The 111,612-nt window shown below is 36.7% G+C and overlaps 11 protein-coding genes across 22 annotated transcripts; 7 read left to right on the top strand and 4 right to left on the bottom strand.

Moving 5' to 3' along the window:
• The first annotated feature begins 7,928 nt into the window (after window positions 1–7,928).
• Window positions 7,929–16,775, top strand: slc1a8b (solute carrier family 1 member 8b). Its single transcript, XM_084410611.1, has 11 exons — window positions 7,929–8,192; window positions 9,077–9,156; window positions 9,757–9,972; window positions 11,373–11,415; window positions 11,502–11,712; window positions 12,503–12,602; window positions 13,597–13,830; window positions 14,054–14,248; window positions 15,573–15,707; window positions 15,795–15,912; window positions 16,066–16,775. The coding sequence occupies exons 1-11, from the start codon at window positions 7,950–7,952 to the stop codon at window positions 16,216–16,218; spliced, it is 1,728 nt and encodes a 575-aa protein (XP_084266737.1). The 5' UTR covers window positions 7,929–7,949; the 3' UTR covers window positions 16,219–16,775.
• A 1,983-nt stretch (window positions 16,776–18,758) lies between these two features.
• elavl1a (ELAV like RNA binding protein 1a) lies at window positions 18,759–26,344 on the bottom strand. Of its 6 annotated transcripts, none has more exons than XM_084410934.1 (7): window positions 26,186–26,344; window positions 24,814–24,873; window positions 23,111–23,288; window positions 22,591–22,694; window positions 21,922–22,075; window positions 21,605–21,830; window positions 18,759–20,099 (listed from the first exon to the last, which is right to left on the bottom strand). In XM_084410934.1, the coding sequence occupies exons 2-7, from the start codon at window positions 24,847–24,849 to the stop codon at window positions 19,775–19,777; spliced, it is 1,023 nt and encodes a 340-aa protein (XP_084267060.1). In that variant the 5' UTR covers window positions 24,850–24,873; window positions 26,186–26,344; the 3' UTR covers window positions 18,759–19,774. The 6 variants fall into 6 exon arrangements, with proteins under 6 accessions (XP_084267060.1, XP_084267061.1, XP_084267062.1 ...); XM_084410935.1 differs by having other exon boundaries at window positions 24,814–25,030; window positions 26,186–26,277; XM_084410936.1 differs by lacking the exon at window positions 24,814–24,873 and having other exon boundaries at window positions 26,186–26,318.
• A 784-nt stretch (window positions 26,345–27,128) lies between these two features.
• tspan37 (tetraspanin 37) lies at window positions 27,129–31,573 on the bottom strand. The gene is made up of 7 exons (XM_084410932.1): window positions 31,330–31,573; window positions 30,567–30,755; window positions 30,371–30,445; window positions 30,190–30,288; window positions 29,964–30,116; window positions 27,810–27,893; window positions 27,129–27,719 (listed from the first exon to the last, which is right to left on the bottom strand). Exons 1-7 carry the CDS (start codon window positions 31,387–31,389, stop codon window positions 27,642–27,644), a joined length of 738 nt encoding a protein of 245 aa, XP_084267058.1. The 5' UTR covers window positions 31,390–31,573; the 3' UTR covers window positions 27,129–27,641.
• Window positions 31,574–32,006: 433 nt separating this feature from the next.
• Window positions 32,007–36,631, top strand: pex19 (peroxisomal biogenesis factor 19). The gene is made up of 8 exons (XM_084411248.1): window positions 32,007–32,095; window positions 32,537–32,625; window positions 32,761–32,923; window positions 33,017–33,102; window positions 34,477–34,650; window positions 34,823–34,981; window positions 35,166–35,210; window positions 35,294–36,631. The coding sequence occupies exons 1-8, from the start codon at window positions 32,035–32,037 to the stop codon at window positions 35,378–35,380; spliced, it is 864 nt and encodes a 287-aa protein (XP_084267374.1). The 5' UTR covers window positions 32,007–32,034; the 3' UTR covers window positions 35,381–36,631.
• An 830-nt stretch (window positions 36,632–37,461) lies between these two features.
• On the top strand, window positions 37,462–51,428 carry copa (COPI coat complex subunit alpha). 2 transcript variants are annotated; one of them, XM_084411157.1, is made up of 29 exons: window positions 37,462–37,720; window positions 38,151–38,264; window positions 38,343–38,416; window positions 39,026–39,106; window positions 39,199–39,275; window positions 39,860–39,969; window positions 41,979–42,088; window positions 42,196–42,295; window positions 43,013–43,231; window positions 43,310–43,460; window positions 43,566–43,632; window positions 43,719–43,794; window positions 43,875–43,957; window positions 44,553–44,778; window positions 44,928–45,066; window positions 45,176–45,338; window positions 45,608–45,754; window positions 45,842–46,031; window positions 47,201–47,296; window positions 47,376–47,464; window positions 47,553–47,676; window positions 47,797–47,886; window positions 48,119–48,225; window positions 48,323–48,472; window positions 48,949–49,272; window positions 49,355–49,465; window positions 49,552–49,713; window positions 50,047–50,241; window positions 51,088–51,428. In XM_084411157.1, exons 1-29 carry the CDS (start codon window positions 37,681–37,683, stop codon window positions 51,145–51,147), a joined length of 3,675 nt encoding a protein of 1,224 aa, XP_084267283.1. In that variant the 5' UTR covers window positions 37,462–37,680; the 3' UTR covers window positions 51,148–51,428. The 2 variants fall into 2 exon arrangements, with proteins under 2 accessions (XP_084267283.1, XP_084267284.1); XM_084411158.1 differs by having other exon boundaries at window positions 37,487–37,720; window positions 50,047–50,302; window positions 50,951–51,428.
• Window positions 51,429–51,797: 369 nt separating this feature from the next.
• On the bottom strand, window positions 51,798–54,106 carry apoda.1 (apolipoprotein Da, duplicate 1). Its single transcript, XM_084411469.1, has 5 exons — window positions 54,050–54,106; window positions 52,894–53,011; window positions 52,679–52,800; window positions 52,464–52,549; window positions 51,798–52,342 (listed from the first exon to the last, which is right to left on the bottom strand). Exons 2-5 carry the CDS (start codon window positions 53,005–53,007, stop codon window positions 52,107–52,109), a joined length of 558 nt encoding a protein of 185 aa, XP_084267595.1. The 5' UTR covers window positions 53,008–53,011; window positions 54,050–54,106; the 3' UTR covers window positions 51,798–52,106.
• A 3,636-nt stretch (window positions 54,107–57,742) lies between these two features.
• On the top strand, window positions 57,743–59,440 carry LOC311291556 (apolipoprotein D-like). Of its 2 annotated transcripts, none has more exons than XM_084410617.1 (5): window positions 57,743–57,812; window positions 57,902–58,036; window positions 58,529–58,647; window positions 58,836–58,924; window positions 59,015–59,438. In XM_084410617.1, the coding sequence occupies exons 2-5, from the start codon at window positions 57,917–57,919 to the stop codon at window positions 59,254–59,256; spliced, it is 570 nt and encodes a 189-aa protein (XP_084266743.1). In that variant the 5' UTR covers window positions 57,743–57,812; window positions 57,902–57,916; the 3' UTR covers window positions 59,257–59,438. The 2 variants fall into 2 exon arrangements, with proteins under 2 accessions (XP_084266743.1, XP_084266744.1); XM_084410618.1 differs by having other exon boundaries at window positions 57,788–57,817; window positions 59,015–59,440.
• Window positions 59,441–66,069: 6,629 nt separating this feature from the next.
• Window positions 66,070–73,082, top strand: LOC311292713 (apolipoprotein D-like). 3 transcript variants are annotated; one of them, XM_084412494.1, is made up of 5 exons: window positions 66,070–66,120; window positions 71,456–71,590; window positions 72,020–72,138; window positions 72,341–72,429; window positions 72,520–73,082. In XM_084412494.1, exons 1-5 carry the CDS (start codon window positions 66,109–66,111, stop codon window positions 72,759–72,761), a joined length of 597 nt encoding a protein of 198 aa, XP_084268620.1. In that variant the 5' UTR covers window positions 66,070–66,108; the 3' UTR covers window positions 72,762–73,082. The 3 variants fall into 3 exon arrangements, with proteins under 3 accessions (XP_084268620.1, XP_084268621.1, XP_084268622.1); XM_084412495.1 differs by lacking the exon at window positions 66,070–66,120 and adding an exon at window positions 71,309–71,365; XM_084412496.1 differs by lacking the exon at window positions 66,070–66,120 and adding an exon at window positions 71,344–71,370.
• Window positions 73,083–80,290: 7,208 nt separating this feature from the next.
• Window positions 80,291–87,908, top strand: samd7 (sterile alpha motif domain containing 7). Its single transcript, XM_084412459.1, has 10 exons — window positions 80,291–80,857; window positions 82,812–82,885; window positions 83,529–83,652; window positions 83,790–83,913; window positions 84,288–84,412; window positions 84,492–84,570; window positions 84,689–85,377; window positions 86,461–86,573; window positions 86,658–86,768; window positions 87,301–87,908. The coding sequence occupies exons 3-10, from the start codon at window positions 83,550–83,552 to the stop codon at window positions 87,535–87,537; spliced, it is 1,581 nt and encodes a 526-aa protein (XP_084268585.1). The 5' UTR covers window positions 80,291–80,857; window positions 82,812–82,885; window positions 83,529–83,549; the 3' UTR covers window positions 87,538–87,908.
• Window positions 87,909–89,170: 1,262 nt separating this feature from the next.
• Window positions 89,171–100,709, top strand: sec62 (SEC62 homolog, preprotein translocation factor). Its single transcript, XM_084411105.1, has 8 exons — window positions 89,171–89,293; window positions 93,244–93,352; window positions 95,009–95,114; window positions 95,815–96,022; window positions 96,099–96,194; window positions 97,841–97,901; window positions 97,978–98,097; window positions 98,211–100,709. Exons 1-8 carry the CDS (start codon window positions 89,258–89,260, stop codon window positions 98,711–98,713), a joined length of 1,239 nt encoding a protein of 412 aa, XP_084267231.1. The 5' UTR covers window positions 89,171–89,257; the 3' UTR covers window positions 98,714–100,709.
• Window positions 100,710–100,997: 288 nt separating this feature from the next.
• On the bottom strand, window positions 100,998–110,802 carry nadkb (NAD kinase b). 3 transcript variants are annotated; one of them, XM_084411103.1, is made up of 12 exons: window positions 110,577–110,802; window positions 109,484–109,744; window positions 109,313–109,396; window positions 108,398–108,527; window positions 108,124–108,232; window positions 107,913–107,998; window positions 107,640–107,742; window positions 107,382–107,536; window positions 105,641–105,740; window positions 103,798–103,955; window positions 102,618–102,700; window positions 100,998–102,340 (listed from the first exon to the last, which is right to left on the bottom strand). In XM_084411103.1, exons 2-12 carry the CDS (start codon window positions 109,732–109,734, stop codon window positions 102,181–102,183), a joined length of 1,419 nt encoding a protein of 472 aa, XP_084267229.1. In that variant the 5' UTR covers window positions 109,735–109,744; window positions 110,577–110,802; the 3' UTR covers window positions 100,998–102,180. The 3 variants fall into 3 exon arrangements, with proteins under 3 accessions (XP_084267229.1, XP_084267228.1, XP_084267230.1); XM_084411102.1 differs by having other exon boundaries at window positions 110,671–110,751; XM_084411104.1 differs by lacking the exons at window positions 109,313–109,396; window positions 109,484–109,744; window positions 110,577–110,802 and adding an exon at window positions 109,026–109,233.
• Between the last annotated feature and the right edge of the window lie 810 nt (window positions 110,803–111,612).

Below are 111,612 nucleotides of genomic sequence, written 5' to 3'. Positions count from 1 at the left end.
CGCCTATTCATTATTTTTCTCACATGAATAGGGTAAAAAATTTAACCTTTAGATATCACCATGAAAATTACTGAGTTGATTACTTATATCAAGACAAACAAAAAATGTATTAAAAGTTTTTTTAAATTGTTTGTTAACATGGACAAACGGTGCATAATCTAATTACAGATGTGCTAATTTGCATAAATACCACAACAGATCAAAACATTGGGTATAGCCAGGTGAAAATGTCTTGTTGAATCTTGTTGACACATAACAGTAAAATATTTAATGTTAAGGTCTGAATGGAACCCATTTAGGCTACACATGAACATTAATACATAGAGGCAGGAAGAAGTACTTTAAACCAGCCTTTATTAATTATTATTGCAGAGATGGGTTTTGGGGCTGGGACCATGGGACTATTTCTGGGGATTCACTTTTTATTTTACCTACCTTTTTGTCTTCTGCATTCTACTCACCATTGTCTCCTGTTCTTGCCTCAGACTCGTCCCCCAGAAACAGTCCCACGGACCCAGCCCTAAACCCCATCTCTTAAACATTAATAAAGGCTGGTTTCTAAAGTACTTCTTCCTGCCTCTATGTATTAATGCTCATGGGTAGCCTAAATGGGTTCCATTCAGACCTTAACATTTAGTCTTTTACTGTTATGTGTCAACAAGATTCAACAAGACATTTTCACCTGGCTATACCCAATGTTTTGATCTGTTGTGGTATTTATGCAAATTAGCACATCTGTAATTAGATTATGCACCGTTTGTCCATGTTAACAAACAATTTAAAAAAAGAACTTGTAATACATTTTTTGTTTGTCTTGATATAAGTAATCAACTCAGTAATTTTCATGGTGATATCTAAAGGTTAAATTTTTTACCCTATTCATGTGAGAAAAATAATGAATAGGCGTATGAATAGGATATTTTTGGGTCTTTTTCGGAACTTTCCCCTAATGGGATTCTTCGGGGCTTTTTTTTTCCTTACTCAGGACATATTGAGGATACAAAATCAGTTGAGTTTGCTTCTGTTGCAATTTGTTCACGGTTGACCCCCATTTTGGCTTAAACCGCCTGGACTATAATGTCAATATAAAAAGTAAGTAATCTATATTAATCTTCAATTTTAAATTACTTACTAATGGGTTTTATAAAATGACCTAGCATACACTGGTCTTTAGCTGTTTATTTCAAACATATTTGACATTTTTAAAATGTACCAGAGGAGGGCACTATTCTCTTCGTTTCTTTCGCTATTCACCTCAGTTACGTCCCTAAAGAAACGTTTGCTCTTTTAGCATTTGCATTACTATTTTGATTTAAACTTTTTATTTTATATGGTATTTCTAAAATTAGTAGGGAGACTTAAGCAAAGATGGGACTAAGTTGGAGTTGTTGCCCTTTAAACATCTAAAGGCATCTAAAGGAAAAAATACATATAAAGGCAATAGCCTACATCTGAACACCCATCTTTGTAATATAGGCCTAAGTATTTATTAAGAATAAAATAATCTGTTCTTTAAAGATTGGATGCTAAATTGTAAAAAAGACATTTTATTTAGGGTTTCAAGTTTTTGAAGTTTTAATAGAAAAATGTTTTTCATTAAAAAAGGATTGTTTTGCCCCATTCACATTTGACAATTTATCACTCATATCATAAGTTGCTTGTATACTATATAAGGCCCTGTTGTGCAACAGCAGAACAAATGATTGAATGAATTAATGAATGATATATGAGGTGATTGATTGGTAATAAAGTCTGTGTGAGATATCTCATACAACACTAACATTCAGCTAAATTGCTGTATGAGGAGTGTTAGGGATTTGCTTTTAAAGACCCAAGGATCAGATATGATTAAGGCCAGGAGTTAGAAGTGCAGTCAATTTAATCAAATTAAAATAATTTTTGTACTGAAAATAGTTTGCAGTTTCATCAGCAGAAGTCAGCTTCAAGACTCACAAGGAGTTCATAGGCCGCCCGCTTACAAAGATCCCAGCAGTTATACCCTTCTTCACCAAGGTCTAATGTCCTTTGCTTCAGGTTGAATGATTCTGATTGGCTAAGAAATAGATAAACATAAATTTCCACACATAGACTGATAGACTGAAGCATATCTCCATCGATTATGCGGCTGAAACTCAGACCCTGAATTTAGGCACGTCGTGACCTTCCAGGTCACAGATCTGGGATGGGCGCCAACATGTCGAAGAAAACAAGCCAGTCAATCTCCAATAATGCCACTTGTTCCTTAACTTGTAACCATAACACACACAGACACACAGCTTCTTCAAGGTTGGATTTGGCCAGGCTCTAACGATAAACATGAGACTCTTCCCAAAACATCCAGATAACATGTTCTTTCTCTCAATGAGAGGACACTTTAATCTAACACAGTAAAGTAAAGATTTTAACCAAGAAATGGTCACTCAACTATAGGTTCCGATGACCCTTGTGACCTATAATCGTCATGGTAAGCTAGAATATCATATATATAACACGTTGAATACCTTTCTCAGACAAAACAAGTCCATATTTCGTTTCTGGAAGCCGGGCTAAATAAGCAAGCACTGTTGCTGTATTCCTAGCATGGGCTAGACCCGCAGTCACCTCACAGATACCAAATACAGACATTAGAGAATACATGAAAAGAACATTTCAGTAATCACACTGGTAACTTCTATAACCAAGTAAAATCTCATAAGCCAGAGATGTAATTCTACTCATTTGATATTTAGAAGGAAAATATTGATTAATACCTTGATTATAATCACTCATTAGATATACAATGAAGCAGCAGTGGAATCCACCCCTTCAGGAGTTAATGGATTGATATCCAAAAATATCCATAAAAACAGATTTCAGCTAAGCTGCCAATAAGATTATTTACGCTAAGAAAATCATACTAATACCTTTATCATTTTAGCAGCGCTGAAAGCTTTTGTTTTGAATTAGTAATATGAAATCCAGATATTAATCTCTTAAGCCACTTGTACAACCACAATTCCAGAAAAGTTGGGACATTTTTGTAAAACTGACAAAAGTACAAAGAAAAGATTTTCAAAGTTTTCACCTGTAACCAGTTCACCTGTTAATTGTGGACTGTTTAAAAAAAGTTTAAATTGGATATTCTATAATCTTTTAACTTTTATTTTGCCTCTGTCCAAACTTTTTTGGAGTGATATGCAGCCATCAAAATCACAATTTTGTTTATATTTACAAAATACAATTAATTTGGCCAGTAAAAACATTGGGCATTTTTTCTTTGTACTTTTGTCAGTTAAATAAAGTTTAAAGAGAATTAACAAATCACACATATTTTATTTTACTACATTTTAGAAAATGTCCCAACTTTTCTGGAATTGGGGTTGTAGGCATGCATTGCATAAATAATTTAACTGATTGATTATGAATTAATGTAGGCTATATAATTTAGTCATAATTGATTAAACACATTCAGATCAGATTTTTTGTTTTTCTGCCCTCCAGTTATCCTTAATAAAATTTTCCATACACCGTCAACACTGTTTCCTCATGGTGATTATTTTATTTTATTTTATTTTATTTTATTTTATTTTATTTTATTTTATTTTATTTTATTTTATTTTATTTTATTTTATTTTATTTTAGTTTATTTTAGTTTAGTTTATTTTATTTTATTTTATTTTATTTTATTTTATTTTATTAAATTTTATTTAGCTGTCACACTTTTGTCATGGTCAAATCAGCATTAATCCATTCAATACTCAGCCAGGCCAGTATTAAAACACCTCTGGTACACGCACACTCCTGCAATTAGGTGATCCATAGTTGGGTGTCTTAGTTAAATGAGATTATCATGTGTCTGCAAATCTCCCGACTGCTCACAATGCCAACAATGTCACTAAATGGGACAGGCATGTGTACCCTAACTCTTAAAAAGTCATCAAACCAAATTGCAATGGATAACAACTCCATGGTGTGCCGTCAGAGGATGTGCTAATTGTCCAGAGGACTTAATCCTCTTTTCACAGAACTGCGGAAGACTTTATACCTGATTATTAGCACAGCCATTGGCCATACTGTGTGAGAAACTGTCATGAAATGACATCCTGTTTCATATATCTCTCTATCTCTATTACTAAAAAAAAATAGTATATTATGTGTTTTGTCTGGACAGCATTTACATATATTTGACTGAGTACCACTATGCGTGTATTAAATAAAATTGTATATTTTTATTAGACGTTCTGGATATATTTGCAGAATATATGAATGGCCTCTGTGGTTTCAGGCTGTGATTTACACTTTATGTCTCCCTTTAGCTGAACTTGTCATGACTCCGCACCTGCATAGTGATGGAAAGCTGGGTAACAAAGCCTGCACAATGACACTGTAGGTCTCACCCTGAACTTTCACCTGCATAATAGTAAATCCTTCTTTGGCCTTCAACATAAGATAAACAGGCCATGCCACTGTTAGGGAGAAGCTAAAAGGTTTGATCAAAATGGTAGATGCGCTAATTAAGAGTTGGAACCGTGTGCAGACTGTTTGAAGATGAAAAGAAGTGGCAAACACCTGTAGATAAGATCATTGGTCAAAACCGGTATAAAAATTAGAGTTAGGCTACGCGTGTAATTGTCAGATGGTCAGCTGGCGTCTCGGCTTTGTTGTTTGCTGCAATACAGTCTAACTTTTGGCATCTGGAACTTCTTGACTGAGAAATTTTTGCATAAAGAGAGAGGGCATTTGCCATGACAGTGTTTACATACACATTTGTGGTGCAGTCCCATTCACCCTGCAAAATGTTTTTTGTTTCTTTTAGATATTCTAGTTATATTTTTAATATAGACATGGCCTGGTTGGTGTCAACACACTCTAATGTGCAGTTGTTTTGACCCCCTGCAGTGGACTATCAAATATATGGCATGACAGTCCCAGAATAATTTAAATGACCAAAATAAAATTAAAATTAAAATCTGTAAAAAATAAAGTAAACTATAAACAGTGTTGGGAAAAGTTGCTTTTAAAAGTAATGCATTACCATATTGCATTACTCCCTAGCAAAGTAGTTACTTTTTATGCATAGTAATGGATTGCGGGCTTGTTTGTTTGTTTTTTAATGACTTTATATATATATATATATATATATATATATATATATATATAACATATACATATATTATATATATATAAAAGGTAACTCATATATTTTCTTTATAAATGTATAAGTAATGCGTTACTTTACTTGAAAAAAAGTGATCTGATTATGTAACTCATATTACTTGTAATGCGTGACCCCCCAACACTGACTATAAAGTACACTATAATTTGGTAACTTTAGTTTAGGGTCCAGTTCTCACAATCAACTAGTTGCTTATTAGCATGCATATTACTATTGGCTGTTTATTAGTACTTGTAAAGCACATATTAATGCCTACCCCATACCTTAACTTAACAACTCCCTTACTATTAATAAACAGTAGAAGTTTACCGAGTGAAAATAGTAAGAATTGGACCCTAAACTAAAGTGTGATCAATAAAAACAATATTTTTGTTACTGGGGCATGAATAAACAATATAGATTCATTGTTTGACTGTTTGCCATTTCTATTTACACAATTGTTCCTGGTTGTGCGGTCACATTTAGCTATTTGTTTTCTTCGTTTTATATTGTCTTGTCAGGAATCATTTATTCATCTGCTCAAAATGATCAGGTAATCACCCATGTCGTGTTTCATGTACCCATGTCTGATGTTGAGGTCTTCATTTAGGACATTAGCATATAGCTTTTTTTAATCGATACAACTAAAGAAATCAGCTTAGAATTACTATTTACTTTGTTCTGAGTCTGCATTTCAGATCTTGTTTTGCATTCATATAAAGGCTCTTTTACCTTTCAGAACCGAAACACACCTTCATTTCCTGGACTGGAGTCCTTCCAATGCTGTCTGGTCATTAAATCAATACCCGCTGGACACGCTAGTGTCGGAAATGCCTGCAAAGTGCACCTGCAGAAATCCCATTAAGGCATGACGTTCAAACTAATAAGGGGAATGTCCTTCATCTCCTAATAGCCTCCACGCATGTGTTCTTAGTCAAAGCAGTGCAGCCATAAAAAGCTGTCAAACTGAGAGAACATCCCTTTTCCATGTGAGCTAGGAGTGCATATGGGAAAAGGATAACTTGGTAATTCAATACATTTTAACTCATTCTTCTGAACTGCTCCTCTTACTGCATATGGTTTACGTATATATTGTTTATTTGTTTTATCTTGAAGAGTATCTAATATATTCTGAATTCTGAGATGCTAAAAACAATTCAAGCCCACTCAGTAATAATACACTTTTAATGCATGATTCTAGTTTATCTAGATAGACCTGCGTGTTACATCCTACTAATTTTGTAAACTTAAAAAAAAACATAAAATACATAAAACTTTGTTTTGTTTGTTTAACCCTCATGTTGTGCTACAGGATTTTCTTCCCAAAATGCTAGTTAATGTTATCACATTGGACTAAAACTTACTGACTTTGCTCACACAAGGTAGGCCTATATAAAAAAAAAATATTTTTTTGTGTTCCTGGTCAAAAATGAAACTCTCGTTATGCTGATATTGCCCAATATTTGATATTAAAATATTCAATATTAAAATATTCAATCTTTTTCTCAACTTGTTTTCTTACAGTTAGGCCAAGTTTCTATTTGGAAATTTTTGGTCGTAGGCCTCATTAATCTGAGTTTATGCACCTGTTTTTCTGAGGTGAATAAGCTTGAGTTCAGTTTTTTTCACTCAAACACTGAGGTGCATAAGGTCAGATCAATGAGGCCTATATGATCAATCAGATCCAAAAATACATATAAAATCTGTGCTAATTGAAAGAAAGCAAGGTGACAAAAAAAAGCACAAAAAAAAGAATAATGAGAGATTTACAAACAATTTAGAAGGCTGGTCATTTTTGACAGACAACACCAAATTAGGTAAAGGATTTTCAAAACAGCACAAGGGTTATTATCTTTTTTAACCCAAAAAGTATTATTTATTGGGAGTGCATATATAGGTTCCAGCCAGGGGCCAGTTGTTCAAAAGTAATCTGATCGGATTTCGGCTATCGGATTGGATCAAATTGGATCATAAATTGAGTTGTTTAAACTTTTTTGTAATATTGGGATACCAATTTGATCCCAAAAATCAGGACGATACTGATCCCAGCAGAAGGGTGGATTTCAGGAACAAAAATGTAGTAAAACTTTAAAACTGGTCAAAAATTCAAAAATTTATATCATGTAATATACACACACACATATTTGTTTTTATTTTGCTCTTGATTAGATTAACTGTTAAAGTAATAAATTAGAAGTAAACATTAGGCTACCTATTAAGCCTTTCGGTAGCCTACAGTAAAGTAAAAAAAAATAGATTTTGGCGCCATAAAACAAAAATATTATATTTAATTCAAAGTGGGTTTTTTTTATCACTGTTTGTATACTACATTTGCACAATCATAAGAGATCATACGAGAAACTTTTCTGAGAGAATGCAAAAGAATTGATAGCTGGCACAGTTTGAAAAAGTTTTTCATTTGAAAAAACAGTACAAAAGTAAGATGGATTACTTGATCCTGGATAGCAAAACATGGGATTTCCAAATCATTCTGATGCAGATTAAACTTATTTTAACAACTGGCCCCTGATGTTCAGCTGCTCATGTGGGTTTGAGCCTGTGTCAAATTCCAAAGTCTTTCTCCCCCAGATTGCCATATTCATTGTGTTTCCAAAAATGTTTTGAAATTGACCCTTAGTTTCCACAGTCAATGGCCTTGGCTAGGTATAGGTTCTTTTAATACCCTTGTAATCGCCTCTGACTTTGCTGCCGTGAAGGCAATGGTTTGGATCTATACTTAATTGCTTAATCTGTTGTTAGAAAAGGTTTACACCGAAAGGCTCTCGCTACACTTCCTGCCCACACAGGTCTGAGCATGGATGAGAACCGGAGTAGCTCAAGGCCGGCGTCTTCACAGTGCCATTCCCCTCCCGTGAGTCCCTTGAGAAACATGGTGGAATATTTCAAGAAACTTGTCAAGAACTCTGTATCTACAAAGTTGCGGCAATGGGTAAAGGACTACTGCAAAAGGAACGGCTTGCTCACCTTATCAGTGTTAGCGGTAATTTCAGGCTGTGTGGTGGGATTCACATTGAGAAGTTTGAACTTGTCAACACAGGTAACTTAGCACCTAAAGATTCAATTTTGTTATTGCCTTTATGAAAAAAAAAAAGAGGAAAAAGTGACAATTGACAATTTCAATTGTCTGTGCCTTATCAGAATTAGTAGAGCCATAATAGTATCTGTCTAAAGGAAAAGTATTTGTTCAAAATAAGAAAAGATCTATTTGAATGTTAATTTATTGAACATAATTTAGACTCATCACTTTGTTTTTAAATAAAATATAAAATAATGAAAAAGTTTACAGTTAACAAGTTATACGTTTTTTTTTTCACCATGTAAAATATTTGCATGATACACGCAGTGATATCAGAAATGAACTGTTTACATAAAGTAGCCTGTGTAAATTACATGTGTAATGCATAACCAGAAATGCATTTACCTAGAACAGTAGTGTTCGCTATAGACACCTTTACAGAACAAATAACAGAATTTTGTACATAAGAAAATAATACAAGTGCTACAGATTTTTCTACATTTTTGTTTTCTACAAATTGAGGGATGACTCAAAATTATTGTCTGAAAGTGATATACATCAACTGAGCTTAGCTTATTTAAAAGTTGGAACATTCCTTTAACTTTAAGATGTTGTTGATGACTTTTCCTCTTAAAGAAGTTACATAATTTCCCAGCCTTAAGAATGTGGCTTACAGACCTTACATAAGGTACTTAAATCCTGGTAGTCCACCTGCTAAGGATGTAAGCATCTGGTTTTTGTTATCTGTAAATAAACTCCAAACAACTTACAGAGTCAACTAGGATAAACACGCATTACTTAGAATAGTCAACTGAAGCAATTCTTCAGGGATTTTACTGAAATAGTAGGCCTATATGATAAGTCATTCAAAGTCACTCAAAGTCATGTTTTCCCTTTTACCTCAGGCAAAAATCTACTTTTCTTTTCCTGGAGAACTTCTAATGAGAATGCTGAAAATGTTGATTCTTCCTCTCATCACATCCAGGTAACTCGCCATGTCAGTTCTGTTTAGTTGCACTTTCATTCAAGATGTCAGCATTTCTGAGGCCAAACATACAGACTGTATTTGATATTTTTGAGAAACCACCAAAATATACAACAGAAAAAAAAAATTCCATCATAAGAAATGCTTTACTTCTGAGGTTCATCTGTTTTTAAAACCCTTTCAATACCCTTGACAATTTTAGGCCCAGTTTCATAGACAAGGTTTAGATTAAGCCAGGATTAGGCCTTTGTTCAATTAGAACATTTAAGTAGCTTTTATAAACGTGCCTTAAAAAAACACATTACTGGTGTGCATCTTGAGACAAAACAATGGCACTGACATATTTTAAGATATGACAGTGCAAGTTGTTTTCAGTTAAAACAGCTCAATAATGCATTTTAGTCCAGGACTACGCTTAAGCCTTGTCTGTGAAACCAGGGGTTAGAGTCTAACATTTAAACATACTTTAAAAAAAATACTAGACACTTCAACAAATTATAGAGGAAAAGGAACTTGTCTGCCTACATGAGTGAAACTGTTAATAACATAGTATGTTTGACTTAAAGCTGGTTGACTGAAACTCCAACACTTTCCTTACAGTTTAATGTCTGGCTTGTCTGCTATGGACACCAAGGCCAGTGGACGCCTGGGCCTTCTCACCATCACATATTACCTGTGGACTACCTTCATTGCTGTTATTGTGGGGATTATTCTGGTGCTGATCATTCATCCCGGAACTGGTACTGAGAAAGAGGGACATAAAGCTGCTGGAGGGCCAGTGATGACGTCTGCCGATGCCCTGCTTGATTTGATCAGGTAACTTTACAGTAATATCAGATCTTAACTCTGGGTTCCAGAAATTGTAGAATTTGCTCTCAAAATGGCGGCTGTAGGAAATGTTCAATTAAATGAGCCAATCAGCTTCTTAAAAGCTGATTGTCTTTGTTTTATTGCTATAGAATGTGAATACACATTAGGTAGAGAAACCTTCAGCATTTTCGGTCAGATTTGATTGGTTATTTAAAATATGTTATTGATGTTAGGTTGTCCATTCAAGCAGAAAAGAACTGTGTGTGCTTAGTTCCTAGAAAAAAATATATATGCCCAAGATCATTGCCAAGATGGCCGTCGAGTGGACTGACTTACCTTGAAAGGGACTTGAAGTGCAGTGTTAGAAAAAAAAAAATGTAGACAAACAAGCTTTATTTCTTTGTCATCATCAAATGGCTTTCAAGTCAATATGAAATCAAAATGGACCACAATTATGTTCTTAATATTTCTTTCTTGGTCCTATTGTAATTCATCAGTGTTTGTATTCATAATGTTAAATCAAAATGTAACAACTTGTTCATTGTTTACCTTTTCCACCTCACTTAGGCAGAAATATAGTGAATAGCCTATAGTGTTAACCAGTTGCCAAATAGCTGTGTAGACATTGTTTTAGCAAACTAGCATTCTGCTATAATGCCCCAAAATCAAATCAATTCCCCAGAATCCCCACGGATAAAATCAAGTTCTGCCCTGCATTATTTCTCATTGATTATCACGGTTCTCTCTTTAGAAATGTACATTTTTTACATTGTTTATATGTGGAAAAACTAGTCCACTGGTGGAGACACCTAAAATAGTATTATTATTTCATTTTATTAAAAAAAAGCAAACAAGTTTTATTTATCAGTCTAAGAAACACATTGAGAAACATGTTGCACTTACATAACTGTTTTCAAGCTGCAATCAAGTCTGCAAAGCTTAAGCTTCCCTTTTGCGCTATCCCGTCACCAGACAGAAGGATTGGAATTAGGTATATTTAGAAACCCTCTAAAGAGGATGTGAATAACATGGCTTTTCTCGAGTGCGAAAGATGCTCCTGAGCTCCGGACCAGATTTAATTGGATTTTAGTCAGGGACACAGCAGTAGAACCGGTACTTTATAAAGCATTAGCCAATGGCCTCTCCAAGTCTTTAGGCTGTGCTACAGCAGATCTGCTTTTTGTTTCTTTACTTTTTAGCTAGCTGGCCGTGCCACAGCCTTGTTACAATAATCAAATCCAGTGATTCTAAAAACAAACAACGAGGCATTTTTGCAATGCGTTGGCCTCAGAAAACAGGCTAATAGCATATACTCAGGGAAATGAGCTATTTTGCTGAAATATCTATGATTGTAAATAGTTTTAAATGTATGGCCTTGTGTATGATGGGTTTTGTTTTCCCAACAGGAACATGATTCCATCCAATCTGATTGAAGCCACATTTCAGCAGGTGAGAGAAACACATGAAGAACAGAGGAATTAATCCTCTACTGTTTTTGTACCTAATCCTTGTCCATCTGTGCTCTTCTGTTTCAGTATAAGACAGAACTTGTGTCTAATTTTAAAAACAGTGCAAAATCATCACAAGCCAACTTTGTGTACATTATGCCAGACTATGAAAACCCCAAGATGGGTCACCCAGTGTTTCTGGAACTCACTCCTCCTCCTGAAATCCACTATAAGATTGTACCAGGGAGAAGCAATGGGATGAACGTGCTAGGAATCGTCATTTTCTCTGCCACTATGGGTGTGTATGGATTGGAACTGTTATATCACCATTCAACCCTGCTGAAAAGATCAGCATAGACCAGATTAAGCTCGTTAGTGTTGCTTTGGTACTGGCAAAACTAGTTAAAAAGTCTGGTGGGAACACTAGCATCCCATGTTGGAGACAAATGTCCAAAATACAACATACAATGGTGACCATCAATGTTGAGCTTTTCAGCAGGGAAGCATTTATTGTGCAATTTGAAGCATTTAAGTCAACATGAAAGGGTTTTGGCAGCCTATTTACTCAAGATATTTAATGAGAAAACATGTAGCATGGCATTTGAAAACTGGCCTCTAAAGGCTGGTGAAAAATAGAAGGGCTTTGTGATGTCTATATATATATTATAAGTTATACATACTATATATATATATATATAACTGTTCAAAAGTTTGGGGTTGGTGAGTTTTTTTATTTATTTAGATTTAAAGAAGTCTCTTATGCTCAACCGGGCTCCATTAGATAAAAAATAAACAGTAAAAACAGTAATATTATTACAATTTTAAAATAGCATTTTTTATTTAAATGTTTTTAAATGTCATTTATTTCCATTAATTAAGTCTTCACATGATCCTTAAGAAATTCTAATATTCTGATTTAATGTTCAAGAAACATTTCTTATGCTTAATGTTAAAAAAATTTTTATTACTTAATGACTAGAAAGTACGAAAGAACAACATTTATTTGATATTAGAGAACTTTTATAACATTATTAACATATTTACTGACACTTTTGATAAAAAATCTTTTCTTTTTTTTTGTTCCCCAGGTCTTCTGCTTGGTAGAATGGGATCCAGAGGTACACCCCTGGTGAATGTGTGTCTTTGTGTCAATGAATGTGTCATGAAGATCATCAATGCTGCTATGTGGTGAGTAGATCTGGATCAGATTGCCCAAAATTACCTAACTGGGACTAGAGATTTGTAATTTCAAATATAGGACCAAAACGCTCACCTTATTACATCACTTCTAGGACAGTCGTCATGTTTTGTCATGCAAACATGTGAAAGAAGCATGTGTCAAAAAAGCAGCATTCTCTGACCCAAACAAGTGGAGAGCCACCTAAGCAATCTCTTTAATACGCCAGGGTAATAGTTTTAAAGCAGCTTTAAGCTTCCTTATTCTATTAAATGTTGGCAGTGGAAATGTGCTTAAGAGTCAGGCGAAATGAAAAGCTCATTTGCTTTTAAATCTCAGTTAAGTGAATGCACCACCTATATAACTATATATACACACACACTGCTGTTCAAAAGTTTGAGATCGGTAAGATTTGTAATGTTTTTAAAAGAAGTCACTTATGCATTTATTTTATTTTAAAAAAAAATACAAAAAAATAATATTGTGAAATATTACAATTTAAAATAACTTCTATTTAAATATATTTTAAAATGTAATTTATTCCAGTGATGCAAAGCTGAATTTTCAGCATCATTAGTCTTCAATGTCACATGATCCTTCAGAAATCATTCTAATATGATGATTTGCTGCTCAAGAAACATTTATTATTATTATTATTATCATCAATGTTGAAAACGGTCGTGTACAACTTTTTTTCCAGGATTTTTTGATGAATAGAAAGTTCAAAAGAACACCATTTATCTGAAATAGAAAGCTTTTAAAAATTACATTTTAAAATATGTTCAAATAGAAAACATTTATTTAAATTGTAATTAATATTTCACAATATTACAGTTTTTATATATATATATATATTTTTAAATCAAATAAATGCAGCCTTGGTGAGCATTAGAAACTTATTTTAAAAACATAAAAATCTCACAGATCCCAAACCTTTGAACAGCTGTGTGTGTATATATACATTCAGTATATATATCGTTTTAATACCCCAGTCTCTTTTTACAGGTACTTCCCATTTGGAATTGTATTTCTGGTTGCTGGGAAAATCCTGGACATGCATGATCCTGCAGTCCTTGCAGAGAAGCTGGGAATGTACTTCATCACTGTTCTGGCGGGGCTGTTCGTGCATGGTGTGATTTTGCTGCCAATGTTCTTCTTCGTGTTCACCAGGAAAAACCCATTTAGCTATATCCGTGGCCTCCTCCAGGCTCTGGTTATCGCATTGGCAACTTCATCCAGGTAAGGAAGCCATTTTGAACAGGCTTTTAGCAACATAAACTAGAGATAATCCACAATTTATTTCAGAAAATAGTTCAGCTGAATCATATTAAATTGAATAATTTAAGTGTTTGTTCTACCCATGTGAAAACTCAAATTTAATCTTAACCAAAATCTTTACATTTTAAATATAACATCTGAAATATGCAACTAATGGTTTTATTCCTTATTCATCTTTCTCCAGTTCAGCTACTCTGCCCATTACAATGAAATGCTTACTGGAAAACTGCCATGTGGATCGGAAAATCGCTCGATTTGTACTTCCTGTGGGTGCTACTATCAATATGGATGGCACAGCCCTATATGAGGCAGTGGCAGCCATCTTCATTGCACAAGTCAATGAGTATGAGCTTGACTTTGGACAACTTGTTACTATTAGGTAAAGTATTTTGGCTACATTCAGAATGATGTACACTACTGGTCAAACATTTGGAATAATTAAGATGTGCAATGGTTATGGAAGTCTCTTATGCTCACCAAGGCTGCATTTATTTGAAAGAACTTTTCAAATGGAATACATTTTTAAAATGTAATTTATACCCGTGATGGCAAAGCTGAATTTTCAGCATCATTGCTCCAGTCTTCAGTGTCACATGATCCTTCAGAAATCATTCTGATATGCTGATTTGGTGCTCATAAAACATTTCTAATTATAAATGTTGAAAACAGGTTTTGCTGCTTAATATTTGTGGGAAAACATGATATATTACTATTCAAAAGTTTGTTACAAAAGATTTCTATTTAAAAAAATACTGTACTTTCTATTTATCAAAGAATCCAGTTTTTTTTTTTTTTTACAGTAACGGTAAATGTAACGGTATTCACAAAAATATTAAAGAGCAAAAAATGGTTTTCAACATTGATAGTAATAAGAATTACTATTTGAGCACCAAATCAGCATATTAGAGTGATTTCTGAAAGGATAGTGTGACACTGAAGACTGGAGTAATGGCTGCTACATTTTAAATGAGAAAAAAGTATTATGAATATCACAATATTATGGTTTTTACAGTATTCTTGTTAAAAAGTTTTTTTGTTTAAAGGGTTAGTTCAACCAAAAATGAAATTTCTGTCATTAATTACTCACCCTCGTGTCGTTCCAAACCCGTAAGACCTTTGTTCATCTTCGGAACACAAATTAAGATATTTATACGAAATCCGAGAGGTTTCTGAACCAGCCATAGGCAGCAACGTCATTGCAACTTTCAAGGCCCAGAAAGGTAGTAAAAATATTGTTAAAATAGTCCATATGACTAGAGTGGATCAACTTTAATGTTATGAAGCGACGAGAATACTTTTTGTGTGCAAAAAAACACAACAAAAATAACCCTTTTTCAACAATTTCATCGGTTCTGTGTCAGTTGATCACATAGTAAACGCAGTGCAGCACTTCCAGGTTCTACGCCAGAACGCAGGCTCATTATTGGCCAGCTCCTGCGTCAGCACCACACGCATGCGTCGTGATACTCACGGTAACAGCGTCGGCCAGTAATGGGTTCTTATGGGTTTGGAACGACATGAGGGTGAGTAATTAATGATAGAAATCTCATTTTTGGGTGAACTAACCCTTTAAATAAATGCAGCCTTGATGAGCATCTTTCAAAACCGTGAATTATTCCAAACTTCTGACAGATAGCATACACTAACAAAGCTGCACTTGCCAGTGAGCGGCTCATGTGACTTGACTTTGACTCTTTTCTCAGCATCACAGCTACAGCAGCAAGCATTGGAGCAGCTGGAATCCCTCAGGCTGGTCTTGTTACCATGGTTATCGTGCTTACCTCAGTGGGTTTGCCTCCAGATGACATCTCACTCATTGTAGCTATCGACTGGATCCTGTAAGTACATCATTCTGCGTGAATACTATTACTTATAACCCACAATATAAATAAAAAGTAAATCTCATGCATCTTTTTTTTTAATAGGGACCGATTTCGAACAATGATCAATGTGCTTGGAGACGCCTTAGCCGCAGGAATCATGGCTCACCTGTGCAAAAAGGACTTTCAGAAAGACGTCCCATCCACAAACAACTCAGAGAGAGTAAGATATATCCACTATGTGCTCATTTACATATTTCCTAGTTAGAAATATGGATAAGCAAGTATCGTGCAGTAGTGGTCTGTTGTTCACCAGCAAGTAGTCAAAACTGTCATATTTGACAACTGTGTAATGGCTGTATTTTGTGTCTTGCAGAGAGATACTATGATATCTTTTGGAAACCAAAGCGTGCAGAGTTTTCCCACATCTGAAACTCCACTACTGGGTAATAGGGACTACATCTTAGAGGTTGTCGGTGATCAGGTGATCGAGAAGCCGACTACATGTTACAACCTCTGCCAAGTCTAACTTTGACAGACGATACCAAGCAGGAACAGAAGCTGCCTTGACTTCACAAAAACCTTCCCCCTTTACCTCCCCTTTGTTATATATATATATATGTGTGCCATTCTGTCTTTTTACATCACAGATGTTACTGTTACCTCAACAGTCGCCTTTGGTGAACTTGGAAATTGAGGACATTTGAGTGCTTTTGACACCTTAACTTGGAGGTTTTGTAAATGACAAAAACATGTTTGTTTTTTATGTTCATCTTTTAGAATTGCCTTAAAACGCAATAGTTAATGACAGTAAAACTAGACCACAATAATAAAACCATGTACAAACAGGAACATTACACAGCTAGTTAGTTGACTGGGGCTCCAATTATGGATCATCAGTTGCCTTGTCATACAGTGTACAGTGACAACAAACTGAGTTTTTAAAATGACTGCAAGAACAGTGATTGTGTATCTCTTTATTACATATGTTCAGAGCACACAATCACTGTTCATTTCAAGTGGGATGGAATATAGATTATCATGCTTGGTTATGTTTGTTTATTTTCTTAATAAAATTGTTAAATTAACCTTGCGTTATTGGTCTTCATTATTCATACTGTAAAAGATAAACTACAATATGGTTAAACCAAAAACTACCTATAAATAATAATGTGCATAAAATCTTTACGAAAATTATACTCCTAGATCTACTTCACTAATACCAAGACACACATTTTCTGATTTTGCAATAATGCCTGATATTTTATTTCACAACTACATGTTAGACAGTAGCTCATAACAGATGTTCAATGTAGAATCAAAAAGTATTTAAAAAAAAATTAAGACACTCATCAATATCAACACATAAAACCATACACAAGCTATATAAATAATTCCACCATTCAATAAACTTCCAGTATATTCTACATAAATTAAGGCTTAAAATTTGCAACCATCCAGTAAATCCTATTTGATATTTCTTACAACTGGCATCTCAGCTGACTCAAACATTGGGCAATATTATTATTTTTTGAACATCAGGATATCAAAAAAGATGGAAAGGGAAACGGTTGCTATAATAATTACTACTATTCATTACGAATCACTTTTCAATATTGCACATATGCCGAAACGTGCACAAAAAGAGAATGCCAAGTGTTTCATATAAATGACGTGTAACCAACAGTGGCTGTAAAGTTGCTAATAGGTTCACATGAACCATAAAGTAACAGATGATGCAAGTATAGTTAACTGCTTATTACAAACCTGACAAAAAAAAACAGTGAGTCACTGTACAAAAACATTTAGGATTAGGATTAGTGTCAGTCACAATAATATAAATATATGCACGCACACACAATACCAACCTTAAGTCTTGTAGCAGAGGGAGCCTAAGAACTGTCTGTGCTGAAAATGATCAATTTACACAAGAGGCATCTTGTAAAATTCATGGGTTTGTCTAACTAAAGAAGAACCTATGTGGGGTTTTAAAAACTAATATTTGGAAAACCTCAAGAGGAGCCAAAGCGGAGGAACATGACTGTACAACTGTTAGATTGAGTTTCTATCCGTTTCTATCTTCCCCACCGCTTATTAATGAGAACTACGGCTGAAAACCTCAGGAAAAAGTTGAATATGAACCACTGAGAAAGGCAAAATAAATGGCACTCCATTGGCCAAATCAAATAAGTCAAACGTTGTCAGATTGTATATTTATGATTTGGTCCGATGCCTGAAAAATAAATACTTAGGATCTGATACTCAAAATTAACACCATGAAATGTGGTAATTTAGTGTTTCTCATGAGGTCTTGGCGGGCTAAAGACCCATTCGCACCAAGGGCGATAACCATCAACAAAGATTTAGTTCTAAAAAACAATAATTCTAAATGTATATTAGCATGGTCCACACAACGGCACAGAGAAACAATATCACTTTCAGAACGATTTTGAGCTGAAAAGCCGTAACAATCAGAATCAGCTAATCAGAATCCACCTGACTTTAAACGGATAGTTCACCCAAAAATGAAAATTGTCATTTACTCACCCTCATGTTGTTCCAAACCTGTATGAGTGTCTTTCTTCTGTTGGAACACAAAATATATTTTGAAGAATGTTGGTAACAAGCCATTGACTTCCATGATATTTTTGTTCCTATATGGAAGTCAATGGGCACCATCAACTGTCTGGTTACCACCATTCTTCAAAATATCTTCTTTTGTGTTCAGCAGAAGACAAATAGGTTTGGGACAATTTGAGAGGGAGTAAGTAATGGAATTTTTTTTTGATTTTTTGGGGTTAACTATCCCTCTAAGAAGCTTGAGCGTTTAAAGTGGCAGACAGAAAATAGCACACACTTAGAATTAACAAAACGTTCTTGACCACTGGTGTGGACGCTAATATAGTTATGATTATTGTTATCATTCTTAGTGTGAAAGGGCCCTAAACTCAGCCATCTGCATCTTTAAATATAGAAATAGTCTTGAGTTGACTTAAACTGCATTGTACCTAAAAATGGATCAAATTAAAGAACTAATTAAAAGATAAAATAAAGAAACAAAACAAAAAGTTGAGCAAAACAAAATAAAATTTAATGATTGTAAATGCCATGTGAAACAAAATGAAAGGTTTCCAAAGGAAACACAAAAGAAAAAAAAAAGAAAGAAAAAAACACAAATATCACAAGGCAGTCTTAAAAAGCATGTGCATTAGTACTGGATATCCATTTTCAAATAAACAAACTAAACTTAATGTATTAGCCTAGAGAAACAAAAACAAAAGAAAACGCAAACCATAAACAGAAGATGCTGATGCTCAAATGTGATTACATTTTACATAAATACTCAGTACCTAGTATTCAATGTCCAAATATTTTTGGAATATTCTTAGGGATGTGCAACATGCACCTCTGCCGGGAGAAACTAAGCCTTCCATTCATGTCTTTGGTCCTTCTTAGTTCAGTCTTTTCAGAGGGTCCCTTACAAAAGATTAACAAGTTAGTTAAAGATTTTCCCCTCACTAAAACAGGCATTTTCTTTGCCGTTACCTCTTCTTTTCTATGGAGCACTCATCATGCTGGATTTAAGACTCAGATTTTAATAAACGAATGAACTGTTGTGAGATGGGTAATGAGATTCCTGCCAAACCAAAAAGTGCTACATTATTGAGGGCAAAGTGGAAACATGACATCAAATTAAGGCATCGTAAATACTGAAGAGCTATGTAGGATGTAGATACTGAGAAAAGAAAGAAAAAAAATCTGAGTTTTAAATCCAGCATCTGGTGAATGAGGTGTCCGACCACGTATGGCACATAGCAACAATACCAGGCTAACATCAGAGACAAATTTGTATTAAACGAAAAATTGGTCATATATATTGGGATAAACCAGAACGCCTAAAACACTTGCATTTGAAGCATCCAACAGCTTGAATCTTAAAAGAAACTGTCTAAACGAGACTGCGAAACGTGAACATTTGCGAAGACTTGATTACACTAAAATAATAGTTTTCTTTTTCAAAACGGCGCCAATTTCTCTGGCTTCGCAGAACACACCCTTCTTCATTTTCCTGGCAACCCTGCTTTCTACTTGTGCGACTTGCTTGTTTTGAACGACACTTGTAAAATCTTGTCCCCGAGGCGGTAGCCGTTGAGGCTGGCAATAGCCATGGCAGCCTCTTCATAGTTTGTCATGGTAACAAACCCAAATCCCTTGCACTTGTTGGTGTTGAAATCACGGATCACTTTGACGTTTGTGACGGCACCGAAGGGCCCGAACATCTGCCACAAAATGCCCTCATCTGCATCCTGGCCCAGGTTGTAAATAAAAATACACCAGCCTGACGAGGAGTTTCCAGGCATGTTAACGCCAGACATGCCGCTCATGTGGTCTACACTCATAGGAGAGAACCTGAAGACAGGAAATAACATCATTTAGGACAAGTTCATCAGATATGCACACATTTTTGGAACTGAAAGAATTTTCAGAATCTGCCTAAATGTAAAACAACACCATCTGTTAACTGTAGAAATTAAATATAGGTTCATCTTCGTTAAAGCTGTATTTTGTATTTTATTAACATTAATGACTGACAACATCAGGCATATTAGGCTGCTGTCACTGAATACAGACACACATCTGATTTTGACATAATTGTGCGCATGCGTTAGGGATGTCAATTTTCACAAATTCCCATGATCGATCGTCGTTTAAATTAGCGATCAATTAATTGTTAGCCTTAATACTGCAATATGCGTCTGCTGCAGTGGCATATGACCAACAGCATGACAGGTTCTGCAAATATTGCTCAAAACTATGTTCCTCACCAAATGAATGAGAATGGTTTTAAATCTAAATAAAGGGCAAGTAGGATTGTAAAATGTTTCGATGGTTCTTTGTGCGCAACTAGTGCGTTATTTAACTTAGAGAAACGCATCCTATATGAGATTAATCAGATTTATTCAAAATAAACAATATTACAAATTATATCTGCGCAAAATTACGCGAATGCACAAGTGAACTTTAAGTTACGTGCCATTCAGAATGACTCGTGTTGTGGATGCGCTCTTCCTGGAGCAACGCGGCACAGCAACTAAACCCAAATAATTCACAATGTTTTATTACAATATTGATCTCTTTATAATGTTATGTAATATGACAGTCCCAATAGTCATTATTAGTCGTGCATTGCCGTTTGAGCTGCGCGCTGAAGCTGAAGAGGATCACCGCACACTTTACTACATTAATTCTTAACCAAATGCATCCTATATGAGATAAATCAGATATAGATAGGCCTACACATAATAAACACAATATTACAACTTACATTTGCACAAAACAAAAGGCTGTGAATGCATGCACATGTAAACTTATAGTCATGACGAAGGTGTAAAATGGTCCCAAACATAACGCCGGCACGCTCGCTTTACATGTTTCGCGGTTGAGCAGCACGCACGTCCATGAACCTGCTTAATCGATGATCGATACGTTTTATCGATTAAATGTATTATCGACAATGAATCGATCAATTTGGTGTTCGAGTGCTGTCTGAAACGCCCCTCTCTCTATCTCCCTCTGCATGCACTTTGGATGCGGGATGCTGTGTGCACAGATAACATCGCACAAGTCCTGATTTTCTCCTCTTCTGCATTTAAAAGCATTTGAATGTATAAATTGGCAAGACAAAACATCCAAATGACAAATTTTCACAATATGATAGTTAAACTTCACGGATCAACTGCGATTCGTTGCACCCCTAATAACGGAAATAAACGCTTCCCTCCATGTTTTCTGCTGCGCTTATTTTTAAAGTCGTTTATTTTTAACGTGCATGCGCAGCATTGCGCACCAGTTATGTGCACCCCTGGATATGCTAACCAAGCAAATAGAGAAATACAATCTTAGACTTCATTCACCTGAATCTCTGGGCCTGGTGGTGGACGGGCCCCCCGAAGCGGCGAGGCTGTGTGTGGTAAACCTGGGAAATAATTTGTGAGTTTTTCACTTGGTTGGGACTGGCAGCAAACTTGACAGTAATGGGCTCTGCAGCGCCTGGCGGCTTTTGCCCATTCAAGTCCTTAATTGCATCCTCTGCCTCCGACCTCTTGTCAAATCGAATGAAAGCCACACCACGAGAGAGTCCTGCAATGAGGATAAAAAAGGTGAACGCTTTAATACACACTAGCTTACAGAACATTCCAGGTGTCAAAATCAACTTTGCTCATCTACCAACCTGACGCTTGATCGACGAGGACACGGGAGTTGATTATTCTGCCATAACGTGTAAACATTTCTTCTACGTCCTTCTGCGTCATTGTTTTAGGCAGCCCACTGATGTAAAGGTTGGCATCCTTTATGGTGTCAGAGCTTGGCCTGGCATATGACACCTGTCAGAAAGAGCAAAGTTAAAAGATCAGATCCTGAAGAAATACCTCCCCTGGAGATTATTAGGAAATCTCTTAATAAACTATGGCTAAATAAAAATAAATAAATAAAAAAAGAGATGCAAACGTAGATTCTTCGATTTAAGTAAAAAATTTTAATTGATATTAAAAATTGTAAATTCTTTTCAAATAGGGAACACCCACCCAACAAATAGTTTGCCATGGGTCCTTTACAAATATAACATTTTATAGAAATGCAAAAACTATTTCATAGAATTCAAACAGCATTAAAGCAACATGTTTGCAACCTGTAATCCATAGATAATAAAACAAATCTTTAAATAGATGAATCTAAATATTGAAAAGCCTGATAAAAAGGCCACAACCAAGATTCCATCAGGTCTGAGCAATTCTACTCCAACAACTTTACTTTGTTCTCGCTGCCTTGTTCTCACAACCGGTGGTCTGAAGCAATGACACAATTTAACTTTACACAGGAGCACCTTTTGTCACATTACCTTGATAGTTTTAGACTGTAGTCTCAGTCCATTGAGAGTACTGATTGCTCTTTCTGCATCATTAGGGTTAAGATAGTTAACAAATCCGTACCCTAAACTGTGGCCTAGAGAAAAAAAAAGGAAAACAATAAAACAAACAAAACAAAAAAAAGTTGAAACGTTCCAAATACAAAGGAAAAAAACATCCTAGTATCAAATGTTAAACTTCTGGGGAAAAAACTGATGCCAACAAATAAATCCACGTTGACTTGGGACAGGCCTGAGAAAGGAAACTAAAAATATGTAGTTTTTTTTTTCTGTCAACACTGAAATGAAGACTTCCAGTGCTTCAAAAGTGTCTAAAAGCGCAAATCTTTTAATAAATTCATTCTGTTTTTTAACTGACAACATGGCTTCATGCAAACCCTGCAAAATAAAGACACTACATCCCTAAACCAACAAAGACAAACAATATTTTCTCTCAAAATGTATTTATGTGTCTGCTTTGAAACCGGTGTGCAAAGTGCTGATGAATACTTGCCTGCTACTTTGTCACGAATAAGTTTAGCAGACTCCACCTCCCCGATGCTGCTGAAGAGACTCCGCAGCTCATCTTGGCTCATATTCTGAGGCAAGTAGTTGACGATGAGGTTTGTTTTGGCATCTTTAGGCTCATCGGCCATGTGATCTTCGTAACCGTTCGACATGTCATAGACTTCCTAGAAATAATCAAAACAAGTTTCTGTTAGGGTTGTACATTTTTGCCAATAAAAATGTAATTAGACCATATTGAATATTACCGCAAACTTATTTTACATGAAAATTTGCTACTTGCTGTTGATACCTGACTGTACCTGCACAGGTACAGAGCCTCAATATTAGGCCTAGATATTGCTGAAAATGTTTTCAATTACAGCTGGCAAGCCAGTAATAGAACAAAAATTAGAATAAAAAACAAATTTGACATAAAAAAAAACATTTATTGTGAGATTACACGATGCTTACACTTAAAGGCTAAATTTCATTGGCTTTTTTTCCATTGATAAATGGGAGCATTTCCTTAAATTTTAAAGACAGAAAAGCATCCAATTTGCAAATTAAGGGATTTATATTCTCGCCTAGGGAAGAAATAATGCAACTACAAGCATCTGCAAGACAGTTCTTCTAATGACTTCAAAATGCCTGAATTACACATCCCCACTGAAACATATTTCATTAATTACACCTCAGTTTGGCTGCATTTCTACTCTACATTACACAAATAAGAAAAGAAAAACCACACCTAGTCACTTACCGACAAAAAAAACATTACATATCGTTAACTGGAACAGTAGAACAAAGCAATACAACATTCCCTTTCAGAGCATATTTTACCTCTGTCTTATTAATATGTAATCTTCAAAATGTTACAACCTGACCTAAACCAGTTTTTGTTAATCACCAAACATGAAAGTTCAATATACCACAAAAATGAACTATGAGTGATAAGAATATGTACCAAGCTAAAACGTGTGAGCAAAAGGACAGATGTAACTGTCAACGGGACTCACTGTACTGCTGTTCTTTTATATTCTATGATCAGCACTGCCTCCAATGGAGTCTAGCTGAAATTGCACATGACCACAATTCATTCAACACAAAAACAATAAAATACGGTAGTGTACTAATGGTATTAAAAAGGGGGTCTTGGATGTCTAACCCCTTCAAGGCATTTTAGGTGAAGGAGGAACCGAACACTGTGGTCACCATGATTATTCTGATATCGGACAGTGCGTCCCATTCACGTTAGAAGAGAGGTCTTATTGTGTATTCCACATGGGTAGCCAGTCAACCTTCAAGGCTGAAACAAACAGGCATTATTACAGTCCCTCCCACACAAACCATCATTGGAGGTTTTGATAAAGTGGTCTGAATCACTCATAGACAATTCTGGTCACTCCCTATCCGACTACTTCAATCGCGAGCTGGTCCCTATAAACATGGTTAAACTTTTCAGCATTTGCCAGAGGCCAGATACCTTCAGCTGACATTATGCAACACCTAATAACAGGTCTAGTGCATTCAGTGAAAAGTCTACCTCAGACGACAGCATTAAACCTCAAGTATTACTCGCTCCACACAGGCTACAGCACTACATGGACGAAAACAGCCTACAAGCACTAAACACTACTAACTCCAGCTTACAGGTTCAGTTTATTTTTTTAAATCCACATTCAGTCCCTGATGGACGCAAATTCTACTCACTTTTAAGTATCTAACGTGTCCCCTTCTGACTGCCATGAAGAGCCGTCACAGATCCCAACTCTGAAGATACCAAAAACAAAATAAGGTAATAAAAATACACGCTGACAAAAAAGGGGTGGTAGGGAAGGCAAAGGCGGGTTTGGGGGTTCAGAGTAAAATAAATAAACTAAAATAAAAGAAGGGCAAAAAGATAAGATGAGCCACCTTCTGATATAACCTGTGGAAAAAGAATAACAACCATCGGCCATTAAGACTGGTGTAATTTCAGCGTGTATTTTTAGCACCTCACTTTGAGTCTGTACTGCCTGCACAACATCTCAATGTTGACGTTATATAAATGGTGTGCTTGTTAAATTTCTTTACACTGCAAACTTACATATACATACATATCACATATATATACATACATATCACATATATATATATATATATATATATAATTTGTAGTTTTTATAAATGGAAAGAAAACACCAAGAATTAGGTACAATACTACAGTGTAAATACTGTTTTATCCCTTTAAGCAAATCTACATGGCATAAAACATAGGCTAATTCTGTGAATCTATTTTGGACTGCACGAATTAAAGTAATAATATTAATAATAGATTAAATAAACTTTTTTTTTTAACACAACATGGCTGATTAACCTTAATCTAAAACTATGGCAAACTACGTCTACCTGGTAAAATGCTGTTGCATAAAATATATTTTAATAACTAATTGATGACATAAAGAGTGTTCCGGGGACAGTTCCGTTTCATTTTGAACATTTCATATCATTTTCATTCAATCACGACAAACGTTTATACGACATTTACACGGGCGGATGAGCTTATTAAACTTATCAGAACAAAAAATGTACTACTATCATAAAAAAAAGTCAACACTGTTCAGTACTTCGTAGGCTGTTGAGAAAACGGAATAAACGACATTTGTAATTCTGCCTAACGTTAGTCGTGGGGGCGTGGGATTTACAACTAACGTTACCCCGCAGCAGGACATCACTCATGCTTGTGTAGATTACCTCGCCATTGTTACGGTTTCGTATCGTAGCTACAGGACAACAACCTTGCGGCATTACACAGCATGTTTGTGAAGAATCAGCGATTCAAATAGGTCTAGCATTAAAATACCACACAACACGAGGCCTCGTTCCCCACACACCGTCCCCTTATTTTCGCGATGACTCGCTCGGTAAATCCCATGCAACTCTCGAGCTCAAACTCGAGCAGGCTGCGCTAAGGGGCCTAGCTCAAATAAAGCCAGGCCTCAAACACCGAACAGGTTTATAACCGTTATTAGATCTTAATAAACCAATTTAAATGCATCATGATAAAAAAGACAAGTTTAAAAATATATACATGGCGCCTTACCAACTTAAAAGTCTATCCGATTCTGCAGTAGAATGGATGCACGCGGAGCTTTAGCAGAACGTGGCTTTTTGGCGCTGCGCTCTCGTGACACAAAAAACACGCCACAATGGAACCACGCCGAGGAAGCGGAAGTCTTAACCCCTCCCACTTCCATAATCCATTACACAGATCAACAGTCACTATAATAAAACCAGTCATTTGATTCAATATTAACAGATTTATTGTGCAAAATAAAACGCCCTTGCTGTGCGTGCATATAAAATATTCTTAGAACAGGTATTGTGAAGAGACATAGGCTACTTTAGATTAATGTTGAAATTTAGGAAAACGTTGACTGGATGATATTATCAGAATGATTCGAATTTCATAACAGTGAAATATAGAAGAGACTGTAGATGGTTCGCACTCTGAAAAAACTAGACAAAGTCTTTAACAAAAAGAATCAATTATTTTAATAGAGCAAGAGCAGACGTTTCAGCCATAACAGTGAAATATAAAATATATAATACACTATACAGAACCGGTCAAAAGTTTGGGAACATTACTATTTCTAATGTTTTTGAAAATAGTATCAACATTAACATCAACATTATGATCATTTATTTAATCAAAAACACAGTAATATTGTGAAATAATGGTTTTCTATTTGAATATACTTTCAAATGTAATTTATTTCTGTGATGCAAAGCTGAATTTTCATCAGCCATTACTCCAGTCTTCGGTGTCACGTGATCCTCCAGAAATCATTCTAATATGCTGATTCATTATCAATGTTGGAAACAGTTAATATATTTTTTTATAACCTGTGATACTTTTTCAGGATTCTTTGATGAATAAAAAAAGTTGTAAAAAAGAACAGCATTTGTTTAAAATCGAAATCTTTTGTAACAATATAAACTAACCATTCAAAAGTTTTGGGTCCGTATTTTATTTTTTTTTTTTTAAAGAAATTAATACTTTTTTTTTCAGCAAGTATGTATGTGTTAAATTGAAAAAAGTGATAGAAAATATTTAAATTGTTAGAAAAGATTTCTATTTTGAATAAATGCTGTTCTTTTGAACTTTTTAATCAATGAATCCTGAAAAAAGTATCACAGGTTCCAAAAAATATTAAGCAGCACAACTGCTTCCAACATTGATAATAACTAAGTATCAAATCAGCATATGAGAATGATTTCTGAAGGATCATGTGACACTAAAGATTTGAGTAATGGCTGATGAAAATTCAGTTTTGCATCACAGAAATAAATTCTATTTTAAAGTATATTAAAATAGAAAACTATTATTTTAAATTGTAATAATATTTCACAATATTACTGTTTTCTGTAGACTATGAGACTTTTTTCAAAAACATTAAAAATACTAATGTTTCCAAACTTCTGATCGGTATGTATATATAATCATTGTGTACACATTCATGAGAAAAGTCGCAAGATATAATTTCCAACAGTGGCTTTTATTCTTTGTCCAGGATTCGATACTCTTGCGGGGGTTGATGTCCCATTAGCTGTGCCACTGTAATCCAAGACATTACCTGATGAGGGAAGTGTCAGAGATTACATTATAAATCTTGTAAAAGATCAGGGGGGAATAAATGAATTATAATTCAAGTCACAAAGCTCACCAGTACAAAGAAAACCACTAAAGAAGTCATCATGATGATGTCCAACACAAGTCGTAACTTCTCCTCAATTTTATTGTGACAGCCCTAGAATAGAAAGAAAACAATGCTGAATCTGGCTTATAATGCTCATATGCAAACCTAATTTACAGTAATTCACAAATAAAGCCTAATTTGTTATTTTTTAAACCTTTTAATAGAAATATTTCAGGTAAAATACAAGTTAAGGGGTCATGACATGAGAAATCAAATTTGTCTTGATCTTTTGACATATAAGAGGTCTGTGCACCAAAACATCCTGCAAGTTTCATAGCTTAAAATGTCATCCTCATTATAAACAAAGCATTTTATCAAGTATTTCATCATATTTAATCAAGTTCCAAAAATGGCTAATTTTGATTTTGCGGGTTCTGTGTCGTCACACGGGCAAATGCATTTGCATATGACTACCTCCATATGACAATGACGAATAGTTATACATTGTCGCATTACAGGCCCCGCCCACTGGTGTTCAGATGCTTAGGCCATGTGTCCACCAAAGTGTTTTTTTCCTGAGGCTAACGTATTTTTCCAATAGTTTTCAATGGGAGCGCCACATTTTTAAAACGGAAGCAGTGTGACGAGGTGCTAAGCGTCTATTTCACACAGCACACTGCGTTTTTACCAGTCTTTTGTCTATATTGTGACGTTCATCTGAATGTAAAGGCTCGTACACACCAAGGACGATAACTGTAATGATATAGTTCTAAAAATTGTTCTAAATATAAAAGAATAGCAGAAGTCCACAACTATAATGATTACGGCACAGAGGAACGATGTCGTTGGAATCACTTTCAGAACTATTTTCAGCTGATGAATGATAAAAACATTGACAGCCAATCAGAATCCATCCTGCTTTACAGAACTTGAGCATATAAATCGGCAGACGACAAAACTGCAGCACACACTTAGAATAAACAGAACGATATTGTGCGTTGGTGTGAATGCTGATATAGTTATTGTTTTAGTTATCGTTCTTGGTGTGAACAGGCCTTAAAGGGATACTCCACTTTTTTCGGAAATAAGCTCATTTTACATCTCCCCCAGAGTTAAACAGTTGAGTTTTACCGTTTTAGAATCCATTCAGCCGAACTCCGGGTCTGACGGTACCACTTTTAGCATAGCTTAGCACAGATCATTGATTCTGATGAGTCCAGTAGCATTTCTTTCAAAATGACCAAAGAGTTTCAATATTTTTCCTATTTAAAACTTGACTCTTCTGTAGTTAAACCGTGTACTAAGATCGACGGAAAATGAAAAGTTGCGATTTTCTAAGCCTATATGACTAGGAACTACTCTCATTCCAGCGTAATAATCAAGGAACTGTGCGGCTGTACCATGAGTGCAGCAGGCGTAATGATATGACGCAGCGCCTGAAAATAGGTCTAATAGGTTAGACAAACTTAGTCCCGGTCACGTTGGAAGAAGTTACCGAGCTGGGGACTATTTTCAGGCGCTGCGTCATATCATTACGCCTGCTGCACTCATGGTACAGCCGCACAGTTCCTTGATTATTACGCTGGAATGAGAGTAGTTCCTAGCCATATAGGCTTAGAAAATCGCAACTTTTCATTTTCCGTCGATCTTAGTACACGGTTTAACTACAGAAGAGTCAAGTTTTAAATAGGAAAAATATTGAAACTCTTTGGTCATTTTGAAAGAAATGCTACTGGACTCATCAGAATCAATGATCTGTGCTAAGCTATGCTAAAAGTGGTACCGTCAGACCCGGAGTTCGGCTGAATGGATTCTAAAACGGTAAAACTCAACTGTTTAACTCTGGGGGAGATGTAAAATGAGCTTATTTCCGAAAAAAGTGGAGTATCCCTTTAAAAAAGGACAAAATATAGGGTGGGGGCTTCGTTCTATGCATCGGTTGTTGATTGGACCGGAAGGTCCAGTTGTGACAACAACAAAAAAAGAAAAAAGAAAAAGAAACATACATGAATGAATCATTCACAACAAGATATTTAACATGCATTTAGAAAATGCATTTGAATTTTCATTTAATGCCAACTTGGTAGAGCCTTAGCTGTAAGCTGTAAGTCTAGCAGGAGAATATTACAAATATTAATAACCTTATACATAGGGTAGCTGAAATGTAATTAGTGTCTGTACCTCATTATAGAGAAGCAGGGGTGAGTCTAAAGTCCCATTGCAGTTGTGAAAGTTTTTGTTGCAGCAGCTAAGAGGAACTTCGTATTTACTACTGTGATTAAACCAGGGTGTTTCTAACCAGTCTGTGTAGTTGTAAACACCACAACACCGCAACTGTAACAAAAAAAAGTGTTACAATCTAATTTGACCAAACACATAGAAATCCTAAAGATTTCTGTGCAAATACCTCACGCTGAAGGGCATTTACTGCTTTGGTATCAGGATCTTGGCTATTACCACTGTAGTTCTGAAACACATCTTTAAGGGGAGCCAAGTCCACATCGAGCTAAAAAAGATGTAATTTAATATTAAAACCATTTCAGTGAAATACACTTTTTTAAAGCCAAGTAACTTAAAATTCCAGTTACCTTCCTTTTATGAGTGTATGCCAATGCTGCAGTAGTAACCACAACGCAAAACACAATAATGAGAAAATACACAAACTGAAAGACAAGAAATATACAAATATGAACACCACACCTCATTCTTATGAGTAAATTATTATTATTCAGTCCTGTTTTTACTTCATAAAAATACAAAAATATATATTTTTTTCCATCTCACCAATCCGTGAAGACATGAAGGTTTTTTGTTGGACACCAGACAGCCAATGCTTCCACTGATAAGGAGGATGGCTCCTCCGACAATAGCCAGCAGTGCAGGGAGAATTATATGAAAGCTGCTAAAGAACATACTGTAATCTCTGTATTTATACAGCAAGAATGAACCACCCAGACCAGTAATCCCAGCCAGCTAGACAAAGTAAAGAACGAAGGGATTTAAAAACAAGAGGAAACAAAACAGCAGATGTATTTCCTAAAAGCCATTTCTTGTCATGTGCTGTACATGTGAGCAGTCATGTCACTGTTTTAGAAAAACACATCTTTTTCTATTTTTTCTTTTCACTGTAGTAACACTCATACAAATAATCCTATACTTTTGTTGCCTATACATATTACACAAGGTGTAGGCCTATATAATAGGCTATATCCAAGGCTAGTTGTTACACTTTAATATTTCCCAGGGCATTTAAGAACACGGTTCAACATTTAAAAAATCATTTTAAATCTACCTCCATCATTGTTGACCCTTGCCTGTATTGTGTTCACTTATTTACCATACAGCTATTACAAAAATATGATGCTATTGAAATCTAGTTTGGATTATAGAATTCTCAAAAAGGCCATTCATAAAAATTATGTTTTAAACCAACATATAAAGCCACTTATAGAGAAAACATGCAATTATATATAAGTAGTTATGGCAAATGCATTACTATTATGATGACAAACGAAACAAACAAGTGCATGATGCTGCCTAAACTCACCGATAAAAGAAGAGAGACAAATTTAAGAAAAAATCCGAAAGCTCTTCTCCTTAGAGCCATGGCTCTGCTTTAATCGATTCGCGTGAACGCGTAATCTATACACACATATTTAAAACGCGGTTCTATCAAGGTCTCTCGGTCCAGTTCAGCCTCAACAGTGACGATCACTGATATGACTTGGATTTAAAAATCGAAACCAGATAAAATTGCGGAAGTCACTGAATCTAGTAAACAAGTAGGGGGCACTGTACCAGGGAAATAAAGTATCACTCGAATTCTAAAGCCATATAATAGTAATCCTCAAAAATAAATGCCGTCTATATGATATTAATTGGTTTTACAACATATTAGCTAGGCTACATTTTTTCAAAGTCTCCTTTAAACGGTATCATATACATTTATTTATTTTCATTCATTATTATTTTTAAGTAGAACACATTTATTAACAATTGGGAATAATTCATATTCAAAACGCAAAAAAAAAAACGTTTAAAAAAAGTATATTAAGAGTATAATAATGGTATATGCTCATAATTATTATTGAACGCAAACACAATTGTTATATTCAAATGTTGATCTAAAAAATGTGAAAAAATCACTCTCTCACACACACACACACACACACAAAAAACTTCAAAAGATGTTTAAATTATTGGACGTCATTATTTTGCGACAAATTTGCTGGTCTTGTCATTGAGAAGCAAGATGGCGTCAGCATCAGAACACCAGGGTGCTCCTGACAGCGAACTGGACGAATTATTAGACAGTAAGTTTTGAGGATGACTTAAATATAAAAATAACGACAGTTAAAATGTGCGAATGTTTGAGCCCTTTTGTAATGTTACTCTTTTGTGAACTAGCGTTTAGAAGGCGGTTGTCATAGTGCTTGCTGCTCCGCTACTGTGTGCTCATGCTTGTCTCAGTGATTGTAACGTTACTTTTTTTAGGCATGTGAAAACATTACACTGTTCGTCGTTTAATTAATTAGAGATCCTCAGTCTATCTCTTTTATGGTCCCATAAAAACTCGTAAATTATGTTCAAACCGGGTTTTTAAGTTAAACGGAGCTTTAGGAGCTGCATGTTTACTAGCCAACTTTGCTATTCATGCCGTGTAATGAAATCAGTCACATGATTATAATAATCAAAACTGATGCACGTATACCTCTGGTACACCAATGTTAGTGTTTCCTCAACCTCAACTACAGGTGCTCTTGATGATTTCGACAAGACCAGTGTTCCCCCTATGGCCCCTGAGGCCCCCACTGCCCCTGATGCAGGTACGAGTGACGAAAAGGTAATAAACACATGGTTTTACATTTTTATAGCAATTCAAGTAGTGACCAGATTTTTCCGGGACTTTTACAGTAAGTTTGTTTCATGATTGTTGCCGATTAATTTTTCTTTTTTCCTCTGTTCATTTCATCCTCAGCCCCCTCTGCTGGAGGACAGTAAATTCTTTGAGACTCTCTTTGATGGTGAGATGGCCAATCAAGCACGCGAGGAGTGGGAGAAAGCCATGGCTGAGCTAGCGCAAGAAGAACCTGACCTTCTACAACATTTTCATAAGCTGTCTGAGGCAGCAGGTAAAGTAGGTGAGTAATCTGAAATGGAGCACTGTTGGATGAAGATATACAAACTATTATCCTATATTCCAATTGTTCTGACAAATTATTTTTTTAATTTAGGCACAGATGTAGCTTCACAGCAAGAGTTCACCTCCTGTCTTAAAGAGACCCTTAGTGGTTTGGCGCAAAATGCAGACAACCTGCAGGTAAACCCACTTTGAGTTTCTCATATTGCAATGTAAATTAATTCAAGGAAATGGTGTGACATGGTTTTAATGATACACTACAAAAGTTTGGGATCGGTACAATATTTTTTTTCTGTTTTTGAAAGAAGTCTCTGATGATTGCCAAGGATGCATTTATTTGATCTAAAATACAGTAAATGTATAATCACAATTTTAAATTACTGTTTTAGATTTTTTATAAATGGAATTTATTCCTGTAATGGCTTTCAGCTGCCATTATTCCAGTTTTCAGATTCACATGATCCTTCAGAAATCCATTAGAATCAAATGGAAACCGTGATACTATTTTTAACATAGGTGTAATTTGCGGGTGGGAAATGTCCCCACCACTTTTTGCCGAGAGCCGATCTAAAGGCCCGTTCACACCAAGCACGATAACTATAAAGATAACGATAAAGATAACTATATATGCGTCCACACCAACGAACAATAACGGTCTTTTTATTCTAAGCACGCGCGCGCCCGCCCCATTTTAAATGCGCGAGACCTTTAAATTAGAATGGATTCTGATTGACTGTCAGTGTTTTATCGTTTGACAGCTGGAAAAAAATCGTTCTGAAAGTGATCCCAACGATATCGTTCCTCATATCTTTATCGTTATAGTTGTGGTGTGAACTCTGTTATTCTTTAATATGGAGAACGATTTTTAGAATTATATCTTTATCGTTATCTTTATAGTTATCGTCCTTGGTGTGAACAGGCCTTAAGTGCTGTAATTTGTTGTTTTTGAAATCATGCTGAATGTTCGTTGCCAATGTTATCAGTGGCAGAATGTTCTCTTTTGGCTTGTGCACACTCTTCACACAGACGAGCGCGTCAATCTATCACTTAATGCTGTTGTCCCTGTTCCCTGCTCTTGATATACAATCATTGATGAACATCTTTGATTTTAATGAGTAAAAAAAAAAATGATATGAGGTCGGATTAGAACCCCCAAAAGACAGCTTTTATATGAAATATAAATATATTGTAACATTCTAAAGTACTTGATATTACTTTTGATCAATTTAATACATCTTTGCTGAATAAAAGTATTAATTTTTATTTTAAGTAATAATATTAACTAAAAATATCTTACTGATCACAAACTTGAAAGGTAATGTATGTCAGAAAATATTTTAAGAAATGTGATGAGCTCCCCTCTCTGGACGTAATATGTGGAGCTAGATGGTCCAACCACACCCTAATCCTACCCATTACCCTATCCCTCCACCCCTTAGTTCTACAGAGGTAGAGTGGGACTTGGTCAAGTTCAACCCATGACGTCCAGAGAGGGGGATCTAGATGTCATTTGGCTCTGCAGTGAGCACCACTTGCTTTTACCTTTAAATGCAGAGTGCAGGACTGGCTGGAGATGATCTGGTAAAGACTTTGGAGAACCTGGGATTGAATGAAAATGGGGAGGGAGGAGGAGAAGATGGAAATATTCTCCCAATTATGCAGTCCATCATGCAGAACCTTTTGTCTAAAGAAGTTCTCTACCCTTCTCTTAAAGAGATAACGGAGAAGGTGAGTTGTTTACAGCATCTACCTGACTGTCTTACTGATTGTCCAACCTTTTTCTGGTGCCAGTGTATATGCCTATCATCAATTAAATATTTATTTTCAGAAAATCTTGCAACACATTCCATTTAATTTTAATTTTAATTTTTTTTACTAATATCATGCAATTTGCATTTAGTACCCTGAATGGTTGGAGGGCAACAGGCAGTCCCTCCCCCCAGACCAGTTCATGCGGTATGAGCAACAGTACAAGATCATGGGAGAGATATGCAGCCAGTTTGAGAAAGATGGAGACAAAGATAGCACATTTGATAACATTCTAGAACTCATGCAAAAGGTAAAAAAAACATAATTTTTAAATTGAGTAATCCATTTATTTTCATAATGATTTAGAGCCATATTTTCAGGTTAGTTTATATGTGTGAATTACTTCACCTTTTTCTTGTGCCCTTTTACTTAAAAACATAATAATATAACTTTTCAGAAATGTTAATTATTTGTTAATAATGTCTTATCCTTAGCTGCAAGACTTGGGTCAACCTCCAAAAGAGCTAGCTGGAGAGGCAGTGAGTATTTTTTATTATTATTATTATTTTACAATAGATATGTCATTTACATAATCAAAATGTTTGTTCTCTTATATTTTCAGCCTCCTGGCTTGAATTTTGACCCAGAAGCTCTGCACCTTCCTGGAGCACAAGGGATTCCTGGAGCAGAGCAGTGCTCAGTCATGTGATCTCAATGAGGTCAAATTTATGTATGTTTAAAAACTATACAATTTGGAGCTAATTATCTGAACCTGAATTGGACACAGTGGATCATGCTCCGCTTTTAAAGGAGTTTGTTTTGTGTCTGCACTGAAACTGTGAACTTCACTACATTAATTTGATCTTGTAGTTTTTGTCCACAGAGGTTCTTTTCATATTCATCCCTAATCCATTTACTGTTGTCACTGTAGAGCAGCTCTTAATGTTTTGAGTGAAGCTTGATATCTCAAGTGTGCCGACAACTTGGTAAGAAAGAATCAAGGTCTTCTGAATTTAGACCTTTCTTGTGCGGTGAATTGTTTTGTATAAGTAGACACGAATGCATGGAGTGATGGGAAAAGTATTTCCAGTTTCATTTTACTTTTAAAATCTCAGAAGAATGGTCAGAGGCTACAAATAGCTTTCATCGGATTGATGAAATCATTTTAATATAAAATGTAATATCTATTGTATTCTCATACTATATCTTTAGTTTCATTTCTGTGATTTGGAAACTATTCAGTGACAAATGAATCTCAGATTAAGATTAATAATAAAAAAAAACTAACTGCTGGCACTCAAGGTTCCAGGTTCATAATATATCCATAATTTCATTGTCAAACATAGGCTGCATTTGTGTTTGAGTGGAAAAATTATCTCTACTTGTGTCTTCTAATGGATCTGTCTGCATATAGATCAGTTTGGAGTAGTGAATTGCCATGTAGATCTATATCATTCCCATCATTCCTGTGGTGGTGCCTCTATGTGATGTGCTATTGTCATAATAATAGTCCTAATTTGCCTTGATTAAAAGAATATTGTTTCATAGTTCAAAATTAATACTCTGTATTAACACTCAAAGAACATCACCTTAAATCCCAGGATACCTGAAAAAAAGGTTACATTTTGCAGTCATATGCTTTGGAGGGGATGTTTACAGGCTTTTTTTGCAAACATGTTTGAATGCCTGGAAGTGGGATCCTTTCACAGGATCAAGTATGGAACTGATAGTTGACTTGCTTTCTTGACACATGTCATTGGTTATATGTAGTATGGTATTATCTGGCCAATATGAGAAGGATATAATAGGTATGATGAACAGGACATAAATATCCAATGGTTACAACACTCAGGGGTTGCTCAAACACCCAAGCACTTAAATCAGCTCATCAATATTCCCTTAAATGTACAGTTCATTGGTCTTTTCACTACATGAAAGTCTAATAAATGTTATAAACTCACATTATTCTTTGCCTGCTCGATTTTTTTCCAGTCACATATCAAATGAAACTAAGACCATTGATTATACACAATTGTCTATGGTTGTTAATTTATATTCTAACCATTTAAAAAAATTCGTGGCTTTAACGCTTAAAAAAAACTTAAATAAACAGCAAGGAGGTAACCTTTGGACATTTTGTGGTTTGTTTATGGCCCTTTTATATATGATAAAGGGGTAGAGTTAGGGTTATACGTCTATGTGGGTAAATACTTAGATCTGCTGTGAATGAATACGTCATTATGATGATTACGTTACGTTTGATCACGTTAATATTACGTATTATGCACCAACCAATTTATCATAAAAATAATTTGACTTTAATAGCAGTTTGTGTTTTTTTGTTTTTACAGAAATCCTTATTTAATCTTCAAATATCTTGATTCAATGAAACAAATAGTGGGACAGCATTCAAATGTTGGAAAAGATCCAGGTGAAATGTGTAAAAATTGCTGCGACATTAGCGACCGGAATTGTAAAGTAATATGTTCTGTCTTGTTTTCTCTAAAATAATCATGAGATAATTTATTTTAAGTTATAATAAACATTGGAACTAATAATATGGCAAATTATGGAAACAACCACCATGATGACTAAAACCGCAACAAAGAACAATGCAATATACTATTGTTTACTTATACATGCAGTGTTCCTGATTATTATTTCCGTTTATTGACAGTGGTGAGTGACAGTCAAGTGAAGTGACTGACTGATCAAAATGCGTTTTTCATCTTTTTAAAATCCAGATGACGAAGGCTTCATCATGACGTGGACTTTGTGATGTTGGCATTTGAATCATCAAACTTTATTTGTTCGCGCACTGGAACACGCCACGGCCCGGGTTTGAGTGCTGTGGATTGAGTAGACGTGTCAGCTACGGAAGTGGAGCCGTAGAATCCTACACGCATAATCCCTTCCTTACGGGGGATGGTTTTAGGATTTAAATTAACGTAAACTGATCTACATCTACATACATAACGCATTCCTATTCGGTTATTATTGTCAGTGGAAATGTTGACCAAATTCGAGACAAAGTCGGCCCGGGTGAAAGGTAAGATATCTGCTCTGGCTAACTTCCCTTGACTGCTTTTTAATGTAATTATTATGTTTCTCTTTATGTTCGTTTGTCTTATTTGCGTCTATTCTTAATCTTTGTTGAATATAATCCACTGTCTTTTTAAGCAAGCATTCAATTAAAAGCGTACTGAATACTGTAACTTATGTCATTCGGCGTTAGCACAACGCTAGTATTTGTTGTTAGCCATTCAGACGTTGCAGTAAATATGATCTTCTCTGATGTTCTTTGTATTTTTGTTTGAGAACGCGCTGAATTCATTATCTTGACCAGATTTGTATCATTTATAAAGGAATAATAATCTGGTTAAATTAATGTCAATGTGATTATGGTCTCATAATATCGTCTTGTTGACTGTCTTTATATGAATAAATAGCTGAATTGATTGTTTTGTCTTTTTCTGTAGGGCTGAGTTTCCACCCGAAACGGCCCTGGATTCTCGCTAGTCTGCACAACGGCGTCATCCAGCTGTGGGACTATCGCATGTGCACTCTTATCGACAAGTTTGACGAGCATGATGGTATGAAACAGCCGATCAACTATTTCATTGCCTCCTGTCATTTATTCTGCGATCTAATGATGATGTGAATTCATTTAGGTCCAGTCAGAGGTATTGACTTCCATAAGCAGCAGCCACTGTTTGTGTCGGGAGGAGATGACTACAAGATCAAGGTTTGCTTGCTTCATTCTCAGTACTGTTGTTTGAGAAAATGTGTCACCTGGCCACTGCTACTTAATAGTTGGATGGAGTCGGTTAGAGTTTCAATTTGTTACTAACAATGAAGAACATTTCTAAAGCATTTGTTACATTTTAGTGTGTTTTATCAGTTAATGGACCTGAGCAAACATGAACTTACTTTTTTATTTTATTAGTTCACTCAAAAATGAAAAGCAATCACCCTCACCCTCAAGCAATCCTAGGTGTATATGACTTTCTTCTTTCAGCCAAACTCAATAGGAGTTATATTTAAAAAAATAAATAATTCTGGCTCTTCCCAGCTATATAATGGGAGTGAATGGTACCTTGTTTTTGTAGCCAAAAAAAGAGCATCCACCTATCCATCATAAAAGTAATCCAGACCGCTCCAGGGGGGTTAATAAAGGCCTTCTGAAGCAAACCGATGCGTTAACGAAAGCCAGTCATTACAATATTTATGTATATACATATATACACTGACCTCTGGGAAGGAAATATAAAGACCGGACCTCTCTTGTAAAGTGTTACTGAGTTTTTCCTCACATGTTTTGATGTACTGACAGTTATTTGACTCTGATTATTAGGTGTGGAACTACAAGCTGCGTCGGTGTCTTTTCACTCTGCTTGGACATCTTGACTACATTCGTACCACATTCTTCCATCATGTGAGCCCTACTCGCATCCAACTTTATGATGCTCTTTAATAATTATTTTAATAATGTTTACAATAGACTTAACTTCTAGCTATCTTTTTCAGGAGTATCCCTGGATCCTGAGTGCTTCAGATGATCAGACCATTCGCATTTGGAACTGGCAGTCCAGAACATGTGTCTGGTGAGTCTTTAGACAGCTCATGAACTAGTGGATTTGCACAAGTAGATAACCCATTTTTGACATTCTGCTAATTATTTATAAAGAACGTTGCAACTGCATCGCAGCTAACTTTGATTAGAGTATTAGTAGAGAGTTAGTATCTTAGAGTCAGGTGTTCGGGTTAGTAGAATAAGTTGACATGTAGTTACTTATAGTAGTCGAATGTCTGCTGGGGGAACATCAAAATAAAATGTGAGCAGATATTAAGCAGACACTCTACTAATACTCGTATGATTGATAGGTAGTTGACAAGTTGCAAAGTCACTTATACTTTTTTAATTGTCTAAAATGGACCATCGAAATAGTGTTACCAATTTTAATTAATTCATTTAATTATTAGGATATTGAAATTAACCTATTTTGGAACCATCATTAATGATGTAATTTTTGCGAATAAAATCAAAAACTAATTTTCATGTACAAAAATTACCTGAAAATGCTCACCCCTTTTAAAAACAAATTGTTTGACCTGAGCAACACTATTATTACCTGTAGCTAAGTGAAACTGAGTTGTTCATGTTCTCTGTGCTGTCTCTTCTCTGTAGTGTGCTGACGGGGCATAATCACTATGTGATGTGCGCTCAGTTCCATCCCTCTGAGGACCTGGTGGTGTCGGCCAGCCTGGATCAGACTGTGCGCGTGTGGGATATTTCCGGTGAGGAGGCTTGGGACAGGATTGAGTGTTTTGGGAAGGCTGGGGAGGTGGGAATGGAGAGAGAGGATGGAGGAAGATAGAGGCTGCCTAATGGCATTCTCTTCCTCATGTCCTCTCTCTACAGTGTGTACAGAACAAAACTCTGTGGGCTTGAAGCAAAAACACTTCTCACACTCATGCATCAAGCATTTGTCTAGTGATTTAATCCTCTTTTTTTTTTTTCTTTTTTTTTTGGGATGGTTCACCCAAAATTGAAAATGTTGTCATTACTTACTCAACCCCATGTTGTTCCAAACCTGTAAGAGTTTCTTTCTTCTGTTGAACACAAAAGAAGATATTTTAAAGAACGTTGGTAACCAGACAGTTGATGGAACCCATTGACCTCCATAGTATTTCTTTTTTTTAACTATGGAAGTCAATGGGTGCTGTCAACTGTCTGGTTACCAACGTTCTTTAAAATATCTTCTTTTTGTGTTCAACAAAAGAAACAAACTCATACAGGTTTGAAACAGCTTGAGGGTGAGTAAATGATGACGACAATTTAAATTTTTGGGTGAACTATCCATTTAAATAGTGATGTTGAGACGACCAAATCACTGAGAGGTGATGTTTACATGGAACAAACAATTCATGAAACACTTAAAATAAAGTCTTATTCAAGGAAAGTTGAATGTGAGAGGTGTTTTTGAGATTCTGCATGTTTTAATGATGTTGTCAATGTCTGTGTCTTTTGCTTTCATTGTTCTGAACCTCTTTCTTGCTCATTAACCTTTAAAACCACTGCTGTCTGCACTGACTGAGAACAAATACTCATTCCTTAACACTATACACAAGTTTAAAGCCTTAACACAAGTTCTTTCTCTGCCTATTTTCCCTTCACATAAAATATTAAATGAATATGTTCCTGCATGGATAATACAAATACATGCAATGTAATTGTATTAGGTATTGAAAACTAATAATTCTTCTTGAATTTAACAGTGGTTCTCAGCCTTTTTCACCCCAAAGTCCCCTATTGTCCTAACAATATTTGAAGGCAATATGCGATAAAAAAAAAAAGTTATTTATTTTTAACCCAATAAAAAATGTAAAGCATAAAATAACTAGAAAGGTTTTTTTTTTTTTTTTTATATATATATATACATTTTATTTTTTAAATACCCAATAGTTATACAATTTTATTCATTTGCATTACCTCCAAGTTGATGCATCTACTCCAATGCAACTTTTAGATCAGTAACATGAACATAGATCTGTCATTTAATCATTAAATTGACTCTTAACACAACATGAATGCATGATTGAAGCCATGCTTACTGCATTAAAATATGCAATAACAAATGCATGACTTAACTGGAGTCTTTCTCGCTCCTCTAACATCCAACGCCCCTCCAGAGAACATTTGGACACGCTCCACCCCATCAATCCACCAGTCAGTTCCATCCCTGCTCTCTTCCTGTACAGCTCCTATGCCCCTCTGGAAACATCCACATCTGTACATTGGTTTCTGGTGCAGCTTTTGTTGGGCTTTTATTCATTTAGCAGACATTTGGAGTGCTGAGATTATAGACGCACATCCTGCTCTCCTTTCCTTTTCTCTGCGTCCTGACCTGAGTTAAGCCAATCACCTCCCTGTCGTTGATTTACCTGCATCAAACCCAATCTGAAGTGATTTTGAGCTCTGTGATTACAGTTATTATTGTGATTCTGTGAAAACTGTTCTGTTTTGATTGTTGTCTTTGCTGTTAGTCTGGTGGTGAAGTTTACTATACTTCCTTTACTCAGGTTTAGACCTAATGGAGGACATATGTTGTGTTTGTGTTCTCGAGCACCTGCGAATGTTTAGCAGCCCAACAAAATGTTTGTGTGTTTGCTGTCTCACATATCATGTGTCTTTGAGTAGCAGTTTTAATGTTGTTCCTCTGTTTTCCCTCCCTGGTATGTGGGTGATCCTGTGTAATTTTCAAATGGGTCCCCTGTGCGTGTCGGACTGTAAATGTTGCTTCCAGGTCTGAGAAAGAAGAACCTGTCTCCGGGTGCTGTAGACACGGAGGTGCGTGGCATCTCTGGTGTTGACCTGTTTGGGGCCTCTGATGCTGTTGTGAAACATGTTCTGGAGGTAAGAATATGGTTGTAGTGGTCTTGGTGCTGTAAAGTGTGATTTGTGGTCAAATCAGTTTTGTTGTTTGCTTGAATAAAGTTTGTGTTCTCTTGCTCTGGTCTCAGGGTCACGATCGAGGCGTAAACTGGGCAGCCTTCCATCCCAGCATGCCTCTCATTGTGTCAGGAGCAGATGACCGGCAGGTCAAAATCTGGAGGATGAACGGTACGTGTAACTCTGCAAAATAACTAAAGCTTTACATATAAAGCAGTGGGCAGAATAAAATCAGTCACTTAACCTTTTCGATTTTAAATGACTTACCCAAACGGCAAACAATTCCAGCAGTAAAGCTTTAGCTTCTTGATAGATGCTGTCATCCAGGGGTTTCGCTTAATTGCTGTGGTTGAAATGCTTTAAAAAGCTTTGGCTTTCTGCACAAAATTAAGCTCTGGTGTAGGTCTTCCTTTGCCAATTAACTCCAGCTTTTCTTTAAAAGTTAATCTTGAAAATGGTGTGGATAATAAATTAGCAACAATGCCCTCTTCATCAAAGTTGCTTGCAGTTTCCTTAGCGAATAGCGCTAGCTATCTTATCAGCATTTTATTTTTCCCTGATCGAGTTCCTCACAGCGGGCGGAATGCGTCATAAGCCTTGTGATAACAAGCCCCACCCATTTAGAGGGACAATATGATTGGTCAATTTTTCTGACATTTGAAATTAGTCTCTCATTGACTTGCTATGGCTTGGCCCTCTGTAATTTCACAGCTGGACCACCAATCACAGAGCTGAAAGCATTAGGCGGAGAATCCTAATATGGAAAAAACAGACGTCTCTCTGAGGGCCTAGAGTTCCCTGATGGTTCCCCTCTGATATAATGAATAAAATGTGGAAAAATTAGGTTTTTATTTACATTTTTATTTTGTAAATGATCCCTTCTTCTAGAGTCTAAAGCGTGGGAGTTAGACACCTGTCGGGGGCACTACAACAATGTGTCCTGTGCGGTGTTTCACCCTCGTCAGGAGCTCATCCTGTCCAACTCCGAGGACAAGAGCATCCGTGTGTGGGACATGTCCAAGAGGACTGGCGTCCAAACCTTTCGCAGAGATCACGACCGTTTCTGGGTGCTGGGGGCTCACCCCAACCTCAACCTGTTTGCTGCTGGTAGGTTACTGTTAATAATAGTCAAATAGTTTTGGCGATGACATGATATGCATTAACGTGTTATTCGTAACTTCTCAGGCCATGACAGTGGGATGCTGGTGTTTAAACTGGAAAGAGAACGTCCAGCTTACGCCGTGTATGGTAACATGTTGTACTATGTGAAGGATCGCTTCCTGCGTCAGCTCGACTTCAACAGCAGCAAGGATACAGCCGTCATGCAGCTACGCAGGTTTGTGAATTTCAGTGTCTTTTCTACTTTGAGTTTGAAGACCCTAAATGTGCACCTACAACAGGTTTGAACTTTTCAGTTGAACGGTTTCTTTTATGTTCTCAGTGGATCCAAATTCCCAGTGTTCAGCATGTCCTACAACCCCGCAGAAAATGCTGTGCTGTTGTGCACTGTGAGTATTGTAGAATCTTTTTAGTCTGCTCAATTAAATCAAGGTGCATTTTTGTACTTGTGCACTTCTTCCTCTTTCCCCTCCAGAGAGCTACTAACCTGGAAAACAGCACATATGATCTATACTCCATTCCCAGAGAGAGCGACTCCCAGAATCCTGATGGTAGCATTTGATCTTTTCTCTTTAGAAGTCCTTAATCCAATGTGCAAAACCAAATGTTAAATTCTTCTGCCTGTTTTCAGCTCCTGAGGGAAAGCGCTCCTCTGGTCTGACTGCAGTTTGGGTGGCCAGGAACCGGTTTGCCGTTCTTGACCGCATGCACTCAGTAAGTGAATCAAGCTAAATTTATCTAAAAGAAAAGAGTATTGCAGTATTGACTTATTTTTGTAGGCCATCCCGGAAGTTAGCAACATCCTGGATCCCTCGATCCCTGAATTCCATTGGCTTTTGGATTATTGCTGAAAATAAACTCTGTGAAAAGTTTGATGAACAACTTGAATTAAATGAATTTTGAAGCATAAATACAACTGCCAGAAGTAAAAAGCTAAACGTAGGCTATAAACAAACTACACCACGGTTGCATGACTTCAACACCATTAAGCTTCTGACTCTTTCAGACATGATTAAAAACATTTTAATTTGAGTTAAAATAGTTTGCAAGAGTGCAAGTATAAAGTCAACGAGCCTGTAAAAGCGGATTAGTGAGTAGTTTTTTTTTTTACATCACGTTTAATGTTCCTGACAACCTCTGTATTCCTGTTTAGCAAGTTGCTAACTGTCTTTTTCAAGATAAGTAAAAGCTTTAGAAAATCACAAGGGAGTAAAATATATGGAGCTTGTGCAAAAATGTGTCATCCTTGCAGCATTAAATAAAGGAGTTATGACCATTTACTCAAACACCTTTTTTTGTCTCACCTCAGCTCCTGATAAAGAACCTGAAGAATGAGATTGTGAAGAAGGTCCAGGTACCAAGTTGTGAGGAGATCTTTTATGCTGGAACTGGGTCACTGCTGCTGCGTGATGCTGATGGAGTCACGCTGTTTGATGTGCAGCAAAAGCGCTCCCTTGCCACTGTTAAAATTGCTAAAGTCAAATATGTGGTGTGGAGTTCAGATGCCAACCATGTAGCCCTGCTGGCCAAACACGGTACTGCAAACTCAAAAATTGGTTGTATAGGCTTCAGCATATCAAAAATCTCCACCCTTAAGGGTTGTTCAAGCATTTTTGCCTTGTAACAAACAAAATAATCCCACATCATATCACGCACATCTGACCCTCTGCTCTTGCTCTTTCAGCCATCATGATCTGCAACAAGAAGTTAGAGAGCCTGTGTAACATCCATGAGAACATCAGAGTGAAGAGTGGCGCCTGGGCCGAAAACGAAGTCTTCATCTACACCACCTCCAACCATATCAAATATGCTCTCACCTCCGGGTAAAGCTCCAATAGCCTGACACACAACTCTTTCCATTAAGAGAACCGTACTGTTTTTGCCTAACCTGATAATGGCATGTTATTCATATTCCATTTTTTTCCCTCACAGTGATCATGGTATAATCCGTACATTGGATCTACCTATCTATGTGACAAGAGTCAGGGGCAACAGTGTGTACTGCCTGGATCGTGAGTGCAGACCACGAGTGCTAAATATTGACCCCACTGAGTACCGGTTTAAACTGGCTCTGGTCAATCGCAAATACGAGGAGGTTAGTGTGTATTTTCAGCCATGAGACTTGTTTTATTTTACTTCAATTTTATTTTCTAATTGTATTACATTTTTAATTTTCCATTTTAACTTTTAATTAAAAAAATGTAATGCCACAAGTGAAATGTTCCTATTACCTGACAGATGTCCCTGAGACAGGTGTTTTGTTTCTTTAAACTTTTTTTTGTCAAGAACTTTGCCTGTCAGTCATTTTGCACATTCAGATTTGCCTTTTAATGGCTTTTTTTTTTTTTAACCCAACACCCTCAGGTTCTTCATATGGTGCGTAATGCTAAGCTGGTTGGTCAGTCCATCATTGCTTACCTACAGAAGAAAGGTTACCCCGAGGTTGCGCTGCACTTTGTCAAAGATGAGAAGACCCGTTTCAGCCTGGCACTGGAGTGTGGAAACATTGAGGTATACATTAGTGATATTTATGGAGGTTGAAGGCTTCAACACTTTTATCTGAACAGGTGTTTATTTTTTATTTGTTTGTTCCTGCAGGTGGCGCTGGAGGCTGCAAAAGCCCTGGATGAACGAAGCTGCTGGGAGCGTCTCGGCGAGGCTGCGCTTCTACAGGGCCATCACCAGGTGGTGGAGATGTGCTACCAGAGAACCAAGAACTTCGACAAGCTCACCTTCCTGTACCTCATCACTGGAAACCTGGCCAAGCTCAGGAAGATGATGAAGATAGGTGAGTGACGATGAAAACAGCAGTAAATTACCATTCAAAGGTTTGGGGATGGTAAGATTATTTTTGTTTTGTTTTTTGTGTGTGGTTTTTTAAATAAGTCTTGTATGTTTAATAAGGCTGTGTTTATTTAAACAAAAATACAGCTATTTAAATTTTAATATATTTTAAATTGTAATTTATTCCTTCAGTATTTACTCCAGTCTTCAGTGTCACATAATCCTTCAGAAATCATTCTAATAAGCTGATTTGCTGCTCAAGAAACAATTCTCATTATTATCAATGTTGAAAACCGTTGTGCCGCTTAGTATTTTTGTGGAAACCGTAAAGGCCCTGATATAGTGATATACCTTTGCAGCGGTGTACTGTTAGCAAACATCCAGACTCCCTAAAAGCGGTGTGTAGATGAATGTTAATATGTGCTTCGTGTTTCCTCTCAATGACAGAATAAATACACAACAAAAATGACAGCAGTGAGAAAACGGCAATTAAGAAAGCTGTATAAACTGCTTTTAAACGTGATGTGGATGTTTGCACAAGCTCTGCAGTTCTGCACTTCAGTCAAGTAAAGTCACGTTTATTTATATAGCAAAACATTTAAACCAAACAGCTTTACAGTATTAAACATGAATAACTGTGTCAGTGTGGCTTACAATTAGAATCGCACTTCAATTTCTACAATAAAGCAGCTCTCCCGTGTTTTTCACTTGTTGACTTGTCTGACCTTGACGGGGAAATGAACCGGAGAAGATTTCCACATCAAAGAGGGCGAAGCCCCAAAGTGCATCTACCTATAATGTAATCGCCTCAGACCAATGGTGCTTCGAAGGTGTTCACCAGCCAGAGCGAACTTTTCGAACTCCCGGAACAAACTCCTAAACGAACTTCATTAGGGCCTGATTTTGTTCGAAATGATCAAGGCCTTAATTTTTTTTTTTTTTTTTTAAGGATTATTTGTTAAACAGAGTTCAAAGAACAGCATTTATTTGAAATGAAATGTTTTGTAGCTTTATACATGTCTTTAACTTTTAATCAGTTTAAATCATCCTTGCTGAATAAAGGTATTAACTTCTTTCAACAACAAAAAAATCTTAGTGACCCCAGACTTTTGAATAAGACTTTTAGAATGAATTCCTGCGGATTGTTTGAATGATGTTAATGATTTGTTACAGCTGAGATAAGAAAGGACATGAGTGGACACTACCAAGGTGCTCTTTACCTGGGTGACGTCAGCGAGCGTGTGCGGATCCTGAAGAACTGTGGACAGAGTGAGTGCTGTCACATTTTCATTCACATGATTGTTTTAATGCAATTTATTTAATGAAAATGTTTCACGTTCATTCTCAGAGTCTCTGGCTTACCTGACTGCTGCCACTCATGGGATGGATGAGGAAGCTGAAGCCCTGAAGGAGACCTTTGACCTGGAAAAAGAAATGGTATGATCTATTCTCATTACTAACAGACATGCACATATTCGCTGATGAATGATTCCTCAGAATGATTGAACGGTGGGTTCATGTACAGGTGCCAGAGGTAGACTCCAATGCTCAACTGTTGCAGCCGCCACCTCCCATCAACCCCTTAGACACTAACTGGCCTCTGCTAACCGTCTCCAAGGGCTTCTTCGAGGGAGCCATTGCTGCCAAAGGTGACAGACTGTTTTTTGAGATGCTCATACTCGTTTACAGTGTGTTACCTGGATTTATAAAGTTGGATGGATCTAATTTTTGAAGAATAACAGCATGAATTGTTGTGTATGTTTGGATAGGACGAGCAGGGCAGATGGTTGCTGACCTGGACATGGATGCTCCAGGAGATGAAGGCTGGGGAGAAGATGCAGAGCTTCATCTGGATGAAGGTATTCACTGTAGTATTTTATAGTAAAAACCTGTTCTGCAATAAGATGATATTTTTGACGCAAGAACCCAAACCATACTTAAGGGCTGTTCATACCAAGGACTATAACTATAAAGTTTTAATAATCCACCCAGAACACTTTAGCACTCTAGAACACTATAGCAACACCCTGGCGATCACCTACACCCACACAGTCTTACGATCTAAACAATCATCTATCATGCTCTCCTCAGATGGATTCATGGATGCTCAAGATGTACTGGGCGATGAGGGAGCTATTGGGAAAGATGAGGGTGGAGGATGGGAGGTTGAAGAAGATCTGGATCTCCCACCAGAACTGGCAAGTTTTGTGTAAAACTGCAATAAAAATCAGTTGTCTGTAAATGAAACTAGATCTTAAGTAACCTCATCTTGTTGTCTTTCCTTTTAACCAATAGGATGTACCTTCTGTTGGAGGAGGTGGTGCAGAGGGCGACGGTTTCTTTGTGCCGCCTACCAAGGGCACAAGCCCCACCCAGATGTGGTGCAACAACTCTCAGCTGGCTGTGGATCACATGTTGGCTGGCTCTTTTGAGACTGCTATGAGGGTAAAATGATCTCACAAAACCGATTGGGGGGGGGGAGGGGAGGGGAATTACTGACCCCAAACTTTTGAACTGTAGAATATACTGTTACAGAAGATTTCTATTTTAAATAAATGCTGTTCTTTTTTTTTCTTTTTTTTTATACATTGATAACAAATCAGCATATAAGAATGATTTCTAAAGGATCATGTGACACTGAAATTCAGATTTGCATCACAGAAATAAATTATTTTTAAAGTATATTAAAATGGAAAACCATTATTATAAATAGTTATATTTCACAATATTACTGTTTTTTTTCTGTATTTTTGATCAAATAAATATAAATTAAAAATAAATATATATTTATAAACAAAATATTTATATTGTAATATATCACTGGTAGGAAGGAATATATAGTGATGCACCTAAACTACAAAACTGAAATGTGCCAGATGTTTTTCTGCTGTCTCTAATGCATTTCATTCTCTTTTCCACAGTTACTGCATGACCAAGTTGGTGTGGTTCAGTTTGGACCCTATAAGCAGCTTTTTATGCAAACTCTGTCCCGTGGCCGCACCTGTTACCTGGGCCTGCCGTCTCTGCCCTCCTTGCACAGTTACCCCCATAGGAACTGGAAGGACAGCGGGGCTAAAGGGGGTCTGCCAGCGGTGGGTCTGCGTCTCGCTGATCTCATTTCACGCCTGCAGCAGTGCTATCAGCTGACCACAGCAGGACGCTTTGAAGATGCGGTCGATCGTTTCAGGGCCATTCTTCTCTCCGTACCACTGCTTGTGGTTGACAACAAACAAGAGATCGCAGAGGTGTGTTGTGATTCAACATGAGTACTTTTATCAGGGTTTTTGTAGGGTTCGAGTACTAAACATTCTCTTTACTTTCACTTAGGCACAGCAGCTGATCACTATCTGTAGGGAGTATATTGTTGGCCTCACCATGGAAACAGAGAGGAAGAAACTTCCTAAAGACAGTCTCGAACAACAAAAGAGACTTTGTGAGGTAGGTGCATTTCTTTTCAAACATTAAAATCTATAGATTTAAGATTGTATTAATGTGTATTAAAATTAATTTTTTGTTTGTTTCAGATGGCAGCATATTTCACACACTGCAGTCTGCAACCTGTCCACATGGTTTTGGTATTGAGAACAGCTCTCAATCTTTTCTTCAAACTGCGTAACTTCAAAACAGCAGCGGGTTTTGCTCGCCGTCTGCTTGAGCTGGGCCCCAAACCAGAAGTGGCACAACAGGTAAACAAATAATGCTTGTTTTGTCATTTTCATTTATTACAAAATATTACTTCTTAATATATTTAAACTATCTTGTGGCCCCTTTGGAAGTGTGCTGAGGCCCCCTAGTGGGCCTGAAAACCACTGATGTTTTTGACCCGTTAAAGCGCAAAAAGCCATGAAAAAGAAGTAAAATTTTTGATCCGTTTGAGGCAACTTTATGAGAGCACAACTTTTATATAGATCAGTGATGCGCACGCTTTTGGTGTCAAGATCAATATTTTTGACAACACAATCCCAATGTGTACATTATCTGTTATTCATAACCTTTGTTCCCCGTCTTTACTTACTCAGACACGAAAGATTCTTGCAGCATGTGAGAAGAGCCTGACAGATGCTCACCAACTGAACTACGACCCCCACAATCCCTTTGACATCTGCGCCGCCTCCTACACTCCCCTGTACCGTGGACGGCCAGTAGAGAAATGTCCCCTGTCTGGAGCCTGCTACTGCCCCAAATACAAAGGAGAGGTCTGCAGGGTCACACAGGTTAGTTCTAAGCCTTTGTAATGTCACTGTTTAATAAGTGTTGGTTTATTGAAGGGAGAAAGTCTTATGCCTGGTTCAGATTACAAGATTTTTGTGTCTGTTACGATAGTCACGGTGTCAGATTACACGATTTTGACTCCTAAAATCTTGTCCTGTCATGGACAAGAAACATGTCAGACTACACGTTGCTTTCCGACCAGTCATCACGTGCCGTCACACGCACACATTCACTCACTCACTCACGCACGCACGCACACACACACGCTCACTCACGCACACACACACACGCTCACACTCACACACACTCACTGTAGCTCACTCACACACTCACTGTAGCTCACACACTCACTGTAGCTCACTCACACACACACACTCGTGCGCGCACACACACACTCTCACTGTCGCTCGCACACACACACACACTCGCTGTTGCTCGCACTCTAACTCACTCGCACACACTCACTCTCACTCACATACTCACTCTTGACGGAACCCGTCGTGGAGGACCGTTAAAAAATTAAACATGCTAGTCTTTCTGTCGTGCAGCATCGCAGACGCGACGTAGGTTGTCGCCCATTATGACACACTATACGAGATGAAACGATCGAATCTTGCGTCCCGACGCCCGTTGTCGTTTACGACTCCCCAGGACACCCTACGTCAAACGGATCGTGCCAAAATCGGGCTAAAATCGTGTAATCAGAACCAGGCATTATGTTGTCAATAAGTGAGAAAGCAACTTTACTTTTTCCCTTGTTCAATGGTTTATCTCATCATGCGGTGCTATAAAGTGAAGAATCCATTTAATTGGCTGTCTTTCTCCTGTTTTTTGTTTTGTTTTTTTAGGTAACCGAGATTGGTAAAGATGTGATTGGATTGCGTGTCAGCCCACTGCAGTTCCGTTGAACATGCATTGCATAAGCATGGATGAAAATAAATACGCTCTGTTTTCTCTCATATGTACTTTTCCTTTATAAGATGAAGTAACAACAACTCTGAGATAAAATAATTCTAGAAAATACCTTATGTGACTAATCTCTCTGTAACTGTCCTTTCTATTATATATCGAAGGTCTCTACAGTCTGTATTCTTGCGTTTCATTAATCTAAATAACTAATTGTACATCTGTGACCCTGTCAATCAGAGAAAAAAGTTTCAAATATTGAAATAAAATTCTGGTGATCAAATGTTTGACCACTTATTTTTTTTCTCCATGTAGGGTGATTTATCGTTAACTCAAACTATTTGAAAAAAAAATTACTTTTAATTTAACTCAAATAACATTTTGGAAAAGGCTCAGGAATTTATCATTTTTGTTTAAGTTAAAGTACTAAAATAGCTAAAACTATGTAGTCGTTGTTGTTTTTTAATAAAAATGATGACAAAATTACTAAAACCTTAAAATTAAAACAAAAATCAATATATCAATGATTCTAAAATAACACACAATGACATATATAGTTTTCTCGTTTCAAAATGGTACTAAGGAGTGAATGGAAGGTACTTGATGATTTCATATATATAAATATAATTTTATTTATTTATTTTTTTCCTTTGTGACCACAAGGAGGTGCAAAATGTCACTGAGAATCAAGGCAAGCAAGTTCACATGGTTTTGGTTAGTGCTCTAATTTATTTTGATCAATTGGAAACTTGTGTTTTCAATTCAGTACAAAACAGATGATTACATTTCTGGTTCGCAGAAACTTGGGAAAAGTAATAAATCCATGACTTTGTTAAATTAAACACTTTCATAATCCAAGCAGTGTTTAAAAGGAATAGTATACTACTTTTGTAGTCCGCAGGTTGTTCAACACAAAACACCACAACATTGAAAACTGTATTTTCCAGTATAAGACAGTCATTTAAAGGTATTTGTCACATCCCTGCTGTCTGCTCAAGATCATCCTGCTCACATCGATGTTGTTATTGCTAAAAACCTCTTTTCCATGGTCGACGGTGGCAGCAGGCAGGGATCGGGTGCGGCCCAGAATCCAAGCGAAGTCTACATGAAACAGTCTCAAGACATCAGTGCATGAATATACCAGTGCTGATTTCTCATAGTCAGTGGACAAAATCCAGTATGGAGTATAGGGCAAAACTGTAAATTCAAGTAGAGAAGCAAAACGTGAAATACGATTCGAAATTAATGAAAAATACACATGGCAATGCCATAGCATTTGATCTAGCAAGTGCTCAAAAAAAGCAGATCAGCTTCGTACCATAAGAAAAACTGATTCCAAGCTTTGCAGGATTTTTTTTGTCTTCCACCACAGCTGTCCCGTCAATTGATCTTAGCTCTCCTTTTCTAATAAAATAAAAGTTTATGGTTTAACTTGGTGTATTTATTATTTATTATACAATTGTGTAATTCAATAAAGGATATGAAATTATAGCAAAGTGACCATTAAATACTGCTTGACTTGTTGGTACTCACAGAATTTCTGAGCTCGCTACGTGAGCCGTTCCATCCAGCTTAAGAGTAAAGTTAGTCTCAATGCATCTCCCTCGCTCAAACTGTGCTGGAAGTTTAGCGATCTCAAACCACCTGCCCATAAACTACATTAGGATGCAGACAAGCAAACTATAAAAAAAGATTAAGAGCAGAATTGAAGACCTGATCATTGCATATGTTGAGGTGTAATACGCTACCTTCTTTAGGTTAAAGGCAGGTTGAGTAGTAGGTTCTGGGCACGGCCCCCAGTGAGGCACCTGGGCATTTATGATCGGCAGAAAAAGGGCCAAAACAACCAGAAAGGCCTTCATTTTACTTGCAATGCCCATTGCCAAAAAAAAAAAAAAAGAATAGAATAGTTAAATATTTGTGTTGATAACTAAATATTTGCATGCATTCTCAACAGCTGACACAAATAATGGAAAACATTTTCTAAACTTAACTGTCATATCATTTAAAACAAACTTAATTTATATATTATTAATTAAAGGTGTATAGCATAATTTAAATCTTCTAAGATGCATAAACACTAAAAGGTTGGGTCATAAGATTATTATTATTATTATTATTATTATTTTAAAGAAGTCTCATGCTCAACAACACTCTCAGAATAAAGGTACAAAAGCTGTCACTGGGACAGTACCCTTCAAAAGGGTTCTAATATGTACAATTTAGGTACTAATATGTACACTTTTGGAACTAATATGTACATTTTTGGTACCAATATGTACCTTTGAGGGACTAATATGCACTCTTTAGGTACAAAGGTGTACTTTTTGATAAGGTACCGCCACAGTGACAGCTTTTGTACCTTTTTTTCTGAGAGTGAAGGCTGAATTTATTTGATCAAAAATGCAGTAAAAACTGCAGTATTGTGAAATATTATTACAGTTTAAAATAACTTTTTTCTATTTGAATGTATTTTCAAATTTAATTTATTCCTGTGACGGCAAAGCTGAATTTTCAGCATCATTACTCCAGTCTTCAGTGTCACATGACCTTTCAGAAATCATTCTAATATGCTGATCTGCTACTTAATAAACATTTCTGATGATTACCATTGTTGAAAACAGTTGTGCTGCTTAATAATTTTGTGTAAACTTTGATAAAAAAAATTTACGATTCTTTGATGAATAAAAAGATGGAAAGAATAGCGTATATTAAAAATAGAAATCTTTTGTAAAATGACAAATGTCTGTAATGTAGTTTTTGATCAATTTAATGCATCCTTGCTGAATTGAACCTAAACATAAAATGTTATTGACCCCAAACCCTTAAACAGTACTGTACATTTTCAATTTCTTGGTGAACAACCATTGTAAAGAAGACAGTTTGACAAATACAAATCCTTACCTCTTGAAGATGTGCTGAATACTAGATGGACTGTGGAGCTCTGAGTATTTATTTGGATCATTCTCTCTGGGATCATGTGACTGCAGAAAAGACATGTCATGAAGGAGTCTTTGTGATGTCACAGTTTATTCCCAACATGAAGTAAGTGATTAGGCAAATTGAAGTCATGAGAGGATGTTCCATTAGTGAATATCTAAACTAAATGTACACTGTCGCTTTGTCTAAATGTTCTTTTTTCTTTATAAACGTTCCATTTGTGTTTTTTGAAGTTTAAGTTTAGGGCATAACTGTCAGGGGAAAAGTAACAGTAAGTTGTGATGATCTGTGACAATGAACCTGTGCTTCCAAATTGAGCAGCAGGCTGAAGGATTGTAATGGTGATGCCGACAGATAGAGGGCGATATATATGTAACTGTTATGAGGATGCTCATCTGATCTGTCTGACTCTGATCACAAACGCTTCGCTGCCAAAAACAAGCGGTGACACTTCATCATAGCTTTCTATCTAACTTTCTATTGTCCCTCTTCTCAAGGTCCTGTATGTTACTATGTTATTGTTATAAGCTACTCATTGGGCCCATTAGGAGCCAGGGAAGGGGGAGGCATAAATTATATAAAAACTGCCACGTGTATTTCCCCCCAAAATGTATGCAGTAGACATGTGTCTTTACATAAGGACCATATCCTCACGTGTTGTGTGTTTTGCATGTTGCAGGTGTTTGTGATAACTAAAACAACAGTATGATAAGAACATAGTGAAGGATATACGTGTGACTCAACCTCCTGTTGAGGACTCAACAACATTGAGTTTCATAAAACGATGAATGGAAAACATTGAATAACATATTTGATGTTATGAAAAGAAATAAAAAATATAAAAAAACCGCAGTGTAGGTGTGTTAATTATTTATTGGCCAATTATTTTTTTCATTTGTGCATATCATAACAAACAAAACATAGAACTCAAATTTATGGAGTAATGAGAATAAAGTTATCAGACTTGAAAGCCAAGTGCTTTGTCAAACCAACATAAGCTCTATTGAATTGTGTAACTATAAAGCTTGTTGGATTCAGGCAGTTTCTTGAGAAAAAGTCAGTCATAGATGTGCACAATTGTTATGTGTGGTCGTTCAGAAATGATGGCTATAGGATCCAATTGCAGTAAGAAAGTCTTTATTGACAAAGATAACCAAAGTAAATCCATACAGAGCGAAAGCAGCAAAGGGTAACTTTTTAAAATCCAAACAACGAGCAAAGAAAATCCAAAACAAAAGTTGAACAGGGAAACAGAACTGAAAGTATCTCACACAAAACATCCACAATCGACGACACCAGACAAAGAACACAGGTCTTATATAGGTAAACATTAACAAGATAAGACACAGCTGAACGTATATTACAACATAAGCACAAGCAATGGACAGAGGTCCAGGTCTGTGGAATGGAAGCAGGACTGGAGACTGAGGGGCAGAGCAGAAGACCACCACAGCAGAGTAGAAGGGACTGAAGATCCCCACGGCGGAGCAGAAGACCACCACAGCAGAGTAGAAGGGACTTAAGATCCCCACGGCGGAGCAGAAGACCACCACAGCAGAGTAGAAGGGACTTAAGATCCCCACGGCGGAGCAGAAGACCACCACAGCAGAGTAGAAGGGACTTAAGATCCCCACGGCGGAGCAGAAGACCACCACAGCAGAGTAGAAGGGACTTAAGATCCCCACGGCGGAGCAGAAGACCACCACAGCAGAGTAGAAGGGACTTAAGATCCCCACGGCGGAGCAGAAGACCACCACAGCAGAGTAGAAGGGACTTAAGATCCCCACGGCAGAGCAGAAGACCACCACAGCAGAGTAGAAGGGACTTAAGATCCCCACGGCAGAGCAGAAGACCACCACAGCAGAGTAGAAGGGACTTAAGATCCCCACGGCGGAGCAGAAGACCACCACAGCAGAGTAGAAGGGACTTAAGATCCCCACGGCGGAGCAGAAGACCACCACAGCAGAGTAGAAGGGACTTAAGATCCCCACGGCGGAGCAGAAGACCACCACAGCAGAGTAGAAGGGACTTAAGATCCCCACGGCGGAGCAGAAGACCACCACAGCAGAGTAGAAGGGACTTAAGATCCCCACGGCGGAGCAGAAGACCACCACAGCAGAGTAGAAGGGACTGAAGATCCCCACAGCGGAGCAGAAGACCACCACAGCAGAGTAGAAGGGACTGAAGATCCCCACAGCGGAGCAGACGAATCCCACGGCGGAGCAGAAGACCACCACAGCAGAGTAGAGGACCACCGCGGTGGAGCAAGTGGGACTGTAACAAAGGGCACAGAAAGCTCAAGGTTGGCTTCTGGGACTGTATCAAAACTGTATCAAAATTCTGTGGCCATAGCAGGACAGACTGGGAGTTCAAGGGTGACTTCCATGATCATAACGGGACAGGCAGAGAGTTCACTGACGACATCCGTGGTCATGATAGGGTAGACAGGAAGTTCCTGGACGCCCTCTGCATTCGTGTCAAGGCAAACAGAGGGTTCAGGGACAACCTCCGTGGTCGTATCAGGGCAGACTGATAGCTCATTGATGACTTCCGTGATCATGTTGGAGTGAACAGAGAGTTCATGAGCGACGACGACTCCTCGGGACAAGCTGGAGAAGTGTGTACGACCCACACGCACAAGATGGCCACCACCATCACTGGCAAACGCACACAAAGGTAGAAGAATCTCAGAGACACCCGGACTTGGGACTATCTGGCTGGGGATGCTTACCGCTCGAACTGATGTTAGCGGTGGGTCTGCCACACGGGAAATCAACCCGAAACGCCCATGGATAGTCTTCCTCAGTTCCGGAATGTCGATCATGATGGTTACAGGTTCTGGTATGGTGGCCGTGACAACAGGAGAATATGGCGTGGCGCTCATGACGGCTGGAGACACTGGCATGGTGGCTGTGACGATTGGGGACTCTGGCGGGTATATCATGAATGGTGCGTTCATCCTACACGACACCCACAGTTAAAGCAGACCCACTCAGCTGCAATGCTTGGTTAACATAAAACCAAAATAACAAGAAACAGCTGAACATAATCACAACAAACATGAGCACAGGCAATGGACACTGGGAAATGAAGTTCACAATGAATATGAAATGAAAGCACTTCCGAGAGGAGTGCCCACTGGTATTGATCAAAAGGCACTCCAACTGGTGGATGTAACGATGATTCAGAGATGGTGCTGGAGAATTAAATTCTAAATGAGAAATTGCAACCCTTTTTATCAATACTTTGATTGATGCTTAAAATGCATTTCTTCAGGCTAAATTGTTGCTAACGTGACAGTTATGGGACTTAGATTATCACATTCACACCAATTAACGCTTTTGTGTGTTCTGTCACAAAATTAAATGATTTTATTATTAAAATGTACAATCATGTAAAATAAGCAAAATAATTGGTCATTAAAATACTGACGGCACATGGATTCTCTGGAAACCTTTTGAGTTTTATTTTAAAGCTTTAGTTTCAAAGTTGTGGAAAGCTATACTCGTGACTTGTTGATCACCTTCTTCTGAGAAGTTCAACTCAAGGTGTGTTTACTTAACCTTCAACATCTGTTTGAGCAGATGCCCAGGTTCCCCAAACCTATTCTAATGAGGGTTTTTTAAGTTGAAGAGGGTGGAGTTTGTGATATAACCAAAAGATGTAACGGTCTATATATACTAAACTGTGTCACTGTTCTTCACCTTCCACTCTTGAGTCCAAACAGGTAAGGTAATTGCTTTGAGTCTGCAACTATCCAACCTTTAATTCACATTAAATTGTTATGCTCATTAAGTATGAATTTCTGTTTTTTAGGTTCAAACTGAAAGAATGCAGGCTCTTCAGGTTCTGTCTCTGACTTTGCTGTCCGTGCTGGCGGTCAGCGCTCAGTCCATCAGCTCTGGAAAATGTCCAGAACCTCCTGTTCAGCAAAACTTTGATCCTGCTAGGGTAAACGTTTGCTTATACACTGTAAAATATTCCACCTATTTAAATACTTAAGTTCAGCTGCTGGCTTTATGATTAACTTGATTGTACAAGTCATTTCAACTTAAATTACATTAAACAGACTTAAAATTTAGTTGAATCTCATATAAATTGCCTAAATTATTTTGATGAGTTAATGTAAAAACATTACCATAAAATGTTGAGTAACATAAAAAAGTTACCATGACTTAATGATCATATCATTTATTATTATTATTATTATTGTAAATGTTTCTTTATCTGTATATTTACTTTTTTAGTATCAGGAACATACTACAATAATTATGACCACTTTATCATACTAAAGCCAAGAGGAACACAAAATAAATCCCATATTGATAACAAAAATTATAGCAGAAATAGTAGAATTTTAGTATTTGTTCATATGAAACTTAATTTTCATCACAGGACAAAAAATCATGTAGCATAACTTCTTATCATTTTGTTCTTTTATAGTACATGGGCAGATGGCATGAGATCATGAAAATTCCATCCCAGTTCCAGTTGGGCGAGTGCTGCCAGGCCACTTACACTCTGAGTGACGGCATTGTCCTGGTTCGAAACGATGAGCTTCTGTAAGTATTGATGAGCAAATATACAATATAAATTAAATACATTACAATTGTTCATATTTAGAATATAACAAGTATATAAAATAACAAATAAAATGGATTATTATATTCAGAATATTCAAAAGAGTTTTGCACTTTCTTCTGAAATGGCTTAAATGAACCTAATTTATTTTCTCTGAACATCCTCACAGTGCTGATGGCACTATCAGCTTCATTGAGGGAACTGCCAAGATTGTAGATGCATCAGAGCCTGCCAAACTTGAAGTCAGCTTCTTTGAAGGTAAGTCTAAACAAATCATTCTTTTCAGCTGGTTAATTTGATTTTATTTATGAATCTTTGATTTGAGTTATCCATGATGTTCTCTTTCAGATGCTCCTCCTGGCCCCTACTGGGTGCTGGCCACTGATTATGATGAATACACCCTGATTTACTCGTGCTCTGATTTCTCCGGTCTCTTTCACGTTGAGTATTCCTGGATCATGAGCAGGACACGCACACTTCCCAAGGAGACCGTCTCTGCGCTGTTAGACATCCTCAAATCCCAAGGCATCAGTACTGATGGTTTTACTGAGACCGACCAGACACCGGGACTGTGCAGCGGCATGCCTTAATACAGCCTTGAATAATGAGCTACTGTGAGATGTGTTGTGGTCTAATTACTTTTCAGCTGACATTATAAAGTTAACCAATATTCAACTAGCTATTGTGGAATTTTTGTAGGCTATACTCTTGCATGAAATGCATCCTTTCTAAAATGTTGCCAGTATTTAACTATTTTAATGATGACATGCAAATGACATTAATACATAATTTGAAAAAGAAGTGTTACCGATAATATACAATGAAATGCTCTCAAAGGTGAACTTAACCTTCAACCAAAATGATACCGTTTTAACTTCTGTTAACATAATTGCAAATCCAACCATTAACTATATGTTTGTAGCGTAATCCTTTCACATTTTACTCAGAGAGAAAGTTTCCAACATAGAAAGACACTTCACAGTCCCCCACAGATTCACAGTCCCCCCCACCCCTCACCATCAAATCTCTAGAATAGCGTCCATACTGCCCATTAATTCAAAATGGGATTGTAAGAACCGAGCATACATACAATACATACAAATATGCTAACAAACATTAACCTCCAACCAAATACATACATAAAAAAAGAAAAAAAGAAGTGTCAATAGTAGTGGCATTATTTAAACAGACTTATCAACATAGTCAATAAAAGAGCGCCACATCTTACAAAATAGTTTTTCCGATCCTCTTAGCGAATACCTAATTTTTTCGAGGCAGAGACAAGACATCATATCTCTAATCCATTGAGTATGAGTGGGTGGCAAGGGATCTTTCCACTTTAATAATATTGCTCTACGTGCAAGCAGGGAAGAAAAAGCAAGGACTTTACACATTGATGCTGACCACCGTACGTCCTCTGGAGCAACTCCAAATAATGCCAGCAGAGGTTCTGGCTCTAATCTATGCTGAAGAACCGCAGAAAGGGTGTGAAATATCGATCGCCAGTAACGCTCTAATTTGGAGCATGTCCAGAACATGTGAATTAATGTTCCCTCAGCACTGACATCTATCGCACATACTAGCTCTATGTGCGATAGATGTCAGTGCTGAGGGAACGTTAATTCACATGTATTCACCCGGAAACATTTGAGCTAGTTTAATTTGGATATATGAGCTTTGTGTACTACTTTAAACTGTATAAGTGAATGCTGAGCACACATTGACGAAGAGTGAACCTGTTTAAGGACACAGTTCCATGTGTCTTCGGAGAGTGATCTGTCAAGGTCTTCCTCCCAAGCTTTCTTAAATGTTATCCAGGGATGAAGATGCCAGATTGATCATTATATTATAAATAATAGCAATCGAGCCCTTATCATGTTACATGAAAGAATGAATGAACCATCCTGCATTGAAGGCGAAAAAAATTTATTACGGAACACAGGGCTAAGAAGAGAGGGATCCCTAAAACCAAATGATTTCCTGAATTGGATCCAAATCCTCAACGAGTGTTTCTCCACTGGGCAATCGACAGATTTTAAACACTGAAAGAGATAAAGAAATTTAGGAAGCACCACCATTTTAATGGAATTAATGCGCCCAATGAGAGAAATCTTTAAAGGGGACCATTTAGAAAGATCTTTCTTAATCCATTCAAGAAGCATGCCAAAATTATGTTTAAAAAGATGCTTATGATGGCGAGTAATACAGACCCCAAGATAAGTGAGCTTATTTTTGACTAGTTTCAGTGGTATGTTGGAATACTGTAGTTGCCTTTCTACCTCGTTAATTGGAAAAAAATCACTCTTGTGCAGATTAAGCCTGTAACCAGAAAACCAACCAAAATTCTCAAGCAAAGATAGAGCTGCGGGTAAAGAAGTTTGTGGATTTGATATAAAAAGCAGTAGATCGTAAGCATATAGATTTACCTTATGCATGGTCTCACCATGAGTAATTCCAGTGATCTGCTGACTCTGGCGTAGGGCGATTGCTAGAGGCTCAATAGCTAGAGCAAATAGTACTGGGCTTAGCGGCCCTGTCAAGTTCCGCGGTGCAAGTTAAATGGCCTAGAGTGCAGACCATTGTTAAGGACTACTGCAGAGGGAGCACTATAAAGTAATTTAATCCAAGAGAGAAAGGGGCCAAATCCAAATTTTTCCAAAACTAAAAAAAGGTACTCCCACTCAAACACAATCTGGAATGGCCTGGTGCTGAGGGTATACCACATTAAGTAAGCGGCGGATATTAAAAAATGATTGACGATTCTTTATAAACCCTGTTTGATCAGGAGAGATGATAGTGGGGAGGACATCTTCAAGTCTTGAGGCAAGCACCTTCGCAAAAATTTGAATGTCGCAGTTGAGCAAAGAAATCGGCCTATATGACACACACACATCAGTCTAAGGGGTCTTTATCCTTTTTAAGTAATAAAGAGATACAGGCTTGATTTAACGTTGGGGGAAGAGTCCCGGTCTTAAGAGACTCAGAAAAACAGATGTCAAAAAAGGAGCGAGTTGTACTGAGAATTTTTTATAGAATTCTGACGGAAAGCCGTCAGGTCCTGGGTTTTGCCAGATTGTAGAGAAGAGACAGCAGCCGCCACTTCCTCCTGAGAAATTGGCACTTCTAAAAGGTTCCTGGCGTGGGAGACCTAGCATATTGTTCATCTAACCTTGAAATGTCATTAGCGAGACAAATTTGCTTTTCTTTAGAGAGCTTTCTTTTATTAGCACCGTATGAAATAATTGGGCCTCTAATATATGCCTTAAGGGCCTCCCACACTGTTGAATCTGAAACATCCGCTGATTTATTAACGCTTAGAAAAAAAAGAAACTTGGTCAGCAGCAAAGGAAACAAAATGATCATCTGCCAAGAGCGAAGTATTGAAACACCAGTTCCTCCTAGGAGAAGGCAAATTTAGAAAGGTCAGATCAAGAGTAAGAGGAGCATGGTCCGATATAATGATACTTTGATATGCACAAGACTGAACTCTGGAAATGAAACCGTTATCCAGAATAAAGTAATCAATCCGAGAGTAAGAGTGATGAACATTTGAGAAAAAAGAATATTCTCTTTTTTTGGGGTACAAACACTGCCATACATATGATATACCATATTCAGAAAATATAATTATTTAGAAAAATGGAGGATTTGTTTGCAGTGCATGGTCTAGATGACGAACGGTCCAGCACTGGGTCAAGGCAACAGTTAAAGTCTCCCCCAAGTATAACAGAATGTGAATTTAGATCAGGAATAAGAGAGAGAGCATGTTTAAAAAAACTTACATCATCAAAATTAGGGGCATAAAAGTTAGCTAAAGTTACATTCTTATTGCATAGTGTGCCTACAACAACTATATAACGGCCATTCTTATCTGATATAATATAATTTGGTACAAAGGGTACATTCTTATTAATCAAAATAGCCACACCTCTTGCCTTTGCCTGGAAAGAAGAATGAAAGATCTGCCCCTCCCAGTCACGATTGAGGTGATTGTGATCCGCGATGCGTATGGGTTTCTCGCAAGAAGGCAACCTCTGCTTTGAGCTGTCGAAGATGAGCAAGAACTCTGGTTCTCTTCACCGGATGGTTTAAGCCCTTGACGTTCCAACTCAAAAATCTCAACTCTCTACCCATTAGAGTACCTATTAGAAGCCAGTAATCGGAGAATGAAAATAAAATAATTACAAAAAGTCAAATAACATAACATCAACAAATGGAATGGAACTTTTCTTGGAGTGGCCTGTGGGATCATCTGCTAAATTCCATGGTCTGCATTCCACGAATACTCTAAATTGAGCTCAGTCACTGCTCTGATCATTTATATTTCTTTGTGATATATGTCTGAGTTGTGCAGCTGTGAAATTGATAAGCTAGCGATGGATAGTGCTTTGCAGTCCTTTGTCTCATGGGCTGATGACTACTAGGCCTACTGGATGTTGTGGAACAAGTGGGATGAAGTGATAAACTGGGGCCAGGAAGAGAAGCCCACTCCATGACCGCCCAGTTCACACAGTGCTTTACAAGAAACATATTTTTATAAAGTCTATAATATTATTAAACTGTGGGACAGGCCCTTGAGAAAAAAGCCTCACTGCTTTATTTACAGAAGTTTCTATCCATTGGTATCAAGATTTGACATATTTTGTGACTAATCACACAAAGTTTACATGTTGCATTTGAAAAGTAGCTAAATACATATTAATCAGTTTAGGTGAATGCAAACAACGTGATTATTGGAAAACATGCAATCTACCTGAGGAAATAATAAGCTGATGTAAGCTGCTCAAGAAACATTTCTGATTATTATCAATCTTTTAAAAAGTTTTTTTTTTTTTTTTGGATTCTTTGATGAATAGAAAGTTCAAAAAAGATTTATCTGAAAGCAACATTATGTAGCCTATTTACTGTCACTTTTGATTAATTTAATACATCCTTGCTGAATAAAAGTAGGCTATTACTTTCTTTCCAAAAAAAAAAAAAAATCTTACTGACCCCAAACTTGTAGTTGCCTAGCCTACTAGCCTAACTTTAGTGTATAATCCCAGCAAACACAGACCGTTGGCACAACATACCCAATCTTCTATCAACATTTTAACAACATGGCCAAAAGGTTGCTAAAACTACGTTGTGTGGTGAAGTTGTTACAGCGTTGTCACAGCGTTGTCACATTGAACCGTTCAGGGCCATTGCTTAAGGTTGTGCCTATAGGGTGTCTGGACGGGTCCGTGTACTTTTTGATAGTTTGTTTTTCAGTTTGAAATGAAATAAGCAAAATTGAGAAAACGCGCCTTTATTTATAAAAAACGAGATTTCGGCTTGATTTTTCTTTTTTTTGGTTCACGATCAAAAATGGATAAATGACTTCAAAATCAGTTTTGCACATGTGGGCGGTCATTATTCCGTAATCGCTTTGTTAATAAAAGTTGAATACTATGCGGGATTTTTTTTTTTATTGTAGGCTACTATTTTATTGTTGTTGTGTTTCCATTAAAAATAACAATGAACCAAAAATAAGCATTCGTTTGAAAGGTTAAAATCCACAGGTCTTTCATTTAGCCTACATGTGTTACAACGCTAGCCTGGAAATCCAGACCTAAATCTAAAAGATTAATGGTCTGGCGTCGACTAATGAAAATCGCTCAGCTCGAGGGGCGGCACCAAGCATGCATTTGAAAATCTCACTGCACGCAATTGGATAACACTACGACCAATCACAACAATAAACCCCATACGCTTAGCTACCAGCGGAATACCTGGTAGATTATACTCTTACCGTATCCGGTCGGCAAAACAGCAAAAACGTCCTTCTTGCAAAGGAACGATTCGAGCGCCGTCTTCTGGTCCTCTTTTAGAGAAAAAGCCAAGTCTAACTCGTTCATTGTAGCGGCCAAAGCCGTTTCTAACAACTGGGCTGGCACAACGTTTTTTAAACAGAAACGGTGATGCGTTGAACACACTGTTCTGATGACGCAAGAGTTGCAACTATGGCAGCTGAGAAGGACTAAAACACATCTATTTAGCCTCACAAACTGACTTTATTTGTAGTTCATACTGTTTTAATACCCTGTATTTTCTTTCTCATTTTAAGGAAAAGCACTTAATTACCATTGTTTATTTCTATACCAAATGTCATACACTTGCAATGAAGCTAAAAATATAAACAACTACATCATGTTGATATCCTATATTTTTACAATAAAACTTACGACAAACATGTCTTCTAATATCCTCAGTTGTTGCGTATAGTGAGCTGCATCGAACACATTTGTAAATTACTTTCCTTGAACCCATTGTGCGAGTTCACTTTAATACTGCGTGCTTTATATACATGTTGCTGCTGATTGGACTGCAGTTCTGACACACCCACCAAACAAGAGAAAACGTATCTCAAACCCCGTTGCACACCGGTGCACGCCGTTTCCAGGAAACATGACGTTCAACCCGGAAACCGTAGCAAAACGTTGCGCACCGTTTTGAACTTGAACATGCCCCAGGTATTCATCCATAACCATCTTGCAATGTTTACTAATGACTTTGACGTCGCAGCGCTGTTGTCATCTATTTAGCTCACCTCTGGCCCGCCTATATCAGATAACCCGATGTGATTGGTGCAGCTCAGATCGAGGGGCATATTTAATGAGGATCATTATGCCACACCCGTGCTGCGTTCCAGTCCAAAACTGTCATGCCCTTCACTCGCAAACTTCCCTCCGTCTCGTTCACTCGGATGTACGTCATTGCGAGTGCCCACTACTGGCGGAAACTGCAATGGGCTGAACTGGAACGTCCTAAGCCCTTGATCACTTGGAATCAGCTGTGGAGTTGATTTATTATTTACATTTTTTTTTTCCTTTAAGAATTTGTTTAATGCAGCATCCAAATGTTTATGTGTGTTTGGGTTGTTTTAAACAAAAAATATATATAATTAATATATCATAGAGTTGTCTGTTGTGGTGGTGATTAGATGAGATATGTGGTGACGTCACAATCGTACTGCATTGTGGGACATATAGGTGCCTGAAGTGTACATTTGAAGCAGACTCGCTCCCTCGGTCAAAATCGAGGGAACGAGGGTCTGTCCATATAAACTTCCCTCGTCCACTTCACGAAGTGGAACGCACTTCAAAATGGCGGCAGGGATTCCCCCAAGGGGAAGTGCTTAGGGAAGTTCGCAAGTGCGTGTCTAAAAGTGGACTGGAACGCAGCACAGGAGCATGTTCAAGTTCAAAACGGTGCGCAACGTTTTGCTACGGTTTCCGGGTTGAACGTCATGTTTCCTAGAAACGGCGTGCACCGGTGTGCAACGGGGTTTGAGATACGTTTTCTCTTGTTTGGTGGGTGTGTCAGAACTGCAGTCCAATCAGCAGCAACATGTATATAAAGCATGCAGTATTAAAGTAAACATTTCCGGTTTGCATTAACGTACGCATCTGCAGCGGGAGATGATCTCTGAGGTAACTTATTTTGCGCTTTTTTTTTTGAATACAATTCTTATTTCTGTTTTAATTAAAATGTCACGAATGCTTAAGTATCAGAAAAAAAAAGATAAAAAAAAAATGCAGTCTTCATTTGATTGTTTTAATCGTCTGCAAGCAAATATAAAAGGTTAAACCACTATGATAGCATACAAGTCTAAACTAACTTACTGATAGTTAGCTAAAGCTACATATACTAACTTACATACCTTCATAATCATGAATAAATGAGGAGGCGTAAAAACTTAAATCCTTTATCTAACGTAGTACTCGGGGCTCTGGAAGTCCGTTTGGCAATACGATGTACATCTGAAATGGATAGAATGGGTAGCTCCTGTAAACACCGGCTATAAAAGGTCGCCATTCCTACGCTGTGTTTACCTCAGTAGCTGACGACCGGAAGTTATATCTGTTTTGTAGAACCCGGAAGTATGTTGCGCATACAAAATAATAAACGAATAAATAAAACATTAACAAAAGATTTAAAAAATCTCAGAGAGGCACGCATAAACAAAATTAGTTTCTAAAAAATTTTGAAAAACAGAATGGGCAATATTTCTCATGAAAAAGTGGATAAGTGTTCATACCATAGACTGTAAAAAATAGGTTCATACACAGCGCAGATCATAATAATGAGCGAGCGAGTTTGAGGAAGCTCGATGATGACGTTGATCCGCGACCATGGTGTGCTGTAGTCCGTTGATAGCCTACCGTTAGCATTTTATATCCGACGGCTTTATTTAGGCTTCAAAATGTATACATTTTGGATTAACTTGTAAAGATTATCTTGATAGACAAAACGTGTAAGGGTCACAACTCTTTGTTGAACACAGATCTTATTTTTTGCGATTTTCCAAAAGTCTATGGGGAAAATGCATTGCTTTTTGATCGAGGGAACCCATGCGCCGCTAACTTCCGGGTTGGCCTACAAAGTGACGTCATTACTTCGGCACTAATTGTGCAGGGCTTTTCAATTCAATTCAATTCAAATTTATTTGTATAGCGCTTTTCACAATACATATTGTTTCAAAGCAGCTTTACAGAAAGTGCATTTCAGAAATGTACATAGAGAAATACAGTTAGTTAATCATGTATTGATTTAGGGCATAATACCGCGGGAAGTATAGGGGTGCTGAGGGTGACCCCTGGCGTGGAGTCCAGGAAAAAAAATAAAAAAAATAAAGTTTAAACAAACTTGTGTCGTGTTGGATAGGCATACATATTACGTGTGTTTATGTGTTTGTCTTTTATGCTGTATTATAATCACTGGGTCACCAACTAAAGACAGATTGTAATCTACAGTAAATTAACACATCCTTCTTGACTCTCCAACCGAGTGTAATAGTAGGCTATGTTAAGAAGCCTTTAGCGTTATTATGAAATAGAATCAACCTGTAACATGTATTTAACATTAAGAATAGGGATGTGCCGGTCGGGAAATAATTGCGATAACACCATGTGTTATCGATTAGCCTACACGTGCACATTTATCAAGAAAATATTTGTTAATGACGGTCAGCATCTGTAGCGCTTGACAACATCTTTCTCCACTCTTTGAACATTTCTTTTTAATTAACATGAACCTATTCGTTATTCACAAAGCGAGTAAGACGTATGAGATGATATACCCGCGTTGTAACACATAAATGAAAAGACCATTATGGATTTTCACCTTTCAAACGAATGCTTATTTTTTGGTTCATTGTTATTTTGAATGAAAACACAACAACCATAAAATAGTAGGCTACAATAAAAAACTCCCGCATAGTAGGCCTATTCAACTTTTATTAACAAAGCGATTGAGACGGAATAGGCTACATAAAACAACAGCATTATAAAATAAAAGATATTTGGAAATTTCCCTTTAAAATGAACGCTCAGTTTGTGGTTCAAGTGTTATTTGATTTGTGTTGCTGTTGTTGTTTTCAAAGACAGACTCACTTATATTAAACAAAGAAATATTTTTTTACTAACAAAAGTTAGGCTATCTTGAGCTTTTTTCTCCGCTATCCTCCAGTCAATCATCTCGCTCTCACTCTCGCGGCGATGAATACAGTTACAGTAACTTTTTAATTTAGCATCATCGGTAGGCTACCCATCACCATCAGCAGTTTTGCATTACAGTATTGCAATGACCACCCCTTGTCCAACAACACTGAGCGTAGGCTATAGGCTATTGTCTAAAAGAAGAGTTATGACTGCTGCTGCTGCGTTACACTTGACTGAACTGGTCTGTGCTTCACCCGCTCCACACCACGGGTTTAACTCTGCTCTGCTCAATAAAACCGACTGCGTGCAGATTAATATAATATTTCTGATATAAATATTTCTGTGAAACGCGTTAAGTTGCACAGAAGAAAGCCTAATCTAGGACCTGCCCTGTAGCCTACAGTTAAAGAAGCGGCCAGGCCTACGCACTATGATTTTGACTATTATTATTATTAAAAAACTTACACATAATAAGCTCAGGGAAGTGAAGCAAGGTTGCATCTCTTACAATGAACAAACAATGATACGAAAAAAAGAAAGAAAAAAGAAAAAAAAAAATCCTGGATTTGCATACACCACATTATGTAATTATACATACAAAAAAGAAAAGAAAAGCATAACAACAAGGTTAAGTCATATCTTTGAATAAATCATCATAATGCATCAAAAATTGTGGACTTTTTTTGTTATTTACAAGTCTAAAGGTGATGATACACAGGGCAACTATGTTGCTGCGCAATGTTGCCATCAACAGGCAACCAGATGAGACACAGGGCCCACGATCGATAAAAAAGATCCAGATAGAAATGTATTGCCCATTTTCAATGGGAAAGTGCCCAAGTAACAATCACTCGGCAAGACTGCACAGCAACATTGCTCAAAAAGTTGCCCTGTGTATCATCACCTTAAGGGATGAAATAAAATAGGCCTAATTAAGGTCAGCAAGAAAAAGAGGGAAGCTCAAAAGAGACTTAAGCCATTTTTGCTTGTGGATTAAGAATTTTGCATACAAGATAAGGAAATGAACAACATGCTCAAGGGCAGCTTTGGGTTTTCATAATAAAAGACAACCTCTTTGAGAATGAAGGTGTGGGTCACATTTGTAGGGCCAAAAACAAAAACACTCAATTCAGCCCAAAATCTATCGGTTACATTACATTCACAAAATAAATGGGTGACAGTTTCCTCAACAAAACCACAAAAAGAGCAATCTCATCAATATCAGAATATTTAGAGATAGATGAGTTAACAGGATAGATTTTATGAAGGATTTTATAATGAATTTCCTTAACTTTGTTGGATACACAAAATTTACTAGGCAAAAGCCAGGCCTTTCTCCAAATTACGTTTGTTACAAGGGATCCCCAATAGAATTGACCCCTTGGAGTAACCTTTCTCTTCATTTGAAAAATTGTGCGAATATGTCTGTTGTTGCATTTTCGATCTAAAAAATCGATCTCACCCAAGCGTAAAGCCGGATAAACACTATTACCTTTACTGAAGTTAAGGTGATTTTTAATTAATTGAATTAAGCCTCCTGGGATTGCTTTTATCAAGGTATTATATTCCTTTGGTGGAACTGGAAAGTTATGGAGATAAAAAAATTGCTTATAAGTTAGAATATGACCAGAATCATCAAAGACAGATAGAATGCAATTAAAATTATTGTTAAACCATCTAGGAAAAAAGAGAGATTTATTTATAACGGTTATATCCGCGTTATTCCAAAGGAGAACTTTGTGGGGGGAAAAGCTATGGACAAAACACAATTTCCACGAGAGAAGGCATTGCTGATGAAAGTTAGATAAGGAAATGGGTAACTTGCTATAGGTAAAAAGTTACACTTTAATAGGAAAGACAGGCCACAGACTTTGTTGAAGATATTATTAGGAATGAAAAACCATAACGACACTGGATTCACAAGGCATCTTTTCAGCCAGTTTATAGTATCAGCAAAACTGATTTTGTTGAACAGACCTGGGGAACTACTGATGACGTCACAGGCTCAGATTTGCTTGATCAATCGGCCAACCATGCTGAACTTCAGCCCATAGAAATGCAAGCCCTAAAAATATGCAAGCATGGTTAATGCAATGCCTATTTTTTTTCCAAGTAGTGCAATTCAACAGCCACGTGCAGGCTATTTCAACCCAAAATGTATGCAGAAGACATGTGTCTTTACATAAGGACCTCAAGTGTTGTGTGTTTTGCATGTTACAGGTGTTTGTGATAACTCAAACAACACTAGTGTGATAAGAACATATGATGTGTGACTCAACCTCCAATTAAGGACACAAGTTTTGTAACAAAAGGATGAATGGAAAAACATTGAATAACTTCATGGATATTATGAGAAGAACTCAAAAACTTTTGAGTTTTATTGATATATTGCCCAATTTATTTTTTATTTAAATATATCATGGGTAACAAACTATTTTCAAAGTTTTGAACCTTCATTGCAGACTAAAAAGTCCAAATGTTTAAACATTAAGGGTGTAATTTAATTCTAGAAAAGGAAAAACAATATTCACCCTGAAAGTTGCAAGATGCAGTGTGACAAAACATAAAATCCAAATTCATGGAGTAATGAGAATAAAGTTGTCAGACTTGAAAGCAAAGTGCTTTATCATAGGCTAAACCAACATAATTGTAAAATGGATTCAGGCAGTTTCTTCAGGAAAACGTAAATCACAGATGCGCACAATGATTCAGAGATGGTGCTGGAGAATTACATTTTAAATGATAAATTGCTACCTTTTATATCAGTGTTTTGATTGTTTTTATCTTAAAATGCATTTCTTCAGGCAAAAATGTTGCTTATGGGACTTAGATTATCACATTCACACAAATTAAAGCTTTAACGTCACAAAATTAATGATTTTTTTTTTCTTATATAAAATGTACAATCATGTAAAATTAGCAAAATAATTGGTCATTAAAATACTGACGGCACATGGATTCTCTGGAAACCTTTTGAGTTTTATTTTAAAGCTTTAGTTTCAAAGTTGTGGAAAGCTATACCCGTGACTTGTTGATCACCTTCTTCTGAGAAGTTCAACTCAAGGTGTGTTTACTTAACCTTCAACATCTGTTTGAGCAGATGCCCAGGTTCCCCAAACCTATTCTAATGAGGGTTTTTTAAGTTGAAGAGGGTGGAGTTAGTGATATAACCAAAAGATGTATATATACTAAACTGTGTCACTGTTCTTCACCTTCCACTCTTGAGTCCAAACAGGTAAGGTGATTGCTTTGAGTCAATAACTATCCAACCTTTAATTCACATTTTCTTGTTATGCTCATTAAGTATGAATTTCTGTTTTTTCAGGTTCAAACTGAAAGAATGCAGGCTCTTCAGGTTCTGTCTCTGACTTTGCTGTCCGTGCTGGCGGTCAGCGCTCAGTCCATCAGCTCTGGAAAATGTCCAGAACCTCCTGTTCAGCAAAACTTTGATCCTGCTAGGGTAAACGTTTGCTTATACACTGTAAAATATTCCACCTATTTAAATACTTAAGTTCAGCTGCTGGCTTGTACAAGTCATTTCAACTTAAATCACATTAAACAGACTTTAAAAAAAAATAACTTACAAAAAACATTATTTTGATGAGTTAAAGTAATGTAAAAACATAAGTTATCATGACTTATTAATCATATCTTCTTTTTTTTACTTTGTAAATGTTTCCTAATCTTTTTAGTATCAGGAACATCATTATGAACCACTTTGTCAACATAAAATAAATCCCATATTGATACAGAAATAGTTTAATATTAGCATTTGTTCATATGAAACTTCATTTTCAGCCACAAAATTACCTGTATTATCACAGAAAAACATCTTGTTGCATAATTTTATCATTTATTTATAATAACTTATCATTTTGTTCTTTTATAGTACATGGGCAGATGGCATGAGATCATGAAGATTCCAGCCCCGTTCCAGTTGGGCGAGTGCGGCCAGGCCACTTACACTCTGAGTGACGGCATTGTCCTGGTTCGAAATGATGAGCTACTGTAAGTATTGATGGGCAAACAGTTCAATATAAATATAATATCAAACATTTGTTAATATTTGGAATATAATAAGTATATTTACAAATAAAATAATAAATAAAATAAAATTGATTCTGATATTCAGAATATTCAAAAGAGTTTTGCACTTTTTTCTGAAATGGCTTAAATGAACCTAATTTATTTTCTCTGAATATCCTCACAGTGCTGATGGCACTATCAGCTTCATTGAGGGAACTGCCAAGATTGTAGATGCATCAGAGCCTGCCAAACTTGAAGTCAGCTTCTTTGAAAGTAAGTCTAAACAAATCATTCTTTTCAGCTGGTTAATTTGATTTTATTTATGAATCTTTGATTTGAGTTATCCATGATGTTCTCTTTCAGATGCTCCTCCTGGCCCCTACTGGGTGCTGGCCACTGATTATGATGAATACACCCTGGTTTATTCATGCTCTGATTTCGCCGGTCTCTTTCACGCTGAGTTTTCCTGGATCATGAGCAGGACACGCACACTTCCCAAGGAGACCGTCTCTGCGCTGTTAGACATCCTCAAATCCCAAGGCATCAGAACTGATGTTTTTACTGAGACCGACCAGAGACCGGGACTGTGCAGCGGCATGCCTTAATACAGCCTTGAATAATGAGCTACTGTGAGATGTGTTGTGGTCGAATTTTTTTTTTTTTTTTCAAGACCTTACATTATTAATGTTTTTTTCCGTAATATTCCCACAACATATTAATCAGTGGTCTGTGGCATGAGAATGTGAATAAATATGTTCTGAATCGTAGGTCGCAGTGTAAACTAAAGCTTTTAGTTTAATCCTATTTATCCATTGCTGATGTCAATTTTCTTTCTTCAAACAGTTGAATGTTGTCTAGATAATATATATTGTGTGATAAATCAAAGACTTCGGATAAGACTTTGAATAAAGGACAACATATCAAAATGCTGCCTTTTGTCATTTGTTTTGTTATAAGATTTTCTTGGCATTTGCTTTGCATAAAAGCACCCATTATTTAGTAGTAAAACGTTTGCTTTATGACCAAAACAATACGGTAATAACTTGCTATGCCTTTCAGCTGACATTATAAAGTTAACCAATATTCAACTAGCTATTGAAGAATTTTTGTAGGCTATACTCTTGCAAGAAAGGCATCCTTTCTAAAATTTTGCCAATAGATAACTAAGTATTTTAATGATGACATCCAGATGACATTAATACAATTTGAAAAAGAAGAGAGAAGAGTTCAGGAGAAGGAGAGCTTTTAAAAGGCTGATCCGCTGTCCTGCCAGGTGAACCCAAATCCTTGTCCATTGGTGAATAGCCAGTAAAAAAAGACCCCAAAGATGTCCTTAGCCACCTCCAATGTCCAAAGGCATGCCAAAACCACCTATGAACGATGGAATGAGTGAAGGGACTGAGATGGAGAGAGGCAGCAGCACAACAGAGAAGATATAACCTCTATGCTATGGTTGGCAGAGCTCAATGAGCCTAAAAAGCATTTCTTCCTTGGTCTTAACATTTTAATGAATGAATGAATAAATGAAAATAAATAAATAACATGTTTCCCTCCTCTACAGAGTTAGCTATCAGGTAATGTTTGTGAATACACGGAGCTTGAACACATTTTTTTTAACTTTTAAAACTTTTTTTGCTACCTGCAGTTGACTTAGCTCGTAGAAAACCTCATACAAAATCTAAAAACACATTAAAATGTACGTGTGTGAACATAAAATATAGATATGAATTAAAACAGACCAGATCACTGTAACTAAAATCACTAATAATAGCATCTCCTGGAGAGATGAACGTGCAAATAGTTCAGATCAGTATTGATCAGCAACTATTTATAATGATTTATTATTATTTTTATCTGAGTATGCATCATTTTACATGTTTCAGAGTATATTGTGCAGGTATAAGTTACAAGATCTTGCTTCTGTATTTTTTGTCACATGTCTCTTCACAGTATTACTTTGTGTGAATGCAATGTAACACACTTCTTTCATTAAAATAATCTTGGATCTAAGACACATGGATCTCTGCTTTGGTAGACTTTCTCTGACCACACAGTTCAGTGCTATAAAGTCTCTATATAATATTATTAAACTGTGGGACAGACTCTTGAAAAAAGGGCCTCACTGCTTTATTTACAGAAGTTCTATATCCATTGGTATCAAGATTTGACATATGAAGCCAAAGGCACTTCTTTCATGAAAATGATTACACAATAAAGTTTACATATGGTTGCATTTAAAAAGTAGGGCTATAGCAAAATACACATTAAGAATAACAGTAACAGTTTTTGCTCCAGTTACTAATAACCATGTTTCCCTGAGATAATGGGAACGAGCATTGAGTGAATCACCATTTTCTCAGAAAACTGAAGCCCGATTCGACTGAGAAGCGGCAGCATTGACTCGCATGCAGCTGTAGAGCACGCTCGTTCCCGTTATCTCAGGGAACCAAAGTTACATTAGTAACTAGAGCGTTCCCTTTCAAAACGGTCTCTCCCATTGCGTGAATCACGTTTTGGTGAACAATACACCATAGGGCCGTACAAGCGCAGAACAAAAGCTGTCCTACAAGCCCAGTCTAAGGGAGCCAATACGAGGACCCTAGGAAACATAGGCTAATTACGATGCTCAGGCCACAAGGCTGGAGCCTCAGAAAACACAGTCCAGACCGGTATCGTGCACTGCCCTCAGGGAGCCCAGGCCCATAGGAGGAGACGTCTGGCCATTTAAAGAGACCACGACCTGAGGCCGCCCGCAATTTATGAAGACCACCACCGCCATGTTGTCCGAACAGACGAGGACGTGGTGCTAGGGCTGGCAGGAAGATTTTGAGAGCCAGAAAATCGCCATCATTTCGAGACAGTTGATATGCAGGCATTGCTCCAGGCTGGACCAGGAGCCGAACTCCGGTCTGCCCTCGCACAGAGTTCCTCAACTCGAGTTGGAGGCATCTGTCGTGACAACCTTCCTTCTGGAATTCAGTCCCAATTGGACGCTTGCCCAATATAGGCGAGGGTCCTTCCGAGGAGCCACAGCTGTGACACAGCGATGGTCTACCTTGAGGCAATGAAACTTTTCTCCTTTTCCTTCACCAAGCCTAATTTGCTCACAGAAAATCTGAGGATATTGTAATTTGATGATTTTTTGTAAAATAACGTCTGTTTTTGCTTTTCAAACTCCGAATGGTTTCAGTTTAATGTTACAGGCTCATTTATTGATGATAAATAATTAATACTAAATAATATTGATGATAATAAATAATATAATAATATTGGGCTTTTTAGAGGGCTTGTTTTTGAAGCTGCAGTTGCTTATTTGTCTTGCGAGAGTTGGCAACACTGTTCAGGAGCCTGAGGTCGAGGGTGGGCCTGAGCCCACCAATTTTCTTTGGAAGAGGAAATAGCGGCAGTAAAAGCCTGACTCATGAGCCCATCGCCAGCAGACACTGCACTTCGGAGTGGAGAACGTGAGCATCGTTGTCCTGAACAGAAGTTTGAACCACATCCCTGAAGCGGGTAAGCCTGGGAGATTAAAGCGAGTTCCCTCGTTTTGTAGTCGGCCCCGTTCGTTTTGGCAGGCTGACAGGCATATCATAGGCAAACGTTAACAAATCAGGTTTTAGAATTCGGAGAAAATGGAGGTCCAAAGCCTGATTCACGCAATATGTGAGACCATTTCGAAAGGGAACTAGAATTTATTGTAATCAATTTGAATTATTCATACTTTTAATATGCACACATTCACGGTTACTCATTTGCATGCCTAGGCCTATGTCGAAACCGGCTCCGTAAATGTTTCTTGTCTTGTCACATTCATTTATGATTTAACTTACATTTCTCCACATCTCCAAAAACTCAAGTAGTTTGCATTACTGGATATTAAAAATAATTTTACTTAAACTCTTCTCTTTTTTCCTGTTCTGTAACTGATAACCCACAGTTCATCAGTAAATCACTGACCAATTAAGATTAAGAGTTCAAATTAGTAATAGCTAAAAATTACTCTAAATACTCTAAAATTCTGAACAACAGTTTTAAATTACTAAAAATGTTGAACTATTAAAAACCAGCTCACTGTAAAAGCAAACAAATAACATTCACTCAGTCAGTAAGGGAGTAACTCACTCATTCACTCATCCTCTTAGTCAACTATGCAGTTACTAATTGTGGTATTAGATGAAGTTGTTCATCTCAAATGTCTAGGCTTTAACAGCAATCGAGACAATATGATTCTACAGCATTGGCTTTCAGCAGCTGTACCCCACTGACCATAGCACATTTCTCTAAATTGCACAATAACACTAAAATAAACTAACATCAAACATACATTATTCAGTCTTTGCAATCAAATCATTTGCATAGATAAAATCATTTTATGAATTGTTCTTATTTTAAATTATATGAAGACATATGATCTTTTCTAAATGGTCACATTTATAACCGTTGATATAAATATTTCTATAATCTTACAAATCGTCTTTTTAATTTTTTTAGTTGGGCTCAAAGGAAGGGAAAGGGGCATTTAATGAGAAAACTTTCGGGATGTATGCCAAAAAAGAGTTGCAAACATGCAAAAATAACTTTTTATATGTACGATTACACAATGTTCAGAGTAATGTTTTATGACAATTATTGAGAACTAGATGTCATTTATTTATTCATTCTTCAATGTCAGTTGGATGTGATAAAAATGTATATAACCAGCTCTTCTTGAGAACAATTGTGTGTCATTCCCCTTATTAGAGAATGAAAGGGTCAAGGTTTGTTTGAATTACCTTTGTGTGAAACAAGCCCCCTGTATGAACAGATGCGAAGAGCCCCAAACTTCCCCAAGAAAGTCAATAGTCCAGAGGGCAGGGTTTACTGCCAGGATTATTTATCCTTAGAATCAAGATCACAGGTAAGATGAGGTTTGAATGTTCTCCTTCTCTATTACTTTTACACAATAATGTAACAAATGATTTTGACTAAAACTGCTAAAACTACTTTTTGGAGTTTATATCCATTCAGGTGAAACTGAGAGAATAGGCTTGTGGCGAGCAGGACGAGGCAGAGGGCCGTGAGAGAACGGCGCGAGGCCGGTGGCGTGATTACTGATTAGCGACACCTGCACGACCAACTGGTCTCGTATCTCTCACGGAGGAGCGGAAGCATAAAAGGTGGAGCGACGACAGTGAAGAGCGAGAGAGGAACAGGCCTGGACTTATGTTGCATTTGATTTTTTGGCGGACAGAAGGTTTTCAAATATTAATATCTGAAAAATGATATATATTTATGTTATGTCTATCATAGATAGACTTGATAAATCTGAACAAAAAAATACACTGACCCAAATCCAACCAAAATGCCCTTTAGTTTAATAAATAAATAAATTAGAATCAAATAAAAGATTTTACCTGAGAAAATGTGTTTTCTCCAAAACTTGTTTTTGTGATGTCTTGATTCCCAGTGGCTGCAAAGATTATTTAAAATGTTGTGTTGTTTCAACCCAACAAACCCAATCGTTGGGTTTAAAATTGAAATAAATAAATGTCCATATTAAACAACCCAGCATTTTTTTAAGTGTTGTTGTAGAGTTTACATGTCTACTTTACTGTGTAAAGAATGAAACTAAACCAGTATATCCATCTGTCTAAAAGCCGTCTTAGTTCATACTGCAGGTCTATGTACAGTTTAGGGGGCAGAGGTCACAGGTCTTCTGCATTTGGCATGTATTAGTGGTCACTGGTTACACTTTGTGTTTATTTACACTGTTAGAAAAATCTGTAGAAATTACAGTATTACTGGCAGCTACTTGCCAGTAACTTACTGTAGATTTAAATTTATGTTATTTACTGGCAACAATTTGTTCAAAATTAAATGAACATTAAACATTAACAAGTCTTTATCTTTACAGAATAAAACTAAAATAACAGCCTCATACAAAGCATTCTGGGAACCAAAATCTGAAGGAAAAAAAACAGAAAAAGGTTGATGAAGATTTTTGGTTCCCAGAATGCTTTGCATTAGATTGTTATTTTATAGTTTTATTCTGTAAAGACAAAGACTTGTTAATGTTTAATGTTCATTTAACTTTGAACAAACTGTTGCCAGTAAATAGCATACATTTAAATCTACAGTAAGTTACTGGCAAACAGCTGCATAACTACAGCAATTTTTTTACAGTGTATGTCTGTTTATTTATCTGTTTATTTTCAATGGAGAGTTCCCTTATCCTTTAGCATAATTCGGACTTCACAAACAGAGTTGTTTTGGGGTTAAACCCCACGTTATCCCTTTGCCTCACTGTGACTCTATAATACAGTGCACAAACAGGCAGGGCAGAAATCCCTCTTAAAAAGCTTACTCCTCATAGATTCTTAAATTAGAGGTTTACATGTCTTAATACTCTGCTCTCTCGAAGTCTAAGCACTTTATTCGTGATTCTCTCTTTTTGGCTGATATGAGTCCACAACATGTGCAATGTTTTCGTCTAATCGTGCATCTCAGCAAACACTCAACTGATAACCAACAAGAACGGCTGATGTCTGATGTCTGAATTATGTTGTGTGTTGAGTGTTACGTTTGTTATTCAAGCACACCAAACTATGATTCATTGCAGTCCACACTGCAAATCATCTGACTCAGTTTTGAGTAGATTCAAAAAGGGTGAAACATGCACCTTTTTCCAAACAGTAATTCAGTGACATTTCACACTAATTCTTAAGGTGAAGATATTGTTTAATTTATGCCATATTGGTTTAGTTATTTGGATTTTTGATTTAAAACAATGTAAAAATGTAAGTTCATCCAAAAAGATTGTGATAATTTGTGATCTAATCATGTTAAAAAAAATTACATAAAAACATCTTTGGTTCAAAGAGTATTTGTAGTTTCAACTGACCATAGAAATTTGATTTGTTCAAACAAATTTTTTTTCAGTTGAGAAAAAGTAAATCGATTAGATTACTTTATTCTTAATAGAATAAATGCTACTAATATATTTCGTTCAGAATTTTATTGTAGATATTGTTTGTAGAATTATGAGTGTTTAGTCAAACCTGTGTGAATGACTTGTACAAAATATATTTTTTTAAATTAGGATTAATAAGATTTAATTTGTCTTTTTGTGTGAAAAAAATAAACAGATTTTTGTGTTGAATTTAGACTGTCAAAAAATATTTGATAAACAGAACTGCATAATTGTCACCTTCAAATTATTTTTGCTTTTTGTCAGTAAGATGTTTTAATTTAAATGCTTATGCTCACCAAGTCTGCATTTATAAAATATATATATATATATATATATATATATATATATATATATATATATATAATAAAAAAAACGGTAATATTGTGAAATATAATTACAATTTAAAATATTTAAAAATGTAATTTATTCTGACGAAAAACTGAATTTTCAGCATCATTACTCCAGTCTTCATCACATGATCCTTCAGAAATCATTCTAATATGCTGATTTGATGCTCAAGAAACATTTTCAGAAACAAAAGTAAGGCAGTTGTGCTGCTTAATACTTTTGTGGAAACTATCATATTGTTTATTCAGGAATCTTTAATGAACAGAAAGTTCAAAAGAACAGCCTTTATTTGAATCAGAAAGCGTTGTACCATTATAAATGTATCAATTTCTGACCCCAAATCTTTTTTTTAAATGGTACATTGGCTACATTGTATATTGTAATTTTCAAGGCCTCAAGTTCAAATGCTATTTGATGAAATACTATAGTAGTAATGTCATCAAAAAGCACTTGAGATTCCTGCGGTTTTACAAGCATTTGTTTACTCATTTCTTACAAAGCTCTGCACAGCACAGGAGGTGGTGTGTGGGGCCATTTATAATAATCAGCAAAACAGCTTTATTAGCCCTCTGTCAGCTTATCCCCACGGGAGGTGAACACTTGCCGCCAATCTCTGCGTCTCCCCAAGAATCTGTTTTCCAGCTAAACGCTCATATGCCGCCCAATTGTGCGCACACCTATCCCTGTACTAATTCTCCCTGATCCTCTCAGTGTTAAAAAATATAAGTCTGGGAACTGCAGACGATGCTGTATGCAGGTGGTGAGCACAAACTGTCAGATTAACAAGTCTGAGCACATGATCATCCACAACATAGTCAGGAGGGCAGGCGCCCAATTAATGCAACCTGGTGTAGTCTCTGATTAACACAACGAGAATGACTTCTATGAGTTGCACTTGAAAGGCACATGCATATCCATGCATATGTCTTTTCCATGGAAAAGGAAGCTGAGCGTTTAGGTGTCTTACCCTCTGTCTTAAAGTGCTAACAGGGGATTACTGAGGTAAATGTTGAAAGAGGTTTAGCCACTGTGCTTAGGCAGTGCTCTTAATTACATTTCAGCAGAGTGTCCTGCATGCAGTTGGACGAGAGATCATAGTGATGTCAGGTAAGGGGGGGCTTAAGCAGGCAGATAAAGCCAAGCTAATAGAGATAACATGAATCTGTAATTAAAGGTCTTTTTTAGTTAAGACAAGGAGCTGGCACTTGTTGGCCAAGGCACCTGCGGCAGGACTGAAGACTTGAGAGTCCTGAGAGCTGTTGACTTGCTTCCTTTTTTGTTGCAGCTTCGGGTCTCATGCTCATTTTGGAATCGTTTTTCTTGTTTGGAATGAATGTATTGATATTTACTTCCTGACTAAGAAGAACCTGGACAGATTCCCATTTCTCTGGCCAACATTCAGAGGTGAGTCTAATGTCTCATCTGTCTTTATGGCTTCACTTTTCCTTCCATTTGGTGTTTTTCTAGTTATTGCTGTACATTTTTAACCTGTAATGTAAGGTTAATGAGACTGTATTTTAAACATGTTCGTTTCACTGTAGAACCATTGCAATGGTGTGCAACATTGTCATCGCACAGTATAGAATTTTAACAGTGAAGAACTGTGGTGTCATCAGTATATGATGGCATCACTTTTTTCTGCAGAGCTGTGCTTTATAGCTGAATTGAACTTATTCCATAATAACTGATTAACTTTAAATCAACACTGAACTGATTTCAGTTGAATAAAGACACTGTTTTCTGCTTTACAGCAGAATTTAATTCTGTTTGATTCACTGAATTATTTTCCTGTTTATCACTGTAAAGCTGCTTTGAAACAATCTGTAATGTATAAAGCGCTATCTACATAAGGGTGACTTGATTTGACTTGACTAGAACATGCAATTCATTTTAACCATCTTTATTCCTTTAAATGTTAATATTAAACTGAACTGTTTGTTATGTGCCAAAGAAGAGATTAGTTGGTAGTGTTCGTATCATTGTCACTTCTGTTCATAACTGTCTTAGACTTGGATGTGTACCATTGGAATTATTGTGTGCCCTTAGTTACCGTACAAAGGAAGTACATTAGACCAGATGATTATTATCTACTCTACTCTATGACCTACCCAAATGCAAGGCTTGATTTAAGTCGTCAGCAGTTTTCCCTTAATTTATTCCTTTAATGAGATTAGTCCCAAGCAATCCATCCATTTCAAGTCTGTGACTTGGATATGGCATCACTTGTCACATGTGTGACAAGTGATGGAATAATATATTTATTATTCGAAAAAGGGGGTCATATTTATATGAAGAACATTGTTTGTCCAAAAAATCACGTGTTTATCAACATCAACCTATGTCTATGATTTTTCAAATGATATGAATTAATATGTTTGGGTATTATTTGAAAATATATTGACAGATACATTTTGATAAAAGTTATCAAATTAATTTTGAAAAAGTATGATTAATGATCCATAGAAATATGCTCATAGATAATAAATCTAATAAATATCATTCTTTCATTCTACAATAAACAGACTCTTCTGTGTATCAGGGAGGGTTTTAACACTGTTGACGGAGTGTCTGCCTGCACCACATTTAACACATAAACCGATTGTATCCCAGATTTATCCCCAAGGTGTTTTTAGGACATCTCTGGGGCTAATGGAGGCTAATAGGCTTAGCACTTAGGGTGTATTGTCCGGTATGCTTACAGGCAAGGTTTGCTGAGGGTAAAACTCTAAACTCTGGGATTACCTCCAACACATCCCTTTAAAATGCTGTATAGTCAGGACTTAGCTAATAGGATCTGAGGGGGGAATAGGGGCCCTGAAGGTAGTTTGGGGGTTGGCTGAAAAGCGTACTGCACGCATGCAGGTCAGCAGATGTAGCAGGCAGACTGCTGGACTAACAGGAGGATTACTGGACTCAGATTAGAACGGCTCCTCATAACGGGTAATACGCACAGAGGCAGTCCCAAGCAGAGCACAGGAGAATTATCCAGTAATAAAGATCTGTATGGATCTAATTATCTAGACCATGTTATTATTCCAGTAAAGAAAATCTTGCAGGTTGAGAAATAGACACCCAATAAGCCTACATGACAATCATCATAATTTAATATAATATAATATAATATAATATAATATAATATAATATAATATAATATAATACATTTTCATAATTGTTATAGCCCTGGTTTTTGTTTGGCTCTGAGACTACACATGAAATAACAGGGGCAAATCCCAACCACTTGTTACACTAAACAAGCTAATAATTTTAACTGGAAATCTCAAACTACTGAGGAACAAAAGTGTTGACAAATTTGTTACAGCCTATCATTTTCCTTCTCTATCTGGTTTCTCAATATCAGACTGAAAGGAGCAACGTTACGGAAATATCTTTACACCTGAGTGAGTGAAGATAAAGCAAAGGAGAGGTGAATAGGTAGGCTACTTTATTACATCACATCTCCTTTATAACATTGACATTTGAGTTCTTGGAATGTTTTTATTGAATCTTAAATGCCAGTGTCGTTCACTGACCTGTCTAGAAAAGAAAATCTTTAGTAGGACTGTTAGAAAATAAAAAACACTATTGCTCTATTAGCCCTGAAGAGTCGCTGTGATCGGTTGTGTGTGAATTCTATGCCATTTGTCTCTGTGCTATTTCAGTAGTGACTGTAAATAGTTAGACTACATCATGCCAAGTACATAATGTTCCATACGTTCCAGACAGTCTGTGCATTAAAGGGATCTTTCACCCAAAAATTAATGTTTTGTCATCATTTACTTGTCATTTACTTGTCATTGATGACAAATTTTAAATTTTGGGGTGAATTACCCCTTTAAAGGTATAGGCCAATAAAAAATGTAACTTTTGTGATCATTTACTCACCCTCATGTTGTTCCAATGCATTTCTTCCTTCTTTTGAACACAAAAAAAGATATTTTGAAGAATGTTGATAACCAAAAGGTTTCATTTCCCATTGACTTCTGTTGTTGTTTTGTTTAGTTTTTTGTCCCTATAATGCAGTGTGTTTTTTTTTTATTAGAGATTTTTTTAATTAGAGAATGTGTATGTTTGTTAGACTCAAGGAGGAAGCAGTGTCATGACCCCACGTGACCAGCTGAGGAAGATATCAGCGCTGGGAGAGCAAGGCGCCCTAGATGAGAAACACTGGTACCGACTGATCAATGGAATGTCTGCTGGAGGTGAGAGTTCATCACGGAAGTGGCACTGTCCATGAAACTCTTTATCTAGAGCTGATCACAGTCTTGACAAAAATATGGCTAAGAAAGAACTAATACTATTACTGACACCTTCATCTGTTACCCTGTGTGTGAAACAGAGTTGCGGCAAAGGCAGGAGCTCATGATGAGGAACCAGATGGCCATGGCTCCACAGATCTTGGCTCAGGGGCAGCAGAGACTGCAGGGTGTTCCTGCGCAGTTTGATCCCCGCTTCATGGAGAGGTCAGTTAGAATGATCTCTAAAACTAGCAAGACAGTAAAAGAGAATCTCTAATACTAAGAATGAGATTTAATTGTTAATGAACAATTTCAGTTATTACTGTACTCAAGTAACAGATGTAGGCCAGTAAGAAACCTGTGTGTAAACCTCATTCTCTTGGCCTCAAGAGGCACTCTAACAACTGACGCTAGAGGTCTTTAGCTTCCTTGTTAGCGTGCTCGCAAATACAGAAAAAATAGACCATGCATAAGAATAAAATGTTACAGTAATAGAATTACAACACAATGTAGGAAATAGAAATATATTAGATAGCAGAATAAAGTCAAACAAGATGTAAGCTGGACTTTAATGATGAAGGAATCCTCTTTATCTGCAGAGAACTGGTGCAGCCCACTGAGATGGTATCAGCTGATGGTAGACAAATGCATATGGGTGCCCACCTCGGCCCACCTCTGCCCCAAAACTCCAATGTTATTCAAGGCAGGGGATTCCCTGGCACAGGTTGGAATGGAATAATATACAGGTTCATTTTAGAGAATAGGTGAAGCTCATTAAGCAAATTAATTTTATTAATTTCCAGGTTACAGCTTCCTTCCAACTGAAACCATGGAGACGGTTGCCAGGCGACAAGAGTTAATTCACAAACAGAACATAGCCAGGTAAATGTCTGTGTATTTGCCTGCTATGTAAAACAATATTGGAGTAAAAAATATGAATACAATACAAAGCTATTAACAAATGTAATAAGTTTTTTCTTTTTCTTTTTTTTTTAACGAGGATGGAGATGAATGCTATCCTGCATCAAAAAGAGTTGGAGAACGCCCACCAAAAGGGTCTTATTGGTATGGAGAATCCCATGATGTACCAGGGCATCCAACCCAATCCAATGGCCTTCAGGGGCCGCCAGCGACTCCCGGATGGTCATGATGTATTCGTCCACCGCACCACACTTGAAGACCTGCATGCTAACAGTCTCCTCATGTCAAGCCCTTACCCACAGATCAGCACACTGCAAAGGGAGCGAGGACGCAGGACAGGCAGGAGGACCACCAATCATAAGAGCTCAGACAGCAACATCACTCTCCCTAAAGGCCAATCAGAAGAGAAGAACATCGAGCAAAGTCCAGGAGCTGCATCGGGGGAGGAGAAGGAAGTTGATGGGAAAGGTGAAATGAGCAGTGAGGCCACCAGCAGCAAACCACACCAAACCAAAGTAGAAACAGAGCTGTCTTCGGCCAGCAGTAGGAAAAGTTTTAAGGAAGGAGAGCCAGGGATTCGCAAGGCATGTATTAGTGGACAGGAGGGCTGTGCAGAAGTCAACAACTGCAATGTCGGCACCAGCGAAAAAGACATTTCCAACCCTTGCTCGGCTTTCCAAGAAAAGTTTATGTACCCATCTGCCGCCGGCCCTCTCACAGGGATGCCCTACATGCTCCCCGTGCCAGGAAATGGACTTCTACCACTTGGTGTGTTTTTATAATTTAATTTAAATTAGCTTATATTTTTATATTTTCATTTTCATTTTAGATAAAGTTTTAATTTTGTAACGTGCTTTTTTTTCTTTTTTTTTATGCAAAGGCAACATTTCTAACTTTCGGGTTTCTTAATAAAGTTTAGTTTGTTTTTTGCATCTAATATTTATATTTTATTTTTAGCTTTATTTCAAGATTTTTTTTTTAATAGTTCTAGTCAACAATACAACACAGGTGCATGTTTGGCTGTTTGTTAGGGATGTTTTGTGAGCCAATACACATTTCTCTTAAAGGGTTAGTTCACCCAAAAATGAAAAATATGTCATTAATGTCGTTCCAAGCCCGTAAGACCTCCGTTCATCTTCGGAACACAGTTTAAGATATTTTAGATTTAGTCTGAGAGCTTTCTGTCCCTCCATTGAAAATGTATGTACAGTATACTGTCCATGTCCAGAAAGGTAATAAAGACATCATCAAAGTAGTCCATGTGACTACAGTGGCTCAATCTTAAGTTTATCAAGCGACGAGAATACTTTTTGTGCGCAAAAAGTAAACAAAAATAACGACTTTATTCCACTATTCATTTCCTTCTCTCTGGGCCTCGAGTGAGTTCACGTAGTGTAATAGAGCAGCGCTTCTGTGTTGTACGTCACACGCATCACACACATGACCAGCGTCGGCCAATAGTGAGCCTACGTGTGACGTACAACACAGAAGCGCTGCGCTATTACACTACGTGAACTCACTCGAGTATTCTCGTCGCTTGATAAACTTAAGATTGAGCCACTGTAGTCACATGGACTACTTTGATGATGTCTTTATTTCCTTTCTGGACATGGACAGTATACCGTACATACATTTTCAATGGAGGGACAGAAAGCTCTCGGACTAAATCTAAAATATCTTAAACTGTGTTCCGAAGATGAACGAAGGTCTTACGGGCTTGGAACGACATGAGGGTGAGTCATTAATGACATAATTTTCATTTTTGGGTGAACTAACCCTTTAAGAAATATTAAGATGATGATGACACATTATAGTCAATGCTACCTATTAATTTGTTTTGTTTTCAACTAGGTCCTCCTAATATGTTTCTTAATGGAGAAGAGATGTCTGATATTCGCAAATGGACAGTTGATGACGTCTTCAACTTTATCAGTGAAATACCAAGCTGCGCTGAATACGCACAGGTAATAGAGATGTAAAATGACAAAATGTAATTATAATTTTAAAGCTGTTTTCCAATCTTATTCGTTGTATGTCATCCACTTCAGACATTCAAAGACCACATGATTGACGGAGAGACGTTACCTCTTCTTACAGAGGAGCATCTCCTGGATACACTTAGGCTAAAGCTTGGGCCGGCGCTCAAGATACGATCACAGGTATTTACAATGTTTTAAAAGGACAAGATTCTCTACATATAATGTCCCAATAAGCAGGTTACTCATTAAAATGAAATTAAGTTAGTATTAAGAAAATTAAATATATTTTAAAGTCAAAACAGAAGTTGCAATAATCTTTTCTTTCCTGTTGGATATATCTGAGTAAAAAGGCTTCTCAACAAAAAATTTAGGACGGGACTTGCTTTTGTTGTCGTTTGCTATTGGTCGATCTCATGTGAGTGACAGGTTGCCCCGCCCTCATGCCAGTGAACGCCGCAAGAGGGAGGGGGAGTTATTTTGATGAAAGATTATGAGGTCGCACAGAGTTTTTTAAAATAATCATGTGTACGGATAAAATCATTTATAATAAACACTACAATATTCCATAAAAAAGAATTGTCAATTCTGATGTCAGTGTATTTAAGGGTTCTTTCTATCCTCCAATGGGTCCTTGAGCTTCAAAAGGTTAAAGATTTTTAAAGAATTACCTCTAACTCTTTTTACTCATTAGGTTATTCTACTCTCTTTTTAGTTGTCTCGGCGGATGGGTAGCATGTTCTACAACATGATGAACTTGCCCCTGCCTGTCTCTGGCCTGCAGCCTCCACCTGAGAAAAGTGGGGACAGATCATCAGACATCAGCTCCCCCCTCAACTGCAACAGCGTGGAGCTTCTCAGCAGCCCCAGAGACACAGAGGCTCTTAAATCTACGGAGCCTGTTAGTGAAGCTGATAATCCTTCACCGACGCAGATGAGTGAGACCACCTGAAAGAGCACAACTATTGGACTTCTTTTTATTCCACCTCAAAATGCTTTACTGTTTTGACACCTAATGCATAAGGTAGACAGAAACTGACATAGTGAATTATACTGATCACATATATTTTTAAATCACAAATATATAATGATCTGTGTAATACAATAGGTTCAAAATGTGCTCCAGCAGACTTAGTAGACTGTTGAATGTTGGGTTTTTCTACGTATATTATGTATATTTTGTAATAAATTAGCAAATCAATTAAAACATTTTGTCCTTATTATTTTTTATTGTAAAATTGTATTTTGGTTTTTACTTCAAATTTGAATTATTCTCTATTGTCGTGTGTTGTTTGCTGTGAAGTAAATAAAAATGTATTATTCCTTTGGTCTTTGTTTGTTAAATTGGTATGTCACATTTTTTTTTTTTTTTTGATTTAAATACAGCATTTTCCACACAAGAAATGCACAAAATCTTTACTATTCTTTTCTTTTTCAACAAATGAAAATATATGATTTATGATATGACTGAGTCTAAATCCCTTTGCGATTTTTTTATATTTTCTAGAAATAAACATAAAATCCAATGTAGCCTTAATTAAGCTGTTACTCGCCATAGGGTTAGTTTGTAGCAAATGTTGTTTTAACATAAAAAAAAAAATGTATGTATATATATATATATATATATATATATATATATATATATATATATATATATATATATATAAAAGAATATTGTTATTCTTACAATAGGCCTAGCTTAACACAGCTGAATGGTTGAAAGATTTATTAATGCAGTCAACAAAATAATATTTGCAAAAACTGAAGAAAACGGTGGAGTTATTTAGTGTCTTTCCCTCTGTGTTGTTGGTACCAAATTTTTGTGTTATTTTAGGATAACTTATATAGCCTACTATATAGTTTTTAGTAATATTTTTAAAAATATATATATATTGTAGGCTATATTTTCCATTTTCTTTTTAAGTTTAGTTAAAGTTATAGTCATTTTGTTGTTGTTTTTTCATCAGTTTTTATCATTTTTTTAATTAAGTTAAACTAAATGAAAATGAGAAATGTTGCCTCGGCAGCTAGCTTAAATAAAACAAGCTAATACATAAATACATAAATTTTAATTGTATAATTTATAACAATTATTTAATTGTTAATATATATATATATATATATATATATATATATATATATCTTTTTTTTCTTTTTCTTTTCTTATTATTATATTATATTATATTATTTATTTTAGTTAACAACAGTCATTTTATTTAAGGTTTAGTTAACTAGTAGCCTAACAACCCAGGTTAAAATATTTCTTCTAAGGTGTCAAACATTTAAGAAACATTATGTGTTAATTTTATGATAGATAATACTTTATCATCTAGTTCTCACAACAAAATTGTGGGATTTGTCAGGCTTAGAATTACACAATACTGTGACAGACAGGCAAACTAAACGCACCTGTTTCAGTGTTGTTAAATTGTGGATATTTTCATCAAGCAGTTTGCTTCGTTCAATCAGCTGCATTAACAACATTAAAAAGGACTTCAATGCACTGACGCACTTTGTGTGCCTCACCTGCACTTCAGATGGCAGTATTCACTCTTTCAGATTTCAATCTGCAAAGCGAAGAAGTGACTGATCACGGGCTATTCGTAATATCGCGAGATCTCCCTCCCCACTCTGTTCGTGACCACGTCAAGGGAACCCAGAAGTTAGAAATCATGGCGGAGCGCAGGAGACACAAGAAGCGAATTCAGGTACCAAATTCACGTAATATTTGCTATCAGATGCTCAATCTTAGATGGCCTCTGCTTGGCATTGTGTCATTTCTCGAATTAGTGTTTTATTCGACATAACATACAGTTGTACAATGATCCGTTATTTTTGCAGTGCTTTCATGTATATGGGAGGTGGATTATTTATCAGTGTTGGCGCAAATTTTGCGCCTTTCTTCGGTAATGCAGTGTATCTCTTGGCAGGTATCTAAACACTTATACATTTACTCGATGTATTTGATGTGAGCATGACCTGATTTGAATGTCTCTCCCCTGCGAAGAGTATGTGTCTGGTGGCACAGCTGATGGAGTTGGCCATCTTAGCTCGGTTTGCAGGCTGTTCTTATTATTAACCAGCTGCTGTCTCAGATGCTTCACGAATTTGACCAAATATCGCCCATAATACGTAACTTCACAACGATTGCACAATCGCCACATTTGTTTTTATTTGCAGTGTAATTAAACAGACATTTCAAGCCAAAATAACAATTCTGTCATCAATTACTTGTCCTCATGTTGTTTCAATCTCATTTGACTTTATTTCTGCGTCGAAAACACAAGGACTTGTGTGCCTCAGTCACCTTTTACTGCATTAAAAGTGAACTCTCCATAACATTTGACCTAATATCTCATTTTCCCATGAGAAAACGCATATACAGATTTCAAACGAGTGAGAAAATGCTGACAGGATTGACATTTTTGGGTGAATTATCCCTGTAAGGCCATTCTCCATCATGCTACATTATGTGGATCTGCCACTGATTTAAAACATCATTTTTGGTCGTAGTCAGAATGCGTTTATCATCCCTAAAAAACATTGTTAGGTTGGCAACTCATTTGGCTTTGAGACAGCCACTGTGTGTTCCTGTAATAAATATGGTGTTATGTAAACGAACTGTGGAGTTTTGAGTAATGACGTGTTGTCTTGATAAGAGAGTCACTCTTCATGATCCTTCCAGCGTGTTGGTTTATGCTCTTATGCAACAGGTTGAAATCCACTGTCATTGCTGGTCAGTTTTCTTTCAGTGCATAAACATGTAATTTATCCCTGTGATGCAAAGCTGAATTTTCAGCATCATTACTCCAGTCTTCAGTGTCACATGATCCTTTGCTGATTTTCTGCTCAAGAAACCCTTCTTAATATTATTATTTGAAAACATGATACTTTTTTTTCAGGATTCTTTAATGAATAGAAAGTTTAAAAAACAGCATTAATTTGAAACGGAAATGTTTTGTAACATTATAAATCTCTTTACTGTAATTTTTGATCAAGTTAATGTGTCCTTGCTGAATAAAAGTGCCACTGTAAAGGCCAAGTAAACATTTTCCACTCTGAGTGATAGATGAGAAATCCTGCAGTACGTTTACTTAATAACATAAATAGGAAACCTAAATCAAATCTTTAGATTTTTAAAGTTTCAAGCTTAAACAAGTACCGAATGTGTTTCACTGTAAAGATACCAATTAGATCAAGTTTTACAGGGAAGTTCACCCATAAATGAAAAGTCTGTCATCTTTTATTTACTCATGTCTTTCCAAACCTGTACGGTTTTCTTTTTTCTGTGGAATACAAAAGAAGATATTTTTTAAAAATGGCTTTTTTTTTTCTTTTTTTTTTAATACAATGAAAGTCAATTGCAACCATTACATATTCAAAACATAATCTCGTGTTCCGCAGAAGAAAGTAAGTCATACAGGTTTAGGACGAAATGAGTTGTTATCCCTTCAAGCAGTTTATCTGAAGTCATCAGCCTGTCTAATGTAGTACAGCTTTCACTGAGAGACCACCAAACCGTAATGATAACAAGACCAGGGCCTACTGTAGTGCAAGACCAGTTATTATTTACCAAGGTGACTGAGACAATATAATCCATAAACAGTTGGCTGGCTGACAAAATCCAAAGGAATAGCAGGCACCATGCCAGAAACTCCCAGACAAAAATACCATGTTTATATGGTCTTCACTCTCCATTGAATGTTTCTCTGAGCCGTGCAGGAGACATTCTGACCAAATAGAGTATGACTGAAGGATTGTGGAGCCTATACTAAAACCTCAGGCTTATGAGTGTAGTTATGCCTGGTGGTCATTCATTACTCAAATGAATGATGTCTTTTATAGGCTGGAGTTTTTCTGTATAGTGTGGTGGTCACACAAGTAATGATCTTTAGCTTAATAAAGCAGGTCAGTGAGGACTCGGTGTGTCTGAATGGAGTCGGTGATTACAGAGCACAGCACATCAGTATGTGGTGAGCTGAGGCTTTTAATTATTCACATTCATTGAGTCCATGATCGACGAGGGTCCTGCTGCAGTGCAGGAGGTTCATTTCAAAGCTTTTTCAGAGGGGTTAGCTGGATTCCTGCACTGCTGTTATCCTAAATTCTCTTGATATCATTTTTCACTGGAATTAAGGACTGTAGCCAAAGGAACAAAGCAGCTTTTTGTCATTTATTTTACATCTATGAGTCTTGGTTTAGTATCTAGGTCCACTCCCATGGTGTTTCTCAAGTCTCATTGGTCCAGAATTATGCTCTACATATAATAGGGATGCACATATTACAATTTTTTTTTTTTTGGCCGGTATTACAATTCTATGCTATTTTGTTTGAAGTAATTAAAAAGTAAAACACTTAAAACAAATTGTTTCAGAAGGTAATGTCAGCATTACACCAATTTGCTGAAGATATAATTTAACAGTGTTATTAAATCATTAGTGTAAAATATGCATGTTCATTTTTCCTACAATGATACACTAGTCAAGTCAAGTATATTTGTATAGCGCTTTTCACAATACAGATTGTATCAAAGCAGCTTCACAGTATTAAATTAAAATAATACAACAAGGTTTGTTTCTAGTGGAATTTATTGATTGATAAAATCAAATTAAATATCCCCAACTGAGCAAGCCAAAGGCAACGGTGGCAAGGAACCGAAAAACTCCATCAAGTGACCTAATGGTGTCCTAAAACTCCATCAGGTGACCCAGTGGAGAAAAAAAAAAACCTTGGGAGAACCCAGGCTCAGTCGGGGGCCAGTTCTCCTCTGGCGTTTATTAACTAGAGGCCGGATTGTAATTTGAACTGTAAGATTAAAATATTATATGAATGCTTGGCTGAAGAGATGCGACTTTAATCTAGTTTTAAACTGGGAGAGCGGGTCTGAGCAACGAACACTATCAGGAAGGCTATTCCAGAGTTTTGGAGCTAAATGTGAAAATGCTCTCCCTCCTTTGGTGGATCTGGATATCCTAGGTATGACCAAAAGCCTTGAATTTAGTGATCTTAAAGTGCGCGATGGATAGAAGATCCGTTAAATAGACTGGAGCTAAGCCGTTTAGGGCTTTACACTACCATTCAATAGTTTGGGGTCGGTAAGATTTCTTTACAAATGTTTTTATGCTTCCCAAGGCTGCATTTATTTGATCAAAATAAAGTAAAAATATTGTGAAATATTATTTACGATTTATAATAACCCTTTTCAGCATCATAACTCCAGTCTTAAGTGTCACGTGATCCTTCAGAAATCGTTCTAATATGCTGATTTGCTGCTCAAGAAACATTTCTTTCTTATCAGTGTTGTTAATAGGTTGTTGTTTTTTGTTGGTGAAACCGTGATGCATTTTTTATGAATGGAAAAAAGAAAAGGAAAAAAAAGCAGCATTTATTTGAAAAATAAATCTTTTGTACAATTTAAATGTCTTTACTGTCTTTTTTGAATATTTTTTTTAAATAAAAGTATCAATATCTTTAAAAGATTCACAAATTTCAGCTGATAACCAATATGGTACTGAATTTACCTATATATATTGTACGTTCTGACTGCATAGCATTATATTTAATGTGATCTGATTGCAGATTCACATGGAGGCTTGTTTAGATCTTCAGCAGACCAGTTTTATCATCAAGTCTTCACAATCTTTATCACTTTTTTCAGGAGGTCAGTGAACCTACCAAGGAGGAGAAGGCGGTGGCCAAGTACCTGCGCTTTAACTGCCCCACCAAATCCACCAACATGATGGGACATCGAGTGGATTACTTTGTCGGTCAGTGCACTCATTCCTGTTTTCTTCTGTGCCATCAGTATAGGGTTTACATCAAGGCTTCTTTTAAAGACCCCCTGTGGTAAAAAAAAAAAAATCAAGTTTTGAATGTTCTTTTCTATGTCTATATGTTGTTTAATATTCCTTAAGGCAGCCATTCCCAAACTGTGGTCCGCGGACCACTAGTGGTCCGTGAGGGTACTGCAGGTGGTCCGTGGAAAGGCAAAATAAAATAATATTTTTTTTACCAGGAAATTCCCATTAAAAAAAAAAGTAAAAATAATATGTAGGCCTATATTGATATAACATTTTAATTAAATTGTCAAGTTATTGTGTGATTACTAAAATAGCCTAGTGGTGTTCGGCGGTGACATTCAAGTTCAGTGCCGTTAGAACCACAACATTGGTTCGGTGGATAGCAACAGGTTCTCTGAAGAGAAAAGGGCAGAGGCAAATATGTTCTCATTATCACATCACACGCATAGCCTTTAATGGTGCGTTCACACCGGACGAAATTTCGCTTCAAACTTTTGTTTTTACGCGCGTCAATTTCGCTCTTGACGCGCGAATTGATACAAAGTGGTCAAGCCTATCACTAGACGCAGCAAGCGCGAATTTGACATATGATCCCTTTTTGAATTTGACGCACTATTCGCGTCCGGTGTGAACGCACAGTTAGGCATAGGCAGTTTATATAAAACGAAATGTTTATAATTGGAATGAATAAGGCCTATTATTATTTTAATTTCCAGTTAGTTTCTTGATCTCGCGTTTCTGAAATGTTTTGCAGATGTGCTGTTAAGTGGACAAACTCAAGCCTAGGTACTTTTTGAGGACTTGTAAAACTCTGAAGATTAATAATCCCCTAAAATCGCCAAAGGTTTTGAAATGTTGACTATATTCCAGTGTTCTTATTACTGTATAGATTTCATACTCCATTGCTATGGAAATAAGCCTGTTGTTCAAATGAACCTGATTATGCCCTCGGGCGCTTGAGTAGATAAATAAATTAAATATGTGGCAGCCGTTGTGTGCAGTAAACTTTCTTTTAACAAGCCTGTTGTACTGATGTGATGACCAGTTATAGTTTTAGTGCTAGTAAGCCTATTTAGAGGTGCAGATTAATTCAGGTAGGACTCTGTGTAGACATATTTTATTATGTGTATTATGAGGTGGTCCGCGAAAATTCTTGATTACAAATAGTGGTCCACACACACAAAAAGTTTGAAAACCCCTGCCTTAAGGCAAACCATGTGCAAATTCATAAGTCAACACCATTGCTGAGTATTTTCTCTTTAAAACTGCAGTGATCTAAAGACAGTAAAGATTTGAAATCGCTGGTGTTTCTTATGTCACAAACTAACTGGGCTTTAGCATATCATTAACTATGACTGAAGCAGTGGAGTCTCAAGAGAAGCCAGGTTATCACAGTATATTTTTCTGTTGATATTACAATTCATGGATTCGCGTATACTAAATGAGTTACATTCAAGCTATTTAAAGGCAAAAGAAAACTTTTAAATATGTCAATTTGGGTCGTAAAGATGAGTTTTAAGGGATACAGTTATTGTTGATTATAATTATTACTCCAGGGGGACTTGATTTATTTTCTGCTTCAGATGCTGTCATTAAACCAAATGTTTGTTTTCTGCTCATCAGCCTCTAAAGCAGTCGAATGTCTGCTGGATTCAAAGTGGGCCAAAGCAAAGAAGGGTGAGGAAGCTTTGTTCACAACCAGAGAGTCAGTGGTGGACTACTGCAACAGGTAAACCTAGTCTTTTTCTCTTTTGAATTTTCAGTAGTATTTGATATTACAAAGCTGTTTATCGAAATAATTAGTTGAGATATCGAAGCTAAAGAAAAATGAAAGAAGTCTCTTATGTTCACTAAGGTTGCATTTATTTGATCACAAATACAGTAAAAATTGTGAAATATTATCAGAGTATGCAGAGTTGGAATATTAGAAACATTGGTTACACTTTATTTTAAGGTGTCATTGTTACAGTGTAATTATATATTTAAGTACTGAGTAATATTAAGCAACTACATGTACTACTACTTACTATAGGGTTAGGGTAGGATTAGGATTTGGTTGAGGGTTAGTTGCATGTAATTATGCATAATTTACTGTTATTACTATGGTAAGTAAGTACATGTAACATATGTAACAAGGACACAACATTTATTATTATTATCAATGTTGAAAACATTGTTGTGTTGTGGGAAGACCCTTTTAATATAGAAATCTTTACTGCCACTTTTGACTTGTAATTGAATAACTTTTATTTAATTAAATTACAAATGTCTTGTAAAATTCTTCAATTCCATAATTTTGTGTACGTCTCATTTGATTTGATTTTATGATACATCTCCATCAGTCTGCTCCCATTATATCTGTATTTGAACATTTGTATTTTGAAAAATACAAATCAACCACTAATTTGAACTCTTCTTACTATTCACAGGCTCCTAAAGAAGCAGTTTTTCCACAGAGCCCTGAAAGTGATGAAGAAGAAGCCAGAGAAAGATGTAAAGAAAGAGAAGGAAAAAGAGAAAGAAAAGGAAAAAGAGAAGGCTAAAAGTGACAGTGGAAAGGAAGAGGAGAAAAAGAGCAAAAAAGACAAAGACAAAAAGAAGGATTCTGAGGCTGCGGACACAAAGAAGGAAAAAAACGTATGACTAGAACATCTGAGAGGATGAGTGCAAGCTCATGAAGCTTTATTTTGATGGCTTATTTCTGTGTGTTTAGGATGACAGTCCAGGATCTCCAAAGAAGAAGAAGGATGTGAAAAAGAAGTTCAAGCTGGAACCTCATGAGGACCAACTGTTCTTGGATGGCAGTGAGGTCAGGACGAGTAGCATGCAGAAAGTCATATCTAACAGATGCTTGTAAATATAAATCTTGCTTGACGATGAATTGTCATTTGCAGTTAACAATTTAATTGTCGTCTTTATGCTCGTCGTTCCTAACAACGCCCTTCAGCCGTGACTTATTCACGGCACAGCCTGTCGCACCTTATCGCTGTTATAAAACACTTACCACACAATACAAATATTAAAGCCAAAAATATGTATCAATGCTACTTTCATGAAGTAAAATCCCTAAATGCCTTCCGCTGGATAAAATGCGCCATTTCATGAACCGTTCTCATAGTCTGTCATTATTATATTATTTCCTTTATAATGACTATTATTGTTCATTTTAATATTATTGTTCAATAAATAGTATTTTATTTCATGTAAATAATATGCCGTAATTTGTATTGAAGAAGGGTCCGTTAGTGATTGGGTTTTTCGACTTCAGTGAAAGTTACATTGTTGCGCCATTAGATGGCAGCAAAGACTGTCTTTATGAGTGAGTCGGTAGCAAAGACTTTTATATTGAAAGGGCCTGGAACAAGGTTGTAAACGGACGTTGTTTTTACTTTAAACAACACCTTATAAGAAATGCATCAACTAGTCATGGGGAATCCCCTTAACTGTTAAAGGGAAAAAGACAAAGATACAGCTTTCCTCAGCAGTCATTGCAACTTATGTTTTGGATATAAGCTTGACTAGAAGAATGAATGGTATATCAGATGCAGATAATACACTCGCTTGGTAGATCTCTCTCTCATAATACTTGTACTTATAATACACAATACATAATACATGTAATAATAATTTCAGCACTGGAGCATGACGGTTCACTTCTCTCCAAATTGTTCCTTAAACCACTCATCTACTGTCATGCCGCCTATGAAACGGAAAATTCACTTTAAACTTTTTAGCCTTCTAATTTTTATGTTTTTCTTCAAATAAGAACAAACATATGTTTATGTTGCGCAGTGATGCACAGAACCGTTAGGTGAAGAGCTCATAGTCGTGCCTTATCGTGAATAAAACAGCTATTGACCTATCAGAATCGAGGACTGGAGCTACTAACAGTTATAGAAATAACGCTTACAGTGTAAGAAAAAATTTCCACATTTAACTATTTTATGGAATAAAACAATAAAATATTGCACAGGGCTAGTATGCAGTGTTATTTTGGTATAATTTATATACTATTATAGTTTTTCTTTTTTTAATTTTAGCTGTTTTTATAATTTCAGTTTTCATTTTAATTTTAGTTTGTTAGTAATTTTGTCGTTTTTATTAATTTAAAATTTTAGCTTTAATTAACAATATCCACACTAGTAGCATAATAATTATTTTAATTATTTACCTTAATATTTAATAACATTGTTAATATATTAGTCTTTCTTATCTTAATATTATTACTGTTGTTATTATTTAAAATAATATAATTCAATTTACACACTTATGTTTTTGGAACCCAGCCAACCTGAATATTGTATTATGTTATATTATATTATATTATATTATAGACTTGTGTAACGTAATATTATAATATTCAGGCTGGCTGGGTATTGTTATTGTGTTGTTATAGATTCTTCATGTCTTTTTTTTTTTCTAATGAAAAAGTTCAAACATTTGTCTTCCCTACAGGTTTATTTCTGGATTTACGATCCAGTCCACTTTAAAACCTTTGCCATGGGATTGATTCTAGGTAGGATCTGTTCTTCTACAGTGTCTGTCGTTTGACTGGCTCCAGTCCTGATTGAGAGCGTTGTGTGTGTTTGCAGTCATTGCCGTCATCGCAGCCACTCTGTTCCCTCTGTGGCCTGCTGAGATGAGGGTTGGTGTGTATTACCTGAGCGTGGCAGCAGGATGCTTCGTCGCCAGCATACTACTACTGGCTGTTGGTACGACCTTAAGACTTTACATTCTAGTTGCTTTTTGATATCGTCTACCAATTTCAAATGACATGTTCTATCTTTTCTCATCCTCTTATTCCTTTTTTTCCCCTTTCGATCAGCTCGTTGCATCTTGTTCCTGATCATCTGGCTGGTGACCGGCGGCCGCCATCACTTCTGGTTCCTACCGAACTTGACAGCCGACGTGGGCTTTATCGACTCTTTCCGGCCCCTCTATACGCACGAGTACAAGGGTCCCCGCTCCAGCTCCAAGAAATCCAGCGGCGATAAATCTGACAAGGGCTCGGATTCCAGCAAAGCGCAGAAATCAGACAGCGAGGATAAATCAGACAGCGAGAAGAAAGACGGCGAGGAGGATGAGGATGAAGACGAGAATAAAGAAATGGAGGCGAGCGGGGAAGCGGGCGCGGAGCGTCAGTCAGACACAGACAGTGACAGGCGAGAGGACGAGGGCTCGCAACACAGCAACGGCAACGACTTTGAAATGATCACCAGAGAAGAGCTGGAGCAGCACACAGAAGAGGAGGAGGAGGAGGAGGAGGATGAGGAGGAAGTTGATGAAGAAGAGCAAAGTGAGACAAAGCCCTTGACTGTTCAGACTTAAACGTTTTCCTCACACCGCACACATACTCCCATGCTCCACGTGGACCTGCTGACGTTCTTCTGTCAAGTTCAGAAGATGTTTCCCATTTCTGTTCAGGCTGAGATCTTCCTCTGTGAAAACAGACAGGCTTCAAGGATAAACGAGAGCAGGAAACGGCTACAATGACAATGGAAATATCGCAAAGGCTGTTTGGTTTCCCTGAAAATGCTTTCCCCACTGTGGATGCAATAATGCAAGTCTCCCCGAGCCCCATGTTTCTCTGGTTCTCTTTTTCCATGTTCAACTTTATCTAATGTCAAGCGTTTTGTTGTATAAACATGTTGGTAGTGTTAAGAAGGACTGAATCGGTCAACTTTCACAATGTTTTTTTTTTTTTAAACCCACATATGAATGTTCGCTCTCCAATATAGTCTGAAAGATTAAAATCTGAAGTTGAAGTTTTTTTTTGGTTTTTTTTGTTCTTTCCTTTTAGATACATTGGATAATTTGGACGGACCAACATATTTTGTCTTAGATATCTATCGTTTCAGTCATAAATGTCAATGGCACTTGACCTGTGACATTTCTTTGAGGAACTCTGGGAGATCTTGCTAGGTTTGGGACGAGAGCTACGGTCTTTTGTGACCCTAACGAGAAATAGTTCTCTTGTTAGTGAAAACGGAGGGGTTAATAAATTGGAGCAGTATCTTTGACTGTGGTAGGCCGTTATTTAAAACCAAACTTCATTTGAGTCTTATGTCTGCATTCAAAAGGGGAAACTACATCCACATTTGTGCCAAATGATGCGGGATATTGATGCTTTTTTTCATGTACATTTAAATGATGACCAACTTACAGATAAGGAGTTCAAACATGTCATGCCGTAGCTCGTATATGTCCTCTAGAGCCAATCACATCTGTGCATCATAGCCTCTGGTTCTCCCATCTGGTGTTCAAAGTCCGAGGTTGACAAATCGTACTTCCCAGAGCGGCTTGTGGTCCAAAATAGTTTGTTAGTTCGCATTTTAACAGGGCCAAGGTCCAATGCTATCTTTCCGTAGGGTTGCTAACTAATTGGCTAGAGTATTATTTTACATTAGCTGTTTCTTTGACTCATACTGAGGATGATATTTAAGAGATAAAATACAAATGTATCATTTATATATGGATTCTATAAATCTACCAGAGATGTTCATGCCAGCGGTTCAGGTTCAGCATGAACTGTACTCTATTTTATAATGTCAGACACACAGGTTTTTCATTTCACTGCATTTTGTACTAATACTAAAACCACCAACTGTTTTTAACGCTGAAGACTTCAGAAAGAATGCAGCAAACATCTGAGTTCTAGTGGTTGTCGAAAGCGCACAAGACAAGATGCTGAAAAGGTGTTTTTCCTATATATAAAAAAAAAACCTAAAAACCATTGTTAAACGCATCTCTCAAAATTCATGGTCATCTCAAGTTGACGAGGAGCAGGGAAAGCCCTCGTGCCTGAGAGAACGCCTCTCTCTTTCTCTTCATCAAATGTATGAATCTTTAACCACGTCTGTAAGTAGATGATCTTGTCAGTCAAAACCCCAGAGGGGTCACACTTAGTGTTCCTGTAGAAATACTATGTATGTTTTCAATATTCTGTCATTGACTTTGAAGACCTGGATAGACTGGGCATGACACAACGTGTAACTAAAGACATGTTTTTACTTTATATGTAACTTCACTCACCTTTTTTCTGTCCCGTTGTCTTTATGAGAGAGAAAGATGCTGATATCCCAGTTGTTTTTTTTTGCAGGAAGTTTCATTTGACATTAGGTGACTCCTGTAAAAATGTAGTTATATCATTTATAAAAAAGAAATAAAATCTCATCTTTTTTATGTGGCCAGCATCTTCAACTAACTAATTGTACGTATTTGGATCAATGTTGAGGATTGTCTTTTCGCAGTATATGGAGAATAATTGAAGTGTCTGTCAAAAACTATCTGTATCCTTTCATTGCAATAAAAATATAGAACACAAGCAGTTTGCATTGCTTTATTGAAAACGGTCACAAGCATTTTGGTTTTTAATATATGTATGTAATGATTTCTATTCCATTGCTCTGCAAACATTACAGATTGTTTCACTTAAGAAGCTTAATAGTCAAAAACAATTACATTTATTCCGTTATACATAAGATTAAATACAAGATTGTACCACTGCAGGATTGAATGGTACATTTCAAATCTTGAGCATTAAGTAAATTTAATAAAAATAGTCCCTAAAATATAAGGTTATATTTAAAAGGCTCAAATAAAACATACAAGATAAAAAGAAATTAATTTTTATTGAAATATTACAAACCAGACAAATGCATGTCATAGTATCTCTTATTTACATCAAAATGTAAACAGCTTACATTCAGCAATACCAGTTCTTATGCAATAATGTGATACGACCTAGATAAAGGATTAGTAATACATAGTGAGAAATACAAAACACAGTGCATTTGTAAAAATGAATAAATTACAGCTTACGTAGAGCAAAAATTAAGCAAGGGATGGTGGCTTAAGAAATGCGGTATATGTGGCACCATCCTGTGTCGCCACAGGGAGGCTACAACGTTCTTTGTCAAGATCGACAAACGGCCAAACCGACAAAGAGAAAAACGAGAACACTTGATTCATATTCATAAAGGCTCTGCACAGGTTAGTCAATCTGAATGGAAATCGAACAACAGCTAAAGTGAGCTACAAGAAAAAGCCTGCCAAACCGTGTTTAATCTTAGTAGTTGAATGTACAATGTGTCTAGTAAAGTGTCAGTTTGTGTTTGCAATCAGTTTTGTGCAAAGAATGACTTCCTATGCCATGTATTACCACACAAGAGGAACTACTGTTGTAGCAAACAATATAGATAGCCCAACTCATGTCTGTGGTAAATTTAGTCAACAGCTACGTTGTTACGAGTTATGCACTGTAAAGCACAAAGTTATGCTCGTGGACAAATTACATTTCCAGCTATAATGTGCATGTCCAGTTTTCCTAAACAACTATTTAAACATGGATTTAATGTTCCACGTGATGCGGAATAATATTTTTTGTCAATAATAAATGTTAATAAATGGTATTAAAAAAAAAACTGTTCTAAAGTAAATTGGATCAGTTACTCTTCAGCATGTTGTTAATTATGAGAAGCCGTCAGCTACAAAAACAGAATGTACGAAACTGTCTGCATAATGACATTAAGCAATCATGCGTCATGATTTTAGATGCTCTTAAACAAACTTTTAGATACCGATAAATTACGAGTAATCCAGGCTGACCTCTTAACTAGTTAATGTGTTATTTTTCTAGGTAGAACACGAGCACTTGTGAGCTATAATGAAATTAATCTATGAATATGGACATGAAGAATGTAATGTAAATATCAAGAACCCTCCTTTTCAGTGAGTCAGGATGGAAATCTGAATTCGTTTGGAATGTCAACAGACTGTGAGAACACTTGGTGGTTTCAGTTCTCCGTTTCGGAAGAGTCGCTGACATCTGTTAAACGTGTTTGCTTCTTGCGGACGTTCCAGTGAAGACACTGAGCCAAACTGTCAAACCAGTCGTACACCAGATCGTGACAACAGATAGAAGGAACCGGAAAGCAAGAGGTCGTGATCTTAATGCTATGGGGGAAAACAAAACTCATCATTAACAGATCCGATCGTTGTGAGAGTTCAAGTGATGATTTAATCTAAACTACCCGTTTTCTGTTACTATACAATGAAGTCAATGAATTGAACTGTATGAAACTGTATGAAACTGCATTTGAACTGTACAAAGGCTGAGTGCAGATCCCTACTGATACTGTTGATACTCATTTCCATAACTAACACAGCTGTTGTTTTATCACTGCATTATGTGGAACTTGTTTGCTTATGGGATTGTATAAATAAGTGTCACCTGTCACCATGCTGGATTTCCTGCCTCTTTCTGCCATCAAATGAGACCCAGGCTGTGTTGCGAGCGTCAGGCGATAGCGTTATCTGCAGAATAAATACAGTTTGTCGTAAGATGGTTTTAAAACCCACATAAAAAAAGTTTGCAAAAAAATTAAATTCAACTTGGTTAATTTTAAGTTTATTAGAAATTGTTTATCAAATGATGCAGCAAAGATATATTTCCACTCTATGATTATTTCTCATGTTACATATTGTTTGACAAGCTGGTCAAATACACATTTGATTCACTATACAAACAAGCACTTAAAATTTTAGATAAAAAACAATTCAGTTATCATCACTGTTACATTTTAAATAAGTATAACTTATTTAACTGGGAAAATCTAATCAACTTTAAAAATGTTTGTTTAGTTCATAAGATTATGCATGGTTTGGCTCCTCCTCCTTTGGCTGATTTTATTACATTTAAATCTATTGAAAACAGAATTACAAGAGGTGCAATTAGAGCGGATTGTATAATTCCACGTAGGAAAACATCGTTTGGTCAAGCTGTTTTCTCATACAGAGCTTCACATCAGTGGAATACTGTACCTCAATCGATTAGAGAATGCTCATCATTTAACTCTTTTAAGCTTAATCTTAAGAAATGGCTTCTTCATAACCAACAATGTGAACATTAATGCTGCTCCTCTATTATTATTATTATTAATAATTTTATTATAGTCATATTTAACTCATAACAATATTTGTTTAATTTTTTATTATTGTGTGTATATATATATATATATATATATATATATTGTCTTTTTGTATAATATGTTTAACTGTATCTTACAGAGATGTTTACAAGTTTTAGTTTTATGATTGTTGCAGTGTATTGTTGTAATGTTTAACCCTTTTTTTCTATTTTAGAGCCTGATAACATCTGGCAAAGGGACTACCAACGAAAACTAGCCTTCGGGCTAATTTGGGTACATTTACATTGGTGAATGTTAATTAATGTACACTGTCCCTTTTCTAAATAAATAAATAAATAAATAAATAAATAAAGATAACTCCGTTCTTTTGAAGCTCTCATACGAGATGAATAAACAAAACAAACACAAACAAAAAAAAACGCAAGTTTGCTTGGTAAATGTAGTCATTCAAATGGCTAAACCTTGGCAAAATGTCATTCTCACCATGAGCTCCACGCCAGCGGGCACCACTATGGGTCTGAAAGAGAGGGAGTGAGGGCAGATGGGGGTCACCATAATGGCAGGGACATTGGGATGGATCATGGAAGCTCCCGCTGCAGCAGCGTAGGCTGTGCTGCCCGTGGGGGTGGAAACTATTACACCTGCATAGAAACAAAGCCACATATTTACATCTATTTTCATGGCAGCTGGACTCTTGTCAAAGCAAAAAAGACCAAAATTTACTGTGACCTGCTTGGGCTAGAAGAAAAACAAATCAAACACTTGGCACAAACATGCGATCACCGTGATCCGATCATAAGTCAATCAGGACACGGTGCGTTTACACCTGTCCACATCAAGTGGCTTCTGTATCTGGATAACAGATCTGAAGTGGTGGGTTTTCTTTTACAGTTTTCAGTCGGGGGACATTTTACAAATCTTGCAAAAACCACACAGCTCTCAGTTCCAGAGAGAGGAGGGGGAATAATGACAATGGGCGGGGGTTTTGTGTGACGCCCACCTGTGAATGCAGACACGATGGCTGGATTGCGTTTACATTACACCGAGATCCGATCACAATGCGTCCTCGACTACCTCCGAACCTGGACACGCTGATCAGATAACATTCCGATCAGAAGCGTGTTTACACTTGTCTTCTCAATGTGTATGTGGACAACATCAACAACAGGTCGCATGTTAATGCCAAGTGTAAACGCAGCCTTAGATGAAGTGCGTCTAAGACAAGCTACACACCATGGGGTCTGTAAGATTTTTTTTATGTTTTTGAAGTCTCTTATGATCATCAGGGCTGCATTTATCTGATCAAAAATACAGTAAACAGCAATATTCTGAAATATTACTATTATAATATATAAGTCCCCCTGTAATTTTATCCCTTAAAACGAATCTTTTATCGCCAAATTGACATACCGGTATATAAAAAATTCCTGTGAATTTTATCCCTTAAAACTAATCTTTTAATCAACAAATTGACATAAAAAAAAAAAATCCTGTGAATTTTTTTTTATTCATGTCTTTAAATAGCTTGAATGTAATTTTACACCTTTGCTTTTAGTATAAGTTACGTGGACTCATGAATATGCTAATTAGCCCCACCTCCATTCACACCAGCTCAGAGGTTTACTCGATCAACTTTACTGAGGTAAACGCTGCACGATGGTATCTTTACATCGGACACATAGCGGTAATTAATATGATTAGCCTTTTGCTAGACTATGTTATCAAACAGCTAATAATGTGTTGCTCATATCAACAGAAAAATATATATATACACCAGGATAACCTGGCTTCTCTGGAGACTCCCCTGCCCGTAAGAAACACCGGCGATTTCAAACCGTGTTTTTGAGATTGTCTTTTTTTCACTGCAGTTTTAAAGAGAAAATACTCAGCTATGGTATGTTGACTTATGAATTTTAGAGAATATTAAAATAAAATAAAATACCACAGACATATAAACAACATTAAAAACTTTGATTTTCACCACGGGGTCTTTAATTTATTTTAAAATGTAATTTATTCCGGTGATGGCAAAGCTAAATTCTCAGCTGTCATTACTTCAGTCTTCAGTTTGACATGATCCTTAGAAATCATTCTAACATGCTGATTTGCAATGTTGAATGTTTGCAATTATCAATGTTGAAAACTACTGCGCTGCCTAATATTTACATGGAAACCGTAATACATTTGTAGATTCTTTGATGAATAGAAAATTAAAAAGAACAGCATTATTACAATGCGTCTTTCGATCAATTCAACACAACTTTGTTGAATAAAAGTATTAATTTCTTAAGATAGATAAAAACTGGTCAGGCCAATCTGTGCTCACCGTCACCCTGTACAGATGTGATGAGACGTCCATCCAGGTAAAGGTCAACATTGGACAAGTAGGATGAGGGTCCTCTGTCCACCACCACCTCATTCAGCACCTTCATACACACACATAATATCCATAACACAGATGGTGAATGGATGAATTACACACAAAAGCAGGTGTATTTCTGCACAAATCACATGCCACTCTGGTCAAAAATATCCATCTCAGACATAAAAGAGCAGGTTGTCAATGACATCAAGTTATTGCTATGGCAACTGGACATACAGACCTATCACAGCTGTTATTTTCAAATAACTCCTATTATGTCTGTCACCATGGAAAAATCTCTAAACAGTCTTGAAGGACAGAAAAAAAACCCCCACATTTTACCATCAAGTGTAGAATTAGCCTGGCCTAAACAATTGTTTAAGCTTCTTTGGCCTAAAAAAAGCTTTTTATTATACTCAAAGAGTGCCCTTACATGGCAGACATTCATGTTTTTTTCTTGTGCAACAAATTTCAAGATCTGCTTCTTGTCTCCTCAACCCTTATAACAATTTATAGTTACAACTATAACTAATTTATATGAATGCTGCATTCTAAAAAAAGTTGTCAAATATTTTATGGCTAGCTAATAAATTGTATATTCATTGTGAGCAGGTACAGGTACATGCATTTATATGTATACGTTTATAAATATGCCTATGTTTGTGGATATGCATGAATAAGTACTCTTATCGTCCAAAAGTTTAGGCTCAGCAAGATTTTTACCAACTGTTTTTGAAAGTCTCTTATGCTCAACGAGGCTGCAAATAATTGATCAAAACACAGTAAAAACAGAAATATTGTAAAATATTACTACAATTTAAAATAGCCATTTCTAATTTAATATATTTTAAAATGTAATGTATTCCTTTTATGGCAAAGCTGAATTTTCAGCAGCCATTTATCCAGTCTTCAGTGTCAGATGATCCTTCAAAAATCATTCTAAGATGCTGATTGTGTGCTCAAGAAACATTATTATTATTCCCATTTTAAAACAGCTCTTCTAATTATTATTAATGTTAATAAGAAGACAGCAGTCGTGGGGTTGATTTATATTATTGTGAAAACTGTTATACATTTTTCTTTGCAGGATACTTGGAAGAATAGAAAGTTCAAAAGAACTGAATTTATTTGAAACAAATCTTTTATAACATTATAAATGTCTTTACTGTCACTTGATTAATTTAACACATCCTTACTAAAAAAAAAAAAAGAAAAAAAGTATTGATTTCCTTCAAAAATAAATCTTACTGACCCCCAAACATTTGAACGGTAATGTTTATGTATAGGTTATGTATTTATAAATATAAATGCACTGTGTGTGTGTGTGTGTGTGTGTGTGTGTGTGTGTGTGTGTGTGTGTGTGTGTGTGTGTGTGTGTGTGTGTGTGTGTGTGTGTGTGTAAATAAAAACCTATAATAAAATAATACCTATTATTTGGTACAAAGTACTAGGTAAAATGGCATGACATTAAAAAAAGGCCCTTAGCTTGTTTTATGGTATCTCCCTTTGTGTCATGTGACTGGTAGACACCATATCATCAGATTTCTTTCCAGTGTCCTAATTGGTGGATTGCAAGTTTGAATTTTGTCAGTGTTTGTATTTAAACAACCTTTTGTACTTTTTTTGCCCTGTGTGCCAAAATGTGTGGGCAAATAACAGACAGACTTTGTCTCAAGCCCAATGTTTTGATTGAGTGCTGCGTCACCTGTAACTGCAGAGTGATTTTGCCTGCCTCATTATTTATGTGGTTATGAGGCACTATTCCATTCTCCTGAGTGCTGAAGAGCTGCTCATTCCTCTGGAACATGCCTTTCACCACCTTAACTTTCAGACGACTGCGCAGAATGATGGCAGCATTACCTACAAGAGCCAGACACAAACACTTCAGATAACAAACAACATGCTACTAAAAGTTTGTCTAGTTTCAAAGATGGAAAATATAAGAAACTTTCAATCACTCTACCTTCAAAAACTTTATCCACCTCTGTTTTAAACGACTCAAACTTAAATGGTGTGAGAAATCCTAAGGAACCCAGATGGAAGGCCATGACCGGGGGAACACTGCCCTTAAACAAATGAGACAAAAACCACATTTGATTCTTAAACCAATCTCCAACTACCTTTTGCATATCCAAATTCTCTCAGCTAATATGGAGCACACAGAGAACATCTAATGGAAAGCAGCTGAGAATGACCTAGTAGGAGATTCTTGTGCACAAATGAGATGAGAGAATACCTGGAAAAGAGATGATGCATACAGAAGAGTCCCATCTCCACCCAAACAAATAATCAGATCAATGCAGTCCGAGATGTCATCATACCCTGTATGAACAAACACAATGATGAATCGCTCATTTTCCTAATGCACCTACTCCATTATTGGTTAATGGTGTGTCAGGGTTATGTAAATCCTGTTACTGGTCAACCTGCCGACAATTCACTCATACCTTCCCTGAACGTGCACAGCTGATTGCGGATGGCGGAAAATGACTCATCCTTCATGAGAGAGCCATCGTCCACAACTTTCTTCTCCACATAAACCATCAGATGTTTCTCCTGATGGTAGAAAAAAAAATGTAGATCAAATTTGTATAACCAAATCTAAACATAAATCTTATATGATATAATGAAAATAAAAGGGTAAAAAAATAGCACCTGTAGCTTTAAAGACTCTAAATCAACAACTAGTGTTGCTTTTAGATTGGATTTTGTGTAACCTACCTCCACGAGAAACCTGCAAAGCTCTTTGAAGGGCTCCAGCAGGGTCTCGTCTCGGATCTTTCTGATGATCAGGACATTGAGTGGTGGTTTGCTCCAGGTGAGCCGCTGGCTGGCTGGATCCTGAATGTGCCTGCGGGGAAAGTCGACAGAGTAGGCAAACATTCTGAGAGTCTGCACTGTACTTCACACAGAGAAACACTGCATGTACTTTGCACACTCATTACGCAACTTACAGTCACGGTCAAACATTTTGTAAGCACTGTAAATGTGGACTTCTGCTTTTGGTTTCTGGCAGATCTAGGATCAGATCATTCTTGATATTGATAAATGGGGGGAAAAATGAAAATAATATTTTCCCCAAATAACAGTTATGACACATTCACTGTTTTTTTCTTCTAACTTTGTCAAATATTTAAATAAATCTTTAATACACACATTTTATTTATTGTACCAAGGAAAAACCAAGCCTAAGTAACAGCTAGGTTTCTATAATTTCATAAATGTAATGTTGCATGACATCCAGAATAAGTCATTTTTAGATTCACTCTAATCATCCTTATTGACACAGAAATATGAAGAAAATGTGAAGGCACAACATCAGATATCAAACCATAAAACCCCACATTACCCTCTGCGTGCATTTTGTCCTGAGGGGTGTAAAACAGGCATAGTGCTGGAGGGATTTTGGAAGGGGTCCGTTAGAAAGTTCCAACATGAACGCTCCTGTGAAGGTAGCAGAAGTACCCGACTGCACTGCAATCCAGCTCCACCCAAAAAAAAAAAAAAAAAAAACCCGCCCTCTGGCACACAGGGTCCTGTCACTTGTTTGTCCAATCCTTTGCTTGAATGTTTAACCAGTAACAAGGGATGTGACCTCACCCCTCACCTAAAGAAGGCCTGCCTGCGCTTACTTACATGACTGAGGTCGGGTTGGGAAGAACACAAGCTTTGGGTCCAAAGTGAGTAGCAGGATATGGTCCATGTAGAAAATGCCCTCGTCTGGAACAAACAGACATTTCACTTAAGTCCCTTCACATTTTTATCTTTAGAGTTTAACTGATCTACATCAAATGGCATGTTATATACCTGCACCTATCCCATCTTTTTGGGCAACTCTCGGCAGTGTCCTCCGTTGATGCAGAGGCTTCTGATTCGTGCTGTTCAGGCAACCGATGTACGCTTCCCCCCGACAGGTGTTCTGGACAGTCCGGCCTCCGAAGAGACCTCTTCACCTCTTTCCGTCTCCTAGGAAGTTTCCCCTGCCGCTCCTGCTGCCTCTGTGACCGCTTAGATGAACCACCCTCCTCCACCTTTCTGGAGGGCAGCTCGTCTTCCATGCCTTCAATTCTTATGGGAAAAAACAATTCAACATTATTACAAGAATCAAATAAATCCTAAAAATGAGGTGGAAGACTTAATTGAGCCCCCTCATCAGGGGTCCAGGGGTTGATCTCACCCCTGCTTTATATAAGATATTGTTGATCAAAATAGACATTTTGACATGCATTACAAAACAATGGCTTGTGTGAACAGAGGAATCAAACATATTCAGCTGGTGTCATGTGTAAATACATTTATATGTATTATGTCCTCCCTCATTCAGACACTAGTATTTCACAACTATTTTTTAACTATTTTAACACCATTCTATTATTATTATTATTATACATTTAACTTTTATATTGCAATGCAATTAAGCACAAACTAGGTGATTTAAGGTGTAAAGGGGTGAAGACTTAAAAATATACTAAAATATAGTCACTTTAAACTGTAACACTAAAATCTTAGTGTTGATGAAAATAACTCCATGGACATGTTATCTGTCAGCTAACCATTTATTTATTTACCATGAATAGCCAGCAAACGCATCTGATGTGTGCTGCCAGAGACTATTTATTATGGTGCTGCACAATACGCAAAGGCAGATTTACTCATACTACTAAACATGCAAACTATCAAGCTACTAACACGGGTTTTGTTGTTACTAACAAGGGTTTTGTTGTTATTAATGCGTACAAGGTGCAATTGTCTTAAATTAGGTTAAGCGACACGAGACATTGCACTGAAAAGTGAAAACACACATCAGTAGGATCATATCCATCGACCAAAACTTCCCCCAAGTTAAGTTAGCCGCGCGGAGCTAACGTTAGCTAAACAAACACACTTCCCCAGCGCTTACCACACAACAGGAAACACCGCGAAACTTCCCGTTTGCACTTTACGGTCTTTCACCACCACCTAAGAGGTAAATTTAATACACTAGACCGCGTTACCTTGACAGCAACATTATTTCTACTAAACCACGCTAAACGGCTTATGCTTGTTTATATATTTTTTATTATGGGATGTCCACAATGACATCACGAGGCTGACACTCCAGCTGCTGCGCAGAATCTCTGAGAAGCAAATGAAAACTCTTATCGCATTGATTAGATTGCTTTGATTAGATTAGATTAGATTAGATTAGTTTGCCTTGATTTTTAATGCACCAACAAACTAGGTTGTCAACCGCCAATAAACACCAAAGAAGAAGTTTGCCTTGAATTTCTTTATCGATTTTTTCTTTATTTATTTTTGCTTTTTGTGTTTTTAATACATTTATTTAGTCATGCTGAAAAAAAAAAAAATAGTTTTTCATTCTTTCACTGCACTTTAACACATCCGTCTTCCAGCGACGTTCTGCTTTTGCAATGAAACCGTACATAAAAACAATGCAACAGCTTATCTATTAATATGATTTTTACTTGTTCGTTGTTCCTAGGGTTCTGCTATATTTTTATAACGTTAAAAAGGCTACTGGCAAAATGTCTGCAATAGTAAAAAGAAGAATTTGTGATTTGAATTTTGTTTGCAAATAAAACACTCTGCATGACCATCAATTGGGGAAAAGTGATTTTTTGGTGCAAGGCTGTTTACCAGCAAGTGCTAATTGGGCTATGCTAACCAGTCAAGACATGTTCCTGGATCAATATCTTTTGTTGATCCTGGAACATTCCTGTCCAAAAACATAGTCCTCCTAACCCTGCTTACCACTAAACCTATTATTAACCCAACTTACCCCTGAAGTCAGAGGGAAAGGAGAGATTAATAAGAATGGTGCAGAACGCTGGTTTTAAGCCTTAAATGATATGTAAACTTATCCATGATGATTGATTGGAATGTTGTTCCTATCTTAGGTCAACAAAGATGTTGATCCTGAAACATGTTATTGGTAA

This window comes from Rutilus rutilus, assembly GCF_951802725.1.
Source record: "Rutilus rutilus genome assembly, chromosome: 6".
Classification (NCBI taxonomy): Eukaryota; Metazoa; Chordata; class Actinopteri; order Cypriniformes; family Leuciscidae; genus Rutilus; species Rutilus rutilus.
This window is presented reverse-complemented; position numbering and strand designations above follow the sequence as displayed.

Coding starts and splice junctions, on each gene's coding strand:
- slc1a8b (XM_084410611.1), top strand. CDS start 7,950: ATGGATGAGAACCGGAGTAGCTCAAGGCCGGCGTCTTCACAGTGCCAT. Junction 11,416..11,501: donor TTGAAGCCACATTTCAGCAG/GTGAGAGAAACA, acceptor CTTCTGTTTCAG/TATAAGACAGAACTTGTGTC. Junction 13,831..14,053: donor GCATTGGCAACTTCATCCAG/GTAAGGAAGCCA, acceptor ATCTTTCTCCAG/TTCAGCTACTCTGCCCATTA.
- elavl1a (XM_084410934.1), bottom strand. CDS start 24,849: ATGGCAGTCAGAAGGGGACACGTTAGATACTTAAAA. Junction 21,831..21,921: donor CCTCGTCGATCAAGCGTCAG/GTTGGTAGATGA, acceptor TCCTCATTGCAG/GACTCTCTCGTGGTGTGGCT. Junction 20,100..21,604: donor CACCAGGCCCAGAGATTCAG/GTGAATGAAGTC, acceptor TCCTGTCTTCAG/GTTCTCTCCTATGAGTGTAG.
- tspan37 (XM_084410932.1), bottom strand. CDS start 31,389: ATGGCTCTAAGGAGAAGAGCTTTCGGATTTTTTCTTAAATTTGTCTCT. Junction 30,446..30,566: donor CTTCATGTCTTCACGGATTG/GTGAGATGGAAA, acceptor CTTGTCTTTCAG/TTTGTGTATTTTCTCATTAT. Junction 30,289..30,370: donor CATACACTCATAAAAGGAAG/GTAACTGGAATT, acceptor CATCTTTTTTAG/CTCGATGTGGACTTGGCTCC.
- pex19 (XM_084411248.1), top strand. CDS start 32,035: ATGGCGTCAGCATCAGAACACCAGGGTGCTCCTGACAGCGAACTGGAC. Junction 32,626..32,760: donor CAGGTACGAGTGACGAAAAG/GTAATAAACACA, acceptor TTTCATCCTCAG/CCCCCTCTGCTGGAGGACAG. Junction 35,211..35,293: donor AAGAGCTAGCTGGAGAGGCA/GTGAGTATTTTT, acceptor TTATATTTTCAG/CCTCCTGGCTTGAATTTTGA.
- copa (XM_084411157.1), top strand. CDS start 37,681: ATGTTGACCAAATTCGAGACAAAGTCGGCCCGGGTGAAAG. Junction 48,226..48,322: donor TGGATCTCCCACCAGAACTG/GCAAGTTTTGTG, acceptor TTTAACCAATAG/GATGTACCTTCTGTTGGAGG. Junction 49,273..49,354: donor ACAAACAAGAGATCGCAGAG/GTGTGTTGTGAT, acceptor ACTTTCACTTAG/GCACAGCAGCTGATCACTAT.
- apoda.1 (XM_084411469.1), bottom strand. CDS start 53,007: ATGAAGGCCTTTCTGGTTGTTTTGGCCCTTTTTCTGCCGATCATAAAT. Junction 52,550..52,678: donor GTAGCGAGCTCAGAAATTCT/GTGAGTACCAAC, acceptor TTATTTTATTAG/AAAAGGAGAGCTAAGATCAA. Junction 52,343..52,463: donor TGGAATCAGTTTTTCTTATG/GTACGAAGCTGA, acceptor TTGAATTTACAG/TTTTGCCCTATACTCCATAC.
- LOC311291556 (XM_084410618.1), top strand. CDS start 57,917: ATGCAGGCTCTTCAGGTTCTGTCTCTGACTTTGCTGTCCGTGCTGGCG. Junction 58,037..58,528: donor AAAACTTTGATCCTGCTAGG/GTAAACGTTTGC, acceptor GTTCTTTTATAG/TACATGGGCAGATGGCATGA. Junction 58,648..58,835: donor GTTCGAAACGATGAGCTTCT/GTAAGTATTGAT, acceptor ACATCCTCACAG/TGCTGATGGCACTATCAGCT.
- LOC311292713 (XM_084412494.1), top strand. Junction 71,591..72,019: donor AAAACTTTGATCCTGCTAGG/GTAAACGTTTGC, acceptor GTTCTTTTATAG/TACATGGGCAGATGGCATGA. Junction 72,139..72,340: donor GTTCGAAATGATGAGCTACT/GTAAGTATTGAT, acceptor ATATCCTCACAG/TGCTGATGGCACTATCAGCT.
- samd7 (XM_084412459.1), top strand. CDS start 83,550: ATGACCCCACGTGACCAGCTGAGGAAGATATCAGCGCTGGGAGAGCAA. Junction 83,653..83,789: donor CAATGGAATGTCTGCTGGAG/GTGAGAGTTCAT, acceptor TGTGTGAAACAG/AGTTGCGGCAAAGGCAGGAG. Junction 83,914..84,287: donor GATCCCCGCTTCATGGAGAG/GTCAGTTAGAAT, acceptor CTTTATCTGCAG/AGAACTGGTGCAGCCCACTG.
- sec62 (XM_084411105.1), top strand. CDS start 89,258: ATGGCGGAGCGCAGGAGACACAAGAAGCGAATTCAG. Junction 95,115..95,814: donor GTGGTGGACTACTGCAACAG/GTAAACCTAGTC, acceptor TACTATTCACAG/GCTCCTAAAGAAGCAGTTTT. Junction 96,195..97,840: donor TGTTCTTGGATGGCAGTGAG/GTCAGGACGAGT, acceptor TCTTCCCTACAG/GTTTATTTCTGGATTTACGA.
- nadkb (XM_084411102.1), bottom strand. Junction 109,397..109,483: donor AAAAGATGGGATAGGTGCAG/GTATATAACATG, acceptor TGTTTGTTCCAG/ACGAGGGCATTTTCTACATG. Junction 107,743..107,912: donor ATGCATCATCTCTTTTCCAG/GTATTCTCTCAT, acceptor CATTTGTTTAAG/GGCAGTGTTCCCCCGGTCAT.